General features: G+C 47.2%; 3 protein-coding genes and 1 pseudogene across 3 annotated transcripts; 2 read left to right on the top strand and 2 right to left on the bottom strand.

The window, feature by feature from the left end:
- Nucleotides 1-15,654: 15,654 nt before the first annotated feature.
- LOC144931314 (chymotrypsin-like elastase family member 2A) lies at nucleotides 15,655-20,974 on the top strand. The gene is made up of 8 exons (XM_078855116.1): nucleotides 15,655-15,748; nucleotides 16,257-16,351; nucleotides 16,817-16,914; nucleotides 17,221-17,349; nucleotides 18,067-18,203; nucleotides 18,520-18,662; nucleotides 19,425-19,577; nucleotides 20,375-20,974. Exons 1-8 carry the CDS (start codon nucleotides 15,709-15,711, stop codon nucleotides 20,477-20,479), a joined length of 900 nt encoding a protein of 299 aa, XP_078711242.1. The 5' UTR covers nucleotides 15,655-15,708; the 3' UTR covers nucleotides 20,480-20,974.
- A 4,897-nt stretch (nucleotides 20,975-25,871) lies between these two features.
- LOC144931313 (chymotrypsin-like elastase family member 2A) lies at nucleotides 25,872-31,595 on the bottom strand. Its single transcript, XM_078855115.1, has 8 exons — nucleotides 31,506-31,595; nucleotides 30,756-30,850; nucleotides 29,589-29,686; nucleotides 29,173-29,301; nucleotides 28,221-28,357; nucleotides 27,734-27,876; nucleotides 26,977-27,129; nucleotides 25,872-26,392 (listed from the first exon to the last, which is right to left on the bottom strand). The coding sequence occupies exons 1-8, from the start codon at nucleotides 31,543-31,545 to the stop codon at nucleotides 26,288-26,290; spliced, it is 900 nt and encodes a 299-aa protein (XP_078711241.1). The 5' UTR covers nucleotides 31,546-31,595; the 3' UTR covers nucleotides 25,872-26,287.
- A 15,787-nt stretch (nucleotides 31,596-47,382) lies between these two features.
- Nucleotides 47,383-52,702, top strand: LOC144931312 (chymotrypsin-like elastase family member 2A). The gene is made up of 8 exons (XM_078855113.1): nucleotides 47,383-47,476; nucleotides 47,985-48,079; nucleotides 48,545-48,642; nucleotides 48,949-49,077; nucleotides 49,795-49,931; nucleotides 50,248-50,390; nucleotides 51,153-51,305; nucleotides 52,103-52,702. Exons 1-8 carry the CDS (start codon nucleotides 47,437-47,439, stop codon nucleotides 52,205-52,207), a joined length of 900 nt encoding a protein of 299 aa, XP_078711239.1. The 5' UTR covers nucleotides 47,383-47,436; the 3' UTR covers nucleotides 52,208-52,702.
- Nucleotides 52,703-58,019: 5,317 nt separating this feature from the next.
- Nucleotides 58,020-98,661, bottom strand: LOC144931636 (chymotrypsin-like elastase family member 2A; annotated as a pseudogene).
- Nucleotides 98,662-108,602: the final 9,941 nt, after the last annotated feature.

Below are 108,602 nucleotides of genomic sequence, written 5' to 3'. Positions count from 1 at the left end.
GGGCAAGCAGGCGGGGTCCGAGCTGGGAAGCAGTCCCATCCCCGCACGCAAGCACATCAGTTGTGTTAATGGGGAGATTAGGGAGAGAGATTAGGGAGAGAGATAAGCATGTCAAAGTAAATGAGCTTCCATCGCCGCATAAGAGAACCACCGCAACGGTGGTCGCGCCAGTGAGACACACAACCCACCACACAGCCAGAACCATCGATACATCGAGGCTAAGCAAGCAAATGTGGCCATGTTAGTGAGACAACAGCCCATTAATGCAGAGGCACCCAAAAGGCCAATGCAACTCAGAGAGTCGGAGATAACAGCCAAACGGCAGGAAGGATGGAAGCACCGCAGCAAGTTACGACTTTACTTGGTTAATAACGTCCTTCCAATGATTGCTCAGCTTATACCAATCATCTCGGTTGAAATTGTCTCCGTGTTTATAAATCTGGATGGCTTCATAGACGAATCTTTGATAGTAGCCCGAAGGTTTGCAGAGTACCTTGGTCTCGGAAAAAACAATATCGTGCGAGCCCACAGAGTTATAACAATTATCAGCCAAGGTAGAGTTATTGGTTCTGTCGTGTTTCAAATCTGCCTTGTGTTCGTGAACACAGTCCGAGACATGTCGTTTCGTTTCCCCAAAGTAACTGCTGCTGCAGACACAACCTAGTTTGTAGACACCAGGGTATCGCATGTCATGAATGACATCCTTCACAGATGGAATCAAATCACGGATTTTGTGTACTGTATTGAATCGGACCTGGATCTTGTGTTTGTTTAAGATTTTGGAAATATTTTTGGTAACACCTGCTATGTATGGCAAGGTGATGGTTTTGATTGGGTCCTGAGATGGTTGTCTCCCCGTGGTTGGGGATTCAGCTTTGCGGATTTTGCGGTCTGAGTATCCATTCATCTTGAGGGCTTGGTGTACGTGCTCCAGTTCACTGGCTAGGTGGCGCTGGTCGGAGATGCAGTGGACCCTATGGTGTAGTGTTTTGATGAGGGAATTCTTCTGGGCCGGATGGTGGTGGGAATCAGGCTTTAGATAGGAATCCGTGTGGGTTGCCTTCCTGTAGACAGAATGTCCCAACAAGCCATCAGGCCTCTTCTCGATCAAAACATCCAGGAATGGTAGCATGCCATCATTTTCCACTTCCATTGTGAATTTGATGGAAGGGTGTATGGAATTGATGTGGTTGAAAAATTGGTTCAGTGCTGGTTGGCCATGTGGCCAGATTACGAAAGTGTCATCTACGTATCTCTTCCACAGGGAAGAACGGAGGGTGGATGTCAGGATGGTATCTGTTTCAAATTTCTCCGTGAAAACATTCGCTACCACTGGTGATAAGAGACAACCCATAGGGGTACCTTCATTTTGTTTGTAGAATGTACCATTCCAGGTGAAGTAAGTGTTGGTAAGGCAGTGCCTCACCAAAGTTGGTACATCAGGATTCAGTCCCTCTTGGACCAAGTCTTCAATGATTGCTATTGTGTCAGGTAGGGTTACCTTGGTGAACAGAGAGATTACAAAAAAACTAGCAAGCAAATCATCTAGAGACAGTGAAATGTCCTTGATTAGAGAAACCAAGTGAGCTGAGTTAAATACTGGTCTTGCCCGTGAATGGAAGCAGGGTCTCAGACAGAAATTGTGCCAGTTTGTAGATAGGTGAGTTGTTGGTGGATACGATAGGACGGAGTGGAGTACCTTATTTATGGATTTTTGGAAGGCCATAATTCTTGATGGTCTAGCAAGCCCAAGGTTTTAGAGAGAGCTGCTTGGTCGGTTCGATTAAAGAAGTCGGATTAGTGATGATATTGCTTTTTTTGTAGCCAGACGGTTGGTAGGATTTTCGTTGATTTTGGTATAACTGACATATCATTAAGAAGGTCCTGGATGTTGTTGTTGTATGTGGTTTTATCCATGATGACTTTGGCATTACCCTTTTCGGCTGAGAAGATGACAATGTCATCTCTCTTTTTCAATTGAGCAAGCTCAGAGTGCTCGTCCCTGCTGATGTTACTAATGGATTTCTTAGTGTTTTTGAGGATGGCGGCGATTTAAGATCTTGCCACGTCTGCTGGGATGTGTCCCAAACCTTTGAGGGCTACGTCATCCTGGGCAATGATATCATCCACTGGGATGCATTTGGGGGTGACTGCAAAATTCAGCCCTCTAGCTAGTACCGATTTTAGGCCATCAGAAATTGGGCTGTTACTCTGATTGCTAACAATCTTTTTAACATCTAACCTTTTCACGTGTGAATCTGGCTTCTTTTTTGACAGGATGTTGAATTTAGCAATCAGGTTAACTTTACATTTGGTTGACATTGTCGCGGCAGAAGAAACAGTCATGTTATCTACAAGGTCCCAAGCAGATGTGGACATTTTATCTCTTAATGCTAAGTGAGAAGATGGGTATAAGCTGAGCAATCATTGGAAAGACGTTATTAACCAAGTAAAGTTGTAACTTGCTATGGTGCTTCCATCCTTCCTGCCGTTTGGCTGTTATCTCGAACTCTCTGATTTGCATTGCCCTTTTGGGTGCCTCTGCATTAAGGGGCTGGGGTTTCACAAACATGGCCACCTCTGCTCCCTTAGCTTCGATGTATCGATGGTTTTGGCTGTGTGATGGGCTGTGTGTCTCACTGGCGCGACCACCGTTGCGGTGGTTCTCTTGTGTTGACGCGCTTGCCTCTCACAGCGCAGTTGGCAGCGCCGCAGCTTGTGTTACACATAGACATGACATTATCTTGCTAATCTCTCTAATCCCTCTGCCTAATCTCTCCCATCAACATAGTGCTTGTCTCCCATTAACACTGCTGCTGTGCGCATATGCGGCAATAGTACTCCTATGCGGTGACAGAAGCTCATTTACTTTGACATGCTAATCTCTCTCCATAATCTCTTTCTTCCTAATCTCCCCCATTAACACAACTGATGTGCTTACTTGCAGGGATGGGACTCCTTTCCAGCTCGGACCCCGCCTGCTTGCCCTTGGCCAAAAGTTATAACTTCTTGTTGTAGAAACTCTCTCGCTGTGTTCTTCCTGGCTCAGCAGTTCTACTGCTGGATTATTTTTAATGTCTGAGGACGATCGCTTGTGTTGCGATCGAAACGTCCTGATGAATAATTTATTCTTTATTTTTCTACCTACGTGACTTTACTGAAAGAACCAAAGAGTATGGATTCATGAAGTCAAGAAAGCTTCAAATCAAGATTCTTGACCTTTTTTTGTTAATTTTGATAGTTACAACATTTTATCATAAAGTGTTATGTCTATGACAACATAGAAGATTAATTCATCAGCCTAAATGTTGTGTTTGGGATATACCTGTTTGCCTTTTAAGCTGGACGCAGTGGCACATGCCTGTGATCTGGTATTTTATAGTCGAATGTTGGTGGACCATGTAGATATATGAGAATCTTCCACACGTGATCTGATACAAAGTGGCCAGAAGATATCAGTACGGCAACTTGATTCTAGAGTCCATTAGTGCAGATCATCCAGTGTTTTCCCGGACCCGGGGCTCGGGGCTCATGTGTGGGGTCTGGGTCCTGGTTGCGTCGCTGCTCGTCGTCATCTCTCTGTCGTCTTGCCACGTGGAAGAACTCCTGTGTGGTTTCCATCGCCGTCATCGTCACGCCGCCAGCCAGCGGCGTAGCCGAGTGAGGGCGATGGGACCACACCAAGTGATCGGCTGTGTGTAACCAGTAGAGACGTTAATACCTAGTGTTGTACTTAGTGTAAGGAAGAATAAGCGTTGGCCTGTGTTGTGCCCAATGTGAGTAATAAAGAAGAAGTACCCTCTACACGACATGTCGCGGAAGTCGCTCATTAGACTTGCATTGCACATGCAGTCACTGTGTTACTGTGTGGGCGCCACAGTACTGTACCACTTTGTTTCAAAGCCTCTACATGATTCGAAAAAAAGTCTCGGTTTTTATATTGTTGATGGTGCGTTTGTGTGTGTGTGTGCGCGTGAGTGGGTGCTGTTGCTAGGGACGGTAACTAACTCTGAGAGGGCACGACCAGAACGGGTTGTCCCTCAGTTTAGAAAATATTCCCTGCCGCCAGCAAGGCGTGCACAGGGTGTTCACGCCGATGAACCGTCTCCCTGGGCCGTGCGAAGGCCGCGTGACCTCGAGTGGACAGAGGATTAGGGGTTGTGTGTTGGCAAGGGGCGATCTTCAGGTTGTAAACAAATGCCTGGAGAAGATTTTAGGCATGTGTTGACAATGATGGAGAACAAGTGGAGACTCTTTGACTTATTTAATGTATTAACATACATTTGTTATCATGTTACAGTGCATTATCCGTTCTTTTTACATTAATAACGATAGTCCCTTATAAGTGTTAACATTTATTTGAAGCACCCTGTAGAGTGGGACCCCAGCGGTCGCTCACCACTAGGGGGCGGTGACGGTACCTTGACGCTTGTGCCTTGAGGCACCTCAAGGGTGCACCTTGAGGCGACATACGCGCACGGATACACCCATATACATGTAGAGATATCATCCACCTACGTAGAGACACACTCATATGTAAACTGGTGATCACATGGGCGTCTCAGGCTCAACGAAGCGGGGTGTCGAATATGAATCCCTGTGTGAGGTCGTTAGGTGTGGAGTGGTTGCCCAGCTGAGGTGTGCGATGACGAACCTGTGGCGCACACGCATGTGCACTTAGAGTAGGGGGGCAAGTACCCCACCCCAGGAGGGCCTCACTTTGGGGAAGGACTGTTCTATACAGGGGATGAGGAACCTGAGGACGAGATGGAGACCTGCTGGGGGCAGGCCGGTTGAGGCCGCAACCAGGCCGGGCGGAGTGGTAGGGGGCCGCGCAATGCGCCCCCGACGGAGTTTGCGAGCACACGAGGGCCTGACAGAGGCAGGGGGCTACTCTGGAACAGCACTCGCCGCGCCGGGAAGACCTCGGGTGGCGCCGGCAAGACCTCGGGTGGCGCCGGCCCACCAATTCCCCCACCCTGCTCGCGTAGATGTCGCGTCGGGTGACATCGCATGGGGCTTGGGTCGTACAGAATTTGTCAAAAGATACAGCGGCGTTTGCATTCGAAGCAGCAGGATATTAAATGGTTGAACAAATAATGTAGGAAGAATAAGACACAGGCACATGCCCTCCTTTGTATTTGCTTAAGATGTGCGTGGTTTCACAGTTTGTCAAATAGAATGACATTTGCAAGAGAGCATTGCACCTGCACACATTTATTTTTTACTGATATTTAAGATTGTGACCACATAATGGGCACCTTTAAAGTCACCTAAAATTGTGGTAATGTAATCCCTATTCAATAACAAAAATATGTATAGAGTTTTAAAAAGCCACTGCCAATTTTTGTCTTGTTATGGACTTACTATGGAGGGACAAATATTAAATTTCAAAATATCACATTGTGAAATGGCTTATGATATGTTTACGTCATTTAAAGGTTGCTTATTTTTACAAACTGCCAGAGTGACGGTAATATTCGTGGAGTGCAGTGTGAGGCAAGGACCATCTGTGAACAATGACCAAGATCCCCCGTATAGCCTTAATACACTTTTGGAGAAAGCGCTGTAAGTGAGCACCTATTAAGATCAGCGCCAGCACACGCCCGGACGCCTTTGTCTCCCAAGTGAGAAATTTACACATCGCACAAAGTACTCATTTGAGGCTGAGTCTACCTCGGGAAGGTCCAGGACCAGTTCAAATAATCGTGACTGGTGTTGGCAATGATTATTTTTGTAATCCACAATGCGGTGGATAAACTTAAGCCATTTACGCACTCGAGATTATTTACCAGTACATCAATGCACATATATACATAACATAGGTGGAGCAACACATTCTTCCTGTTATATCCAATATTACAGATTGAAGAGTGGACATTTTATTGCAATATCAATGCTCATCTCAATTTTCTCTGGTGTTCGCCCCCCCCCCCCCCCCAGCTGCACAAAATCCCGAGTCCCATTAAACATTCTGCAAGAGTCTGATTGTCTTACTGTGGATGCCACAATAACCTAGAACTCGTTTAGTCCATCTCTCCATACAAAAGCATAGGCTTGGTTAAAGTCTAAAAAACAAATGCAAAGCACCTATACAAATTTCCAGCTGTTCACTACGATCTGGCCAAGTGTAAGTAACAATGCGATGGCTACAACTGAGCCCTGCCAAAATACCCACACTGGGTTTTCCTCGTAAGTGAGCACATCCGTTTAGTTTATTCAGACGGGCAAGATGACTCCATGGCTCGCACGGTAACCACATTTCGAGTGCGAGTCAAGCACATCAAATCACAGAGCCTCTGCGACAGACGGTTCCCGACTGCAGGGCACGACTAATATCAACTACAATCATGAACGTTTGACATGTCAGGCAGGTATAAATTAAATAGGCAGATATAAATGCACGCCCGAACATACCAAAATCTCACAAAAATGCTTCCTGCATGTAAATTATCCTTTGTAATGAAATAAATATATATATATATACCTCCAGCACAAGAAATGCTTTCATCCTTTATACATGGAACTTGAAACAAAATATAATATTTGCATTGCCTGAGGTAGTTTCCGATACAAATAGTCAATCTCAAATATGCGTGCGAACAGGTTCCATGCACGTTTATATTTTTGTAATGCGGGCGAAAGCGACCTTCCGGATGTGACGTCACGAGGAGGCGGAGCCAGGTGACGTGGGTGAAAGGTAGGGGGTCCTTAAGCGGGTAAACCGGAAGGAGAAGGCAGTCGGGGTGTGAATGAAAAGGTGTGGGGCCACGCGGGCGTACGAGCTGAGGGGGCACCGTCAGAAGCGGGAGCCAACCCTGGGAACAGTAGGGAGCTACTGGGAGGTGTAAAGCTGCAGATAGAGATAGGCAGTAAGGTTGTGTGTGAGGAGCGGCGGAGTGGCTGCCAGGAGTCGCAGGAGCGACGAGAAGGCGAGACAGCACGAGGCCGTGAGAGCTGCAGCAGGAACAGCCAAGGGAGCTGTGTGAGAGTACAGCAGCGGAGCTGCTGTGGGGCTGCAAGAGCGACAAGAACAGCAGCGGGGCTGCTGATGTGGACTGGAGTGACATCGGAACCAGCACAGAGAGAATAAGAGAGACAGCCGTGTGGGGACGCAGTACGGACCGAATAAAGGACACTGAGCCAGATATCGTGGTCAAGTCTTTTATTACATTTTTATAGTTTGTATAATGCAGCTATAAAAATGCACGATGACCTACGGAGCTTTTTCCCCCCACAAATGTCCAGGAGAGGTAGGTCAGAAGTTACATAATGCAAGGCGGGGGGGGGGGGGAGATCCTATTATCCTGCTTTATCCACTTACGTAATTTTATTTTCACACTAAAACTGGTTCGTGATGCCCTCTGGGGGGGGGGGGGGGTGATTATGAAGAGGAGGCGTCCCGCACAATGTGACGATAGTACCGTGGGTTTGCGCCACGTGTGAACAGATATTCCCCAATGGCTGTCCCACGGCGTGGATGGTTCTCTCCAGGTTCTCCCGTTTCCTCCCACAAATAGCCACCCACTATGGGAATTTACCAAACACCCCGATGTTAGCAGGACCCTCCTTAAAAAGAGTACTGAGACTCAGTGAGACTTCCTAAGGTAAAGTTTATTATTAAAGTTCCTGTAACACATTCAGGCAATATCACCTGCTATGTGATCAGTTATATTTATTTCAGCGATGAAACAATAATAGGTTTTACCCTTTTGGCATTAGCAGGTGTTAAGATGTTCAAACACCAAGTAGACACCTATTGCAAGGCATCAAGGCTGCATTAACCAAACGTACTTGTGGCAAAACATGCTCTTACAATATAGGCATTTTGTTTAAAACTGATCGGTCTACACCAGAGATGTCCACCAGAGATGTATGGCCTTGTTTAACCAGTTTTAGACCACATATAGCCAACATGCGAAAAGTACAAATCGATCCTACACATTTATTTCAGCTTTATGTCTATCACTGGATGCAGGCCTCCTCATGCGGTGTCAGTCATGAGAAAGGTTTGAGCACGCAGTGTTTAGGAACTAGATGATGCAGCATTAAACTTGCGCATAGGCAGGAACATCAGCAAAGAAAAATCAGGTGATTATATCACAAATACCTTGTGATCACACAAGGAAATGAAGGTTCCTAGTTAATTTGCATATGTGAAGACATTCGTTTAATATAAAGTAATTTGAGTAGTGCACGTTTTTTTATTTCTCCGTAGCAACCTTGGAAATGTATGTTTAGTGGAATTAAATTGTAGTTTGCATAGATATATATTTTTTAACAGCCCGTTGTTAATATGCTGCTGGATGAGGGCCTCGCCACGCCATGGCAGTCATTGAGGGTTTTTTTAACCACACTTTGCCGGTCTGTGGTAGCAAGTGTCATCATACTGGTGGGGAGCGGAGTCGCAGTGGTTACGGCACTGCACTATGAATCCCGTGACCTGAGTTTAATTCCCGGCCATAACAAACATCACTGACGAGTGATATTCAAACAGATACTGAGCACCAATAACACTGACAAGCATGGTGAAGCATGGTCAGTCAGACAATGGGTTGACAAAAGGACTGTTAGTATTATTCAATATATAAATCGGACTTGTGTACTCAAACCGTGCACTAACTGGCAAGAGTTAGGCAAGAGTTAGGCGCGAGTGCAAGTGAACAGTAGTCAATACACTGACAAATGAAAATAGTTGTGAGATGAAGAGTACATGCCGGAGGCACGCTTGTTTATGTGAACCAATACATTGTCAATAAACAAATAAGGAGGGTGTTTTTTATTAATCGAAGATATATGCATGTCTCTTAACAGATTCCAAAGTGAGCGAGGCATTGCCCTGGTGTTTTAGCACAACAGTATGTTGTCCAGATTTTTCTACGATATCACATACCCCTCAAATAAAATATGGTGGTACCCTTGCTTGCATGGCACAACCAGTCACTGTGTTACCCTTTGAGAAAATGACTACTTGTAACGATTAACTTTTTTAAAATTTTACCAGGTAAAGCACACTGAGCAATATATCTCTTTTTCACAAGTGACCTGGCCACAAATGATAGCTGAACGAAGTTGCTTATGTGGAAATCTATAGCAGCCAAATACTTTAACCCCATGGATAAAAATCCAGGCGACCACGGGGAGAGCATGCAAACTCCAAATATACAGGCGTCAGGGTCTAGATCGAACTCAAGACCTCCTGTATACCGAGCGAGGTAGTTAACATCTGGCCACTGTGGCGAGTACTGTCCCACTTTGCTTAAAAGCCTACATATGCCTTCCAGCAATCCTAACACACGTTTTACACATCATACTATTCTCCTATGTAACATATGGAGCAATCAATTTCACAATATTTATACAATAGTTGAGCAGAGAGAAAGAGATGCAGGTGAAATATGTGGCGTGTCTATAATTATCTCGTGTAAGGCACGAGACTCACGTACAGAGCCAAACTAAGGCAGCTTTAATATTCTCGGGGTTCACTATCAATATCTGAGTCTCGTAACGGCAGCCTGAGGAGTGGGAACCGTGGGCAACGGCTGTTAAAACATGGCGCAAGCTTCAGTCTTATTGCCTCCTTTTAGAATGTCGCCCGCCAGAGGGCGACACAGATAAACGGCTGTGGCGAAATTGCAACGCGGTCGTGATTTCAAGACACAAACAAGATATTTCTTCGTTAATATTGACTTCGTTTTGGTCATATCGCGTGAGTACAAACACAGATATTGATTGTTTAAGCACACCGGAATGTTGAAGCGCAATGCACAACATTTGACAATTAGTTTTCAAAGTTTTCGCTGGTTATCACATCCAGCATCACAGAGCGATTACTCAGAGTTGAACTCCTGCAGGAGATGTGTCTGTGGTGTAGAGTTTCTAGTCATTTGCAGCTTTGAACTTTTCAGGTTTGTTTGGCGACGTATTCATGTTAAGGAGTTGACAACGCTGAGGTGTAGAGTCACAACAGCGAGTGCGTGATTCACTGCCCTGGTTCTTGAGCTGTAGAAATTTTAAGGAAAAAAACCAAGCTTTTTAATGCGCACACTTTTATTTGCACCCAAAGTAGAATATACATTATTTTGACTGCGGAATGAATCAAATTTGATGTGCTGTCCGACTGTTTTGTTGTACATACTGTAGAGTACACATTCATTTTGCCCGTAATCACGGAGCTGAAGCGTGCAGCGAGTGGTGACGATGAGAGTGTTGCGTCTGTGGCCCGGAGGAAGAGGGGGAGGGTGGGCTGAGCCCCCCCCCTTAGTTATTCTAACCAGCCCTCCCCACATCAACTCGTTGTCATCGTCATCTAAACCGTTAATATTAAAGGTATGTAAAGTTAATATATGCTATTGTGTAATGTACTGTATTTTGTTCGGTGTTTAGTGAATAAATATGCAACTTAGTAAAGCTATGGTGAGCATGACAGCGGCCATGGTTCCCCCAAGCCCCTATTTCCCACAGGCCCCTACACTTTACCAACCGCGAGGGCTTTAAGGAACCTAACCCTCGCGGTTGGCAAGGGATTACTGTAGACCCTGGCTCATAAACAAAGTCAGAACTCGGGCTGATCTTTTGAACTTGATACTTTTAATGAGCGTGGCCGTCTTCCCAACGGGGTGGAGACGGACCTATCTCAGGGTAAAACTTTTACATCGAAACATAAATGTCGTTAGCTAATTAAACATTGAACTCCCTCGTTATATTCACAGCCACTATGCTGCTACATCAAGTAGTGGTAAATGCCTAAGTAGAGGCTAGCCAAACTTCATCCCTGTGGTATATAAACAGTACTGGCTGAAAGATCACCGACCAAGCATTGCAACACGGGCTTACCACAAGGTACACTTCATCATCCTTGCCCCAGGCAGCGTTGGATGTATCTTCAAGAATTATTCAGGGTGGCTATTTTCAAGAGTGACTCACAGTTTATCTCAGACTGTAACCAAATGAATAAATTGGTTGGGCTTACGCCTGATTAGGTCTCATATTGGAGCACGTTAAATACATGCAGTGTGCACTACTTCTTTAAACTCATTACGTGGCACTAACAATACACTCGTGAAGTCTCCACCAGAAACAATATTGATTACTCACAAGTTTTGTGTCTCAAGGGCTGCAAATATGATGGATTAACATAACATAATGGAGCTCAGCGTGGAGACTGCATCTTATGAAATATCTGGCCATGCCTCTCCCTGGTTATGTGGCCAAGTCTCCGAATTAGGCTATCAATTCCATCCCTGTACATTCTGTCATTTAGTGCCAAAGAGTGCACATAATGGACAGAACAATTATTTTAAGGTGGCCTCACTTGGCACTTATATATTAAACAACTTGATATATATATCTGGCGCTTCAGCATCAGAACTACGACACATATCTGGATCTAGAACGCGTACATCATTCTTATACAATACTGCAAAGCTCCACAGGTTTACCACAGAAGTTCCACATGTTACAGCTATTTTACATATTCTTACATCTCCAGAGAACAGGAAGCAACAAGATCACTGTTCTTCTAATTTGCACTAATGATCTGAATACCAGTGTAATGCGTCACTCACTAAACAATGCTCGTGTGTGCATTGCCATTCGATATTAGCATGGTCGACAGAGGACCGCACTCACATTTAGAATGTTAGCAGTGGTTAGCGCATTGCACTATGGACCCAGTGGAACTGAGTTTGATTCTCAGCCACTGCTAACATCAGCGGAGAGTCCAGTGTGAACCAGTCCTGGACCCCTCTGCTTCTCCAGCCTGCACTGACTAACGTGGCAAATATAATCTAACTACGACTGATACGGCACAGGGAAGCCTTCATTCAGCAATCGATTGACCAAGGGCTGTAGTTACATATTAATTCCACCAAAATTTAATTTCTTCCAAGGTAGCTATAAATAAAACCACACTTGTCCTAACCTCCACACATGTCTTGGGTTTCCATGCCATTGCTTAGTTCTAAACATTTCAAAAGGGACATTTCCACACACATGCAAATTTGCACACGAGGAACCACTATGTTTCTGAGTCAATTTAATTGTGATAACGCTCTCTGCTCTGATGGTGTTGCACACGCTCAGGTTTCAGGCTGCCCTATCTTGTTCATAATGTCCCATCTATGTTTTCCAAGTAATTTGCATGCATTCACTTGGATGACGTATTTTCTCTTGGCCAGATGCCGGAAGATGTAGAGGGGGAGGAAGTGGAGAAACGGTCAGCTCTTCACATATTGAAACAACGCATCAAACACCATCTGACATTTAATAAGAATCTCCAACAGATTACATTCATAATTAATGTGTAATAGCGACCTGTAGAAATGTATGCAATGAAAAAAAGAAATCTAAATCAAGTCATAAACAGTTGGGCAGTGCTCTTCTTTGGCAGTCCCGATCCACGAGTGGAAATTCCACATTGCTGCCGTGGGGAGCCAGACTCCCCTGAGTGCATCAACTGTTGACTGTACACAAAGTTTTGCAAATTTAATTAACCCAGAAAGGATCATGGGCTGAGCCGATCCCTGATCTTTAAAACAAATAAAATAGCAAGGGGAGTGGTTACAATGTGTTCAAGATGCTGCAGAAGTTGTAAAACATGGATCAACTCAGTCCTTTGCACTGGATGTGAGTTGGTAGAAAATGTTAATGTGAAACATTGTTCATATCTTTGAAGCGGTAACACATTTCGTAGCCTCTGTATTTGCCAGAATTATTAATCAATTATGTTACAATCTGTAATTATGTAAGTTCTAGTGGTATACATTTTGTTATTACAAGAACGGCAGCTGAAATTGAGAATAACTGAACAGGAATTTGGTGTTTTGATATATTATCAATGCACTCACAATTCGGCAACATAGGACAACATTTAATATTTTAGTTTCAGAGATTGAGAATTTCGCAAATTAAAAGAACAAACAAGAGCAAAGACTCAATCAATTTTTGGGGGTGGTGGGGGGGGTAATGACCAAGATTTGAACTTGCGATCTGCGATTCAACTAATAGGCAATACAATAACCTGCTTTTTAAACACAAAAGATGAAAAAATACACTTGCGATGTATGATATTTCCAGTAAATCAAGGTTGTAATACATAATTTAGCCACAATAGCATTCGTAAGCCTCAAGGCTCTTTCCAGTTGGATGCTGCTTGGGTTGTTTGGCTAATTTCTTTTACAGAATGTTTGAAGATAGGAGGAGGCTGGAGTACTCGGAGAAAACTCACACGTAAAAGGGGATAACAATGCAAAATTTGGACAGATACATTAGGCCAGCGACTTTCTTGCTACAATGCCACCTTCAGGTCATCTTTCCAAAATGTATCTCGTTATACAATGATCGTTTGTGATTAAAAACGTGATTTGTAACTTTCATGCTTACACATGTATTAATAGTTAAATTTAATGGGCAATTTTATTGATGTGATCTCGGACTGTTTAAGCTGTTGTTTTGCTGCCTTGCCCAAGTTTGGGAACTGGTGTACTTGTGCAACTTGGACGTATATACTTTATCTATTTTACGTATACATTTGTCGTGATTTACTTACCTTTCTTATAATTTGCACTCCTATCGTTGTTTTTATTGTTTGTTGTTGTAACTTTCTGACCCACCTATACTGAAAATATATGAAAAAGAGCTTCATAGATCATCGGATTTCTCCAGGATAAATATAGACTCTGATGCTGATCATTAAACTGGTCAGAGTACTACCGTTGTGTGAAAAAGATTAGAGTCAAGGAAGCAAATGTTAACAAAGGAAGTTGAATATTCTAGACTAGGACAGAGAGGTTATTATGAATACCAGTGAGGGGTTAGAGGATGTGGCCTCAAATGAACCAAGTTTGCCTGAGGACAATGGCGAAACAGTTTTGAAAGACATGATGGGTGATGCCTTTTAGAAAACTCTATCACATCAATACCTGCTCGAGTGCAGAAATTAGCTGGTTCAAATCAAACATTTCTATGCATAGCAAAAATAACTCCAATGTAATATTTCTGGAGAGACTTGGAAAAGTACTGTCATTGACTACTTGCTGAGGCCAGGATGACACACGAGAGTGGGGTATGGATAGAAACGCGTACACACCTGGCCACTTTTGTCTTCCTATAATTTGGCCATTCATGACTTCGCCACGCAAGAGACGATTGTGGTCAATTCCGTTAATGCCACCGCAGCTCACAATGCTTGCTACTTTCTGCTAGATCACCTAAATGTCACACAGCTGACTCTACACATAACCGTCAAAGTCCAATTTAACATTTTCATTATCATCATCACCACCATCTGGAATTAGGTTTCAGGTCTATCCCTGGGTCGCCGACCTCTGGGTGCCAAGCCGACGTATCTCCCAGCTTAAACAAGTGTCTGGTAATGTTTACCTCAATTGGTGACCGCTTCTACACACGGTCCTGTAAATCCATCTCACCAGTCGCTCAATGAATCTACCAGTCTCGTGGTACTCATTTTATCAACCAGAGAGGAGATAATTAGCTCAATCAGCCACCAACCAGGATTTTGAGTTTGCCACCATCTGATATCGACTGTGAACTTTTTAAAGATTGATGGTAGTTTTTCAAGAATGATACCACTTCTGGTATATATGGAACTTTCCAACACAGCTTTTTTAAGCCCGGAAAAAATACTAAATAGAGGAAAACCCTGCCCAACGTGTGTTAGTCGAACGCGTGTTTCGTTTACACACGGTTTACAAAATTAAGTCAGTTCTACAAAACACGGGGGTGATGTTTTGACAATACACACTGCTACGATGATAATTTCCGCGTTGAAAAGTAATGCCAGGAGAGTATTACATCGTACTCTTAAGTTGTTTCGAAAAATCCTTGCAGTCACGAAAGCTTCAAATCTAGCAGTGTTTACATCGGTTGGAATTTGTGAAGGCAACGACTATGAGAACGATTTATTTACCGTGTATGTTTTGTGTGTGTGTTTTTGTATAATAATGTAACACACTCAACACACACAGCAGCAAAACACAAATGCTCACAATGCCGCATGCATCTCGTTGTCCACCTCGCGCTCCACTCGTTGCTTTGGGCGACACTCCTCTGACCTCCATTGTTGTTGGAGGGCAACTGCCTCCAACTCTCCAGTCGTGTCCCTCATGAGCCTCCTCCGCAGTCATCGGCTAGTCTGATCAGCTCTACATCCTCCTATACAGTATTAGTCCATAATTTATCTACCCGTGCCATGCTCTTTTAGCCTCCTCTATCCAGCCAAGCAGAAGTTGCTTGGGTATGTAGTGGATGGGCATGTGGGCTTCATAATCCAGCCAACGCAGCCTTACATGCCTAAGGAGCTCATTTATGGGAGTGACCAGATCTGTCAACCATCGGTCAGCTCCACGTATCGCACTATAACCTAACCGATACAAAAATCTGTCCTTAAATTTGGTTTGGTATTGTCAGCAGGATAAACAATATATCCCTTACTGCTCACCAATACAGAAAAAGAACACCTAATTTTCATGTTGAAAAAAAAATATCTGAATTTGTAATTTGCATGCCAACTTGATTTGGACAGTTTTGCAGATAGGGAAGTATTCTGATTGCAATCTGAGGGTTCACGTGGACAGCAGATTCTGTATAAAAACCAAGACGGCCCAAAGTGAGACACGGCAGTGGAAAGGAAACACTGGTGCACAAGACGCTCCAAGTCTTCAATCAACTCCAGTTCTTCGATCAGCCATGCTCGCCTTTCTCGTCTGCGCTGCTCTGCTGGTTGGTGGTGAGTGATTGCCATGCACACATTTATTTTAGTAGAGTGATCACTCTAGCTTCTTCAGGAACTGGACTTAGTTATAGAAGAGGTTGCTAGTACATGGAATAAAACATGACACAAAATGCATAAGGACCAACCCAAAAACACATCACAATTATTGTGTGTGTACTATAGTGTGTATGCACATGGGAGAGGTAGTGGAGCGCTTAGCGTCCTGTGATACTAACCCGGCGACCCGAGTTCAATGACCGCTCACGACCAACACCAGTGACGATTATCAAGGTCGGGCTTGGGCCTCGCCTAGGTCGAGTCAACCACAAATGAGTACCTGCCACAATGTGTAAACATCGCCACTCGGAAAACAAATGCGGTTGGGCGTGGTGCTGGCTACCCACCCCTTCGTGTGCCGCAACCGGTCTTCATAGGTGCTCATTAACTGCACTTGCCCCAACATTTCGTTAAGGCTATACGGGGATCTTTGTTTTTGTATCGCGTGTCCTTTTATTTCTCACAGCTGAGGTGTCTGCTCAGAGCTGTGGGATTGCAGCGTATTCCCAGATCCGCGTGGTGAACGGCGTGGAGGCTCGCGCTAACTCCTGGCCTTGGCAGGTAAAGCCAGAGGCTGAATAACAGCCATCACAGCCACACGATGCATTGTCAGTCGATCACAGTGCAGCAGCATCCATTGTTCTAAATGCCACGTGGAGGACATCATCCAGCAGTGCACTGGCAAAACGGCTGCATGTGTGCATCATGAAATGTTCAGATCTTCCACTCTTCTCAATGACATTGAATCAGTGATTATAATGGGATAGTGGAAGCGCAGTGATTTATGCACCGTGCAACGAACCATGCTACATGTTTTACATTCCCAGCGACTGCTAATATTAGTAGGGAGTGAAATCCATACCAGTCCCAGATTCCACCCCTTCACAACCAGCTGTGACTAGGATTGTGAGGCCTGGTCAAATGGTCAGTGGATTGACGAAAGGGCTGAGTTAGTACTGTATTGCAAGATTTAGAAATTGGAGAAAAAACCGTAACTACCACCACTTTTCTGCGTGTGCATTGCAGGCGCTCGTGCAGAGGTACTCTGGAGGAAGATGGGTCAACTACTGCGGAGGAACCCTCATTGATAGTCAATGGGTGCTCACCTCTGCGAGCTGCTACACGTGAGTCACGGCACCAGTGGCGTCGCTTTTGTGTGTGCAGGCGGTGCAACTGCACCGGGTCCCAGGTGTTGTAGAGTATTTTCCTGTACCACATTGTGGACACCAAAGTTTGAGCAATGTATCTTGGGAGCAAGGAGGCGGCCTCTATCAATGACATTTACACGATGCAGCAATGTGGCAGTGAAAATACCATGATGTAACTCGCACCATTTCTGTTTATTAATTCCTCACTGCAATGTTTACAGGTGTAAGTGATTACGACCGCCCGTCGCTCTGTTATCTCCCCACATTCACCACAACGTGCAGGAGTGGCTACAGCTACAGGGTGGTGCTGGGAAAACACAGTGTGTCCACAACCGAGTCTGGGCAAGTCACACCTGCATTGAGCCTGATCGCCTGGCATAGCTACTGGAATCCCAGCATCCCGGCCAATGGGTGAGACTGCACACGGGCGCACTGTTTCCGTGACACTATGACATTACGAGTTGCAATAGACAGATACATATCCATATATATACAAACATGTACAGATACATTCTACAAAGACGCAAAGAGACAGACATTTATTTTCCCTCTCGAAGCACGTCACTGACACTGCCTTTCAGTAAAACAAAGTATAATTGGAATGTCAGGCAATGATGAATTATATAACACTAAATGTTACTTTTGAAGAATAATTTTTCTTCAGAAGTAACATTTAGTGTTATAAGGCAGTGTTAATGACAAGGCGATGAGATGTCTTGATTTGTGCTTACGCACTGCTTCCAGGCCATGCCCATTCTGTGTTTGAAAAGATACAGACAGTTGAGACACAATGCTATTGCTTCATCTCATACAATGCTTACGATACAATAACTACAACATACAGTAGAACTCATGTATTTGACCCTATTACTCATGGCTCCATTATCTACAGAAGCTGTATTGTCCACAATACGTCTTATTACCTGTGGTCCTATTCTTCCCATTATTCATGAATCTGTCCCCACAAATAAGTGCAGAGTCAAATCATGGATAACTCCACGAAATATATCCCCCACATCACCCGGGTTAAGGGGAGTTCTCCTGTGCACAGCGCTGAATCCCTATTGCTTGTTGTATGTTCGGTGTTGAGCGTCACATCACGACTGCCCCTGTCTCGATCCCCCACAGGTACGACATCGCCATGTTCAAGATTGCGTCGCCCGTGGCTCTCTCCAGCAAGGTGCGCCCGGCCTGCCTGCCCAGCGCCAACCAGATCCTGCCCAACAACTACCCGTGCTACGTCACGGGCTGGGGATCCCTTTCCAGTAAGTAACGTTCACTCCCTGTCAATGAAACAAGAGGAGATAGAGTTTTGGGGAGTGCTTAAAATCCAACGTTTGAATTGCCCCTGCAGTTTGACTCGGCCCTTAATCTTTCTAGGGTTGACACAATGAACACAACTCTGCATAGAGTCAACAGTGGGAAGTAGTCTGTCAGTAGGGTGGCGGTGTTGCTATGTGGCTTTTCCCTTTTGAGCACGGAGAGATGGACGGTTCGATAGGGGAGTGCCTGTTAACGCCACCAAACCCCGATGCTTTCACCAACGCTCTTCATCTCCACGTTGTCTGTGCGCGTGAGCAGCCAGCGGCCCCTTCCCCAGCGAGCTGCAGCAAGCCAGCCTGCCCGTGGTGGACTACGCGACGTGCAGCCAGGCCAGCTGGTGGGGGAGCAGCCTGAAGAGCAGCGTGATCTGCGCGGGGGGCAGCACCCGCTCTGCGTGCTATGTGCGTACGGAGCGCAACGATAGCCAACCCGCTTCAATTCATTAAGTAAAATTTCCAATGGGAATATTTGAGGAAGGCCATAACGGTAGTTTGCTATACTTGCATTTTTCAAATATTTACTATGCACCCTCCGCATCAACATTCAATAACCCAGTTATTTGGCGATGCTATGTTGGTAGTGGTGCACAAGCATAAATGACTACAAGCTCCACACATTCGTCAATAAATCTACCTATATATCTAATTATTTACAATTTAGTTGCAGTTTTTTTGTATAACTAATAGTAAATTCAAATTTGACGGTTTTATTCACGTACATTAAGAGAGTTACTCAAAATAAAATCCAGATATTAAGAGGATGACATGAATTAAATATGGTAGATAAACTAATACTGTAGCCAACATGTCCCTCCCAAATCGTGCCATGTGCATGGAAAAAACAAAGGCAGCATAGTAGAGTTGGGGGACGGGAGGGATCAGGCCTTGGCATTCTGCGATATCTCTCTGTTACTTAGCACCATGGCTCTGAAGCACACTTGACGAGTGTTGGCTCACGCAGACACCTGTTACTACAGGAGCTCAAAACTTTTGGACAGGAGCTCGATGCCCACACTCTTACAAAGCCAAACGCATGCTAGCAAAGACACACAAGTTTGGAGAGGCATGGTGGCATTTGCTATCACAGCCACCCACTCCCATAATCCAATTCTTCTTGATCCAATGTTAACGTGAGGCATTGCTGTACTCTGCTATGCACCACAGGGTGATGGAGGTGGCCCACTGAACTGCCAGCGGTCGGACAATGCCTGGGTGGTGCAGGGAATCACCAGCTACGTCTCATCTCTGGGCTGCAACGCGATTCGCAAGCCCACCGTGTTCACCCGTGTGTCAGCCTACAACTCCTGGATCAGCAACGTGAGTGTTTAGGCTGCCACTGTCCAAGTTGTTAACATCATAAGGCTGTCACTATTAACATGTAATACTGTAGAAATATCATTGCCATAAACTATATGCAGTATAGTTCCAATTATTTTGCGGTGATGTGGAGAGTACATACTGCTAATGTATAAACAATTTGAACATTTCAGGGGATATGCATATGTGATTAACAACTGCATACACGTGAAGCAAATCTGCTATATGGGTCTATTTTAAAATATTATTCAATAGCTGAGACTAATTAGCCAAGTCTATAAATGCAACATACCTTACAACTCAAAAGATTGTGTCATCAAAGAGAGAAGATAATCGACGTTCTACTCTAAATATTAGGGTCAAAACAACGGCCAAAATCATGTAACTGTCAATGTAATTATTGCTATAACTCTTGTACATGTCAATATAATTGTCAATGTTGTCAATATCAATGTAAAGCTCAACTGGCTTACAATCTTCTAATTAGATTGATGATAATGGTCTGTTACCAAGACAGGCATTGAAAGTGGGCTCCAGTGGTTTGCAATCAAAAGGAAAAATTGTAAACCAGAAGTTGGAGCAAGATCATCGTAAAACTTGGGGGTCTAGGTATTAACTACAATATGAGAAGCGATGGCAAGGTGTGATGATGACAACTTTATCTTGATCGATCACAATGCAAAGGTGGGATTGGCATAAGGAATCAGGCTGGTATTGGCCAGGTATGATTGCTATCATATTTGTTTATCTGTAGGTACTGACGTTTAAACACCACACATTCTCTGTTTCTCCCGCAGGTCATGAGCGTGTACCGTGAAGCCCCAAAGCTCGCCAATGGAGAGCAGCGTGTCAACAGCGGAGCCAATGCCACAATTGCTGCATTCAGTCAGCCACAGGAGTAAAGCTCTTTACATCAATGCTACCACTAACCCTAGAATTACAGTTTCTTGCTACGGGTATTTAGTTTTAATATGGGACTGGGCATGTGAGGATAGGATGGGTGTTTCAATGTAGTGAGTTTGTGTGGTCACATTGCTATACATGTCATCATCTATGACTGACTCCATTTTGCATGAATACCAGTAGTTAGGCAGTTATCTTTATATTTGGTGACGAAAGAAAGTGGCAATAAATACAGCATGCATACTGGATCATAAAGTGCCATTTATATCACTTGAGAAGTTATTGATTGAATCTGAAATATTAAGATGAGGCCGAGGTAGCATGAGTTAAATTGCTTCCGTTGTCATAGTTTAGTAGGGAATGGAACATCATGTGTTATTGTGGGACGACAGCTGATTTAGGGCGATGCGATTTTGGCTTGGTGTAAATACAAATTGGAGTACAAATAAAGTATCTGGTTTGTTGAATTGACTGGTGGAAGTTATACCACATTAACCATACACATAATTACAGGATTCTTAGATTATTCTTTTGGCGTTCATCTGCATTGCTATGACACGTAAGGAAGACGGCTGCTTGTGTTGTAGCCGAAACGTCGTGAGAATTATTTTATTATGTTTTATTTTTATTATTTTATTACTTCCCTTCTACGTGACTTTACCGAAAGAACCAAGAAGAAATATAATCACACTTGAGTAATCTAGAAATAATACGCTTGTTCATGTGTGTGCGCCTGTCTTTAATGCATCACGATGACATCACGCGAGTTTTGGATGAGGTGAAGGGGTTGATGGGATCAGAGATGCAGGGGTGTTGAGAGGCGTATCAATGTCACGCCAGGATGGGGTGATGTTGTGAGGAGGCAGGGTGATGATGTCACGAGATGTCGAGGGACCAAATGGAGATCATGTCATCACGATACCTTAGGTTGGTTGGATTTTGTAGAGGGATCATAACGTCATGTGATACTAGTGAAGTTTAGGTTAAGTGTAATGACTCGGACAACTTGAACTGTAGAGTTTTATTTATTTATTATTTAGGGTGCTTCATGCAGGTAACTTGAACGTGGACAGGGAAAGCACAGCTAACTTGGACCAGGGATAGCACGCAAGTAGCGATGACATGAAGAAAGCGACGACGCGAAGATAGCGATGTGAAGACAGCAATGGCGTGAAGACAGTCGACCTGATCCCATGGCAGCCCCAAACCTTGCGTCTCGCATCCTTTTATTCCCGTTGTGGACCTCACTCCGCCCCGGCCATGTCCCCTTTCTCGAACCCTCTAGCCCATTCCCAAGCTTCCCGGATGGTTTTCGTGACCACTGGGCCACGTACTGTTCCTGAAACAGCACTGTCTCTACCCCCACACTGTCTCTGCCTCACCGCCCCCCCTTTTTGAAACACATCAGCCGTCTCGGCTCATAATGACAGTGTACCACGTGAGGGCCAAAGAACCGCATCAGTAATGAAAACTTTTACCCGACCTCCGCCGAATGTTAGGGTAGACGAACTGCATAAATAAACAACCCGACAACCGACGAACTCTAGGGCAGCCGAAGTGCATAAAATAACATGATGCCCGACGCTTTTTAGGATAAAAAAAACCCCGAATGTTGAAAAATAAAAAACCCGCCATGACCATGGGAGATCCGCTTAGCGGAATCCTAAACACTTTGACAGGGTCCTTGATGCCAGTCCATCGCTCTGGGTGGATTTTTGTGCCTCTCCAGGCAATGGGGGCTTGCACAAAAGCCTTGAAGGGGTAGGCTCATCCCTGGACTCTTCTGAGGAATTTGACTGGGCTCCAGCTAGTGGTCCATCACATGTGGCGGCTTCTGAAGGTTCCCCAGGCTTTAGGGAATTGGAAACTGTGGATGGAACAACGCATTTTCCTGAGGCACAAGTTCCTTGGCCGATTTCCCCGGCTCGTTGAACACACCAGACATTGGCCACACAGGGCTTGGGGTGAGCTGTCAACAGAGGGCTGAACATATGGTTTCAGGCGCGATGGGTGAACAACCCAATGGCAGCGTCCCACCTGAATTCTCACACACTGAAGCCTCCTGACGTCCTCCACCTCGCGGGGACCTTGCCATGGCCGATGTAACTTGGGGGGGCGTACCCAGCAACACCTGAGGACAGTATAACGAGGCCCTGTCCCCGATTGCCCATGGAAGCACGTGCTCACGTCATTAGAAGCTTGCATCTTGGCAGTGTTTTCTCTGCCCGCTTCGCGAGCTTCAGAGAGACGACGCAGAATCACCTGTAGGGGAACGGGCATCACTGCTTTCTTCCTAACTGAGCCTGATACCTAATTGTGCATCAATGGGGGGTTCCTTTTCCCACCCGTACATGAGAAAAAACAGGGAGAATCCCGTAGAAGCATGTGGGGCCATCCTGTACGCTGCCAAACTCCCGGAACGTCCAAATCTCAATCTGTCTGTGCGTCATTAACTGCCTGACAGAGCATAGATGTTAAGTTTCTGTGCAAGCGTTCCACCACACCATCCGTTTGGGGATGGTTTCGCGACGTTCTGATCTTTTTTGTGCCCGGCACGTCGCATGCTTTGCGCAGCACCTTGGACGAGAAATTTCGCCTTAATCCATGAGAATCTGCTCGGGGGCCCTTTTTTCCATCACATAGCCATGCAAAAATGCATCGGCTATGGATGCAGCCATTGGACACTGGAAAAAATACTGAACCCCAACTAGGAAAAATGTATTCCCCTTTTGTGTAGCCCGACAGGGTCCAATGATGTCAAGTGCAACCAATTTGTTAATGTGGGACACCGTGATGGACAATAAATGGTGTTTGAGATTTTTGTGATGGCGGCTTGTGGCGCACGCATATGTGCAACCTTTGATCAAATGAAAGACATCGTTTGACATTCCCGGCCAAAGAAAGTCTTTTGCATGGTTAAAAAAAGTTTTCAAATGCCCAAGGTGCATCAACTTATCTTCATGCACTGCCCACATTAATCTACCTCGCAGGGAGGTGGGGACCACAATACACAGACGGTGCGATGCCTCCTGCCACCTCATCAGCCCACCTTCCCGAAGGACAAACTGTGAGACTCCCTTAGGCCCGGGGTTCTTGTAGTCAGTTTCTGTGCAGCACCGCACATTCAACAGGGAGAGATCCTCCATCTGTAGCTGGCCCCATTGGGCATGCATAAGGCCCAATGTGTAATCTCTATGTGCAACCGCCACAGCTGGTGGTGGGTCACTCAAAGCCGCTACGACCCCCGGTGACCCAGCCATAGGCTGTTTACACTGGCTCGCGCGCGACAAGCACGCGCAGCGTCTATTTCAGCGGCAAGCGGAATAATGCGTCGGCATTACAGTGCCCCACACGCCTGCGATGAACCACTCGAAATAATTCTCCTGGAGTATTTCAAACCAGCGTGAGAACTGTCCGGGAGGCTGGTCCACTCTCAGAGAGTACTCGAGTGCCACGTGGTGCATGCAGACTACAACGTCTCTGCCATAGAGAGAAGGCCTGTACTGTTGGACGAAGTACACCATGGCCAACAGTTCCCTGCGGGTGACACAGTACCACTGCTCACCGGTTGACAGGATGTGACTCCCGTATGCGATCACGCTTTCCACCACGATCTTCACCTGGGACAGGACAGGCCCTATGCCCATGTCACTAGCATCAGTGTCCAGTATGAACGTTAGGGAAACATCTGGGTAGTCAAGATGAGGCGCGTTGGAAAGGTGATTTCGCAACCATCGCAAACTGCGGATCAAATCTACGGTAATACAACGCAAACCCGACAAAACTGCGCACTTCACCCACCGACTTGGGGGTTGGCCAATCGCATATGGACGCCATTGTATCCGGATCCATCGCTATTCCATTAGCACTAACAATCTGGCACAAATATCACATCGAGGTCTGTAGCAAATGGCACTTGGCGGGTTTCATTTTCAGATTAGCCGACCGTACGCTGGAGAGTACTATCCGCAACCACTGCAAACGCTCCTCGAATGTGCAGCCAAACACGATGATGTCATCTAAGTTAATGAAGAAGGAGTCCCACTGCAGTCCTGCCAGCACCAACTCTATGAGTTTCTTGAAAGTCGCCGGTGCCAACTGCAATCCCATTGGGAGACAATTAAACTGGAACAGTCCCTGAGGCATTCAGAATTCCGTTTTCGGGCCTGGATGACTTAACCAAGGGATCCTGACAATAGGTCCCGACAATAGGTCCAATGTGGAGAAAATCTGAGCGCCCGACAATGCGTCCATGGAATCCTCCATATGTGTCAGCTGGGGAAGCGTCTTCTACTGAGACTTTGTTCAATTTACAGAAGTCGACGCAAAACTGTAAGCTGCCATCCTGCTTTTAATTATCAGCGAGTACGTGATGCATTGTTATAATCTTGTTTGAATTATCAGTAATGAGTGGTGAGTGACGAGAATTAGGTGAGTCATACATGTTCAGTCGTGTTTGGTGACTGGAAGTTGGAAGTGGAAGGAAGCAGCCTTCACGTGTTAAGTGAGAAATAACAACGAACACCATCAACACGGTGACTGAACGAGCTCTCAGTCTCCAGAGCAACGACACAAGCCACGCCAACGGCCCTGTTCATGGCCAAACAACGTGCCAGATAGATGATTACCTAGTGCCTTGTGGCGTGTTACTAGCCCCATCAACCCCTCGAGTGCCTTCAGAGGTACATGCTTACAGCACTTGCCCCAACATACTAAGGCTACATGGGCGATCTTTGGTCAGTGGTGAGTCTAGTGAATGTCGGTTTTTGGTGATTGGAAGATGAGTGGTGAGTGCTGAGTAAGGAGTGTTTGGTGGTGTCAGATGTCAGATGATTAGCACAGTTCGCTATGTATGGTGTTCGAAATAAGTTCAACATACGTACATGAATATACGTAAAGCAAGTTGTGAGTGCCTATAAGTTATGACTGCCAGGTGAGTGGTGTGTGGTAAATGTGCCAGGCAATGAAACAAACCAGATACTTTATTTTGTACTTTAAATGTTTATTTTACACCAACCCGAACATTCACGAATAACATTATCAATTTACAGTACAGTTTTGTTCATTCATAAACCAAATCGGACACATCAAGCATTATAAATCGAGTCTACAATTAATAGTGTACTGTATGTCCATTTTTATAGGGAAATGATGCTTTGAATATGGCGTGGAGGCTAAAACAATTTTTTAAATTAACTCCACCAACCAATTGAGCTCTGTTTCTGGATCCTCTTTGTAATGCACACGCAACCAGATTATGCATGAGTCGGGAGCGTGAACACAACGCAGAACATCACACGGCCCCAGGTAATATTTGCCTGGTAGAGCATTATCAGATCCGGTACACTTGAGATTACATTATTTGGAAATCGAGCCGATAATTAGCTAATTATGGATTTGTAATTAGTCGTACCATACTACATATGCAATATTGTTTAACATTATGTCTTCACAAAGGGAGAACATTTTTAACTTACTATGAAAATGGCAGTTCTATTATGGATCTTTACTTTAAAAAGATTTTTTCAATTTGTATATTTAGCACTGGCGGTACAGTATGCATGCTGGTATGACAAAATGTATTTCTTGTCAAATTAGAAAGCTTATTGTTTAACGTCTAATATAAATGGCACATTGTTACAGTGTCATTAACACTGGTAATGTCTGGCATGGCCACACAAACTCACTGCATCAAACCACCCATCCTATGCTCACGTGCCCAGTCCCACATTAAAAAAGGCAATACCCGTAACAAGAAACTGTGATTCTAGTATTAGCGATAGCATTGATGTAAAGAGCATGATACTTTAAGCCTGCGGCTTCTTGAATGCAGCAATTGTGGCATTGACTCCGCTGTTGACGCTCTGCTCTCCCTCGGCGATCTTAGGAGCTTCACGGTACAAGCTCATGACCTGCGGAAGGAACGGGGAATGGGTGGTGTTTGAACGTCATTGCCTATAGATAAACGAACATGATAGCAATCATACCTGGCCGATACCAGCCACACCGATGACTCATGCAAATCCCACCTTTGTATTGTGATCGATAAAGAAAAGGACATCACACCTTGCCATCACTTATACTAGTGCACAGTCAACACTTGAGCGCCAAGGTTCACGAGTCTTATCACCATCTTGTGGTTTTCACATTTGGTTTCTGACCACTGAATTCCACTTTCAACACCTGCCTTGGTAACATGTTCATTTCAATCCTCCACATATGCCCCATCCATAAAACGTTTCCCTGATTAATTACAAGGTTCAAGGTTAAGTGACACCTACATAGCTATTTACAACAATATCAACATTAACAATGATAATGACACTTATAAGAGCAATAACAATAATCACATTGACAGTGACGTGTTATTGAAAATGCTTTTTACTGTAACATTTGTATGATAATGACAATGGCATTGCTACAGTAAGAGCATCAATATTGACATTGACAGCGCGATCATGGTAAGAACGTTGACATTGACAGCATTGGCACTCACGTTGCTGATCCAGCTGTTGTAGGCTGACACACGGGTGAACACGGTGGGCTTGCGGATTGTGTTGCAGCCCAGAGATGAGACGTAGCTGGTGATTCCCTGCACCACCCAGGCATTGTCTGACTGCTGGCAGTTCAGTGGGCCACCTCCATCACCCTGTGATGCATAGAAGAGGATAGATATGCATCCACGTTAACTGGGTAAAGCATGCACGGGATATGGTGGCGGGTGCTGGTAAGGGTAAGTACAGGAGCTTGCAAACTTTTCAAATACACTTTATGACCGTGTTGCTAAGTAACGGAGTAAAATCACACAACCCTAAGGCCTGATTCAATATGCACCCTGTTTGGTCTGGCATTAATTTAGTCAATATTTGTATTCCTTCTGTTATTTATTGATTGAATGTAGTCATGCAAAAACTTAGTCTGAAGAATTTTAGTCAAATTTAAGTGTCACCGGATTTCATTTGGTCAATCTGTTAGTCTAGGCGACTAAAGCAGTCACACAATTTGTCCAGTCTGAGTTATTAATTATTGGGGTTGGATGTGCGCCGTCCCCCTCCGCTTCCCCAACATTACCAGGTCAACCAATCAGTGATCTTAGTGGTCACAGTCATCACCATGCTTGGTGATTGTTGTCCACTCATAGTCACTGTTGACTAAATTCAGATTTAAAATAAACATTGTGTTGATAACTATTCTCATTAGTAATTTCGTTAAATAATTGAGGCGGGTTGGCTCGCGTTGAACTCCATACGCACAGAGCACGCAGAGCGGGTGCTGCCCCCTGCACAGATCACGCTGCTCCTCAGGCTGCTCCCCCACCAGCTGGGCTGGCTGCACGTCGCGTAGTCCACCACGGGCAGGCTGGCCTGCTGCAGCGCGCTGGGGAAGGGGCCGCTGGCTGCTCACGCGCACAGACAATGTGGAAACGGAGAGCATTGGTGAAAGCATCGGGGTTGTGTGGCGTTCACAGGTGCTCCCCAAGCGAACCATTGGTGTCTCTATGTTCAATGTGCCAACGGCACATAGCATCACAGCCCACCTACTCGCAGGCTATTGACTCTATACAGAGTTGTGTTCATTTTGACGACAGAAAGATGAAGGGCTGAGTCAACCCTCTACTGTGATTTGTGACAGTTTCTCAGCCAGAATCATCTCGTAAAACTGGAGGGGCAATTGACGCATTGGGCTTAAATCACTTCCCATAACTGTGGCACCGATGGACACTGGGTGAACGGTACTCACTGTCGAGAGAACCCCATCCCGTGACGTAGCACGGGTAGTTGTTGGGCAGGATCTGGTTGGCGGTGGGCAGGCAGGCGAGGCGCACCTTGCTTGTGAGAGTCACGGGCGATGCAATCTTGAACATGGCGATGTCGTACCTGTGGGGGATCGAGATGGGCAGCGTGATGCAAGGCTCAACACCAGTAACGGACTGGGACAAAAAAATCGGCCCAGGCATTAGTAAACAAACCTGCCCAAATTATGGCTATTGACAATCATTTTTTTTAATGGGCTGTGGGACAAACTATATACGAGTAGCTAGATGTGCGATGTGACGTATTCATGTGATTTTGCCGTGCAATTTCATTGGCCCATTTGGGCAGATACAAAAAACAAATGGACTGGTGAAGAATAATCTTTTTGGCTGCCAAATATAGGATTTAATGCCAACTAAGCAATGGAGCTTAGACATTAGAGGTATGAACATTTTTTTATTTTTACTCCGATCACATTTGCTATTTTTCCACACAAACCGGCTCACCTGCCCTCGGAATGGACCGGCCCACTGTGCATTTGCCCGGAATGCTGCCCTATGGCTAGTCTGGGCCTAATCCACATCCAACATACCCCATGCAATAGGGGTTCAGCGCTTTGCAGATAACTCTCCCCTAACCGTGGTGATGTGGGGGACCAATATCGCAGATGATATTATCTGCTATTTTACTCCTATTATTTATAGGAATAAAATTGCAGATAATCATGTATAATTGGAAGAATAGGGCCACGGATAATAGGAGTTTTTGCAGACCCTACAGTTCCTGTCTGTATGTCTCTGTATGCATGTCTGTTTCTCTACTTATAGTGTTTATATTTTGTCTGTTTGTCTAAATGACACTTTATGTTTGTATTTTGTCTCTCCATGGCAATTCTGTCACGGTGTCACAAAAACCAGTGTGCCTGTTTGCGTTCTCACCCATTTGCTGGGATGCTGGGATTCCAGTAGGTATGCCAGACGGCCAGGCTCAATGGAGGGGTGATCTCCCCCGGCTCGGTTGTGGACACACTGTGCTTTCCCAACACCACCCTGTAGCTGTAGCCATTCCTGCACGTTGTGGTGGATGTGGGGAGATAACAGAGCAATGGGTGGTCTTAATCACTTAAATCTGTAAACATTTCAGTGAGGAAGTACTAAATAGAAATATTGCGATTTACTGCCACGTGGCATCGTGTGAAGGTAATTGATAGATGCCGCCTCCTTGTTGCCAAGATCGACTGCTCCATCCTTGGTGGCCACAATGTGGTACAGGAAAATACTGTACAGTACCTGGGCCACGGTGCAGTTGCACTGCCTGCACACATACTCGCGACTCCATTGGTGCCATGACTCACGTGAAGCAGCTCGCAGAGGTGAGCACCCATTGACGAGCAATGAGGGTTCCTCCACAGTAGTTGACCCATCTTCCTCCAGAGTACCTCTGCACGAGCGCCTGCAATGCAATCACAGCGAGATTGGTGGCGGTTACTGTTATTTGTCCAGGACTCCAATTACTATATCGAATAATACAGTCCTAACTTAGCCCTTGAGTCAATGCACAATGCTGATTAGAGCTGATTGCGAAGGGGTGTAATCCAGGACTGGTTCAGATATCACTCGCCACAGTTGCTGGAAATATAACCCATGTAGCCCGGTTCGTAGTGCAGTACGTAAACCACTGTGCCTCCGCTCTCCCAAAGTACAATTTAATGAAATCTGTGTTGTCCTGGTGTGTTCTGGGACTGTTTTGCTGTTGTTTTACTGCCTTTCCCAAGCATGGGAATTGAAGTACAAATGCAATATGAACTTCGAAACTTTATTAAAAATAATATTTATGTTTGAGGGACCCGACAGTGATGTGAAGGTATATTCCTCTCCTGGTATGCGGGAGGTCAGGGGTTCAAACCCAACCCTCACACTTGTACATTTGGAGTATGCATGTTCTCCCTGTGGTCGTGTGGATTTTATCCCTGGGTGCTCATGGTTATCCCTCCATATTTAAAAACTTACATCAATATTATTTTGCTGATATAAATTTTCGCATGATGGGCCACTTTGGTGAGCTATCATTTGTGGTCAGGACGTATCTAAAAAAGAAATAGTTCAGTGGGCTTTATCTGGTAAGATAAAACATATATTTTCGTTTAATTTATATATATTTTTTAAGTGATTTGTTTATCTTTCCTATACTTTGCACTCTTGTTGTGTTTTTGCGTTGTGTGTTGTTGTAACGTTCTGACCTGCCCCTACTGGACATCTGTGAAAAAGAGCTTCAAAGCGAATCGGATTTCTCCAATATAAAAACATTCTGATTCACATTCGGAATACAGTGACTGATTCAATGTCATTGGGAAGAGTGGAAGATCTGAAATTTTGATGTTGCATACATGCAGCCTTTTTATCAATGTACTGCTGGATGAGGGCCTCCACGTGGCATGTACAACAATAGATGCTGCTGCACTAAGATCGACTGACAATGCATCGTGTGGCTGTGATGGCTGTTATTCAGCCTCTGCCGTTACCTGCCAAGGCCAGGAGTTGGCGCGAGCCTCCACGCCGTTCACCACGCGGATCTGGGGATACGCTGCGATCCCACAGCTCTGAGCCGACACCTCAGCTGTGAGGAACAAAAGCACACACACGCATAAATGTTCTCAGGGGTGCAGCTCTGGGGTATGCAGCGTATGCGTCCCATATGGGCCCAGTCGGTCACAAGGAGTCCCGAATAAACAGACGAACAAGTATAACATGTTAAGAACAATTTTTTTAAATCTTTTTTACAAGCGGTCTACCATGGACCGAGCCCGATTCACGCTATCGTATCAATGGAGCATTCAGATTCGCGATCCACCACCTTTGAGGAAATCCTAGAGACCTATACCGATGGGCCGGCATGAAAGCAAGACTCATAACGCATGATAATTTCATTGTGAGTATTGTACCTTTACGTTTATTAATACTTTAACTGTGAGACTGTCTTCCTCTAAAACCCAATACACGGTGCAACTGAAATCATATCGAAACAGTGATAGCCTGCGTATTATTGCATACGGGTTAAAAACATCAGTAGCTGTTTCAGTGAGAGTCGGGAGAAAAGAGGGGGGTGTCCACCAGTCAATGAATGCGGACTGAAATAAAAGCGGAAGTGCCATACGAGCATCTTCTAGAACTAAGTCTAGTTCCTGAAGTAGCTCGAACGGTCGCTCCACTAAATGAAATGCGTGCATTGCAATCACTCAGCAGCTCAATGTGTCAGCAAGAGCAACACTCACCAGCAACCAGCAGAGCAGCACAGACGAGAAAGGCGAGCATGGTTGATCGATGACTTGGAGCTTCTTGAATGCTTGTAGTTTCTTGATCACTGCCGTGTCTCACTGCTGGGACCTCTTCGCTTTTATACAGAATCTGTTGCCCATGTGAGTCCTCCAGGGGCAAACAGAATAGGGAAGTCCAACTCTCAACCAAAACAGCATGCAAATATCAAATTATTTACGTTTCAAATTAAGGCGTGCCATCGTGTCTGATATTTAGGTGGGTGTCAGCAGGAGAGAAGTGGTGGAATTTAAAGTATTTTTAGGCGTATTAAACTTTTATAAATGATGCAGCATGTGCAAAAAGTTATATTTTTATGCAAAACACACGCTATGGGAGGATCGGAAGCTCTTATCCTGGTTGGTAGTTTTATAGGCAGATACCCCACACCACAGTATGGGGAATATCCATCACTGGCTTAGGCCCGCCAGGAGAAGTGAACACTGCCAAACACTGGTTGAACAGGGAGACACTTTTGTTTGGCTTTTAGTGATTTGAAATGTAATGCATTCATTTATTTTCCTTATTTTAAGCCCATTTTTTACATTATTAACCTTACTCTTTGGTTCTTTCGGTAAAGTCACGTAGGTAGGAAAGAAATATATATCACGACGTTTCGATCACAACACCAGCGATCGTCCTCATGTGGAAAAAAATATCCAGCACTACAACTGTTGAACCAAGTAGAACACAGTGAGAGAGCTTCTACAACAAGAGGTTATATATGTTGGCCAAGGGCAAGCAGGCGGGGTCCGAGCTGGGAAGCAGTCCCATCCCCGCACGCAAGCACATCAGTTGTGTTAATGGGGAGATTAGGGAGAGAGATTAGGGAGAGAGATAAGCATGTCAAAGTAAATGAGCTTCCATCGCCGCATAAGAGAACCACCGCAACGGTGGTCGCGCCAGTGAAACACACAACCCACCACACAGCCAGAACCATCGATACATCGAGGCTAAGCGCGCAAATGTGGCCATGTTAGTGAGACAACAGCCCATTAATGCAGAGGCACCCAAAAGGCCAATGCAACTCAGAGAGTCGGAGATAACAGCCAAACGGCAGGAAGGATGGAAGCACCGCAGCAAGTTACGACTTTACTTGGTTAATAACGTCCTTCCAATGATTGCTCAGCTTATACCAATCATCTCGGTTGAAATTGTCTCCGTGTTTATAAATCTGGATGGCTTCATAGACGAATCTTTGATAGTAGCCCGAAGGTTTGCAGAGTACCTTGGTCTCGGAAAAAACAATATCGTGCGAGCCCACAGAGTTATAACAATTATCAGCCAAGGTAGAGTTATTGGTTCTGTCGTGTTTCAAATCTGCCTTGTGTTCGTGAACACAGTCCGAGACATGTCGTTTCGTTTCCCCAAAGTAACGGCTGCTGCAGACACAACCTAGTTTGTAGACACCAGGGTATCGCATGTCATGAATGACATCCTTCACAGATGGAATCAAATCACGGATTTTGTGTACTGTATTGAATCGGACCTGGATCTTGTGTTTGTTTAAGATTTTGGAAATATTTTTGGTAACACCTGCTATGTATGGCAAGGTGATGGTTTTGATTGGGTCCTGAGATGGTTGTCTCCCCGTGGTTGGGGATTCAGCTTTGCGGATTTTGGGGTCTGAGTATCCATTCATCTTGAGGGCTTGGTGTACGTGCTCCAGTTCACTGGCTAGGTGGCGCTGGTCGGAGATGCAGTGGACCCTATGGTGTAGTGTTTTGATGAGGGAATTCTTCTGGGCCGGATGGTGGTGGGAATCAGGCTTTAGATAGGAATCCGTGTGGGTTGCCTTCCTGTAGACAGAATGTCCCAACAAGCCATCAGGCCTCTTCTCGATCAAAACATCCAGGAATGGTAGCATGCCATCATTTTCCACTTCCATTGTGAATTTGATGGAAGGGTGTATGGAATTGATGTGGTTGAAAAATTGGTTCAGTGCTGGTTGGCCATGTGGCCAGATTACGAAAGTGTCATCTACGTATCTCTTCCACAGGGAAGAACGGAGGGTGGATGTCAGGATGGTATCTGTTTCAAATTTCTCCGTGAAAACATTCGCTACCACTGGTGATAAGAGACAACCCATAGGGGTACCTTCATTTTGTTTGTAGAATGTACCATTCCAGGTGAAGTAAGTGTTGGTAAGGCAGTGCCTCACCAAAGTTGGTACATCAGGATTCAGTCCCTCTTGGACCAAGTCTTCAATGATTGCTATTGTGTCAGGTAGGGTTACCTTGGTGAACAGAGAGATTACAAAAAAACTAGCAAGCAAATCATCTAGAGACAGTGAAATGTCCTTGATTAGAGAAACCAAGTGAGCTGAGTTAAATACTGGTCTTGCCCGTGAATGGAAGCAGGGTCTCAGACAGAAATTGTGCCAGTTTGTAGATAGGTGAGTTGTTGGTGGATACGATAGGACGGAGTGGAGTACCTTATTTATGGATTTTTGGAAGGCCATAATTCTTGATGGTCTAGCAAGCCCAAGGTTTTAGAGAGAGCTGCTTGGTCGGTTCGATTAAAGAAGTCGGATTAGTGATGATATTGCTTTTTTTGTAGCCAGACGGTTGGTAGGATTTTCGTTGATTTTGGTATAACTGACATATCATTAAGAAGGTCCTGGATGTTGTTGTTGTATGTGGTTTTATCCATGATGACTTTGGCATTGCCCTTTTCGGCTGAGAAGATGACAATGTCATCTCTCTTTTTCAATTGAGCAAGCTCAGAGCGCTCGTCCCTGCTGATGTTACTAATGGATTTCTTAGTGTTTTTGAGGATGGCGGCGATTTAAGATCTTGCCACGTCTGCTGGGATGTGTCCCAAACCTTTGAGGGCTACGTCATCCTGGGCAATGATATCATCCACTGGGATGTATTTGGGGGTGACTGCAAAATTCAGCCCTCTAGCTAGTACCGATTTTAGGCCATCAGAAATTGGGCTGTTACTCTGATTGATAACAATCTTTTTAACATCTAACCTTTTCACGTGTGGATCTGGCTTCTTTTTTGACAGGATGTTGAATTTAGCAATCAGGTTAACTTTACATTTGGTTGACATTGTCGCGGCAGAAGAAACAGTCAGGTTATCTACAAGGTCCCAAGCAGATGTGGACATTTTATCTCTTAATGCTAAGTGAGAAGATGGGTATAAGCTGAGCAATCATTGGAAAGACGTTATTAACCAAGTAAAGTTGTAACTTGCTATGGTGCTTCCATCCTTCCTGCCGTTTGGCTGTTATCTCGAACTCTCTGATTTGCATTGCCCTTTTGGGTGCCTCTGCATTAAGGGGCTGGGGTCTCACAAACATGGCCACCTCTGCTCCCTTAGCTTCGATGTATCGATGGTTTTGGCTGTGTGATGGGCTGTGTGTCTCACTGGCGCGACCACCGTTGCGGTGGTTCTCTTGCGTTGACGCGCTTGCCTCTCACAGCGCAGTTGGCAGCGCCGCAGCTTGTGTTACACATAGACATGCCATTATCTTGCTAATCTCCCTAATCCCTCTGCCTAATCTCTCCCATCAACATAGTGCTTGTCTCCCATTAACACTGCTGCTGTGCGCATATGCGGCAATAGTACTCCTATGCGGCGACAGAAGCTCATTTACTTTGACATGCTAATCTCTCTCCATAATCTCTTTCTTCCTAATCTCCCCCATTAACACAACTGATGTGCTTACTTGCAGGGATGGGACTCCTTTCCAGCTCGGACCCCGCCTGCTTGCCCTTGGCTAAAAGTTATAACTTCTTGTTGTAGAAACTCTCTCGCTGTGTTCTTCCTGGCTCAGCAGTTCTACTGCTGGATTATTTTTAATGTCTGAGGACGATCGCTTGTGTTGCGATCGAAACGTCCTGATGAATAATTTATTCTTTATTTTTCTACATACGTGACTTTACTGAAAGAACCAAAGAGTATGGATTCCTGAAGTCAAGAAAGCTTCAAATCAAGATTCTTGACCTTTTTTTGTTAATTTTGATAGTTACAACATTTTATCATAAAGTGTTATGTCTATGACAACATAGAAGATTAATTCATCAGCCTAAATGTTGTGTTTGGGATATACCTGTTTGCCTTTTAAGCTGGACGCAGTGGCACATGCCTGTGATCCGGCATTTTATAGTCGAATGTTGGTGGACCATGTAGATATATGAGAATCTTCCACACGTGATCTGATACAAAGTGGCCAGAAGATATCAGTACGGCAACTTTATTCTAGAGTCCATTAGTGCAGATCATCCAGTGTTTTCCCGGACCCGGGGCTCGGGGCTCATGTGTGGGGTCTGGGTCCTGGTTGCGTCGCTGCTCGTCGTCATCTCTCTGTCGTCTTGCCACGTGGAAGAACTCCTGTGTGGTTTCCATCGCCGTCATCGTCACGCCGCCAGCCAGCGGCGTAGCCGAGTGAGGGCGATGGGACCACACCAAGTGATCGGCTGTGTGTAACCAGTAGAGACGTTAATACCTAGTGTTGTACTTAGTGTAAGGAAGAATAAGCGTTGGCCTGTGTTGTGCCCAATGTGAGTAATAAAGAAGAAGTACCCTCTACACGACATGTCGCGGAAGTCGCTCATTAGACTTGCATTGCACATGCAGTCACTGTGTTACTGTGTGGGCGCCACAGTACTGTACCACTTTGTTTCAAAGCCTCTACATGATTCGAAAAAAAGTCTCGGTTTTTATATTGTTGATGGTGCGTTTGTGTGTGTGTGTGCGCGTGAGTGGGTGCTGTTGCTAGGGACGGTAACTAACTCTGAGAGGGCACGACCAGAACGGGTTGTCCCTCAGTTTAGAAAATATTCCCTGCCGCCAGCAAGGCGTGCACAGGGTGTTCACGCCGATGAACCGTCTCCCTGGGCCGTGCGAAGGCCGCGTGACCTCGAGTGGACAGAGGATTAGGGGTTGTGTGTTGGCAAGGGGCGATCTTCAGGTTGTCAACAAATGCCTGGAGAAGATTCTAGGCATGTGTTGACAATGATGGAGAACAAGTGGAGACTCTTTGACTTATTTAATGTATTAACATACATTTGTTATCATGTTACAGTGCATTATCCGTTCTTTTTACATTAATAACGATAGTCCCTTATAAGTGTTAACATTTATTTGAAGCACCCTGTAGAGTGGGACCCCAGCGGTCGCTCACCACTAGGGGGCGGTGACGGTACCTTGACGCTTGTGCCTTGAGGCACCTCAAGGGTGCACCTTGAGGCGACATACGCGCACGGATACACCCATATACATGTAGAGATATCCTCCACCTACGTAGAGACACACTCATATGTAAACTGGTGATCACATGGGCGTCTCAGGCTCAACGAAGCGGGGTGTCGAATATGAATCCCTGTGTGAGGTCGTTAGGTGTGGAGTGGTTGCCCAGCTGAGGTGTGCGATGACGAACCTGTGGCGCACACGCATGTGCACTTAGAGTAGGGGGGCAAGTACCCCACCCCAGGAGGGCCTCACTTTGGGGAAGGACTGTTCTATACAGGGGATGAGGAACCTGAGGACGAGATGGAGACCTGCTGGGGGCAGGCCGGTTGAGGCCGCAACCAGGCCGGGCGGAGTGGTAGGGGGCCGCGCAATGCGCCCCCGACGGAGTTTGCGAGCACACGAGGGCCTGACAGAGGCAGGGGGCTACTCTGGAACAGCACTCGCCGCGCCGGGAAGACCTCGGGTGGCGCCGGCAAGACCTCGGGTGGCGCCGGCCCACCAATTCCCCCACCCTGCTCGCGTAGATGTCGCGTCGGGTGACATCACATGGGGCTTGGGTCGTACAGAATTTGTCAAAAGATACAGCGGCGTTTGCATTCGAAGCAGCAGGATATTAAATGGTTGAACAAATAATGTAGGAAGAATAAGACACAGGCACATGCCCTCCTTTGTATTTGCTTAAGATGTGCGTGGTTTCACAGTTTGTCAAATAGAATGACATTTGCAAGAGAGCATTGCACCTGCACACATTTATTTTTTACTGATATTTAAGATTGTGACCACATAATGGGCACCTTTAAAGTCACCTAAAATTGTGGTAATGTAATCCCTATTCAATAACAAAAATATGTATAGAGTTTTAAAAAGCCACTGCCAATTTTTGTCTTGTTATGGACTTACTATGGAGGGACAAATATTAAATTTCAAAATATCACATTGTGAAATGGCTTATGATATGTTTACGTCATTTAAAGGTTGCTTATTTTTACAAACTGCCAGAGTGACGGTAATATTCGTGGAGTGCAGTGTGAGGGAAGGACCATCTGTGAACAATGACCAAGATCCCCCGTATAGCCTTAATACACTTTTGGAGAAAGCGCTGTAAGTGAGCACCTATTAAGATCAGCGCCAGCACACGCCCGGACGCCTTTGTCTCCCAAGTGAGAAATTTACACATCGCACAAAGTACTCATTTGAGGCTGAGTCTACCTCGGGAAGGTCCAGGACCAGTTCAAATAATCGTGACTGGTGTTGGCAATGATTATTTTTGTAATCCACAATGCGGTGGATAAACTTAAGCCATTTACGCACTCGAGATTATTTACCAGTACATCAATGCACATATATACATAACATAGGTGGAGCAACACATTCTTCCTGTTATATCCAATATTACAGATTGAAGAGTGGACATTTTATTGCAATATCAATGCTCATCTCAATTTTCTCTGGTGTTCGCCCCCCCCTCCCCCAGCTGCACAAAATCCCGAGTCCCATTAAACATTCTGCAAGAGTCTGATTGTCTTACTGTGGATGCCACAATAACCTAGAACTCGTTTAGTCCATCTCTCCATACAAAAGCATAGGCTTGGTTAAAGTCTAAAAAACAAATGCAAAGCACCTATACAAATTTCCAGCTGTTCACTACGATCTGGCCAAGTGTAAGTAACAATGCGATGGCTACAACTGAGCCCTGCCAAAATACCCACACTGGGTTTTCCTCGTAAGTGAGCACATCCGTTTAGTTTATTCAGACGGGCAAGATGACTCCATGGCTCGCACGGTAACCACATTTCGAGTGCGAGTCAAGCACATCAAATCACAGAGCCTCTGCGACAGACGGTTCCCGACTGCAGGGCACGACTAATATCAACTACAATCATGAACGTTTGACATGTCAGGCAGGTATAAATTAAATAGGCAGATATAAATGCACGCCCGAACATACCAAAATCTCACACAAATGCTTCCTGCATGTAAATTATCCTTTGTATTGAAATAAATATATATATACCTCCAGCACAAGAAATGCTTTCATCCTTTATACATGGAACTTGAAACAAAATATAATATTTGCATTGCCTGAGGTAGTTTCCGATACAAATAGTCAATCTCAAATATGCGTGCGAACAGGTTCCATGCACGTTTATATTTTTATAGTTTGTATAATGCAGCTATAAAAATGCACGATGACCTACGGAGCTTTTTCCCCCCACAAATGTCCAGGAGAGGTAGGTCAGAAGTTACATAATGCAAGGCGGGGGGGGGGGGGGAGATCCTATTATCCTGCTTTATCCAATTACGTAATTTTATTTTCACACTAAAACTGGTTCGTGATGCCCTCTGGGGGAGGGGGGTGATTATGAAGAGGAGGCGTCCCGCACAATGTGACGATAGTACCGTGGGTTTGCGCCACGTTTGAACAGATATTCCCCAATGGCTGTCCCACGGCGTGGATGGTTCTCTCCAGGTTCTCCCGTTTCCTCCCACAAATAGCCACCCACTATAGGAATTTACCAAATACCCCGATGTTAGCAGGACCCTCCTTAAAAAGAGTACTGAGACTCAGTGAGACTTCCTAAGGTAAAGTTTATTATTAAAGTTCCTGTAACACATTCAGGCAATATCACCTGCTATGTGATCAGTTATATTTATTTCAGCGATGAAACAATAATAGGTTTTACCTTTTTGGCATTAGCAGGTGTTAAGATGTTCAAACACCAAGTAGACACCTATTGCAAGGCATCAAGGCTGCATTAACCAAACGTACTTGTGGCAAAACATGCTCTTACAATATAGGCATTTTGTTTAAAACTGATCGGCCTACACCAGAGATGTCCTTCTGTATGGCCTTGTTTAACCAGTTTTAGACCACATATAGCCAACATGCGAAAAGTACAAATCGATCCTACACATTTATTTCAGCTTTATGTCTATCACTGGATGCAGGCCTCCTCATGCGGTGTCAGTCATGAGAAAGGTTTGAGCACGCAGTGTTTAGGAAATAGATGATGCAGCATTAAACTTGCGCATAGGCAGGAACATCAGCAAATAAAAATCAGGTGATTATATCACAAATACCTTGTGATCACACAAGGAAATGAAGGTTCCTAGTTAATTTGCATATGTGAAGACATTCGTTTAATATAAAGTAATTTGAGTAGTGCACGTTTTTTTATTTCTCCGTAGCAACCTTGGAAATGTATGTTTAGTGGAATTAAATTGTAGTTTGCATAGATATATATTTTTTAACAGCCCGTTGTTAATATGCTGCTGGATGAGGGCCTCGCCACGCCATGGCAGTCATTGAGGGTTTTTTTAACCACACTTTGCCGGTCTGTGGTAGCAAGTGTCATCATACTGGTGGGGAGCGGAGTCGCAGTGGTTACGGCACTGCACTATGAATCCCGTGACCTGAGTTTAATTCCCGGCCATAACAAACATCACTGACGAGTGATATTCAAACAGATACTGAGCACCAATAACACTGACAAGCATGGTGAAGCATGGTCAGTCAGACAATGGGTTGACAAAAGGACTGTTAGTATTATTCAATATATAAATCGGACTTGTGTACTCAAACCGTGCACTAACTGGCAAGAGTTAGGCAAGAGTTAGGCGCGAGTGCAAGTGAACAGTAGTCAATACACTGACAAATGAAAATAGTTGTGAGATGAAGAGTACATGCCGGAGGCACGCTTGTTTATGTGAACCAATACATTGTCAATAAACAAATAAGGAGGGTGTTTTTTTTAATAATCGAAGATATATGCATGTCTCTTAACAGATTCCAAAGTGAGCGAGGCATTGCCCTGGTGTTTTAGCACAACAGTATGTTGTCCAGATTTTTCTACGATATCACATACCCCTCAAATAAAATATGGTGGTACCCTTGCTTGCATGGCACAATCAGTCACTGTGTTACCCTTTGAGAAAATGACTACTTGTAACGATTAACTTTTTTTAAAATTTTACCAGGTAAAGCACACTGAGCAATATATCTCTTTTTCACAAGTGACCTGGCCACAAATGATAGCTGAACGAAGTTGCTTATGTGGAAATCTATAGCAGCCAAATACTTTAACCCCATGGATAAAAATCCAGGCGACCACGGGGAGAGCATGCAAACTCCAAATATACAGGCGTCAGGGTCTAGATCGAACTCAAGACCTCCTGTATACCGAGCGAGGTAGTTAACATCTGGCCACTGTGGCGAGTACTGTCCCACTTTGCTTAAAAGCCTACATATGCCTTCCAGCAATCTCAACACACGTTTTACACATCACACTATTCTCCTATGTAACATATGGAGCAATCAATTTCACAATATTTATACAATAGTTGAGCAGAGAGAAAGAGATGCAGGTGAAATATGTGGCGTGTCTATAATTATCTCGTGTAAGGCACGAGACTCACGTACAGAGCCAAACTTAGGCAGCTTTAATATTCTCGGGGTTCACTATCAATATCTGAGTCTCGTAACGGCAGCCTGAGGAGTGGGAACCGTGGGCAACGGCTGTTAAAACATGGCGCAAGCTTCAGTCTTATTGCCTCCTTTTAGAATGTCGCCCGCCAGAGGGCGACACAGATAAACGGCTGTGGCGAAATTGCAACGCGGTCGTGATTTCAAGACACAAACAAGATATTTCTTCGTTAATATTGACTTCGTTTTGGTCATATCGCGTGAGTACAAACACAGATATTGATTGTTTAAGCACACCGGAATGTTGAAGCGCAATGCACAACATTTGACAATTAGTTTTCAAAGTTTTCGCTGGTTATCACATCCAGCATCACAGAGCGATTACTCAGAGTTGAACTCCTGCAGGAGATGTGTCTGTGGTGTAGAGTTTCTAGTCATTTGCAGCTTTGAACTTTTCAGGTTTGTTTGGCGACGTATTCATGTTAAGGAGTTGACAACGCTGAGGTGTAGAGTCACAACAGCGAGTGCGTGATTCACTGCCCTGGTTCTTGAGCTGTCGAAATTTTAGGGGAAAAAACCAAGCTTTTTAATGCACACACTTTTATTTGCACCCAAAGTAGAATATAAATTATTTTGACTGCGGAATGAATCAAATTTGATGTGCTGTCCGACTGTTTTGTTGTACATACTGTAGAGTACACATTCATTTTGCCCGTAATCACGGAGCTGAAGCGTGCAGCGAGTGGTGACGATGAGAGTGTTGCGTCTGTGGCCCGGAGGAAGAGGGGGAGGGTGGGCTGAGCCCCCCCCCTTAGTTATTCTAACCAGCCCTCCCCACATCAACTCGTTGTCATCGTCATCTAAACCGTTAATATTAAAGGTATGTAAAGTTAATATATGCTATTGTGTAATGTACTGTATTTTGTTCGGTGTTTAGTGAATAAATATGCAACTTATTAAAGCTATGGTGAGCATGACAGCGGCCATGGTTCCCCCAAGCCCCTATTTCCCACAGGCCCCTACACTTTACCAACCGCGAGGGCTTTAAGGAACCTAACCCTCGCGGTTGGCAAGGGATTACTGTAGACCCTGGCTCATAAACAAAGTCAGAACTCGGGCTGATCTTTTGAACTTGATTCTTTTAATGAGCGTGGCCGTCTTCCCAACGGGGTGGAGACGGACCTATCTCAGGGTAAAACTTTTACATCGAAACATAAATGTCGTTAGCTAATTAAACATTGAACTCCCTCGTTATATTCACAGCCACTATGCTGCTACATCAAGTAGTGGTAAATGCCTAAGTAGAGGCTAGCCAAACTTCATCCCTGTGGTATATAAACAGTACTGGCTGAAAGATCACCGACCAAGCATTGCAACACGGGCTTACCACAAGGTACACTTCATCATCCTTGCCCCAGGCAGCGTTGGATGTATCTTCAAGAATTATTCAGGGTGGCTATTTTCAAGAGTGACTCACAGTTTATCTCAGACTGTAACCAAATGAATAAATTGGTTGGGCTTACGCCTGATTAGGTCTCATATTGGAGCACGTTAAATACATGCAGTGTGCACTACTTCTTTAAACTCATTACGGGGCACTAACAATACACTCGTGAAGTCTCCACCAGAAACAATATTGATTACTCACAAGTTTTGTGTCTCAAGGGCTGCAAATATGATGGATTAACATAACATAATGGAGCTCAGCGTGGAGACTGCATCTTATGAAATAACTGGCCCTGCCTCTCCCTGGTTATGTGGCCAAGTCTCCGAATTAGGCTATCAATTCCATCCCTGTACATTCTGTCATTTAGTGCCAAAGAGTGCACATAATGGACAGAACAATTATTTTAAGGTGGCCTCACTTGGCACTTATATATTAAACAACTTGATATATATATCTGGCGCTTCAGCATCAGAACTACGACACATATCTGGATCTAGAACGCGTACATCATTCTTATACAATACTGCAAAGCTCCACAGGTTTACCACAGAAGTTCCACATGTTACAGCTATTTTACATATTCTTACATCTCCAGAGAACAGGAAGCAACAAGATCACTGTTCTTCTAATTTGCACTAATGATCTGAATACCAGTGTAATGCGTCACTCACTAAACAATGCTCGTGTGTGCATTGCCATTCGATATTAGCATGGTCGACAGAGGACCGCACTCACATTTAGAATGTTAGCAGTGGTTAGCGCATTGCACTATGGACCCAGTGGAACTGAGTTTGATTCTCAGCCACTGCTAACATCAGCGGAGAGTCCAGTGTGAACCAGTCCTGGACCCCTCTGCTTCTCCAGCCTGCACTGACTAACGTGGCAAATATAATCTAACTACGACTGATACGGCACAGGGAAGCCTTCATTCAGCAATCGATTGACCAAGGGCTGTAGTTACATATTAATTCCACCAAAATTTAATTTCTTCCAAGGTAGCTATAAATAAAACCACACATGTCCTAACCTCCACACATGTCTTGGGTTTCCATGCCATTGCTTAGTTCTAAACATTTCAAAAAGGGACATTTCCACACACATGCAAATTTGCACACGAGGAACCACTATGTTTCTGAGTCAATTTAATTGTGATAACGCTCTCTGCTCTGATGGTGTTGCACACGCTCAGGTTTCAGGCTGCCCTATCTTGTTCATAATGTCCCATCTATGTTTTCCAAGTAATTTGCATGCATTCACTTGGATGACGTATTTTCGCTTGGCCAGATGCCGGAAGATGTAGAGGGGGAGGAAGTGGAGAAACGGTCAGCTCTTCACATATTGAAACAACGCACCAAACACCATCTGACATTTAATAAGAATCTCCAACAGATTACATTCGTAATTAATGTGTATTAGCGACCTGTAGAAATGTATGCAATGAAAAAAAGAAATCTAAATCAAGTCATAAGCAGTTGGGCAGTGCTCTTCTTTGGCAGTCCCGATCCACGAGTGGAAATTCCACATTGCTGCCGTGGGGAGCCAGACTCCCCTGAGTGCATCAACTGTTGACTGTACACAAAGTTTTGCAAATTTAATTAACCCAGAAAGGATCATGGGCTGAGCCGATCCCTGATCTTTAAAACAAATAAAATAGCAAGGGGAGTGGTTACAATGTGTTCAAGATGCTGCAGAAGTTGTAAAACATGGATCAACTCAGTCCTTTGCACTGGATGTGAGTTGGTAGAAAATGTTAATGTGAAACATTGTTCATATCTTTGAAGCGGTAACACATTTCGTAGCCTCTGTATTTGCCAGAATTATTAATCAATTATGTTACAATCTGTAATTATGTAAGTTCTAGTGGTATACATTTTGTTATTACAAGAACGGCAGCTGAAATTGAGAATAACTGAACAGGAATTTGGTGTTTTGATATATTATCAATGCACTCACAATTCGGCAACATAGGACAACATTTAATATTTTAGTTTCAGAGATTGAGAATTTCGCAAATTAAAAGAACAAACAAGAGCAAAGACTAAATCAATTTTTGGGGGTGGTGGGGGGGGGGTAATGACCAAGATTTGAACTTGCGATCTGCGATTCAACTAATAGGCAATACAATAACCTGCATTTTAAACACAAAAGATGAAAAAATACACTTGCGATGTATGATATTTCCAGTAAATCAACGTTGTAATACATAATTTAGCCACAATAGCATTCGTAAGCCTCAAGGCTCTTTCCAGTTGGATGCTGCTTGGGTTGTTTGGCTAATTTCTTTTACAGAATGTTTGAAGATAGGAGGAGGCTGGAGTACTCGGAGAAAACTCACACGTAAAAGGGGATAACAATGCAAAATTTGGACAGATACATTAGGCCAGCGACTTTCTTGCTACAATGCCACCTTCAGGTCATCTTTCCAAAATGTATCTCGTTATACAATGATCGTTTGTGATTAAAAACGTGATTTGTAACTTTCATGCTTACACATGTATTAATAGTTAAATTTAATGGGCAATTTTATTGATGTGATCTCGGACTGTTTAAGCTGTTGTTTTGCTGCCTTGCCCAAGTTTGGGAACTGGTGTACTTGTGCAACTTGGACGTATATACTTTATCTATTTTACGTATACATTTGTCGTGATTTACTTACCTTTCTTATAATTTGCACTCCTATCGTTGCTTTTATTGTTTGTTGTTGTAACTTTCTGACCCACCTATACTGAAAATATATGAAAAAGAGCTTCATAGATCATCGGATTTCTCCAGGATAAATATAGACTCTGATGCTGATCATTAAACTGGTCAGAGTACTACCGTTGTGTGAAAAAGATTAGAGTCAAGGAAGCAAATGTTAACAAAGGAAGTTGAATATTCTAGACTAGGACAGAGAGGTTATTATGAATACCAGTGAGGGGTTAGAAGATGTGGCCTCAAATGAACCAAGTTTGCCTGAGGACAATGGCGAAACAGTTTTGAAAGACATGATGGGTGATGCCTTTTAGAAAACTCTATCACATCAATACCTGCTCGAGTGCAGAAATTAGCTGGTTCAAATCAAACATTTCTATGCATAGCAAAAATAACTCCAATGTAATATTTCTGGAGAGACTTGGAAAAGTACTGTCATTGACTACTTGCTGAGGCCAAGATGACACACGAGAGTGGGGTATGGATAGAAACGCGTACACACCTGGCCACTTTTGTCTTCCTATAATTTGGCCATTCATGACTTCGCCACGCAAGAGATGATTGTGGTCAATTCCGTTAATGCCACCGCAGCTCACAATGCTTGCTACCTTCTGCTAGATCACCTAAATGTCACACAGCTGACTCTACACATAACCGTCAAAGTCCAATTTAACATTTTCATTATCATCATCACCACCATCTGGAATTAGGTTTCAGGTCTATCCCTGGGTCGCCGACCTCTGGGTGCCAAGCCGACGTATCTCCCAGCTTAAACAAGTGTCTGGTAATGTTTACCTCAATTGGTGACCGCTTCTACACACGGTCCTGTAAATCCATCTCACCAGTCGCTCAATGAATCTACCAGTCTCGTGGTACTCATTTTATCAACCAGAGAGGAGATAATTAGCTCAATCAGCCACCAACCAGGATTTTGAGTTTGCCACCATCTGATATCGACTGTGAACTTTTTAAAGATTGATGGTAGTTTTTCAAGAATGATACCACTTCTGGTATATATGGAACTTTCCAACACATAGCTTTTTTAAGCCCGGAAAAAATACTAAATAGAGGAAAACCCTGCCCAACGTGTGTTAGTCGAACGCGTGTTTCGTTTACACACGGTTTACAAAATTAAGTCAGTTCTACAAAACACGGGGGTGATGTTTTGACAATACACACTGCTACGATGATAATTTCCGCGTTGAAAAGTAATGCCAGGAGAGTATTACATCGTACTCTTAAGTTTTTTCGAAAAATCCTTGCAGTCACGAAAGCTTCAAATCTAGCAGTGTTTACATCGGTTGGAATTTGTGAAGGCAACGACTATGAGAACGATTTATTTACCGTGTATGTTTTGTGTGTGTGTTTTTGTATAATAATGTAACACACTCAACACACACAGCAGCAAAACACAAATGCTCACAATGCCGCATGCATCTCGTTGTCCACCTCGCGCTCCACTCGTTGCTTTGGGCGACACTCCTCTGACCTCCATTGTTGTTGGAGGGCAACTGCCTCCAACTCTCCAGTCGTGTCCCTCATGAGCCTCCTCCGCAGTCATCGGCTAGTCTGATCAGCTCTACATCCTCCTATACAGTATTAGTCCATAATTTATCTACCCGTGCTATGCTCTTTTAGCCTCCTCTATCCAGCCAAGCAGAAGTTGCTTGGGTATGTAGTGGATGGGCATGTGGGCTTCATAATCCAGCCAACGCAGCCTTACATGCCTAAGGAGCTCATTTATGGGAGTGACCAGATCTGTCAACCATCGGTCAGCTCCACGTATCGCACTATAACCTAACCGATACAAAAATCTGTCCTTAAATTTGGTTTGGTATTGTCAGCAGGATAAACAATATATCCCTTACTGCTCACCAATACAGAAAAAGAACACCTAATTTTCATGTTGAAAAAAATATATATCTGAATTTGTAATTTGCATGCCAACTTGATTTGGACAGTTTTGCAGATAGGGAAGTATTCTGATTGCAATCTGAGGGTTCACGTGGACAGCAGATTCTGTATAAAAACCAAGACGGCCCAAAGTGAGACACGGCAGTGGAAAGGAAACACTGGTGCACAAGACGCTCCAAGTCTTCAATCAACTCCAGTTCTTCGATCAGCCATGCTCGCCTTTCTCGTCTGCGCTGCTCTGCTGGTTGGTGGTGAGTGATTGCCATGCACACATTTATTTTAGTAGAGTGATCACTCTAGCTTCTTCAGGAACTGGACTTAGTTATAGAAGAGGTTGCTAGTACATGGAATAAAACATGACACAAAATGCATAAGGACCAACCCAAAAACACATCACAATTATTGTGTGTGTACTATAGTGTGTATGCACATGGGAGAGGTAGTGGAGCGCTTAGCGTCCTGTGATACTAACCCGGCGACCCGAGTTCAATGACCGCTCACGACCAACACCAGTGACGATTATCAAGGTCGGGCTTGGGCCTCGCCTAGGTCGAGTCAACCACAAATGAGTACCTGCCACAATGTGTAAACATCGCCACTCGGAAAACAAATGCGGTTGGGCGTGGTGCTGGCTACCCACCCCTTCGTGTGCCGCAACCGGTCTTCATAGGTGCTCATTAACTGCACTTGCCCCAACATTTCGTTAAGGCTATACGGGGATCTTTGTTTTTGTATCGCGTGTCCTTTTATTTCTCACAGCTGAGGTGTCTGCTCAGAGCTGTGGGATTGCAGCGTATTCCCAGATCCGCGTGGTGAACGGCGTGGAGGCTCGCGCTAACTCCTGGCCTTGGCAGGTAAAGCCAGAGTCTGAATAACAGCCATCACAGCCACACGATGCATTGTCAGTCGATCACAGTGCAGCAGCATCCATTGTTCTAAATGCCACGTGGAGGACATCATCCAGCAGTGCACTGGCAAAACGGCTGCATGTGTGCATCATGAAATGTTCAGATCTTCCACTCTTCTCAATGACATTGAATCAGTGATTATAATGGGATAGTGGAAGCGCAGTGATTTATGCACCGTGCAACGAACCATGCTACATTTTTTACATTCCCAGCGACTGCTAATATTAGTAGGGAGTGAAATCCATACCAGTCCCAGATTCCACCCCTTCACAACCAGCTGTGACTAGGATTGTGAGGCCTGGTCAAATGGTCAGTGGATTGACGAAAGGGCTGAGTTAGTACTGTATTGCAAGATTTAGAAATTGGAGAAAAAACCGTAACTACCACCACTTTTCTGCGTGTTCATTGCAGGCGCTCGTGCAGAGGTACTCTGGAGGAAGATGGGTCAACTACTGCGGAGGAACCCTCATTGATAGTCAATGGGTGCTCACCTCTGCGAGCTGCTACACGTGAGTCACGGCACCAGTGGCGTCGCTTTTGTGTGTGCAGGCGGTGCAACTGCACCGGGTCCCAGGTGTTGTAGAGTATTTTCCTGTACCACATTGTGGACACCAAAGTGTGAGCAATGTATCTTGGGAGCAAGGAGGCGGCCTCTATCAATGACATTTACACGATGCAGCAATGTGGCAGTGAAAATACCATGATGTAACTCGCACCATTTCTGTTTATTAATTCCTCACTGCAATGTTTACAGGTGTAAGTGATTACGACTGCCCGTCGCTTTGTTATCTCCCCACATTCACCACAACGTGCAGGAGTGGCTACAGCTACAGGGTGGTGCTGGGAAAACACAGTGTGTCCACAACCGAGTCTGGGCAAGTCACACCTGCATTGAGCCTGATCGCCTGGCATAGCTACTGGAATCCCAGCATCCCGGCCAATGGGTGAGACTGCACACGGGCGCACTGTTTCCGTGACACTATGACATTACGAGTTGCAATAGACAGATACATATCCATATATATACAAACATGTACAGATACATTCTACAAAGACGCAAAGAGACAGACATTTATTTTCCCTCTCGAAGCACGTCACTGACACTGCCTTTCAGTAAAACAAAGTATAATTGGAATGTCAGGCAATGATGAATTATATAACACTAAATGTTACTTTTGAAGAATAATTTTTCTTCAGAAGTAACATTTAGTGTTATAAGGCAGTGTTAATGACAAGGCGATGAGATGTCTTGATTTGTGCTTACGCACTGCTTCCAGGCCATGCCCATTCTGTGTTTGAAAAGATACAGACAGTTGAGACACAATGCTATTGCTTCATCTCATACAATGCTTACGATACAATAACTAAAACATACAGTAGAACTCATGTATTTGACCCTATTACTCATGGCTCCATTATCTACAGAAGCTGTATTGTCCACAATACGTCTTATTACCTGTGGTCCTATTCTTCCCATTATTCATGAATCTGTCCCCACAAATAAGTGCAGAGTCAAATCATGGATAACTCCACGAAATATATCCCCCACATCACCCGGGTTAAGGGGAGTTCTCCTGTGCACAGCGCTGAATCCCTATTGCTTGTTGTATGTTCGGTGTTGAGCGTCACATCACGACTGCCCCTGTCTCGATCCCCCACAGGTACGACATCGCCATGTTCAAGATTGCGTCGCCCGTGGCTCTCTCCAGCAAGGTGCGCCCGGCCTGCCTGCCCAGCGCCAACCAGATCCTGCCCAACAACTACCCGTGCTACGTCACGGGCTGGGGATCCCTTTCCAGTAAGTAACGTTCACTCCCTGTCAATGAAACAAGAGGAGATAGAGTTTTGGGGAGTGCTTAAAATCCAACGTTTGAATTGCCCCTGCAGTTTGACTCGGCCCTTAATCTTTCTAGGGTTGACACAATGAACACAACTCTGCATAGAGTCAACAGTGGGAAGTAGTCTGTCAGTAGGGTGGCGGTGTTGCTATGTGGCTTTTCCCTTTTGAGCACGGAGAGATGGACGGTTCGATAGGGGAGTGCCTGTTAACGCCACCAAACTCCGATGCTTTCACCAACGCTCTTCATCTCCACGTTGTCTGTGCGCGTGAGCAGCCAGCGGCCCCTTCCCCAGCGAGCTGCAGCAAGCCAGCCTGCCCGTGGTGGACTACGCGACGTGCAGCCAGGCCAGCTGGTGGGGGAGCAGCCTGAAGAGCAGCGTGATCTGCGCGGGGGGCAGCACCCGCTCTGCGTGCTATGTGCGTACGGAGCGCAACGATAGCCAACCCGCTTCAATTCATTAAGTAAAATTTCCAATGGGAATATTTGAGGAAGGCCATAACGGTAGTTTGCTATACTTGCATTTTTCAAATATTTATTATGCACCCTCCGCATCAACATTCAATAACCCAGTTATTTGGCGATGCTATGTTGGTAGTGGTGCACAAGCATAAATGACTACAAGCTCCACACATTCGTCAATAAATCTACCTATATATCTAATTATTTACAATTTAGTTGCAGTTTTTTTGTATAACTAATAGTAAATTCAAATTTGACGGTTTTATTCACGTACATTAAGAGAGTTACTCAAAATAAAATCCAGATATTAAGAGGATGACATGAATTAAATATGGTAGATAAACTAATACTGTAGCCAACATGTCCCTCCCAAATCGTGCCATGTGCATGGAAAAAACAAAGGCAGCATAGTAGAGTTGGGGGACGGGAGGGATCAGGCCTTGGCATTCTGCGATATCTCTCTGTTACTTAGCACCATGGCTCTGAAGCACACTTGACGAGTGTTGGCTCACGCAGACACCTGTTACTACAGGAGCTCAAAACTTTTGGACAGGAGCTCGATGCCCACACTCTTACAAAGCCAAACGCATGCTAGCAAAGACACACAAGTTTGGAGAGGCATGGTGGCATTTGCTATCACAGCCACCCACTCCCATAATCCAATTCTTCTTGATCCAATGTTAACGTGAGGCATTGCTGTACTCTGCTATGCACCACAGGGTGATGGAGGTGGCCCACTGAACTGCCAGCGGTCGGACAATGCCTGGGTGGTGCAGGGAATCACCAGCTACGTCTCATCTCTGGGCTGCAACGCGATTCGCAAGCCCACCGTGTTCACCCGTGTGTCAGCCTACAACTCCTGGATCAGCAACGTGAGTGTTTAGGCTGCCACTGTCCAAGTTGTTAACATCATAAGGCTGTCACTATTAACATGTAATACTGTAGAAATATCATTGCCATAAACTATATGCAGTATAGTTCCAATTATTTTGCGGTGATGTGGAGAGTACATACTGCTAATGTATAAACAATTTGAACATTTCAGGGGATATGCATATGTGATTAACAACTGCATACACGTGAAGCAAATCTGCTATATGGGTCTATTTTAAAATATTATTCAATAGCTGAGACTAATTAGCCAAGTCTATAAATGCAACATACCTTACAACTCAAAAGATTGTGTCATCAAAGAGAGAAGATAATCGACGTTCTACTCTAAATATTAGGGTCAAAACAACGGCCAAAATCATGTAACTGTCAATGTAATTATTGCTATAACTCTTGTACATGTCAATATAATTGTCAATGTTGTCAATATCAATGTAAAGCTCAACTGGCTTACAATCTTCTAATTAGATTGATAATAATGGTCTGTTACCAAGACAGGCATTGAAAGTGGGCTCCAGTGGTTTGCAATCAAAAGGAAAAATTGTAAACCAGAAGTTGGAGCAAGATCATCGTAAAACTTGGGGGTCTAGGTATTAACTACAATATGAGAAGCGATGGCAAGGTGTGATGATGACAACTTTATCTTGATCGATCACAATGCAAAGGTGGGATTGGCATAAGGAATCAGGCTGGTATTGGCCAGGTATGATTGCTATCATATTTGTTTATCTGTAGGTACTGACGTTTAAACACCACACATTCTCTGTTTCTCCCGCAGGTCATGAGCGTGTACCGTGAAGCCCCAAAGCTCGCCAATGGAGAGCAGCGTGTCAACAGCGGAGCCAATGCCACAATTGCTGCATTCAGTCAGCCACAGGAGTAAAGCTCTTTACATCAATGCTACCACTAACCCTAGAATTACAGTTTCTTGCTACGGGTATTTAGTTTTAATATGGGACTGGGCATGTGAGGATAGGATGGGTGTTTCAATGTAGTGAGTTTGTGTGGTCACATTGCTATACATGTCATCATCTATGACTGACTCCATTTTGCATGAATACCAGTAGTTAGGCAGTTATCTTTATATTTGGTGACGAAAGAAAGTGGCAATAAATACAGCATGCATACTGGATCATAAAGTGCCATTTATATCACTTGAGAAGTTATTGATTGAATCTGAAATATTAGGATGAGGCCGAGGTAGCATGAGTTAAATTGCTTCCGTTGTCATAGTTTAGTAGGGAATGGAACATCATGTGTTATTGTGGGACGACAGCTGATTTAGGGCGATGCGATTTTGGCTTGGTGTAAATACAAATTGGAGTACAAATAAAGTATCTGGTTTGTTGAATTGACTGGTGGAAGTTATACCACATTAACCATACACATAATTACAAGATTCTTAGATTATTCTTTTGGCGTTCATCTGCATTGCTATGACACGTAAGGAAGACGGCTGCTTGTGTTGTAGCCGAAACGTCGTGAGAATTATTTTATTATGTTTTATTTTTATTATTTTATTACTTCCCTTCTACGTGACTTTACCGAAAGAACCAAGAAGAAATATAATCACACTTGAGTAATCTAGAAATAATACGCTTGTTCATGTGTGTGCGCCTGTCTTTAATGCATCACGATGACATCACGCGAGTTTTGGATGAGGTGAAGGGGTTGATGGGATCAGAGATGCAGGGGTGTTGAGAGGCGTATCAATGTCACGCCAGGATGGGGTGATGTTGTGAGGAGGCAGGGTGATGATGTCACGAGATGTCGAGGGACCAAATGGAGATCATGTCATCACGAGACCTTAGGTTGGTTGGATTTTGTAGAGGGATCATAACGTCATGTGATACTAGTGAAGTTTAGGTTAAGTGTAATGACTCGGACAACTTGAACTGTAGAGTTTTATTTATTTATTATTTAGGGTGCTTCATGCAGGTAACTTGAACGTGGACAGGGAAAGCACAGCTAACTTGGACCAGGGATAGCACGCAAGTAGCGATGACATGAAGAAAGCGACGACGCGAAGATAGCGATGTGAAGACAGCAATGGCGTGAAGACAGTCGACCTGATCCCATGGCAGCCCCAAACCTTGCGTCTCGCATCGTTTTATTTCCGTTGTGGACCTCACTCCGCCCCGGCCATGCCCCCTTTCTCGAACCCTCTAGCCCATTCCCAAGCTTCCCGGATGGTTTTCGTGACCACTGGGCCACGTACTGTTCCTGAAACCGCACTGTCTCTACCCCCACACTGTCTCTGCCTCACCGCCCCCCCTTTTTGAAACACATCAACCGTCTCGGCTCATAATGACAGTGTACCACGTGAGGGCCAAAGAACCGCATCAGTAATGAAAACTTTTACCCGACCTCCGCCGAATGTTAGGGTAGACGAACTGCATAAATAAACAACCCGACAACCGACGAACTTTAGGGCAGCCGAAGTGCATAAAATAACATGACGCCCGACGCTTTTTAGGATGAAAAAAACCCCGAATGTTGAAAAATAAAAAACCCGCCATGACCATGGGAGATCCGCTTAGCGGAATCCTAAACACTTTGACTGGGTCCTTGATGCCAGTCCATCGCTCTGGGTGGATTTTTGTGCCTCTCCAGGCAATGGGGGCTTGCACAAAAGCCTTGAAGGGGTAGGCTCATCCCTGGACTCTTCTGAGGAATTTGACTGGGCTCCAGCTAGTGGTCCATCACATGTGGCGGCTTCTGAAGGTTCCCCAGGCTTTAGGGAATTGGAAACTGTGGAAGGAACAACGCATTTTCCTGAGGCACAAGTTCCTTGGCCGATTTCCCCGGCTCGTTGAACACACCAAACATTGGCCACACAGGGCTTGGGGTGAGCTGTCAACAGAGGGCTGAACATATGGTTTCAGGCGCGATGGGTGAACAACCCAATGGCAGCGTCCCACCTGAATTCTCACACACTGAAGCCTCCTGACGTCCTCCACCTCGCGGGGACCTTGCCATGGCCGATGTAACTTGGGGGGGCGTACCCAGCAACACCTGAGGACAGTATAACGAGGCCCTGTCCCCGATTGCCCATGGAAGCACGTGCTCACGTCATTAGAAGCTTGCATCTTGGCAGTGTTTTCTCTGGCCGCTTCGCGAGCTTCAGAGAGACGACGCAGAATCACTTGTAGGGGAACGGGCATCACTGCTTTCTTCCTGACCGAGCCTGATACCTAATTGTGCATCAATGGGGGGTTCCTTTTCCCACCCGTACATGAGAAAAAACAGGGAGAATCCCGTAGAAGCATGTGGGGCCATCCTGTACGCTGCCAAGACTCCCGGAACGTCCAAATCTCAATCTGTCTGTGCGTCATTAACTGCCTGACAGAGCATAGATGTTAAGTTTCTGTGCAAGCGTTCCACCACACCATCCGTTTGGGGATGGTTTCGCGACGTTCTGATCTTTTTTGTGCCCGGCACGTTGCATGCTTTGCGCAGCACCTTGGACGAGAAATTTCGCCTTAATCCATGAGAATCTGCTCGGGGGCCCTTTTTTCCATCACATAGCCATGCAAAAATGCATTGGCTATGGATGCAGCCATTTGGTTGGGCAATGGCCAAGCCATTGGACACTGGAAAAAATACTGAACCCCAACTAGGAAAAATGTATTCCCCTTTTGTGTAGCCGGACAGGGTCCAATGATGTCAAGCGCAACCAATTTGTTAATGTGGGACACCGTGATGGACAATAAATGGTGTTTGAGATTTTTGTGATGGCGGCTTGTGGCGCACGCATATGTGCAACCTTTGATCAAATGAAAGACATCGTTTGACATTCCCGGCCAATGAAAGTCTTTTGCATGGTTAAAAAAGTTTTCAAATGCCCTAGGTGCATCAACTTATCTTCATGCACTGCCCACATTAATCTACCTCGCAGAAAGGTGGGGACCACAATACACAGACGGTGCGATGCATCCTGCCACCTCATCAGCAGACCTTCCCGAAGGACAAACTGCGAGACTCCCATAGGCCCGGGGTTCTTGTAGTCAGTTTCTGTGCAGCACCGCACATTCAACAGGGAGAGATCCTCCATCTGTAGCTGGCCCCATTCGGCATGCATAAGGCCCAATGTGTAATCTCTATGTGCAACCGCCACAGCTGGTGGTGGGTCACTCAAAGCCGCTACGACCCCCGGTGACCCAGCCATAGGCTGTTTACACTGGCTCGCGCCCGACAAGTACGCACAGCGTCTGTTTCAGCGGCAAGCGGAATAATGCGTCGGCATTACAGTGCCCCACACGCCTGCGATGAACCACTCGAAAATAATTCTCCAGGAGGTTTTCAAACCAGCGTGAGAACTGTCCGGGAGGCTGGTCCACTCTCAGAGAGTACTCGAGTGCCACGTGGTGCATGCAGACTACAACGTCTCTGCCATAGAGAGTAGGCCTGTACTGTTGGACGAAGTACACCATGGCCAACAGTTCCCTGCAGGTGATACAGTACCGCTGCTCACCGGTTGACAGGATGTGACTCCCGTATGCGATCACGCTTTCCACCACGATCTTCACCTGGGACAGGACAGGCCCTATGCGCATGTCACTAGCATCAGTGTCCAGTATGAACGGCAGGGAAAAATCTGTGTAGTCAAGATGAGGCGCGTTGGAAAGGTGATCTCGCAACCATCGCAAACTGCGGATCAAATCTACGGTAATACAACGCAAACCCGACAAAACTGTGCACTTCACCCACCGACTTGGGGGTTGGCCAATCGCATATGGACGCCGTTGTATCCGGATCCATCGCTATTCCATTACCACTAACAATCTGGCACAAATATCACATCGAGGTCTGTAGCAAATGGCACTTGGCGGGTTTAAATTTCAGATTTGCTGACCGTACGCTGGAGAGTACTATCCGCAACCACTGCAAATGCTCCTCGAATGTGCAGCCAAACACGATGATGTCATCTACGTTAATGAAGAAGGAGTCCCACTGCAGTACTGCCAGCACCAACTCTATGAGTTTCTGGAAAGTCGCCGGTGCCAACTGCAATCCCATCGGGAGACAATTAAACTGGAACAGTCCCTGAGGCATTCAGAATTCCGTTTTCGGGCCTGGATGACTTAACCAAGGGATCCTGACAATAGGTCCCGACAATAGGTCCAATGTGGAGAAAATCTGAGCGCCCGACAATGCGTCCATGGAATCCTCCATGTGTCAGCTGGGGAAGCGTCTTCTACTGAGACTTTGTTAAATTTACGGAAGTCGACGCAAAACTGAAAGCTGCCATCCTGCTTTTAATTATCAGCGAGTACGTGATGCATTGTTATAATCTTGTTTGAATTATCAGTAATGAGTGGCGAGTGACGAGAATTAGGTGAGTCATACATGTTCAGTCGTGTTTGGTGACTGGAAGTTGGAAGTGGAAGGAAGCAGCCTTCACGTGTTAAGTGAGAAATAACAACGAATACCATCAACACGGTGACTGAACGAGCTCTCAGTCTCCAGAGCAACGACACAAACCACGCCAACGGCCCTGTTCATGGCCAAACAACGTGCCAGATAGATGATTACCTAGTGCCTTGTGGCGTGTTACTAGCCCCATCAACCCCTTGAGTGCCTTCAGAGGTACATGCTTACAGCACTTGCCCCAACATACTAAGGCTACATGGGCGATCTTTGGTCAGTGGTGAGTCTAGTGAATGTCGGTTTTTGGTGATTGGAAGATGAGTGGTGAGTGCTGAGTAAGGAGTGTTTGGTGGTGTCAGATGGCAGATGATTAGCACAGTTCGCTATGTATGGTGTTCGAAATAAGTTCAACATACGTACATGCATATACGTAAAGCAAGTTGTGAGTGCCTGTCAGTTATGACTGCCAGATGAGTGGTGTGTGGTAAATGTGGCAGGCAATGAAACAAACCAGATACTTTATTTTGTACTTTAAATGTTTATTTTACACCAACCCGAACATTCACGAATAACATTATCAATCTACAGTACAGTTTTGTTAATTCATAAACCAAATCGGACACATCAAGCATTATAAATCGAGTCTACAATTAATAGTGTACTGTATGTCCATTTTTATAGGAAAATGATGCTTTGAATATGGCGTGGAGGCTAAAACTATTTTTTAAATTAACTCCACCAACCAATTGAGCTCTGTTTCTGGATCCTCTTTGTAATGCACACGCAACCAGATTACGCATTAGTCGAGAGCGTGAACACAACGCAGAACATCACACGGCCCCAGGTAATATTTGCCTGGTAGAGCATTATCAGATCCGGTACACTTGAGATTACATTATTGGGAAATCGAGTCGATAATTAGCTAATTATGGATTTGTAATTAGTCGTACCATACTGCATATGCAATATTGTTTAACATTATGTCTTCACAAAGGGAGAACATTTTTAACTTACTATGAAAATGGCAGTTCTATTATGGAACTTTACTTTAAAAAGATCTTTTCAATTTGTATATTTAGCACTGGCGGTACAGTATGCATGCTGGTATGACAAAATGTATTTCTTGTAAAATTAGAAAGCTCATTGTTTAACGTCTAATCTAAATGGCACATTGTTACAGTGTCATTAACACTGGTAATGTCTGGCATGGCCACACAAACTCACTGCATCAAACCACCCATCCTATGCTCACGTGCCCAGTCCCACATTAAAAAAGGCAATACCCGTAACAAGAAACTGTGATTCTAGTATTAGCGATTGCATTGATGTAAAGAGCATGATACTTTAAGCCTGCGGCTTCTTGAATGCAGCAATTGTGGCATTGACTCCGCTGTTGACGCTCTGCTCTCCCTCGGCGATCTTAGGAGCTTCACGGTACACGCTCATGACCTGCGGAAGGAACGGGGAATGGGTGGTGTTTGAACGTCATTACCTATAGATAAACGAACATGATAGCAATCATACCTGGCCGATACCAGCCACACCGATGACTCATGCAAATCCCATCTTTGTATTGTGATCGATAAAGAAAAGGACATCACACCTTGCCATCACTTATACTAGTGCACAGTCAACACTTGAGCGCCAAGGTTCACGAGTCTTATCACCATCTTGTGGTTTTCACATTTGGTTTCTGACCACTGAATTCCACTTTCAACACCTGCCTTGGTAACATGTTCATTTCAATCCTCCACATATGCCCCATCCATAAAACGTTTCCCTGATTAATTATAAGGTTCAAGTTTAAGTGACACCTACATAGATATTTACAACAATATCAACATTAACAATGATAATGACACTTATAAGAGCAATAACAATAATCACATTGACAGTGACGTGTTATTGAAAATGCTTTTTACTGTACCATTTGTATGATAATGACAATGGCATTGCTACAGTAAGAGCATCAATATTGACATTGACAGCGAGATCATGGTATGAACGTTGACATTTACAGCATTGGCACTCACGTTGCTGATCCAGCTGTTGTAGGCTGACACACGGGTGAACACGGTGGGCTTGCGGATTGTGTTGCAGCCCAGAGATGAGACGTAGCTGGTGATTCCCTGCACCACCCAGGCATTGTCTGACTGCTGGCAGTTCAGTGGCCCACCTCCATCACCCTGTGATGCATATGTAATGTAGTAACTCGGCGGGAGACGACTTCACGGGTAACACACTCTTTATTTTATCAAACTTGGTTACAGGTGACTAACACCTACTTTGTATCTCGGGTGACAAACACCCACTTAGCTACTTGGCGACTAACGCCCACTGAGCTACTCGGATGACCAACATCCACTTAGTACTCGGGTGACAAACACCCACTTAGCTACTTGGCGACTAACGCCACTGAGCTACTCGGATGACCAACATCCACTTAGCTACTCGGCGACTAACGCCACTGGGCTACTCGGATGACCAACATCCACTTAGTACTCGGGTGACAAACACCCACTTAGCTACTTGGCGACTAACGCCCACTGAGCTACTCGGATGGCCAACATCCACCTAGCTACTCGGCGACTAACGCCACTGAGCTACTCGGATGACTAACATCCACTTAGCTACTCGGCGACTAACGCCACTGAGCTACTCGGATGACTAACATCCACTTAGCGACTAAGTCTTCAGCTCCGTCTTCGGGTCTTCAACTGGGTAACTCTCCCCGAGTGCTCTCGCGCGTCCCCCTTTATACCCCACCTGCGGACGTCGCTGCGAGCACCCACTTATTCGACCAATCGCCGGGCGCTGGCTACGATCCTCTTTTCCCACATCTCATCGTGCCTCACCACTCACTCCGCGCCGCCCCGTCATCTGTCACTCCCGGCGCGCGCGTCCACACCACGCCCACAACGCGTGCCCAACCCCGCACCCCGCGCCGCCCCGTGATCCATCACTGTCACAGTCGGCGCACGTCAATACCACCACTACATCACCCCCTACCACATAGCTCGCAGCCGCCCCGGCTGCTATAAAAATATACAAACCCCCCCTGTGTGCCCCGTAACACAACAACAAGAACAACAACTAAGCTAACAACACAACACGACGCGAACACTACCATCCGCAACCCTCAACCAATGCCACCGCGACAATAGAACAATATATACAAACCGGCGAGTGACAATAGCAATGTGTATGCAAAAAAAATGGAATTTTTTTTTTTTTTTTTCGACTCGTGCAGTGTCCCCTTTTCTTCCGAGCGTCCCTACAACGGGACATTACCCCGGCAGAGGGGAACACCGGGCGAGCTCGGTGTAGAGCAAAAAACGTCTTCATGAAAATTGTTGAGACCTAGCCCGAGTCCGCCTTGCCGGTCCGTCGTACGGCACCAGACGCGGTTGAACGTCCGGTGGTGCCGGCGGTTCCGGAAGACATCGGCCAGGCATCGAGGACTCATGCGTGCCCCGTAGTTCAGGCTCTCGACGGTCAGCAGCCGTCAAGCCCGAGGCACCTGGGGGTGGGTCAGGTGGAGACACGTGAGGATCAGCCTGCGACACCTCCCTCCCCGAGTCGACGGTCACATCACACGCCCGGTCGTCACGGCACAGAACGGGGTCACACGGTGCCGCATAGGGCTTCAGTCGGGAGGGGTGCACATACCACCGGCGTTTCCCCCATTTAATCTGTATACTCTGGGGTCGTGCAACCCGCACAATTTCCACCGGTCCCCTCCAAGGTCTCAACAACTTGGGGGACGTAGCCAACGGTGCATGTGGGCAATGCAGCCAGGCCTTATCGCCTGGTTTCCAATCATGCGTATGCACCCTCCGCTCATGCAATTTCTCGTTTGCAATTTGCCGCGACCGCGAATTCAACCTTGCCGCCTCCCGCGCTTCAGTCAATTTGGCGATATTAAATTTGATGTGGTCTGCCAATTTAGATTTTGCACGTGGCTGGGAAATCCCCAGTTGGACGTCCATGGCCGGATCGGCCTCCCGCCCATACATAAGAAAAAATGGGGAAAACCCCGTCGCCGCATGAGGGGCCATTCGATAGGCCGCGAGTACCCCCGGCACCTGTAAGTCCCAATCAACCTGATCGTCGCAGACCTGTTGGCACAACATAGACGTAATCGTCCTGTTCAGACGCTCAACCATCCCGTCAGTCTGCGGGTGGTAGGGGGAAGTACGCACTTTCTTTGTACCCAACAGGTCGCACACCTCGCGCAACAAAACGCTCGAAAAATTCTTCCCTTGATCCGTCAGCAAGCGTTCGGGGGCGCCCTTGTCCAACACATAACCCTGGACAAAGGCGTCCGCCACCGCCGCAGCCGACTGGTTGGCGAGCGGCCATGCCATAGGCCATCGGGTGAAGTATTCCACGCCAACCAGCAGGAACCTGTTTCCCCTTGGTGTAACCGGAAAGGGCCCCAAGATGTCCAACGCTACCAATTCGTTTATACGCGAAACCTGAATGGATTGCAGCGGTGGATTAGCTGCCAATGGTGGGGGTTTCCTTTTGGCGCACCCTACGCATCCCTTAAGAATATTCGCCACGTCGTTACCCATCCCCGGCCAATAATAGTCTCGCTGGATTAGGGCGAGCGTTTTGTGAAAACCCAGATGCATGAGCCGTTCATGAGCTGCCAGAACAACCCTACCCCGCATAGCAACAGGCACAACGAGCACGTGACGCCGGGACATGTTGTCCCACCTCATCAAAAGGCCCTGTCTGCACACCCAGGAACCGACCCGCACCTCCCCTTCTTCGGGAGCGCCAACTTTCCGACGCAGCGTAAGTAGGGAGCTGTCGGACATCTGGAGGCGGCCCCACTCAATGAGGGGCAACGACAACAGCGAATCCCTCCCCGTGGGGGCGTCCTCTCCCGGGGTGTCAGTGGCGGCGAGCGCAACTCCCGGGGTGCCGGCGACCGGGGGTTTGCACCGCGCTGATCCCAACAAACATGTGCAGTCCGTGCACGGCGGCAACCGCGACAAGGCGTCCGCGTTTGAGTGCCGCAACCCCTTTCGGTAAATCGTCGTGAATTGGTAGTCTTGAAGGACCTCCAACCATCGGGACAATTGGCCCGATGGCTGTGCCACGCGCATAGCGTATTGTAGAGCCGCGTGGTCCGTCCGGACCGTAAAATGACGGCCGTAAAGATACGGCCTGAACTGCTGTGTAAAAAACACAATGGCTAACAATTCACGACGAGTTACGCAATAGCGTTGTTCTGCGGGGGAAAGAACCCTACTACCGTAGGCGACCACCCGTTCAACCCCCCCGACCACCTGTGAGAGCACCCCCCCGATACCCGTATTGCTGGCGTCCGTATCAAGCAAAAACGGTTGTGTGAAATCGGGGTAACACAAGGGGGGAGCCTGCACCAAAGCGTCACGGAGGGAGCAGAACGCAGCCTCCTCTTCCGCCCCCCAGTGAAACCTCACACCCTTAGCCGTCAAAGCGTGCAGGGGCTTGGCTATGGTGGCAAATTGCTTGACAAAACGACGGTAATAGGAGGCAAAACCAATGAAACTACGAACCTCCGTGACCGAGGTTGGCGTTGGCCATGAGCTGACGCAATGCGTCTTAGCAGGGTCCGTCGAGATCCCTGAACGACTCACGATATGGCCCAAATACCTGACCGATTCCCGAAGCAGAAAACAATTAGCCGGTTTAAATTTAAGCTTAGCGGAACGCATCCTGAGGAACACCGCTCTCAGTCGCTGGAGGTGCTCCTCGAAAGTCCGACTAAAGACGATAATATCGTCAAGATAAATCAAACAGGTATCCCATTGGAGGCCCGACAAAACCAATTCCATGAGTCTCTGGAACGTGGCGGGAGCGGAATGTAAGCCCATGGGCAAACGGTTGAATTCAAATAGGCCCCCAGGTGTCCGGAAAGCAGTTTTAGGTTTTGACTCGTTATCGAGTGGCAATTGCCAAAATCCAGAAAGCAGATCGAGTGTGGAAAAAAACTGCGCTCCCGCCAAGGCATCCAGCGACTCATCCATCCTGGGGAGCGGATACGCATCCACCATCGAGATTTTGTTTAAGCGGCGGAAATCGACACAAAACCGCAAGGACCCGTCCTGTTTCTTTACTAGGACAATAGGAGCACCCCACGGACTAGAAGAGGGCGAAATGATATCGGCCGCCAACATATCATTAACCGCCGATTGCACATGTTCCTTCTCGGCCGGGCTGAGCCGGAAGGGATTCTGACGAATAGGGGCCGCGTCCCCTGTAGCTATGTGGTGGCGCAACAGGTCAGTGCAGCCGATATCGTACTTATGTTTGCTGAACACGTCAGCAAACTCGATGAGCAAACCCCTCAATGCTCCCAATTGCACCCCGGACAAGTTAGCAGAACCCGCACACAGCGAGTCCAACCACTCAGTCCCCTCATCACTTTGAGGATGCGACTCGACAGTGAAATCTGCTTGAGCCACGAGCCGTTCCTCAACGGGTAGCGGCGCGGCGTGAGCCAGCACCGTTCCCTGCGCAATTACGGCCGGCCGCGACCCCGTATTCAGGACCATTACGAACGGCTCACTGTCCCCTCTCACCATGGTTTGAGCAACCGCTAAGTCGAGGCCCTTACTGGCTCTGTTTGACGGCCCCAACAGCACCCCCTGTGCCTCCGCACCCACCTCGAGTGGCTTCCTGAACCGAAGGGGTACTAACATTTGCGATCCCGGGGGCACCCGTACAGTGTGAGTCGCCAGCGCCTGCACCGTCGCACAAACCGTGCGCACTTTGGTAGGGCTCGACAAGAAGGCAACCCGCCGACCTGACGGAAGCTCTATGCAGGCCTGATCTATAAGAATTTTGATGGGCATTTTTGACAAAAAGTCCGTACCTAGCAAACAGGGAACGGCCAGCGATGATGATACAAAAATAGGGCCCGCTAATTTAATGTCACCAATGCAAATAGTCGCCCGAATCTGGCCGATGATCCCCAGGGATCCCCCATTCGCCGCATAAAATGGCACGTCTACTGGCAGAAGGGGTCTACTTTGGACGGGAAGAATGTTATAAATAAGGTCCGAGATGATGGTGGCCGACGCACCCGTGTCAACAAGCACCCGGACCTCAACCCCGTCAATGAACCCCGTTACCACGGACGACCCGGCTGACGCAGCCACGATCCTGTGGGCCAATTCGGACCACTCGACTGCTTGCGGGCCGCGTACGGACCCCCCTCGCTGAATTGAACCCCCGGCACCCAGCCGCGAACCCCCCACCGCGAAGCGGCGACCCGAATGTGCCGTGTTTGTGGACCGAACGTGTGAGGTGCCGCGACTTGCCGGGTTTTGTTGGGATGACTTGTGGCCCTGGTCGTCGTCCCGACGTGGTCCTGCGGCGCGCTGACGCGGGGCCCGGCACCCGGCTGCGACGTGACCCCGAAGGCCGCAGTTGTAGCAGACGACGGACGTCGTAGGTTTCGGTTGCTCCAGCTTGCGGGGCGAACGTGTGGGCGAACGACCTCCCGTTCTCCACTCCCCCGGACGCGATGCAGCGAAGGCCTGCTCCTGCACCCCAGCTGGCTGAGGTTCGGCGATCGTGGCGGCCAGTGCCGCGTTCCCCGGCCATTTGCAGACGACCCCCGGCTTGCGTTTGAGGACCTCGTACGCGTGAATGCTCGTGGCGATCGCCAGGGAGCAGATCTCCATCTCGTCTGCCACGTTGATGGGGACCCCCAACTCGTGGGCCAACACCAGCAGCTGCTCCGTCACCATGGCGTCCTTCCCCTCCTTATCCATGCGGGGAAAAGCTGCGTCCGCCAAGGCGAGTAGTGCCGTGCGGTAGGCTAGCGTCGTTTCCCCAGCCACCTTCCGCCGATCGTAGAACTGGTGGCGACACGTGGAGGGCGGCCCGAACACCTTCGCCATCAGGTGTAGTGCGGCCTGGAGCGTAGAGCGGGACGACCTTGCAGCAGATGTGAAGGCTGCAAGCGCGTCGTCGTCAAGCATCGCTGGCAACGCACGCAGGGCAGTGGTGTCGGACCACCCCGACATCTCCTGATGAGCGAGGAACCTTCGTTGGAAGGCTCCCCAGTCGCCCCCATCCGCCTTGAACGCCGACAGCGCGGGCAATCTTTGCTGGAGGACCCGATCGTCGTCGACGTCGGAGAGATTTTCCCGCGCTCCGCTGGAGTTGTGTAAAATGTCGGCTCGGTTGTCAGGCGCAAAATGGAGGGCTCCGGCGCGCGCCGATGACGTGGGCTGCGCTGCGCAGAGGTGTCCGGCCACGTGGCGTCCGTCTTTCCCGCCAATCGGTGGCGGCCCCCCAAAAACGGCGGCAACTTCCAGACTTTTGGCGCGAAGCGCCTTTTGGCGGGAATCCTCCAACGTCGCTTCCTCCACGACCCCCGCAGCCGTTTTTCCGCTCGCCGGAACGGAGATGTCGGCCAAGACAGCGGCGGCGGCGAGTAGCAACTCCGCCAACCGGGAGTGCGCGTCCTGGAGGCTGGTGTCGGAAGCAAGCGGAGCGTCGGCCATCACCGCGAAGTGCTGCATCGGCGGCAACTCCTCGTCCTCTACTCCCGAGGTCGGTGTCCCCGGTACGCCGTCGTCATCCCGACCTCGCTCGTGGGTACGGGTAGTCTTCCTTGTGTCCATACTTCTTGAAGACAGGTTTACTTCTGACGCCAGTTGTAATGTAGTAACTCGGCGGGAGACGACTTCACGGGTAACACACTCTTTATTTTATCAAACTTGGTTACAGGTGACTAACACCTACTTTGTATCTCGGGTGACAAACACCCACTTAGCTACTTGGCGACTAACGCCCACTGAGCTACTCGGATGACCAACATCCACTTAGTACTCGGGTGACAAACACCCACTTAGCTACTTGGCGACTAACGCCACTGAGCTACTCGGATGACCAACATCCACTTAGCTACTCGGCGACTAACGCCACTGGGCTACTCGGATGACCAACATCCACTTAGTACTCGGGTGACAAACACCCACTTAGCTACTTGGCGACTAACGCCCACTGAGCTACTCGGATGGCCAACATCCACCTAGCTACTCGGCGACTAACGCCACTGAGCTACTCGGATGACTAACATCCACTTAGCTACTCGGCGACTAACGCCACTGAGCTACTCGGATGACTAACATCCACTTAGCGACTAAGTCTTCAGCTCCGTCTTCGGGTCTTCAACTGGGTAACTCTCCCCGAGTGCTCTCGCGCGTCCCCCTTTATACCCCACCTGCGGACGTCGCTGCGAGCACCCACTTATTCGACCAATCGCCGGGCGCTGGCTACGATCCTCTTTTCCCACATCTCATCGTGCCTCACCACTCACTCCGCGCCGCCCCGTCATCTGTCACTCCCGGCGCGCGCGTCCACACCACGCCCACAACGCGTGCCCAACCCCGCACCCCGCGCCGCCCCGTGATCCATCACTGTCACAGTCGGCGCACGTCAATACCACCACTACACATAGAAGAGGATAGATATGCATCCACGTTAACTGGGTAAAGCATGAACGGGATATGGTGGCGGGTGCTGGTAAGGGTAAGTACAGGAGCTTGCAAACTTTTCAAATACGCTTTATGACCGTGTTGCTAAGTAACGCAGTAAAATCACACAACCCTAAGGCCTGATTCAATATGCACCCTGTTTGCTCTGGCATTAATTAAGTCAATATTTGTATTCCTTCTGTTATTTATTGATTGAATGTAGTCATGCAAAAACTTAGTCTGAAGAATTGTAGTCAAATTTAAGTGTCACCGGATTTCATTTGGTCAATCTGTTAGTCTAGGCCGACTAAAGCAGTCACACAATTTGTCCAGTCTGAGTTATTAATTATTGGGGTTGGATTTGCGCCGCCCCCCTCCGCTTCCCCAACATTACCAGGTCAGCCAATCAGTGATCTCAGTGGTCACAGTCATCACCATGCTTGGTGATTGTTGTCCACTCATAGTCACTGTTGACTAAATTCAGATTTAAAATAAACATTGTGTTGATAACTATTCTCATTAGTAATTTCGTCAAATAATTGAGGCGGGTTGGCTCGCGTTGAACTCCATACGCACAGAGCACGCAGAGCGGGTGCTGCCCCCCGCGCAGATCACGCTGCTCCTCAGGCTGCTCCCCCACCATCTGGGCTGGCTGCACGTCGCGTAGTCCACCACGGGCAGGCTGGCCTGCTGCAACGCGCTGGGGAAGGGGCCGCTGGCTGCTCACGCGCAAAGACAATGTGGAAACGGAGAGCATTGGTGAAAGCATCGGGGTTGTGTGGCGTTCACATGTGCTCCCCAAGCGAACTATTGGTGTCTCCATGTTCAATGTGCCAACGGCACATAGCATCACAGCCCACCTACTCGCAGCCTATCGACTCCATACAGAGTTGTGTTCATTTTGACGACAGAAAGATGAAGGACTGAGTCAACCCTCTACTGTGATTTGTGACAGTTTCTCAGCCAGAATCAACTCGTAAAACTGGGGGGGCAATTGACGCATTGGGCTTAAATCACTTCCCATAACTGTGCCTCCGATGGACACTGGGTGAACGGTACTCACTGTCGAGAGAACCCCATCCCGTGACGTAGCACGGGTAGTTGTTGGGCAGGATCTGGTTGGCGGTGGGCAGGCAGGCGAGGCGCACCTTGCTTGTGAGAGTCACGGGCGATGCAATCTTGAACATGGCGATGTCGTACCTGTGGGGGATCGAGATGGGCAGCGTGATGTAAGGCTCAACACCAGTGACGGCTTGGGACAAAAAAATTGGCCCCGGCATTTGTAAACAAACCTGCCCAAATTATGGCTATTGACAATCATTTTTTTGTAATGGGCTGTGCGACAAACTATATACGAGTAGCTAGATTTGCGCTGTGACGTTTTCGTGTGATTTTGCCGTGCAATTTCATTGGCCCATTTGGGCAGTGTTGTATATGTTGGTTATCAAAATTTGTTATGTTGTATGCGTGCGTGGGTGAAATTATTATGTTGTATATGTGGGTTATGAATATTCAGTGAAAATAATAATAATCAAATGAAATTTGGCCAAATGTGTAATTATCCGGAAATATGTTAATTTATGTAATTATGCACATTTAATTATGCCAATTCGAGAGGTAATCGTAGTAATTATGCGAGTGGGTGTAATTATGATAATGCAAGTCGTTATGATAACCAGACCCCGCCTCGGTGACGAGGGTGGGTTACCGATCGGAATAAGGCAATTAATCGTATGCAGTTATGCAGGTGTGGTGTAAGTATGCAAGATTAACTTAGATTAACTCGGCATCGTTGTCTAGGTTCGTCTCATTCTCGCTTATATTTTAGGTCCCCGGTTCACCCCGTTATCGCTTTAACATTTACTGAGTATGTATTAGTGTGTTTATTAAGGTCACCAAGTTCAGATCTCAACGCAGAAGCAGATCTTATGCATAGATTTCAGGAAAGAATCACACAACCACTTCTGTATTAATCAATTTATTACTAATTCAACCTCAACTATGATATAGTATGCGAACTCTCAATCCCGGAACGTCAACACGGCATCAATACAGTATCATCAACGATTGTCTGATTTCACTTTGACAACGGCACATGGATCCCGCATAACGCGATGGTTGTTAGTGAGAGAGAGAGTCGTTAAAATATGCAAATACTATGCTAAGAAAAACCTTAACGTTAATGAATGATTATACTCAATATTGTTCACGCAGTACCGCACTCCTTATTGATCATACGCAACCCTTATCACGTTGTTAGCACCTTGGGTCACGGGACAGTTGAATATTCTGTAGAGGATGCGAGTACGTGCGGCGATTATGACTGAAAGATACTTGAAAGATTATACGGCGATAAAAAAAACACAATCAAAAACAGTTATCATTCTTAAAGGCACCAATCTCAACAGATACATCGGCAGGTTATCTGACAACAGAATGGCTCGGAGTAAGGGCCTGCGACGGTGCTCCTTTTCCGAAGATCGTTATCTTATACCAAGTTTACTAATTGGGGACCAGATCACCTGATAAGGATCTGGTGGGCCACCACTCCCCACGTGAGCGTGGCTCGGCGGAAGGAGGTGCCAAGAATCAATTCGTATTGATGGATCTGTTGGGAATTTATGCGATTAAGAGTACAGCCCACTAAATATTAAAGATAAAAATTACGAATACACTTATAAACGACGGATGGCCATCACTCGGTCTCGTTGTGATGCCTTCACAGCCACGGATGGCTTATGGGTTCGAGTGTTTTTGAGTGGTAAGAGTTGTCTTGAATAGTCAGTGTTCGGAGTCGGTTCTTTATGTCAAACAGACGCCTGGTGGTCGTGTGGTGAGGGGGCGGTGCGCGTCATACGTATCAGTCGCTCCCCTGTCACCGTGGTGAACTGGTGGATGCCCGTTGATACGCTGTCGCAGTTCGGAACCCGGTCGGTAGGTGGCGCCCACAGCTCGCTCGCAGCGTGCAGTGTTGGGTCGTCGACCAGGGTGAGCACGAAGCCTCGTCGCCAAACCGCGACCCTCCTCACCACTCCGGCAGCAGCAGAGACCTCCGACTCGGCAGAGGTTGACCCACGCAGGCCGAGTTGAGCTGTCAAGCGGGTCTTGGACGCCTGCAGAGGAGATGGGGAGCTGCTTGAGTCGAGCCCCGAGAGCCGGCTCCGGTGAGCCGATCGAACTCAGCTGAGTCCCAGACGAGCTGAAGAGTCGAGCCGACCCGCTGGTCGCAGCTCGCTCCTGAGTCGACCCTCCCGGTCGAGCTGGTTTCCAATGCTCAGGGTCCTTTCTTTTATGCCGAAAAATCTTTTTGGACCCTGCCCACAAGGCGGGGTTTCTTTCGATTTTTGCTGTGTCAGGATCTGTCCGTAGGTAGGTGTGTCCATGTGTGTGTCCGTACGTCCGTATGTCCTTGTGTGCATCACCCACGGTATATTCCGTTGTCATACTCCCTCCATAAAATCCACGAGCAAACAATCAGATGTTACAAATTGCCTCGAAGTCGTCTCTCTGTCTGGGTGCAATATTATCTCTTGTCTGGCCTTCTTCATGAACCAAAACACAGACGTTACAAATCGTCTCATAGGCGTTTTTGTCCGTGTTGCACGACCTGGAGGGAGGGGCAACACTCCCTCCGACCCTCACCGATGCACAAAGAAATGGTTAAAAAGTTTTAAGTTAACATTTGTCCCTTACCATTTCACAGTTATGATTCTGTATGTAACCTAAGGTCTGTCGTTTCCCATCGTGGTGCTTGACTCAAGTGGAGGTGTTTCCCCGAGCGTATACACACACCTATCCCGCGCTGCGGGGATACAAAGACGGCCGGGATCTCCCTTTCTCTGCGACCCTGGGTTTAACATCGCTCTTTTATTATGTATTTTATATTCGACCTGGTGGTGATTCATCCCGTTATCCTGGCTTTTCATAAGTTTTTCTTTTGTCTTTTCATGCATATGCTTATTATTATTAATTTATTTCCGATATCTTAGGTTAAGGGGTAAGTTTCTTGATCCTAGGAATTCGTATTCCTTGGTGTCTGCATGGTTATATAAGCGGAATATAGTTTACGGTGAATAGCGTTAACATTGATGTTATGTATGATATTATGTATTGTGATGTCTTTAACTTAACTTGTTTATCAGGGCTTTACTGACATGAAGTTGCATTTCATAGCCCCGCAGTCTTTGCCCCACCCTGTCTCTGCTCGCCGTTGTTGTTGCTGTCCAGCTGACGCCGTTAACTCAAGGCCTCATTAATTTCCGTCACTCCTTGTAGGTGAGGGCGGTTGAACCTTGGAGTCAGTTCTGGTTTTTGTCTGCCTGCTTCTTCTTGTGTCCCCTGACCCCGGGAGTTATTATTTCTACTTTTATGGCCTGTCGAAGCCCGATTCGCTGTTGCTGGGCTGGTGGGTCGCTGGGTTGGTGTCGTTCCCGGCTTTTTGCTTACGTTTGCAGTTCGCCGTGCTCTTAATTTCCTTCCCTCTTCAACCTTATATCGACTATTCGCTCCTGTCTGGGTGTGATTCAATTTTGACTTAGGAAGGTTCTGATTGTCATATGCTTCAGGTCGAGTTGTATAAAAAGTATTAAAGTATGGAAATAACATTTCATATTGACTTAATGATGGTGATGGTTCAGTAGGCGTAACTTGTGGCCTGGTTTAATTGGAGTGGGTGTGAATATCAATAACTTTAGCCTACCCTGTTGTTAAATTCCGACTTTAACGTTACTTTAATAGCAATACAGAATAATTGAGCTTTTTTGTCTTAACTAGGCGAACGCGAACTTCTGGTGACCCCCGCAGCCTTGTTGTTGCTGAGTCTGCATCCTTGAGAGATATACAACACTCTTATTCGTCTCACTGTGGCCACCCAACCTTCTGCTCTGGGAGTGTTATTCTTAATTTCAGGTCAAAGGCCCCCTCACGTTCAGACGTGCAGGGTTGTTTAAATCAGCTCCCTCCCCTGTGCACACAGCCTTGAGCTGCCCCACTTATTTAATAATTTAATTCCTTGGCCTTTTTGGGTATCTTTGCTCCCTCCAGTTCATTACTTAACAACCCCTGGTGTTTTGCAGTTTGCTGCGCTTTGGTGTGTTTTCATTCATTATATATCAATTTTGGAAGAAGGGATAGTATACAACATTCCGCCCTTTTAAAAATGACCAGTGGTCAAATGGCCACGGGTTATTTAAAAAAAAAAATGTATACCCTTCTTCCATCATGAACCATCGATTGTCCTCAAGTTTTGATGCTATTTCCTTACAACGCGCGCGTACGTGTCACAACTTAACATGGTTATATGTGACAAGAGAGAGGAAAAAAAAATATTCTAAAGGAAGGTAAAACGATAAGGGAGGGAGAAATTATTCTATTGACTACGTGTTATAGGAGATATCGTTAAAAAGATAGTTTCTACGGTTATTCTTGGGTGGCATCATCAGGCCTTGGCTCCCTTCTAGCTTGCCAAGGTACGTTAGCAGGAGCGTGAGCAGGAGGGCTGCCATTTCCTGGAAAACATGTTACACATTATTGTAGTGTGATATGCCCATTAGTTTAGTTCCCCCCCCCTTTTTCCACCTTTATTCCTCATCTTGCTCCACCAGCACAGGGTACGGTTTGATTTGGTTGATGTGCACCCACTTGTATTGCTGCTCTCTTCCTGTCTTTGTGATTTTTAGCTGATATACTACTGGGGACATTTTGTCAACAACCTCGTGTGGTCCTGTCCAGGAAGGCAGGAATTTCCTGCACTTCTGTTTTCTTTTCTCGCAATTGAGGTACCACACCTGGTCTCCTAGCTGGTATTCTACGTGGCTGGCTTTTTGGTCATAGTATGCTTTGCTCCCCTGAGCCTCTACTTGCAACTGGTCCCTGACCATAGCGAATGTGCTCTGTAGGTGACTATTGAGTCCCGTCAGGTATTCAGTTGGCGTCATTGCCGTCGGGGTCTCGTCCTCCGCTGGGACATATAACAGGTGTACTGGGAGGGTCATTAGCCTCCCTGTCATGATCTCGAAGGGTGTCCTGCCTGTAGCTCGGTTGGGTGTGGCTCGCATGGCCATCAAGACTAGGGGTAGTTTCGTATCCCAGTCGCGGCCCGTGGTAGACACATATTTCTTTAGGAGGCTCACGATGGTCCTGTTGGCTCTTTCCACCTGTCCTGAGGATTGTGGATGGTATGCGACATGTAATTGTCTTTTTACTCCCAACATCTTCCACACTTCTGTGATGACCTCGGCTGTGAAGTGGCTTCCTTTGTCTGAATCGATCGTTGACGGTAGGCCCCATCTACTGAATATTTGGTTGATCAGTAGGATAGCGGTCGTTTCCGCGGTGTTGTTGGGTGCTGGTAAACACTCTGTCCATTTAGAGAATGCACAGGTCACAGTTAGCATGTACTTGTTCCCTTTGGTTGATCGGTTGACAGGTCCTATCCAGTCGATTTGTAGGTTGGACCAAGGATAATCTGTTCCCCTCCTCTGTAGAGGTGCCCTATGCTGTGAGGTCGTTGGCTGGTACTTACAACACACGAGACAGTTGGACACATGTTTGTGTATGTCTTCCCCCATTTTTGGCCAGTAGGCCACCTGTCGCAGCATCTGTCCCGTATTCACCTCGCATCGGTGGCCGCTGCACGGTTCATTGTGGGCGTGTTGTAACATTATTTCCCGATATTGAGAGGGGACTACCCATCTAGGTCGACCGTCTTTTTCGTTTGTGTATACCAGTAGCCCTTTCCGCATTGAGAACCTTTTGATTTGGCTATGCATGATCTCGAGCTCTTTGTTGTCATTCAAGTTGTCAGTAGTGATTGGTTTTCCTGCTGGATCTTGGATATGATCGGCGAGTGTCTTTAGTGTTTCGTCCTCTTGTTGCATTCTGATCAGGTCTTCGGAAGGCTGGGCACTGTTCAATTGGGCTCTGGTTCCAGCTTCTGCCGGGTTCTTCCCACTTCTTGTGACCAGTCTTATCACGGCGATGTCTTGGTTCGTCGACTCTTGTTGTCCGTCTCTGTCGGTTTGGTCTTCTAGCTTCCACGGGGTGCCTTCCAGGCTTCCCACTTTTGCTATGGCATCTGCTTGGTCGTTCCCAGTTTTCTCTTGACCAGGTATCTTGGAGTGCCCTTTGACTTTCTTCCAAAATATCTTCATATCCTTGTTCTGAACCATCTTATCTATGGCCTCGAATAGTTCTCGATGGTGAATTGGTTTATTCCTATGGTTCTTCATCTCGTTTTTTTTCCATATGGGTAGGTGGTGCAGGAAGCTGTGCTGTACGTAGTTGGAATCAGTGCACACCACCATGGTCCGTATTTGGTTATCGGATGCCATTTGGACAGCGATGTGTACCCCGACCAACTCTGCATACTGGTTTGACTTTGGTCCCAGCTGAAATCCCTCTTGAATCCCTGTGAGTGGGCCAGTTTCCCAAATGACTCCTGACCCAGCGTGAAGCTTGTTCTCCCTCATCTGGGAGCATCCATCGATGTATACCACTGGTAGGTCGGCACATGTCTCCTTCCTGAAGGGCAGGTACCTGTTGTCCTCCGGAGGTATCTTTTCGTCCTCTGCTTCTACGCTGTCAAAGGTACAATCATGTAAATCGGCAAGACCTTGGGCCATTGGACTTTTCTTGTTTTTTGCGTATTTCACTGTGATTGGTAGGCCTTGGAGTGTCAGTGCCCAGCTGGCTATTCGGCTGCTGGTTACGCGGCCCTCTCGAATCTTCTCACTGTTGAGGTATGCCAAGGATTCATGATTCGTTTCCAGGATGATATTCTCTCCGTTCAACAAGTTCCGAAAATGTTGTATGGCCCAGATGTTTCCAAATATCGCCTTCTCACACTCGGAGAACTTCATCTCCACTCCCCGGAGGGCTTTGCTGGCATAGGCAATAACTCGTTTCTCTGCTTCCTGTCTCTGGTACAGTACCGAGCTGATACTATGATCTGAGTATGCGGTCTCCAGGTAGTATTCTTTCCCTTTCTCTGGGTATGCTAGGCAGGATGCCTCTGTGATCTGTCGTTTTAATTCTTTTTCTGCGGCTTCCTGTTCCTGTCCCCACTCCCATGGTTCGTCTTTTTGCAGTAGTTTGACTAAGGGTCGAACGATTCCTGCGTAGTCGTCCACGGACTGTCGAAGGTAGTTGCAAATCCCTAAGAAGCTCCGAAGGGTCGTGACTGTGGTGGGCGATTTGAGTGCGAGGAGGGCTCCAAGTCTTTTGGTTTGGGGTAACATTCCCTCAGTGCCGACCTGGAGCCCGAGGTAGTCCACCCTTTTGCGTGCCCACTGTCCTTTTTGTATTGAAATCTTTGCGCCTGCTTCCTTTAACTGCTCGAGGGTATGCTGGAGGCTCTCGAGGTGTTCTTCCCATGAGGAGTCCTTGACCAGTATATCGTCGACATAGACGATGGTACCTCGCTCTTTTGCGTCGTCCATTGCCTTGTGTAGGAATATGTTAAAGTCCGCAGGTGAATTTGAGTATCCAAATGGACATCGGTTCCAAGTATACTGTATTCTATTGAATGTAAATGCCAACTTGTATTGATCCGCTTCTTTCACGGGCATGGTCCAGAAGCCATTTGATAGATCCATGGTGGTGAGAATTTTTGCGCCTTTTATTTGGTTGAGATTCTGGTCGATCTCTGCGATTGGCCATCGAGATAGGGGAACCGTTTTGTTGAGTTGCCTATAGTCGATGGTGAGTCGCCACTTGCCTGTGGGTTTCAATACAGGCCAAATCGGGGAGTTGTAGGTTGAGTTGCATTCTCGAATTATATTCTTCTTGAGTAGGTTCTCCAAGGTTTCTTGGATTGATTCGTAGGCAGCCAGTGGAATCTTGTATTGTTTCACATATACCGCTGGCGCTCCTTCCAGTGTGGGAATAGATACCACGTGTAGGTCGGTTTTGCCGCAATCATAGGGGTCTTCTGAGAACAGGAAGTGGTATTTGTGGAGCAGTTGACGAAGCTCATTTCGTTGAGTGTCGTTCTCGAGGGTGTCTGCTGCTTCAATTTGTTGTTCGATTTGTTCTTCTATTATGGAGACTCCTTGTCCTGGGTCTGGGTCCAAGGCCTTCATGGTTTCGGGCGGCTCGGTTGAAAGTTCCTTTTGCGTTACTATCGGTTGAGTTGCCTTGGCTTCATCCGAGGGTAATACGCTCTTGCCCTTGTGTTCTCCTTCATCGGTTTGCAGTTCGTCGGTTTGGCCTCCAGGGGGCGGTATATACTCCATGAGGGGACGGTCATTTGGTGATACTGACTCTAAGTCGGCTTCCTTTCGGTCTTCTCTCAGTCTGTTAGTCATTAGCTGAGTGATTCGAATTCCTGCTGGGAGCTCGTCTTCGTTCCTGATTGTCGTTGATAGGTCGTTGAGCTCTTGTGTTATCACTTGGATTCCCGTGGAGTCTCTCATAACGTCTTCATCTTCTGAGTCCCTTTGTTGCTCCGGCATTGACTGTGCCCAAATTTGTCGGGATTCAAGGTTCATAATGGGTTTCAGGCGATTCAGTAGTTCTATCCCAATGATCAGCTCTTTTCCGGGGTTCCGTACGACATATAGGGGATGGTTCATGTTGATTTTGTTGAACGTCAACTTCGTCATAACTTTGCCCAATGGTCGCATGTGGGTCCCTTCACATCCTGAGTAGGTAAGTTTACTTGGCATCATCTGTAGTGTTTCATTCTTCCTCTGGAGGGCAGTCTGGAGTTCGTCAAATAATTCTCTGGATATCATGGATATTTCTGCTCCAGTATCACAAAGGCCCTGGCTGGTCAGGGTGTCTTGCAGTATTACTTCCACGTGGACTCGTCCGACTGGTCCTACGGGAATCAATTCCCCCAGATGGTACCCTTTTCCCTCTGGTACCACTTCGGTGATTGCTTCGGGGCTTCTTGTCTTCCCTACGTTCACTTGGGCTACCTTTGCGCTGGGTGTGTCCTCCTCCTGTGTGGGTATAGTTGGTATTCTTCCCTTCACTATTTGCATGGGAGTCTTCATACTCCCTAGGAGCTCTTTTTCCATCCTAATGTGGTGAGCATATCGATTCCTGTTAGCTAACGGTGGTCTATGCTCTATTGTTAGTGGAGGCGGCAGTGGGGGACGATATGGTGACTGGTTTGGTGGGCGTCGGCCTCCGCGGGGTAGGTATGGCCCGTCACTCGCTTTTCCTCCTCCATAATTCCAGCCTCCGCCCTCTTCTGCATTCCATGGTGGTGGCGGCTGTGGGTGCCAGGTTCCTCTGGTCTCGTTCCTCCCCCCACGTGGAACGTTATTCAGCGTGTTGTGGACGGGTGTTGATTCTATTGGGTTAGGCGCCCTCTCCTGGGGGAATTCATGTCCACCCCGTGTGGCGCTAATATTATTCCTTGGAGATTCGCTTCCCTCCAGATCGAGGCATTCTTTATCTCTGGTGACGATGTGGGTTTTGGCTATGCTAGTGGTTTTCCGTCCGTTCACCCAGGCCGTGTGGGCCTTGCTTTCAATCTGGCGTAGGGAGGCAGTCTCGGGGTCCAACATCATTCCTACTATTCTCACTATTTCAGGTCTCAATGATTGGAAGAACATCACTTTTAAGACTGTCTTATCTCCCTGGGCATTGTCCACGTCCCCTGCGTAATATGCTTTCTTAAGGCGTAGGAGATAATCTCGTGGGTCTTCGTCTACACGCTGGGTCATCAACTTTGCCGCGTTCAATCCTTCGGATAGTGTGGAGTATTCCCCAAATCTCTTAACTACTGCTCGGCTCAATTGTTTAAAGTCACTCTTCACCCTATTTGGCAGGGAGGCTACCCATGGTCTGGCGGGTTCATGTAGGCTCCTTGATAATAAACATGCCTTTTCTGCTGATTTACCCAGACCCCGGATCTTAGCCTCCTGTTCTACTGTAGCTATGTGAGTGTGTATGTCCCTGTTCTTGTTATGTGGATCGAAATAGGGAATTCTCACGAGTGCTTTGTCCATTAGTTTTAGTGTCTTACTGTTAAAAGTGTGTTGTTCGTCATCAGTGGTGTCGGTTCCTGAGGAGTGCTCACTTGAGCTACCCTTGTCTCTACTATCACTGTTGTCATGTTTCCCGTGTCTGTGTCGTGATCTCCCTCTGTCCGAGGATTCGTATCTGTCCCGTTGCTTGTGTCTCTTGTTTTCCTTACGTGGGTCTTGTGATTCGTGCTTGTGGGTTGGTGTGCGTGGTCTCCTTGAGCGGTGTCTATGTGGTGAGTGTTTTTGTCCTTGACCTTCATGCTGCCTACTACGTGTGTGGTGCCTGCTAGGTGAGGTGTTGTATTTATGTTTGTCTCGTGCTTCATGGTTATCGGGATTCCTGTCTCTGTCATCTGTGGTGCGGGTGGTTTTGCGTGGGTGATTTTTACGGGTCATGCGTCCCTCTGGTGAGCTCTCTCTGTTACCCATGTCGTGTTGATAATGTTTACGTGAGGTGCGTCTCTCTGGTGAGCTGTGTCTGTCATCTGCATCATGTCGGTCATGTTTGCGTGAGGTGTGTTCCTCTGGTGAGCTGTCTCTGTCATCTGCATCATGTCGGTCATACTTGCGTAGCGTGCGTCTGCCTGGTGTGCTGTTTATGTCATGTTTCCCGTCTTGCACCAGCTCCGCCCTTTTCCGCCCTATCATTACAGTGTATCCTGATGACTTAGGGTTAATTATTTGTCTCTCTCTCTAACGTTGGGGTGGTCGGCCTCATGTTTTCCCGTTTGTATTATTATTTCCTCTTCTCTCTCCTCGACTTGCGAGGGTGTTTCTTTATCAAAATTGCTTTGCACAGTAGCCATACTCATTGTGGGATCTGGCCCTGGGCTACGTCCACGTGGCTCGGAGTGTGGTAAATTGTTACTCCCGTATGTGTTCTGTGTATCAGCGTCTGGGTGTTTCACTGGTGCATTTAGTGCGGATTCTTTCTCTCTCACGAGGGCGTGCAGACTCTCTACCTGCTCCATTAAGGACAGTTTCTCTTGTCTTTCCCTTTCAAATTTTTCCTCATTCCATAATCTTTCTCTGTCTGTCTGTGCGAGGAGATACGAGTCTACCCTCGTTATTTCTGCAATTTTTACGTCACGTTTGGCTTTGCCACATTTCATCACGTCCTTAAGTAGTTTCCTTCTATGGGCCTTAACATCTTCTGTATGGCACCCCTCCCATATATCTCTCTGCTCCGTCTGCTGGCTAGCAGTCCGTCCAGTACGTTTTAACACAAATTCCCGATATTGTTTTTCCATAGATTCCATCTCCTCCTCAGAGGTCCACTCTGTATCAGTGTTATGCGTTGGTGTGTCAAACTCAGAATGTTGTGGATCCTGCGCCATCTCTATTACGTAGTGTGGTTAATAGACTTAAGAGTGTATCTTAATTCTAACATCTCATGTGCGGCGTGAGTTACTATAGAATTCCCCTTCAGAGCACATATAAACAATTGTATCACAGGATGCGTCAGTTCAACTCGAGCAAATAATCTCAGCCCAGCTGTCTTTGTTAAACTCTGCTACTCTGGTATTTAACCTTAGAGGGCGTTTTTTGTTTTGTTTTACGCCCGTTTACAATCACAAGGCAACGTTAGTTCACAACACTTTGATTAACACAACAGTGATTCGTTCCTGAATTCATGCATAAACTGTCTGCGAGAAATCCCGGGCGACGCCCCCATTATGTTGTATATGTTGGTTATCAAAATTTGTTATGTTGTATGCGTGCGTGGGTGAAATTATTATGTTGTATATGTGGGTTATGAATATTCAGTGAAAATAATAATAATCAGATGAAATTTGGCCAAATGTGTAATTATCCGGAAATATGTTAATTTATGTAATTATGCACATTTAATTATGCCAATTCGAGAGGTAATCGTAGTAATTATGCGAGTGGGTGTAATTATGATAATGCAAGTCGTTATGATAACCAGACCCCGCCTCGGTGACGAGGGTGGGTTACCGATCGGAATAAGGCAATTAATCGTATGCAGTTATGCAGGTGTGGTGTAAGTATGCAAGATTAACTTAGATTAACTCGGCATCGTTGTCTAGGTTCGTCTCATTCTCGCTTATATTTTAGGTCCCCGGTTCACCCCGTTATCACTTTAACATTTACTGAGTATGTATTAGTGTGTTTATTAAGGTCACCAAGTTCAGATCTCAACGCAAAAGCAGATCTTATGCATAGATTTCAGGAAAGAATCACACAACCACTTCTGTATTAATCAATTTATTACTAATTCAACCTCAACTATGATATAGTATGCGAACTCTCAATCCCGGAACGTCAACACGGCATCAATACAGTATCATCAACGATTGTCTGATTTCACTTTGACAACGGCACATGGATCCCGCATAACGCGATGGTTGTTAGTGAGAGAGAGAGTCGTTAAAATATGCAAATACTATGCTAAGAAAAACCTTAACGTTAATGAATGATTATACTCAATATTGTTCACGCAGTACCGCACTCCTTATTGATCATACGCAACCCTTATCACGTTGTTAGCACCTTGGGTCACGGGACAGTTGAATATTCTGTAGAGGATGCGAGTACGTGCGGCGATTATGACTGAAAGATACTTGAAAGATTATACGGCGATAAAAAAAACACAATCAAAAACAGTTATCATTCTTAAAGGCACCAATCTCAACAGATACATCGGCAGGTTATCTGACAACAGAATGGCTCGGAGTAAGGGCCTGCGACGGTGCTCCTTTTCCGAAGATCGTTATCTTATACCAAGTTTACTAATTGGGGACCAGATCACCTGATAAGGATCTGGTGGGCCACCACTCCCCACGTGAGCGTGGCTCGGCGGAAGGAGGTGCCAAGAATCAATTCGTATTGATGGATCTGTTGGGAATTTATGCGATTAAGAGTACAGCCCACTAAATATTAAAGATAAAAATTACGAATACACTTATAAACGACGGATGGCCATCACTCGGTCTCGTTGTGATGCCTTCACAGCCACGGATGGCTTATGGGTTCGAGTGTTTTTGAGTGGTAAGAGTTGTCTTGAATAGTCAGTGTTCGGAGTCGGTTCTTTATGTCAAACAGACGCCTGGTGGTCGTGTGGTGAGGGGGCGGTGCGCGTCATACGTATCAGTCGCTCCCCTGTCACCGTGGTGAACTGGTGGATGCCCGTTGATACGCTGTCGCAGTTCGGAACCCGGTCGGTAGGTGGCTCCCACAGCTCGCTCGCAGCGTGCAGTGTTGGGTCGTCGACCAGGGTGAGCACGAAGCCTCGTCGCCAAACCGCGACCCTCCTCACCACTCCGGCGGCAGCAGAGACCTCCGACTCGGCAGAGGTTGACCCACGCAGGCCGAGTTGAGCTGTCAAGCGGGTCTTGCCCGCCTGCAGAGGAGATGGGGAGCCGCTTGAGTCGAGCCCCGAGAGCCGGCTCCGGTGAGCCGATCGAACTCAGCTGAGTCCCAGACGAGCTGAAGAGTCGAGCCGACCCGCTGGTCGCAGCTCGCTCCTGAGTCGACCCTCCCGGTCGAGCTGGTTTCCAATGCTCAGGGTCCTTTCTTTTATGCCGAAAAATCCCTTTGGACCCTGCCCACAAGGCGGGGTTTCTTTCGATTTTTGCTGTGTCAGGATCTGTCCGTAGGTAGGTGTGTCCATGTGTGTGTCCGTACGTCCGTATGTCCTTGTGTGCATCACCCACGGTATATTCCGTTGTCATACTCCCTCCATAAAATCCACGAGCAAACAATCAGATGTTACAAATTGCCTCGAAGTCGTCTCTCTGTCTGGGTGCAATATAATCTCTTGTCTGGCCTTCTTCATGAACCAAGACACAGACGTTACAAATCGTTTCATAGGCGTTTTTGTCCGTGTTGCACGACCTGGAGGGAGGGGCAACACTCCCTCCGACCCTCACCGATGCACAAAGAAATGGTTAAAAAGTTTTAAGTTAACATTTGTCCCTTACCATTTCACAGTTATGATTCTGTATGTAACCTAAGGTCTGTCGTTTAACATCGTGGTGCTTGACTCAAGTGGAGGTGTTTCCCCGAGCGTATACACACTCCTATCCCGCGCTGCGGGGATACAAAGATGGCCGGGATCTCCCTTTCTCTCCGACCCTGGGTTTAACATCGCTCTTTTATTATGTATTTTATATTCGACCTGGTGGTGATTCATCCCGTTATCCTGGCTTTTCATAAGTTTTACTTTTGTCTTTTCATGCATATGCTTATTATTATTAATTTATTTCCGATATCTTAGGTTAAGGGGTACGTTTCTTGATCCTAGGAATTCGTATTCCTTGGTGTCTGCATGGTTATATAAGCGGAATATAGTTTACGGTGAATAGCGTTAACATTGATGTTATGTACGATATTATGTATTGTGATGTCTTTAACTTAACTTGTTTATCAGGGCTTTACTGACATGAAGTTGCATTTCATAGCCCCGCAGTCTTTGCCCCACCCTGTCTCTGCTCGCCGTTGTTGTTGCTGTCCAGCTGACGCCGTTAACTCAAGGCCTCATTAATTTCCGTCACTCCTTGTAGGTGAGGGCGGTTGAACCTTGGAGTCAGTTCTGGTTTTTGTCTGCCTGCTTCTTATTCTCAGGTTTTTTCGGTAAAGTCACGTAGGTAAAACATTAAAAGTAATGAAAGTAAAATAAAACAAAACAAAAATAAAAATAAAATTCACGACGTTTCGGAGGCAACACAAGTCTCCGTCATCAGGTGGGACCGTCACAGCCAGATTAGCTGCATCAAGTGAAGCAATGATTCAAGATGTAATCCCTTATAAGCAAGTTGAAGGGGGGGAGGAGAGGGGGGGGAGTTCATCAGAATGTGGTAGCCAATGAATGGAACGTATCGGGAGGGAGGGGGGTGGGAGGGGGAGGGAGCCAACAAAACATTTGGCGACGGCTTGGACGCGGCTGCTGCGCACGCCAACACAATGGGCAGAGAGGGGGGAGGGGAGGTCTGATACACATGATAGAACAAAGGAACGAAAATGCCCATGTTTATACCAATGCAGGCTGAAAAATGAAGAGAGTACTGTTAAAAATAACTGGGGATGTTAACACTCGGTGAAGTAAATTAAAATAGTGCCTGTCAGATAAGATGGTCCAAAAAGTGTAATTAAGTCTTTTTTGCGTGGTTAATAACATCTTTCCAGTGATTACTGAGTTTGTACCCATCATCACGGTTGAAATTATGTCTGTGTTTGTATATTTGTATGGCTTCGTGTACAAACCTTTGATGGTAGCCAGGAGGCTTGCAGAGAACCTTGGTCTCGGAAAAGACAATTTCATGAGAGCCCGCCGAGTTGTAGCAATGATCGGCAACGGCCGAAGAATCAGTTCTGCCGTGTTTCAGATCTGACTTGTGCTCGCGGACACGATCAGCAACATGACGTTTTGTTTCTCCAATGTAGCAATCACCACAAATGCAACTCAATTTGTAGACTCCAGGATACTGTAAGTCAGGAACGACATCCTTCACAGATGGAATCAGATCACGGATTTTATGCACTGTGCTGAATCGGACTTGGATCTTATGTTTGTTTAGAATTTTGGAGATCTTTTTGGTCACGCCTGCTATGTATGGTAACGTGATAGTTTTGGTCGGAGTTTCATGTGGTTGTTTCTGTGTGGTGGGAGAGACAGCTTGGCGGATAGTACGGTCAGAGTATCCGTTCATCCTGAGGGCCCGATGTACATGTCTTAATTCATCAGTCAGGTGGTGTTGGTCAGAAATGCCATGGGCTCTGTGGTATAGCGTTTTGATGAGAGAATTCTTTTGAGATGGGTGGTGGTGGGAATCCGGTTTCAGGTAGGAATCTGTGTGGGTGGCTTTCCTGTAGACAGAATGTCCCAAGGATCCGTCAAGCCTCCTCTTAAACAGAATATCCAAGAATGGTAGTTTACCGTCTTTCTCCACTTCCATGGTGAATCTGATAGATGGGTGTCTAGAATTGATGTGGTCCAAGAAGTGGTTCAATGCTGGGAGGCCATGTGGCCAGATGACGAAAGTGTCATCCACATATCTCTTCCACAGGGAAGGACGCAGGGTGGATGTCTGGATGGCGTCTGATTCAAACTTTTCCATGAAAATGTTGGCTGTAACTAGTGACAAGGGGGAGCCCATAGGGGTACCCTCATTCTGTTTGTAGAAGGTGCCATTCCAGGTAAAATAGGTGTTGGTGAGGCAATGCCTAACCAGCGCAGGTACATCAGAATTCAATCCCTGTTGGACTAAGTCCTCAATTATTGTTAGGGTGTCCGGTACTGGGACTTTGGTAAACAAAGATACTACATCAAAGCTGACGAGAATGTCATCAGGAGATAGTACCATGTCCTTAACCATAGAGACTAATTGGGTTGAGTTGAGTACTGCCGAAGAGGTCTTGCCTGTGAAGGGGAGCAGAGTATCTGATAGAAAACGGGCTAGTTTGTACGTCGGAGAGTTTATCGTCGACACGATGGGTCGTAGCGGGGTGCCTTCTTTATGGATTTTAGGAAGACCATAGAGTCTGGGAGGTCTTGCCGCCGATGGTTTTAGAGAGGGACGTTTGCTTGGTTCGATTAGGGAAGTCGAACTCATGATGATACTGTTGGTTTTTGTCGTTAGGCTTTTAGTGGGATCGTTTTTAATTTTGGAGTAACTCCCATCATTAAGAAGGTCCAGGATTTTGTTGTTGTATGAATCTTTATCCATGATGACCGTGGCATTGCCCTTGTCTGCCGAGAGGATGACTATATCATCTCTCTTTTTTAAATTCGCGAGTTCAGAGCGTTCGTTTTTGCTGATGTTACTAGTGGGTTTCTTAGCATTCTTGAGAATAGTAGCTATTTCAGCTCTTGCTACATCAGCATGGATGTGTCCTATGCCTCTGAGGGCTACATCAATCTGAGAAATCATATCCTCTACTGGTATATATTTAGGGGTGACGGCGAAATTTAGTCCTTTGGCCAGTACCGTTTTTAGATTGTCAGAGATTGGAATGTTACTCTGATTAATCACGGTCTTGTTAACATCCAGCTTTACGATGTGTGGCTCTGGTTTCTTTTTAGATAGGAGGTTGAATTTAGAAATCAGGTTAGCTTTGCATTTGGCTGACATTGAGTCAGCAGAAGCAGAAGTCATGTTATCAACGTGGTTCCAATCAGAAGGTGACATTTTTTGTGTTAACATTAGATGTGTTTGTAAGAGAGTCTTGTCTAAATTATCGAGTTCAGATCGGAGTAACCTTATTCTCTCCGAGATTAGTGATAGGCTAGCTTTAAATAAGATCTGTTTGGAGTTCGGTGAGGACACAGCAGCGGATGTGAGTGTGAAAGCGATGGGTATTACCTTGTTATCGCGGCATCTCTTGAGGAAGGCCAGCGTCTCGAGAAGCTGTGACTTCTTGTCTCGTTGTCTGTTAAAAACTCTAACAGATAGGTGGAATTCCTCCCCGTAGAGGGCATTAATTCTAGATTTGAAGCTTTCGTGACTGCAATGATTCATATTCTCAGGTTTTTTCGGTAAAGTCACGTAGGTAAAACATTAAAAGTAATGAAAGTAAAATAAAACAAAACAAAAATAAAAATAAAATTCACGACGTTTCGGAGGCAACACAAGTCTCCGTCATCAGGTGGGACCGTCACAGCCAGATTAGCTGCATCAAGTGAAGCAATGATTCAAGATGTAATCCCTTATAAGCAAGTTGAAGGGGGGGAGGAGAGGGGGGGGGAGTTCATCAGAATGTGGTAGCCAATGAATGGAACGTATCGGGAGGGAGGGGGGTGGGAGGGGGAGGGAGCCAACAAAACATTTGGCGACGGCTTGGACGCGGCTGCTGCGCACGCCAACACAAAGGGCAGAGAGGGGGGAGGGGAGGTCTGATACACATGATAGAACAAAGGAACGAAAATGCCCATGTTTATACCAATGCAGGCTGAAAAATGAAGAGAGTACTGTTAAAAATAACTGGGGATGTTAACACTCGGTGAAGTAAATTAAAATAGTGCCTGTCAGATAAGATGGTCCAAAAAGTGTAATTAAGTCTTTTTTGCGTGGTTAATAACATCTTTCCAGTGATTACTGAGTTTGTACCCATCATCACGGTTGAAATTATGTCTGTGTTTGTATATTTGTATGGCTTCGTGTACAAACCTTTGATGGTAGCCAGGAGGCTTGCAGAGAACCTTGGTCTCGGAAAAGACAATTTCATGAGAGCCCGCCGAGTTGTAGCAATGATCGGCAACGGCCGAAGAATCAGTTCTGCCGTGTTTCAGATCTGACTTGTGCTCGCGGACACGATCAGCAACATGACGTTTTGTTTCTCCAATGTAGCAATCACCACAAATGCAACTCAATTTGTAGACTCCAGGATACTGTAAGTCAGGAACGACATCCTTCACAGATGGAATCAGATCACGGATTTTATGCACTGTGCTGAATCGGACTTGGATCTTATGTTTGTTTAGAATTTTGGAGATCAACAACAAAATCCTGGACCTTCTTAATGATGGGAGTTACTCCAAAATTAAAAACGATCCCACTAAAAGCCTAACGACAAAAACCAACAGTATCATCATGAGTTCGACTTCCCTAATCGAACCAAGCAAACGTCCCTCTCTAAAACCATCGGCGGCAAGACCTCCCAGACTCTATGGTCTTCCTAAAATCCATAAAGAAGGCACCCCGCTACGACCCATCGTGTCGACGATAAACTCTCCGACGTACAAACTAGCCCGTTTTCTATCAGATACTCTGCTCCCCTTCACAGGCAAGACCTCTTCGGCAGTACTCAACTCAACCCAATTAGTCTCTATGGTTAAGGACATGGTACTATCTCCTGATGACATTCTCGTCAGCTTTGATGTAGTATCTTTGTTTACCAAAGTCCCAGTACCGGACACCCTAACAATAATTGAGGACTTAGTCCAACAGGGATTGAATTCTGATGTACCTGCGCTGGTTAGGCATTGCCTCACCAACACCTATTTTACCTGGAATGGCACCTTCTACAAACAGAATGAGGGTACCCCTATGGGCTCCCCCTTGTCACTAGTTACAGCCAACATTTTCATGGAAAAGTTTGAATCAGACGCCATCCAGACATCCACCCTGCGTCCTTCCCTGTGGAAGAGATATGTGGATGACACTTTCGTCATCTGGCCACATGGCCTCCCAGCATTGAACCACTTCTTGGACCACATCAATTCTAGACACCCATCTATCAGATTCACCATGGAAGTGGAGAAAGACGGTAAACTACCATTCTTGGATATTCTGTTTAAGAGGAGGCTTGACGGATCCTTGGGACATTCTGTCTACAGGAAAGCCACCCACACAGATTCCTACCTGAAACCGGATTCCCACCACCACCCATCTCAAAAGAATTCTCTCATCAAAACGCTATACCACAGAGCCCATGGCATTTCTGACCAACACCACCTGACTGATGAATTAAGACATGTACATCGGGCCCTCAGGATGAACGGATACTCTGACCGTACTATCCGCCAAGCTGTCTCTCCCACCACACAGAAACAACCACATGAAACTCCGACCAAAACTATCACGTTACCATACATAGCAGGCGTGACCAAAAAGATCTCCAAAATTCTAAACAAACATAAGATCCAAGTCCGATTCAGCACAGTGCATAAAATCCGTGATCTGATTCCATCTGTGAAGGATGTCGTTCCTGACTTACAGTATCCTGGAGTCTACAAATTGAGTTGCATTTGTGGTGATTGCTACATTGGAGAAACAAAACGTCATGTTGCTGATCGTGTCCGCGAGCACAAGTCAGATCTGAAACACGGCAGAACTGATTCTTCGGCCGTTGCCGATCATTGCTACAACTCGGCGGGCTCTCATGAAATTGTCTTTTCCGAGACCAAGGTTCTCTGCAAGCCTCCTGGCTACCATCAAAGGTTTGTACACGAAGCCATACAAATATACAAACACAGACATAATTTCAACCGTGATGATGGGTACAAACTCAGTAATCACTGGAAAGATGTTATTAACCACGCAAAAAAGACTTAATTACACTTTTTGGACCATCTTATCTGACAGGCACTATTTTAATTTACTTCACCGAGTGTTAACATCCCCAGTTATTTTTAACAGTACTCTCTTCATTTTTCAGCCTGCATTGGTATAAACATGGGCATTTTCGTTCCTTTGTTCTATCATGTGTAATAAACGACTGGACCACGATGTCTGGCTCAGTGTCCTTTATTCGGTTCGTGCTGTACACCCACACGGCTGTCTTTACTCTGTAGCTTCTCCACGGTGCTGACTCCAATGTCGGCCCGATCCACAACAGCAGCTCCGCTGCTGTTTCTCTCACACAGCCCCTCTTGGCTGTACTCGCTGCAACTCCTCTCCCTCCGCAGCTCTGACAGCCTCTTGCTGTCTCTCTCTCTCTCTCCGCAGCTCCTCCTGGCAGCCACACCGCTGCCTCTAACACGCAGCCCTTCTGGCTGTCTCCTCTGCAGCTGCACACCACTCCGCAGCTTCCTCTTATCTTCGGGGTTGGCTCCCGATGGCCGTCGGCGCCCCCCCCTCTCCACACTCGCCCGCGTGGCCTCACTCTTTTCCGCTCACACCCCGACTGCCTTCCCCTTCCGGTTTACCCGCTTAAGGACCCGAACCTTCCCCCCACGTCACATGACTCCACCCCCCGTGACGTCACATCCGGAAGGTCGCTTACGCCCGCATTACACCACCCTCCCCCGTAGAAAAATCCCAGCCGACCTCGGCTGACCAATAGCAAATCGTAATGCGGCGAACCGAGCTTCCCCCCCTAAAGGACACTAAGCATACAATGTAACAGCAAGAACAACAACAACGACGCAATTAACATCAACGAACGTACAAAAAGCATGCAATAAATACAACTGTAAGAAAAAAATAACAAGACAACAACAATCAACGAAACGTAAGCGATTTGGAACGTGTGCGGGTCGCCGGCCCGTCCCGGACGGTCGGCGGCCCACTCGCAGAACGGGAACGCGATGAAAGTCGAGGAATGACAGGGGGTAATCCCCCTGTCGCAGCTGGAAGTCCACCGCCGTCCCGTGTCTCTAAAGAGTTAGTCTTGGGCTTGTCCTGTGACCGTGCCCGCAGCTGGGTCGGAAGGGCTGCAGGGCTCGAAGGTCCCGCAGACCTGGCAGGCGTCCTCCGAGCAGGGCCCCTCGTCCCCCGCAATGTCACGGCCGGCCTGTCTGGAACAGGTACGACAGGCGCTCTAGCAAGATCAATGGACGCAGGCAGGGGAGAGTCAGCAGCAACAGACCCCGGCAAGGCAACATTGGGGGATGACGCATCATGTAAGGGAGCAACATATGGTTTCAAGCGCGACGTATGCACAACCCAGCGACGAGACCCAATCTGGACGCGTGCTGACTGTGGGTTGGGAACCGCAATGAGGCGGACGGGACCATGCCAGGGTTTGTGCAATTTCGGCGAGGTCCCCGGACGTACCTGTGGACAATGAAGCCAGGCTAGGTCCCCAACCTTCCAAGGGCACTCCCCCTCAGACCGTCGCGCATATCGCTCGTTCCGGGCCTGGGCTTTGGCCGTAGCCACGCGGGCATTCTCCCGCGCCTCCGTGACTCGGCGAACCGTGTCCTGAATGTATTCAGGAAGTGGTTTATGAGGTCCCTTCACCCCAGTTCCCAATTGCACATCCACCGGCGGCACGTTTTCCCGACCATACATAAGGTAAAACGGCGAATATCCTGTAGCCGCATGAGGCGTCATCCTGTACGCCGAAAGCACCCCGGGGATGTGCAGATCCCAATCTGATTGTTGTTCACTCACGGTATGGCAAAGCATGGCAGACAATGTCCTGTTCAGCCGTTCAACCATACCATCCGTCTGCGGATGGTATGGGGATGTCCGTACTTTCTTAGTCCCAAGGCCCGCGCACACTTCCGCCAATAATTTAGAAGAGAAATTCCTGCCCTGGTCCGTGAGGAGTCTCTCAGGCGCCCCCTTATCCATAATATACCCAAACAAAAAGGCGTCGGTAATGGCCGCGGCCGACTGATCGGGCAACGGCCAGGCCATCGGCCAACGGGAGAGGTACTCAACCCCTACCAGCAAATATTTATTACCCCTCGCCGATGGTGGAAAAGGTCCCAATATGTCCAGTGCCACCAATTCATTGACTCGAGACACCTGAATCGACTGGAGAGGCGGCACGTAAGGATGTTTCGGCGGCTTACGTCGTGCACACGCAGGGCACGCGCGCACGTGCCCTACGACATCTGTCGCCATGCCGTGCCAAAAATAATGACGTTGCAACGTCAACAAGGTCTTCTGCACCCCTAAATGTAAGAGAGTGTCACAATGGAGGGTTCTAATCAACTCGAATCGCAAGGACGTTGGTACCACCAGGCGCCAACGTTCCTGGAACCCCTCCCGCCACATAAGCAGACCATCTCGGAGAGCGGTTTGCGGCCCCATAGCCGTACTCGGACTCCCATTGTCCCTAGCAGACCGCTTCCGCAAGGACACCAATGACTCATCCATCATCTGTTCCCGGATCCAGACAGACCGCGGCAGATTCAAAACCCCGTCAGCCGGTCCCGGTTCCATCGGAGTGTCCGACTTCTCGACGGCCAACGTAAGCGGCTGAGGGGGGTTCGGAATCGGCGAACACCTATGCGTCCCCGACTCACATTTACAAGGGGCGCGCCGCGGTAATCTGGAAAGTGCGTCAGCGTTCGCATGGCGCACTCCCTTCCGATGTTGAATTTGGAAGGAAAATTCCTGTAGCGTGTCCAACCAACGTGCCAACTGTCCGGATGGCTGGTCAATTTTAAGGGCATATTGCAAGGCCGCATGATCCGTACGCACGATAAAAGAACGACCGTAGAGGTATGGTCGAAATTGCCGTAGGAAAAAAACAACCGCCAATAGTTCTCTGCGAGTGACACAGTAGCGGGTTTCCGCAGGAGACAAGACTCGGCTACCATACGCCACGACACGCTCTACACCCCCTTTAGACTGTGATAACACCGCCCCAATACCTGTGTCACTCGCGTCCGTATCAAGAATGAATGGGTGATCGAAATCGGGATAATCCAATGTTGGGGCCGTGGCCAATAGATCACGCAGACTCCGAAAGGCCGCCTCCTCCGGCTGTCCCCAAACAAACTTCCGTCCTTTACCCGTAAGGAGATGCAAGGGCCTCGCAATCGTCGCAAAACCCGGCACAAATCTTCGGTAATACGAGGCAAATCCCAAAAACCGCCGAACATCCCCCACGGTGGCCGGAGTCGGCCAATCCCGGACGCACGCCGTCTTTTCCGGATCTGTGGACACTCCCTCAGCACTCACAATGTGCCCCAAATAGCGGACGGACCGTTGCAGTAGGTGACATTTCTTTGGTTTGAATTTCAATTTGGCAGAACGCATCCTCGTGAACACTGTCTCCAGCCGCGTCAAATGTTCATCAAATGTGCGGCTGAAGACAATGATATCGTCCAAATATATAAGACATGTCTCCCACTGCAACCCCGTCAAAACGAGCTCCATCAATCTTTGAAATGTAGCAGGGGCCGCATTCAATCCCATCGGGAGACAGTTGAATTGAAATAACCCCTGCGGCGTACGGAATGCGGTTTTCTCCCGTGAGGACTCGTCAAGGGGAAGCTGCCAAAATCCCGAAGAGAGGTCCAGTGTGGAAAAGAACTTAGCCCCCGACAATGCGTCGAGGGAGTCATCCATACGCGGCAGGGGGTACGCATCTGCCACCGATATCTTATTCAATTTGCGGAAATCAACACAAAATCGCAATTTGCCATCCTTCTTCTTAACCAAGACGACTGGAGCGCCCCATGGGCTGTTAGATGGCGATATAATGTCCGCAGCCAACATGTCTTCCACTGCCCCCCGTACGTGTTCTCGCTCCGCAGGACTCATCCGATGCGAATTTAATCGAATAGGGGCAGCATCGCCCGTCTCAATGTGATGGTAAAGCAACGAAGTGCGGCCCAAATCCAAATCATCGGAGCTGAACACATCGGAATATGTCAACAACAATTTACGCAGCGCACCACGTTGCTCCATGGACAGGGAAGAATTTTCGTCACATAAATGAGCAACCCAACGATCATCCGAACTCCTTGGCTCGGAAACCCCAGCAACAACTCCCCGGCTATGTGGACAATCATGGGTCGCAAACGCCGTAGTGGCATGTGCCACAACCGTACCGGCCGGGACACGGACGTTTTCTCCCCACGCATTAAGCACCTGTAAAAACGGTAATTGATCCGGCCGGACGATGGTCTGTGCCCACACTAACGCCAACCCGGTTGTTATCGCGGCGGACGGTGACAACAAGACCCCTACTGCTCCTAGCCGATCAGGCAGGGGCTTCCGATACCGCAAGGGTATAAGCATCTGTGTACCAGGTGGGATGTCCACAGATGCGACGGACAGCGCCTGCACTTGTACGGCCGAAGCAGGTCGCCCCCAGGGCGACGGCAGAAACGAGATTTGACGGCCCCCCGGCAGTTCAATACAATTCTCATTGATTTTGATCAAAATGGGCATCTTAGCCAAAAAATCGGTGCCTAACAAACAAGGAACCGCCAAAGATCTCGATATCAACACAACACCCGAGGCCGACACATCCCCAATAGATATCTTAGCATCCACCTGACCCACGATACCCATGCTACCCCCGTTCGCAGCGACGCACGACCCATAAACCGGACGCACAGCCCCCGGCGGGATGCCCAACAGATGAAAAATGACATCCGAAATAATAGTCGCAGACGCGCCGGAGTCGACCAAAATGCGTACGTCCACCCCTTGTATAGACCCCGGTACAGTGGACGAGCCCGTAGCGGCCGCGACGACTCTCCGTGCCAACTTGCGCCATTGCGTGACCGAGCGACAAGGCCCCGTCGAAGGGCATGCTTTAACCGCAACGTTAGGATGGCGCAACGACGGTGATGGGTGAGGTGTAAAGCCTTGCCGAGTGTCTGGTGCGTGCCGACATGCCTGTTTCGGAGGATCTTTAGCCGACTTGACCGGTGCCGAGGCCTCCCGCTGCGGCGGAGCCGGGAAGCGGGCCCAGCAGTCTCTGGCGTAGTGGCCCCTACGCCCGCAGCGGAAACATTCGGCCTCGTTGCGCCGAAGCGCAGGCCTCGCCTCCTGACGGCCCCGTTCTGGTAGCGCCGCGCGCGGTCTCGGCCCGCCGCGTCCCGTCCATGGAGCGGAGGCGGCCGTCAGTTGTTGAGGGCCCCGGTCATCCGGAACATAGACAGCCTGCGCAGGGTTCCACCCCAGCGCATCCCCTTCTTTGACGGGCCCCCCCGTCCACGCCGTCACTTGTTTCCAGCGACGGAGGTTGAATTGCGCATCGAGACACTTAGCAGCCGTCCGGGAAGTTAGCTTCTCATGCCCACACACAGGCATGGGGATCCCTAGATCCCGAGACAGCTCCAACATTTTCCCTAATATGAGAGGCTCGAGCAGGTCCTGTGGCGTCTCAGGATAAGCTGCCATGGCCAGCTCCAGCACCGCACCCCTGAACGCCACGGGCGACTCCTCTGGTGCTCGTTGTCGTTGAGCGAATCGCCGATGCGCATCATCTGGTGGCTCATAAGCATCGGCCATTTCTTGAAAAACACCACATAAAGTTGCCTTCTTATCGGTCGCTATGGAACGGAAGAATCGGACAGATTCGTCGTCCAGGAGAGTCGGCAACACCTCCAAAGCCTCCGCATCGGTCCATCTTGCTGTGCGTACCGCCGCCAAGAAGCGGCAGGCGAACGCGCTCCAGTCCCCACCGACGGAAAATTCTTTAACCGTTGTAAGGTGGCGACTCCGACTCCTCTTCCCGCCGTCTTCCAATGGTGGTGGTTGTGATGGCAAATTCAAAATGGCGTCGGCCCGCGGCGTGGCCAAGATGGCGGTTTGGCGCCACGGAGCGCGCAAAATGGCGGCCTCTTGCCGCGTGGGCAATGGCGGCGGCAGGACAGGCAACGTGGCGGCCCGCGGAGCACCACTTGAATCATCCATCGTCCCTGGCGCGACGAGATGGCATAGATGCGCCAGGACGTCCTTAAGTGCCTCCAGTTGTACCGCCATCGCTTGCCATCGTTGATCCGCGTCTGATGATGTCGACGGACCCGCCACCGCGCCAACATCCTCCACTCCCGTTCCCGTGGTCGCCTCAGCCGGGCTCTCCTCCACCACCCCAACAGGATCCGTGGTTGGAGGGAGTTCGTCGTCGTCGGACGAAGAAGCCGATGCAGGCGCCGGATTAACTTTCTTCCTCACTTGTTTCGACATGCCGTTGCACTTCCGACACCAGTGTAATAAACGACTGGACCACGATGTCTGGCTCAGTGTCCTTTATTCGGTTCGTGCTGTACACCCACACGGCTGTCTTTACTCTGTAGCTTCTCCACGGTGCTGACTCCAATGTCGGCCCGATCCACAACAGCAGCTCCGCTGCTGTTTCTCTCACACAGCCCCTCTTGGCTGTACTCGCTGCAACTCCTCTCCCTCCGCAGCTCTGACAGCCTCTTGCTGTCTCTCTCTCTCTCTCCGCAGCTCCTCCTGGCAGCCACACCGCTGCCTCTAACACGCAGCCCTTCTGGCTGTCTCCTCTGCAGCTGCACACCACTCCGCAGCTTCCTCTTATCTTCGGGGTTGGCTCCCGATGGCCGTCGGCGCCCCCCCCTCTCCACACTCGCCCGCGTGGCCTCACTCTTTTCCGCTCACACCCCGACTGCCTTCCCCTTCCGGTTTACCCGCTTAAGGACCCGAACCTTCCCCCCACGTCACATGACTCCACCCCCCGTGACGTCACATCCGGAAGGTCGCTTACGCCCGCATTACACATGTGTATCAGACCTCCCCTCCCCCCTCTCTGCCCATTGTGTTGGCGTGCGCAGCAGCCGCGTCCAAGCCGTCGCCAAATGTTTTGTTGGCTCCCTCCCCCTCCCACCCCCCTCCCTCCCGATACGTTCCATTCATTGGCTACCACATTCTGATGAACTCCCCCCCCCTCTCCTCCCCCCTTCAACTTGCTTATAAGGGATTACATCTTGAATCATTGCTTCACTTGATGCAGCTAATCTGGCTGTGACGGTCCCACCTGATGACGGAGACTTGTGTTGCCTCCGAAACGTCGTGAATTTTATTTTTATTTTTGTTTTGTTTTATTTTACTTTCATTACTTTTAATGTTTTACCTACGTGACTTTACCGAAAAAACCTGAGAATATGAATCATTGCAGTCACGAAAGCTTCAAATCTAGAATGCCTGCTTCTTCTTGTGTCCCCTGACCCCGGGAGTTATTATTTCTACTTTTATGGCCTGTCGAAGCCCGACTCGCTGTTGCTGGGCTGGTGGGTCGCTGGGTTGGTGTCGTTCCCGGCTTTTTGCTTACGTTTGCAGTTCGCCGTGCTCTTAATTTCCTTCCCTCTTCAACCTTATATCGACTATTCGCTCCTGTCTGGGTGCGATTCAATTTTGACTTAGGAAGGTTCTGATTGTCATATGCTTCGGGTCGAGTTGTATAAAAAGTATTAAAGTATGGAAATAACATTTCATATTGACTTAATGATGGTGATGGTTCAGTAGGCGTAACTTGTGGCCTGGTTTAATTGGAGTGGGTGTGAATATCAATAACTTTAGCCTACCCTGTTGTTAAATTCCGACTTTAACGTTACTTTAATAGCAATACAGAATAATTGAGCTTTTTGTCTTAACTAGGCGAACGCGAACTTCTGGTGACCCCCGCAGCCTTGTTGTTGCTGAGTCTGCATCCTTGAGAGATATACAACACTCTTATTCGTCTCACTGTGGCCACCCAACCTTCTGCTCTGGGAGTGTTATTCTTAATTTCAGGTCAAAGGCCCCCTCACGTTCAGACGTGCAGGGTTGTTTAAATCAGCTCCCTCCCCTGTGCACACAGCCTTGAGCTGCCCCACTTATTTAATAATTTAATTCCTTGGCCTTTTTGGGTATCTTTGCTCCCTCCAGTTCATTACTTAACAACCCCTGGTGTTTTGCAGTTTGCTGCGCTTTGGTGTGTTTTCATTCATTATATATCAATTTTGGAAGAAGGGATAGTATACAACAGCAGATGCAAAAAACAAATGGGCTGGTGAAGAATAATCTTTTTGGCTGCCAAATATAGGATTTAATGCCAACTAAGCAATGGAGCTTAGACATTAGAGGTAAGAACATTTTTTTTATTTTTACTCCGATCACATTTGCTATTTTTCCACACAAACCGGCTCACCAGCCCTCGGAATGTACCGGCCCACTGAGCATTTGCCCGGAATGCTGCCCTATGGCTAGTCTGGGCCTAATCCACATCCAACATACCCCATGCAATGGGGGTTCAGCGCTTTGCAGATAACTCTCCCCTAACCGTGGTGATGTGGGGGACCAATATCGCAAATGATATTATCTGCTATTTTACTCCTATTATTTATAGGAATAAAATTGCAGATAATCATGTATAATTGGAAGAGTAGGGCCACGGATAATAGGAGTTTTTGCAGACCCTACAGTTCCTGTCTGTATGTCTCTGTATGCATGTCTGTTTGTCTACTTATAGTGTTTATATTTTGTCTGTTTGTCTAAATGACACTTTATGTTTCTATGTTTGTCTCTCCATGGCAATTCTGTCACGGTGTCACAAAAACCAGTGTGCCTGTTTGCGTTCTCACCCATTTGCTGGGATGCTGGGATTCCAGTAGGTATGCCAGACGGCCAGGCTCAATGGAGTGGTGATCTCCCCCGGCTCGGTTGTGGACACACTGTGCTTTCCCAACACCACCCTGTAGCTGTAGCCATTCCTGCACGTTGTGGTGGATGTGGGGAGATAACAGAGCAATGGGTGGTCTTAATCACTTACATCTGTAAACATTTCAGTGAGGAAGTACTAAATAGAAATGTTGCGATTTACTGCCACGTGGCATCGTGTGAAGGTAATTGATAGATGCCGCCTCCTTGTTGCCAAGATCGACTGCTCCATCCTTGGTGGCCACAATGTGGTACAGCAAAATACTGTACAGTACCTGGGCCACGGTGCAGTTGCACTGCCTGCACACATACTCGCGACTCCATTGGTGCCATGACTCACGTGAAGCAGCTCGCAGAGGTGAGCACCCATTGACGATCAATGAGGGTTCCTCCACAGTAGTTGACTCATCTTCCTCCAGAGTACCTCTGCACGATCGCCTGCAATGCAATCACAGCGAGATTGGTGGCCGTTCCTGTTATTTGTCCAGGACTCCAATTACTATATCGAATAATGCAGTCATAACTTAGCCCTTGAGTCAATGCAAAATGCTGGTTAGAGCTGGTTGCGAAGGGGTGTAATCCAGGACTGGTTGAGATATCACTCGCCACAGTTGCTGAAAATATAACCCATGTAGCCCGGTTCGTAGTGCAGTACGTCAACCACTGTGCCTCCGCTCTCCCAAAGTACAATTTAATGAAATCTGTGTTGTCCTGGTGTGTTCTGGGATTGTTTTGCTGTTATTTTACTGCCTTTCTCAAGCATGGGAATTGAAGTACAAATACAATATGAACTTCGAAACTTTATTAAAAATAATATTTATATTTGAGGGACCCGACAGTGATGTGAAGGTATATTCCTCTCCTGGTATGCAGGAGGTCAGGGGTTCAAACCCAACCCTCACACCTGTACATTTGGAGTATGCATGTTCTCCCTGTGGTCGTGTGGATTTTATCCCTGGGTGCTCATGGTTATCCCTCCATATTTAAAAACTTACATCAATATTATTTTGCTGATATAAATTTTCACATGATGGGCCACTTTGGTGAGCTATCATTTGTGGTCAGGACGTATCTAAAAAAGAAATAGTTCAGTGGGCTTTATCTGGTAAGATAAAACATATATTTTCGTTTAATTTATATATATATATTTTAAAGTGATTTGTTTATCTTTCCTATACTTTGCACTCTTGTTGTGTTTTTGCGTTGTGTGTTGTTGTAACGTTCTGACCTGCCCCTACTGGACATCTGTGAAAAAGAGCTTTAAAGCGAATCGGATTTCTCCAATATAAAAACATTCTGATTCACATTCGGAATACAGTGACTGATTCAATGTCATTGGGAAGAGTGGAAGATCTGAAATTTTCATGTTGCACACATGCAGCCTTTTTATCAATGCACTGCTGGATGAGGGCCTCCACGTGGCATGTACAACAATGGATGCTACTGCACTATGATCGACTGACAATGCATCGTGTGGCTGTGATGGCTGTTATTCAGCCTCTGCCGTTACCTGCCAAGGCCAGGAGTTGGCGCGAGCCTCCACGCCGTTCACCACGCGGATCTGGGGATACGCTGCGATCCCACAGCTCTGAGCCGACACCTCAGCTGTGAGGAACAAAAGCACACACACGCATAAATGTGTAATGCGGGCGTTAATGGCCTCGCAGATATGACGTCACTGGGGGAGGAGTTAGGTCACGTGAGAGAGAGGGGTAAGGTCTTAAGGGAGAGAACCGGAAGAGACGGGAGGAGAGTATGGGAATAGAGACAGGGTGAGGCCACGCAGGGCGGAGAGTGGAGAGTGGCGAGATCGCCACACGGTGAGACTCGGCACCGTCGGCCAGCGGTGACCGAGCAAAGGAGGAACGGGGAGCAGCGGGGGAGCTGCAGTGAGAGCAGCCGGAGGACTGCACAATGGAACCTGCAGCGCAGCTGCATCGGAGTAGAGAAAGGCTACGGGAGCGACGGCAGCTGTCGAGCTGCCAAGCGGGGAGGCTCTGAGCGAGGGCCGTGTGGGACAAGTTGTAAGAACCCGAATAAAGGACAACGGAGACAGACACAGTGAAAGAGTCCTTTATTACAAATGTACTCAGGGGTGCAGCTCTGGGGTATGCAGCGTATGCGTCCCATAGGGGCCCAGTCGGTCACAAGGAGTCCCGAATAAACAGACGAACAAGTATAACATGTTAAGAACAATTTTTTTTTTACCTGTGGTCTACCATGGACCGAGCCCGATTCATGCTATCGTATCAATGGAGCATTCAGATGCGCGATCCACCACCTTTGAGGAAATCCTAGAGACCTATACCGATGGGCCGGCATGAAAGCAAGACTCATAACGCATGATAATTTCATTGTGATTATTGTACCTTTACGTTTATTAATACTGTAACTGTGAGACTGTCTTCCTCTAAAACCCAATACACGGTGCAACTGAAATCATATCGAAACAGTGATAGCTTGCATATTATTGCATATGGGTTAAATACATCAGTAGCTGTTTCAGTGAGAGTCGGGAGAAAAGAGGGGGGTGTCCACCAGTCAATGAAAGCGGACTGAAATAAAAGCGGAAGTGCCATACGAGCATCTTCTAGAACTAAGTCTAGTTCCTGAAGAAGCTCGAACGGTCGCTCCACTAAATGAAATGCGTGCATTGCAATCACTCAGCAGCTCAATGTGTCAGCAAGAGCAACACTCACCCGCAACCAGCAGAGCAGCACAGACGAGAAAGGCGAGCATGGTTGATCGATGACTTGGAGCTTCTTGAATGCTTGTAGTTTCTTGATCACTGCCGTGTCTCACTGCTGGGACCTCTTGGCTTTTATACAGAATCTGTTGCCCATGTGAGTCCTCCAGGGGCAAACAGAATAGGGAAGTCCAACTCTCAACCAAAACCGCATGCAAATTTCAAATTATTTACGTTTCAAATTAACGCGTGCCATCGTGTCTGATATTTAGGTGGGTGTCAGCAGGAGAAAAGTGGTGGAATTTAAAGTATTTTTAGGCGTATAAAACTTTTATAAATGAAGCAGCATGTTCAAAAAGTTATATTATTATGCAAAACACACGCTATGGGAGGATCGCAAGCTCTTATTCTGGTTGGTAGTTTTATAGGCAGATACCCCACACCACAGTATTGGGAATATCCATCACTGGCTTAGGCCCGCCAGGAGAAGTGAACACTGCCAAACACTGGTTGAACAGGGAGACACTTTTCTTTGGCTTTTAGTGATTTGAAATGTAATGCATTCATTTATTTTCCTTATTTTAAGCCCATTTTTTACATTATTAACCTTACTCTTTGGTTCTTTCGGTAAAGTCACGTAGGTAGGAAAAAAATATATATCACGACGTTTCGATCACAACACAAGCGATCGTCCTCATGTGGGAAAAAAATATCCAGCAGTACAACTGCTGAACCAAGTAGAACACAGTGAGAGAGCTTCTACAACAAGAGGTTATATATGTTGGCCAAGGGCAAGCAGGCGGGGTCCGAGCTGGGAAGCAGTCCCATCCCCGCACGCAAGCACATCAGTTGTGGTAATGGGGAGATTAGGGAGAGAGATTAGGGAGAGAGATAAGCATGTCAAAGTAAATGAGCTTCCGTCGCCGCATAAGAGAACCACCGCAACAGTGGTCGCGCCAGTGAGACACACAACCCACCACACAGCCAGAACCATCGATACATCGAGGCTAAGCGAGCAAAGGTGGCCATGTTAGTGAGACAACAGCCCATTAATGCAGAGGCACCCAAAAGGGCAATGCAACTCAGAGAGTCGGAGATAACAGCCAAACGGCAGGAAGGATGGAAGCACCGCAGCAAGTTACGACTTTACTTGGTTAATAACGTCCTTCCAATGATTGCTCAGCTTATACCAATCTTCTCGGTTGAAATTGTTTCTGTGTTTATATATCTGGATGGCTTCATAGACGAATCTTTGATAGTAGCCCGAAGGTTTGCAGAGTACCTTGGTCTCGGAAAAAACAATATTGTGCGAGCCCACAGAGTTATAACAATTATCAGCCAAGGCAGAGTTATTGGTTCTGTCGTGTTTCAAATCTGCCTTGTGTTCGTGAACACAGTCCGAGACATGTCGTTTCGTTTCCCCAAAGTAACTGCTGCTGCAGACACAACCTAGTTTGTAGACGCCAGGGTATCGCATGTCATGAATGACATCCTTCACAGATGGAATCAAATCACGGATTTTGTGTACTGTATTGAATCGGAACTGGATCTTGTGTTTGTTCAAGATTTTGGAAATAGTTTTGGTAACACCTGCTATGTATGGCAAGGTGATGGTTTTGATTGGGTCCTGAGATGGTTGTCTCCCCGTGGTTGGGGATACAGCTTTGCGGATTTTGCGGTCTGAGTATCCATTCATCTTGAGGGCTTGGTGTACGTGCTCCAGTTCACTGGCTAGGTGGCGCTGGTCTGAGATGCTGTGGACCCTATGGTGTAGAGTTTTGATGAGGGAATTCTTCTGGGCCGGATGGTGGTGGGAATCAGGCTTTAGATAGGAATCATTGTGGGTTGCCTTCCTGTAGACAGAATGTCCCAACAAGCCATCAGGCCTCTTCTCGATCAAAACATCCAGGAATGGTAGCATGCCATCATTTTCCACTTCCATTGTGAATTTGATGGAAGGGTGTATGGAATTGATGTGGTTGAAAAATTGGTTCAGTGCTGGTTGGCCATGTGGCCAGATGACGAAAGTGTCATCTACGTATCTCTTCCACAGGGAAGGACGTAGGGTGGATGTCAGGATGGTATCTGTTTCAAATTTCTCCGTGAAAACATTCGCTACCACTGGTGATAAGAGACAACCCATAGGGGTACCTTCATTTTGTTTGTAGAATGTACCATTCCAGGTGAAGTAAGTGTTGGTAAGGCAGTGCCTCACCAAAGTTGGTACATCAGGATTCAGTCCCTGTTGGACCAAGTATTCAATGATTGCTATTGTGTCAGGTAGGGGTACCTTGGTGAACAGAGAGATTACAAAGAAACTGGTAAGCAAATCATCTAGAGACAGTGAAATGTCCTTGATTAGAGAAACCAAGTGAGCTGAGTTAAATACTGGTCTTGCCCGTGAATGGAAGCAGGGTCTCAGACAGAAATTGTGCCAGTTTGTAGGTAGGTGAGTTGATGGTGGATACGATAGGACGGAGTGGAGTACCTTATTTATGGATATTTGGAAGGCCATAATTCTTGATGGTCTATCAAGCCCAAGGTTTTAGAGCTGCTTGGTCGGTTCGATTAAAGAAGTCGGATTAGTGATGATATTGTTTTTTTTGTTGCCAGACGGTTGGTAGAATTTTCGTTGATTTTGGTATAACTGACATATCATTAAGAAGGTCCTGGATGTTGTTGTTGTATGTGGTTTTAATCCATGATGACTTTGGCATTGCCCTTGTCGGCTGAGAAGATGACAATGTCATCTCTCTTTTTCAATTGAGCAAGCTCAGAGCGCTCGTCCCTGCTGATGTTACTAATGGATGTCTTAGTGTTTTTGAGGATGGCGGCGATTTAAGATCTTGCCACGTCTGCTGGGATGTGTCCCAAACCTTTGAGGGCTACGTCATCCTGGGCAATGATATCATCCACTGGGATGTATTTGGGGGTGACTGCAAAATTCAGCCCTCTAGCTAGTACCGATTTTAGGCCAACAGAAATTGGGCTGTTACTCTGATTGATAACAATCTTGTTAACATTTAACTTTTTCCCGTGTGGATCTGGCTTCTTTATTGACAGGATGTTGAATTTAGCAATCAGGTTAACTTATATTTGGTTGACATTGTCGCGGCAGAAGAAACAGTCATGTAATCTACAAGGTCCCAAGCAGATGTGGACATTTTATCTCTTAATGCGAAGTGAAAAGATGGGTATAAGCTGAGCAATCATTGGAAGGACGTTATTAACCAAGTAAAGTTGTATCTTGCTATGGTGCTTCCATCCTTCCTGTCGTTTGGCTGTTATCTCGAACTCTCTGAGTTGCATTGCCCTTTTGGGTGCCTCTGCATTAAGGGGCTGGGGTCTCACAAACATGGCCACCTCTGCTCCCTTAGCTTCGATGTATCGATGGTGTAGGCTGTGTGATGGGCTGTGTGTCTCACTGGCGCGACCACCGTTGCGGTTGTTCTCTTGCGTTGACGCGCTTGCCTCTCACAGCGCAGTTGGCAGCGCCGCAGCTTGTGTTACACATAGACATGACATTATCTTGCTAATCTCCCTAATCCCTCTGCCTAATCTCTCCCATCAACATAGTGCTTGTCTCCCATTAACACTGCTGCTGTGCGCATATGCGGCAATAGTACTCCTATGCGGCGACGGAAGCTCATTTACTTTGACATGCTAATCTCTCTCCATAATCTCTTTCTTCCTAATCTCCCCATTAACACAACTGATGTGCTTACTTGCAGGGATGGGACTCCTTTCCAGCTCGGACTCCGCCTGCTTGCCCTTGGCCAACATATATAACCTCTTGTTGTAGAAGCTCTCTCGCTGTGTTCTTCCTGGCTCAGCAGTTCTACTGCTGGATTATTTTTTCCGTCTGAGGACGATCGCTTGTGTTGCGATCGAAACGTTCTGATTAATTATTTTTTCTTTCTTTTTCTACCTACGTGACTTTACTGAAAGAACCAAAGAGTATGGATTCCTGAAGTCAAGAAAGCTTCAAATAAAGATTCTTGACCTTTTTTTGTTAATTTTGATAGTTACAACATTTTATCATGAAGTGGTATGTCTATGACAACATATAAGATTCATTCATCAGCCTAAATGTTGTGCTTGGGATATACCTGTTTGCCTTTTAAGCTGGACGCAGTGGCACATGCCTGTGATCCGGCATTTTATAGTCGAATGTTGGTGGACCATGTAGATATATGAGATTCTTCCACACGTGATCTGATACAAAGTGGCCAAAAGATATCAGTACGGCAACTTGATTCTAGAGTCCATTAGTGCAGATCATCCAGTGTTTTCCCGGACCCGGGGCTCGGGGCTCATGTGTGGGGTCTGGGTCCTGGTTGCGTCGCTGCTCGTCGTCATCTCTCTGTCGTCTTGCCACGTGGAAGATCTCCTGCGTGGTTTCCATCGCCCTCATCGTCACGCCGCCAGCCAGCGGCGTAGCCGAGTGAGGGCGATGGGACCACACCAAGGGATCGGCTGTGTGTAACCAGTAGAGACGTTAATACCTAGTGTTGTACTTAGTGTAAGGAAGAATAAGTGTTGGCCTGTGTTGTGCCCAATGTGAGTAATAAAGAAGAAGTACCCTCTACACGACATGTCGCGGAAGTCGTTCATTACACTTGCATTGCACATGCAGTCACTGTGTTACTGTGTGGGCGCCACAGTACTGTACCACTTTGTTTCAAAGCTTCTACATGATTCGAAAAAAATCTCAATATCCGTTTTGCATCATATAATGTTATCCTCTGTAATATATAGAGCCATCAATTTAATACTAGATAACTCCTGGGTGCGAATGCCACCGTCGCCATGCACAACGACGTCGAGGCACACCAGAAAGCCTCTCTAAGCACAGCCAAACCGGAGGATGAGATATTAAATGTTATACAATCCATATCGTCTCGGTTTTTAAATTGTTGATGGTGCGTTTGTGTGTGTGCGCGCGAGTTGGTGCTGTTGTTAGGGACGGTAACTAACTCTATGAGAGGGCACGACCAGAACGGGTCGTCCCTCATATTCTTAGGTTTTTTCGGTAAAGTCACGTAGGTAAAACATCAAAATTAATAAAAATAAAATAAAATAAAGATCACGACGATTCAGGAGGCAACACAAGTCTCCGTCATCAGGTGGGACCGTCACAGCCAGATTAGCTGCATCAAGTGAGGCAATGATTCAAGATGTAATCCCTTAAAAGCAAGTTGAGGGGGGAGGAGAGGGGGGGGGCTCATCAGAATGTGGTAGCCAATGAATGGAACGTATCGGGAGGGAGGGGGGCGGGGCTCAAAGACGGCACGGAGTGCCACGTACAACGCATCGGGAGCGGGAGGGGGGCGGGGCCAAAAGGATGGGCGACGGCGTGGACGCGATTGTGCGCAAGCGACTACTGCTGCACACGCCAACGCATTGGACAGATAGGGAGGAGGGGATGCCTGATACACATGATAGAAAAGAACGAAAATGCTCCTGTTTATTCCAATGCTGGCTGAACAATGAAGAGAGTACTGTTAAACACTGGGGATGTTAACACTCGGTAAAGTAAAGTAAAATAGTGCCTGTCAGATAAGATGGTCCAAAAAAGTGTAATTAAGTCTTTTTTACGTGGTTGATAACATCTTTCCAACGATTACTAAGTTTGTACCCATAATCACGGTTTAAATTATGTCTGTGTTTGTATATCTGTATGGCTTCGTGTACAAACCTTTGATGGTAGCCAGGAGGTTTGCAGAGAACCTTGGTCTCGGAAAAGACAATTTCATGAGAGCCCACCGAGTTGTAGCAATGATCGGCAACGGCCGAAGAATCAGTTCTGCAGTGTTTCAGATCTGACTTGTGCTCGCGGACACGATCAGAAACATGACGTTTCGTTTCTCCAATGTAGCAATCACCACAAATGCAACTCAATTTGTAGACTCCAGGATACTGTAAGTCAGGAACGACATTCTTCACAGATGGAATCAGATCACGGATTTTATGCACTGTACTGAATCGGACTTGGATCTTATGTACAAACTTAGTAATCATTGGAAAGATGTTATCAACCACGCAAAAAAGACTTAATTACACTTTTTTGGACCATCTTATCTGACAGGCACTATTTTACTTTACTTTACCGAGTGTTAACATCCCCAGTGTTTAACAGTACTCTCTTCATTGTTCAGCCAGCATTGGTATAAACATGGGCATTTTCGTTCTTTTCTATCATGTGTATCAGGCCTCCCCTCCCCCATCTCTGTCCAATGCGTTGGCATGTGCAGCAGTAGTCGCTTGCGCACAATCGCGTCCACGCCGTCGCCCATCCTTTTGGCCCCGCCCCCCTCCCCCTCCCGATGCGTTGTACGTCGCACTCCGTGCCGTCTTTGAGCCCCGCCCCCCTCCCTCCCGATACGTTCCATTCATTGGCTACCACATTCTGATGAGTTCCCCCCCCTCTCCTCCCCCCTCAACTTGCTTTTAAGGGATTACATCTTGAATCATTGCCTCACTTGATGCAGCTAATCTGGCTGTGACGGTCCCACCTGATGACGGAGACTTGTGTTGCCTCCGAAACGTCGTGATCTTTATTTTATTTTATTATAATTAATTTTGATGTTTTACCTACGTGACTTTACCGAAAAAACCTAAGAATATGAATCCTTGCAGTCACGAAAGCTTCAAATCTAGGGTCGTCCCTCAGTTTAGAAAATATTCCCTGCCGCCAGCAAGGCGTGCACAGGGTGTTCACGCCGATGAACCGTCTCCCTGGGCCGTGCGAAGGCCGCGTGACCTCGAGTGGACAGAGGATTAGGGGTTGTGTGTTGGCAAGGGGCGGTCTTCAGGTTGTCAACAAATGCCTGGAGAAGATTCTAGGCTTGTGTTGACAATTATGGAGAACAAGTGTAGACTCTTTGACTTATTTAATGTATTAACATACATTTGTTATCATGTTACAGTGTATTATCTGTTCTTTTTACATTTGAAGTATTCGGAATGACGGCGGGAAACCACTTGACGGGTAGCACACTTTATTTTCACCTGTCTTCCACAATAACACGTGTGGTCACTATTTCTCACACTACACACTCCACCTAACACTGGTGGTTACTACAGCTCACGCTACACACTCACCTGACACTGGTGGTTACTACAGCTCACGCTACACACTCCACCTGATACTGGTGGTTACTAAAGCTCACGCTACACGCTCACTTGACACGCGTGGTTACTACAGCTCACGGTACACACTCCCGGGCACTCCAGCCCTGTACCGTCCGTGGCGCTACAGACCCACCCCAGCTTGGGCGTGGGTCTCGACCTCTGGGTCCCGCGGGCCGGCCCTCACACGGACGTTCGGCCCTGGGTCCCAAGGTCCCGCCTCTGGGCCACACAGGGCCCCGGTCCTCACAAGGACAGCGGGACTAGGTGCCTCAGGGCCCTATCTCTTCCTCCTCCGTCTTCTGTCTTCACTGGTCACCAACTCCCCGTGCGCCTGCGCGCACCGCCTTATATAGCCTCCCCTCCCTGGAGACGGAGCGTATGCGGACCGCGACGTGAGCACCCCCTTAGTTGACCAATCCCCACGCGCTTCCACACGATCCCTTCGCTGTCAGCGCGCGTCACCGATACCCAGCCAATCACTGCCTCACAACCCATGACCCCGCGCTGACCCATGATCCTTCACCGTCAGCGCGCGTCACCAACACACACAGCCAATCACTACGCGCTGGCACACGATCCTTACCCCAGCTTGTATGACCACTACATCACCCCCTCCCACATAGCTCGCAGCCGGCCCGGCTGCTAAACAACACAACAACAACAATAGTAACAACAACAAAATCCCCACCCCCCAGTGTGCCCCGTAACACAACAACAACAACACAACGACACAACACCAGACAACAACCTATGTACAACCCGACGAACAACACAATAAAAAGTCAACAACAACATACAACACCAGACAACAAGCTATGTAAAAACCGACGAACAACACAATAAAAGTAATTCCAAGAAAAAAACGTGTCCAGTGTCTCTGTAACTATCGATCTCCCCCTCCGCTCGCTCCTCAACCGGGGTGATAGAGCGATCGAGCGGATGGGGAACGCAGTGACGAGACGCTCCGGCCGCCTCGGCCCCTCATTCAGTTGGTCAGGAAAAGTTGCGCGACTTTGCGCGAGTCCGCCTGGCCGGTCCATCGTACGGGACGGGACGCTGACGACCGTCTGGTGGCTCCGGCAGCCCCGGAAGGCACGGATTGGGCCTGGAAGGACCGGCCGTGTCGCGGGGATCCGGCCGCCGGTGGTCGGCAGCTGTCAGTTCCGAGCCACCTGGGAGCGGATCAGGCGGAGACATGTGAAGATCAGGCGGAGACATTTCCCCCCTCGGGTCGTCGGTCACGTCACATGCTCGGTCCTCACGACACAAAGGTAGGCCATACGGAGGCGAGAACGGTTTCAGCCGGGAGGGGTGGATGTACCAACGGCGCTTTCCCCATTTTATCTGAACACACTGGGGGCGTGCAACCCGCACGACCTCCACGGGTCCCCGCCATGGCCTCAACAATTTAGGCGACGTAGCCAAAGGTGCCTGAGGGCAGTGCAGCCAGGCCCTATCGCCCGGTTTCCAGTCGTGCACGGACACATTCCATGCACGCAAGCGCTCGTTGGCGATTTGGCGAGACCTCGAATTAAGCCGTGCGGCCTCCCGCGCCTCGGTCAGCTTAGCAATGTTAAATTTAATATGTTCGGCCAATTTTGAATTCGTTTGTGGCGCGGAAAGACCCAGCTGAGTTTCCATGGGCGGGTCGGCCTCCCGACCATACATCAGATAAAATGGGGAAAATCCCGTTGCTGCATGGGGGGCCATTCTATACGCGGCGAGGACCCCCGGGACCTGCAGGTCCCAGTCAACATGTGCCTCGCACACCTGCTGGCACAGCATAGAAGTCAAAGTCCTGTGGAGTCGCTCCACCATCCCGTCCGTCTGTGGGTGGTACGGGGAGGTACGCACCTTCTTAGTACCCAAAAGGTCGCACACCTCCTGCAGCAATTTACTCGAAAAAATATTTTCCCTGGTCGGTCAGCAATCGTTCGGGAGCCCCCTTATCCAGAACGTAGCCCTGGACAAAGGCGTCCGTCACAGCCGCTGCCGACTGGTTGGCGAGTGGCCACGCCATAGGCCACCGGGTAAAGTATTCCACACCAACCAACAGGTACTTGTTACCCCTAGGCGTGACTGGAAAAGGCCCCAAAATATCGAGCGCAACGAGCTCGTTAGTGTGCAAGACCTGAATAGATTGCAGCGGTGGATTTGACGCCACGGGCGGGGGTTTCCGTCTGGCGCAGTCTACACACCCCTTTAGTATATTTACCACATCGCTCCCCATCCCCGGCCAATAATAGTCATGCTGAAGCAGAGCAAGCGTTTTGTTTATCCCCAAATGCAAGAGGCGTTCGTGTGCGGCCAGGACAACTTTTCCCCGCATAGCGGAAGGCACCACGAGTGCGTGCCGCTGGGACAAATTGTCCCATCTCATTAGCAGGCCCTGCTTGAGTAGCCAGGAGCCAGTTCGCTTCCGGCCCTCCTCGGGACCCCCCACCCTGCGACGCAATGCTAGCAGGGAGCTGTCAGCCATTTGGAGGCGGCCCCACTCAATCAAAGACAGTGAGAGCAGCGAGTCCCCTCCCTCAGGGGTAGCGGGAACGTCACCAATCGGCGCATCCACGGTCGCGGCCAACGCACCCACGCTTACCGCAGCTGGCGGTTTACAGCGCGCCGACCCCATTAAGCATGCACATTTGGGACAAGGCGACAATCGCGACAGGGCATCCGCGTTAGTGTGGCGCAACCCCTTACGGTAAGTGGTCGTAAACTGATAGTCCTGGAGGACTTCCAACCACCGTGACAATTGGCCCGAGGGTTGGGCGACCCTCAACGAGTACTGAAGCGCCGCGTGGTCCGTCCGGACCGTAAAATGACGGCCATAGAGATACGGTCTAAATTGCTGTACAAAAAA

Source organism: Lampetra fluviatilis, chromosome 4 (assembly GCF_964198595.1).
Source record: "Lampetra fluviatilis chromosome 4, kcLamFluv1.1, whole genome shotgun sequence".
Taxonomy (NCBI): domain Eukaryota; kingdom Metazoa; phylum Chordata; class Hyperoartia; order Petromyzontiformes; family Petromyzontidae; genus Lampetra; species Lampetra fluviatilis.
This window is presented reverse-complemented; position numbering and strand designations above follow the sequence as displayed.

What these genes read in the sequence shown, in the direction of transcription:
- LOC144931312 (XM_078855113.1), top strand. Translation starts at nt 47,437, where the DNA reads ATGCTCGCCTTTCTCGTCTGCGCTGCTCTGCTGGTTGGTG. An exon ending in CGCTGCTCTGCTGGTTGGTG is followed by an intron (nt 47,477 to 47,984) that starts GTGAGTGATTGC and finishes TATTTCTCACAG; the next exon opens with CTGAGGTGTCTGCTCAGAGC. An exon ending in ACAACTCCTGGATCAGCAAC is followed by an intron (nt 51,306 to 52,102) that starts GTGAGTGTTTAG and finishes TTTCTCCCGCAG; the next exon opens with GTCATGAGCGTGTACCGTGA.
- LOC144931314 (XM_078855116.1), top strand. Translation starts at nt 15,709, where the DNA reads ATGCTCGCCTTTCTCGTCTGCGCTGCTCTGCTGGTTGGTG. An exon ending in CGCTGCTCTGCTGGTTGGTG is followed by an intron (nt 15,749 to 16,256) that starts GTGAGTGATTGC and finishes TATTTCTCACAG; the next exon opens with CTGAGGTGTCTGCTCAGAGC. An exon ending in CTAACTCCTGGCCTTGGCAG is followed by an intron (nt 16,352 to 16,816) that starts GTAAAGCCAGAG and finishes TGTGCATTGCAG; the next exon opens with GCGCTCGTGCAGAGGTACTC.
- LOC144931313 (XM_078855115.1), bottom strand. Translation starts at nt 31,545, where the DNA reads ATGCTCGCCTTTCTCGTCTGTGCTGCTCTGCTGGTTGCTG. An exon ending in ACCTCTGCGAGCTGCTTCAC is followed by an intron (nt 29,302 to 29,588) that starts GTGAGTCATGGC and finishes CACAACGTGCAG; the next exon opens with GAATGGCTACAGCTACAGGG. An exon ending in GGGATGGGGTTCTCTCGACA is followed by an intron (nt 27,877 to 28,220) that starts GTGAGTACCGTT and finishes GCGCGTGAGCAG; the next exon opens with CCAGCGGCCCCTTCCCCAGC.